General features: G+C 39.0%; 4 protein-coding genes and 1 non-coding gene across 22 annotated transcripts in view; 2 read left to right on the forward strand and 3 right to left on the reverse strand.

The window, feature by feature from the left end:
• The first annotated feature begins 23892 nt into the window (after nt 1-23892).
• Nucleotides 23893-120636, forward strand: LOC144994633 (slit homolog 2 protein-like). 18 transcript variants are annotated; one of them, XM_078953382.1, is made up of 40 exons: nt 23893-24883; nt 25769-25840; nt 28279-28350; nt 35944-36015; nt 88871-88942; nt 89737-89808; nt 90884-90955; nt 91201-91364; nt 91470-91481; nt 91737-91875; nt 95221-95292; nt 95488-95559; nt 97880-97951; nt 98097-98240; nt 98670-98833; nt 99798-99821; nt 102269-102419; nt 102523-102597; nt 102708-102851; nt 103038-103181; nt 103264-103430; nt 103506-103638; nt 104132-104200; nt 104411-104482; nt 104857-104928; nt 105074-105145; nt 107380-107543; nt 108817-108941; nt 109057-109154; nt 110941-111080; nt 111791-111814; nt 113203-113296; nt 113697-113834; nt 113956-114196; nt 114338-114468; nt 114550-114704; nt 116049-116400; nt 116506-116720; nt 116929-116972; nt 118908-120636. In XM_078953382.1, the coding sequence occupies exons 1-40, from the start codon at nt 24681-24683 to the stop codon at nt 118998-119000; spliced, it is 4611 nt and encodes a 1536-aa protein (XP_078809508.1). In that variant the 5' UTR covers nt 23893-24680; the 3' UTR covers nt 119001-120636. The 18 variants fall into 18 exon arrangements, with proteins under 18 accessions (XP_078809508.1, XP_078809459.1, XP_078809518.1 ...); XM_078953333.1 differs by lacking the exon at nt 116929-116972; XM_078953392.1 differs by lacking the exon at nt 111791-111814.
• mir218a-1 (microRNA mir-218a-1) lies at nt 101638-101742 on the forward strand. The gene has a single exon (NR_107078.1). It is a non-coding gene; the product is annotated as a microRNA mir-218a-1 (primary transcript).
• Nucleotides 120637-131905: 11269 nt separating the features above from the next.
• On the reverse strand, nt 131906-136541 carry LOC144994640 (D(1) dopamine receptor-like). The gene has a single exon (XM_078953422.1). It carries the CDS (start codon nt 133641-133643, stop codon nt 132270-132272), a length of 1374 nt encoding a protein of 457 aa, XP_078809548.1. The 5' UTR covers nt 133644-136541; the 3' UTR covers nt 131906-132269.
• Nucleotides 136542-136995: 454 nt separating this feature from the next.
• LOC101167342 (uncharacterized) lies at nt 136996-139100 on the reverse strand. The gene is made up of 2 exons (XM_004065746.5): nt 138977-139100; nt 136996-138896 (listed from the first exon to the last, which is right to left on the reverse strand). The coding sequence occupies exons 1-2, from the start codon at nt 139017-139019 to the stop codon at nt 137323-137325; spliced, it is 1617 nt and encodes a 538-aa protein (XP_004065794.2). The 5' UTR covers nt 139020-139100; the 3' UTR covers nt 136996-137322.
• Nucleotides 139101-141000: 1900 nt separating this feature from the next.
• Nucleotides 141001-144179, reverse strand: part of chrna9a (cholinergic receptor, nicotinic, alpha 9a) — a 7737-nt gene continuing 4558 nt past the window's right edge. Inside the window, exons 5-7 of the mRNA XM_023956601.2 lie at nt 143187-143538; nt 141350-141939; nt 141001-141272 (exon numbers count right to left, since the gene is read on the reverse strand). Coding sequence (XP_023812369.1) covers nt 141102-141272; nt 141350-141939; nt 143187-143538 — 1113 coding nt within the window. The 3' untranslated portion in view covers nt 141001-141101. The remainder of the gene's footprint in view (nt 141273-141349; nt 141940-143186; nt 143539-144179) is intronic.

Consider the following 144179-nt stretch of genomic DNA (forward strand, 5'->3'; position numbering starts at 1 on the left):
ATATTCAGCCTTGATCTGAAGGATCTTTTTATCACATTTACTCAGGTTTTTAAATGTAATATTTGTATTTCCATCGCTCAGAGGATTTTATAGATATCATAGAAACATGGAAATCGTGGAATCATTCCCAACAGCAATTTCTACCTATCAACCTATCAACTATGCTATTTCATGTCCATATAAAGATATTTTTTGCTTCATGAGCAATCACACATGCGAAATATTTCTATTTTTGTGCTGTTGTTGTTGTCACGGTGATGCCACATTTCTGTTTACCTTCTCCCTCTTTGCAGAATTTCTCTTTATCTTTTTCCATCATCTTTAGCATCACAGGAAATCAGAACAGTCTCCTGCTCATCCCACCATGTAGACATTCAGGCAAATATCAGGAATTCTGTTTTTCTTTTGCACCTTCCCAATTGCTCTTGTTTTTCACCGAGTCACTCGGTCAATAGGTCACATAATGTGCTCCCAACAGGAACTCAATCTCCCATCATACACTTCATGCTGAGTTAAATCTGTCGTTGCACTGTTGTGGAATGGAAGCTTTACTGAGGCAAATGAAATCTGACAGATGTGAAAGGAAACACACATTTATGCTGGCAAAGAAACGGAGATGTGATGGGAGATCTGACATACAGGGGGAGAGGAGGGGGAGGGAGAAGGACGCAGAAGGGTGGTGGTTTGAAAACAGCAAAGGACTGCAAGGTGCTTTCCCAGTTCTGGTCATGAATTCAATGTCCTTAAAACATGTGGTCTGAATTTGTTTTGCAGCAAAAAGAAGCGAGATTTGGAGGTCTTGCTTCAAGTGAGAAAAAGAAAATACAAGAGAAAATCAAAACCATCAATGAGAGTTAAAATAATCCTTTGTAATTGGGTCTCTTTTATGTGTTCATGTCTGGTAAGAGTTTTCAAAATATGTCATTAACGTATATCTGTTATAGTTTAATTTTTTTTACTTATTTGCTCAAACATAAAATCATTTTTTCCAGTAATAAGTTGATGAATTTGTTCCATCGAGCATGTTTGCCGGTAATACCTACTAATGCATAAATATGAAGTTATTTGAACTAAGTACTGCAACTGGAATTTACAAATCACTGCTCTAAACTATATTTAGCATATGTGTTTACATCACAAATATACTGTATATCAACTATCAAACATCTAAACACTAAAAGCAAAAAGGTTTGTGTTTAAAATTTCCAAACTGAAGTCATGATGCACAACTAGCATGTACAGTGTTATGCTGCATTAAAAAGTACATATTTTAGCTTAGCAACAGATATTTGTTTAACTTACAACAATATAAAGTTGTTTTTTCTAAATATATGTGGTTAATTATTTTGCCCAGGGACCCAATGACTGGATGGAACAGAATTTGAACTCCTAATGGGACAAGTTGCTTGACCTAATGAGCTAAAGCCACTTTCAAGGTACTTAGAATTTTTTTAAATAAAATTATGTCCATCCATCCATCTTCTTCAGCTCGTGCCGAAGGTCGCAGGGGCAGCAGTCTAAGCAAAGATGCCCAGACTCATTCAGCTCATTCAGTCATTCAGCTCCTCTGGGGGGACCCCCGAGGTGTTCCCCAGGTCAGCTGAGAGACCTAGTCTCTCCAGCGTGTCCTGGGTCTTCCCTGGAGCATCCTCCCAGTGGGACATGCCTGGAACACCTCACCTGAAAATATGTGATTTTTCTAATATAATTTCTGTACTTGACACTTTTCGGGTGATACACTTCAAGAGATATCAGCATTTTCAACTGCCATCAGCGTGATCTTTGACAGATCTTCAGGTGCTTATTTTAACCAATGTTGTTTTCTCATGAATGTGATCCTTAAAATATTAAACACTTTGAGTTTGTTGTGCTCAGAGGACACATTGTATCAAAGAAATGAGTTGACATTTCTAAAGACGCACTTGAAAGGGCTGACACACTACAAAGTAGTCTCCTTAGTAAAAGTGGAAACCATGATCATTATGTGACGTTTGTTAAAGAACCATTTGAATCATCTTTTGAGCTGTTTTAAAAGCATTTCCAATGATCTTTTAATAATGATTTTGCCATTTTTATGCTAAAAAAAAACTGTTATTTGTGAGTTTCTGCAGAGGGCCTTTGAGTTGTTGCCATGGAGTAAGCCTGCCTCCATTATCCATCATCCCTTTGTTTACACTCTCTTCTGCTAGCTTACCAGCCGTACAATTTTGAGCCAGATGGCAGTTAAGACGAAAAAAATGAAGACGTACATGGACAGGCATATTGCCATAGCTAGAATTCAGAGAATATTTAACTCATTGCTCCCCCTACTTTACCTACTGGAATGAAGTTTGGGGGAATAATTACAATTTTCAGTACATCCATTATACATATTTCTCTGTGGATCCAAGAAAGGCAAAAGACAAGTTTATTTGTATAGCACAATTCGTACACAATGTTATTCAAGGTGCTTCACAAAACAGAAAAATGCATTAAAATCACAATACATCATAGAAATAATCAACGTAAAATTTACTTTAAAAGAAAAGAAGGAAGGAAAGGAAAGAAAAGTGCAGATAGGACCTTTCAGTCATATACACGGCTAAACAGAAATGTTTTAAGTGTAGATTTGAACATGAACACAGAAGAGGCCTGTCTTACGACTTCAGGGAGGCTGTTCCAGATTTTAGCTGCAGAATATTGAAACGCTGATTCCCCTTGTTTAGTTCTGACTCTGGGCATCAATAGGAGGCCGGCCCCTGAGGTCCTCAGAGTACGAGATGGTTCATATGGCACTAACATGTCAGAGATGTACTTTGGTGCTCGGCCATGGAGAGACTTGTACACAAGCAAAGCTGCTTTGAAGTCTATTCTTTGAGATACAGGGAGCCAGTGCAGAGACCTGAGCACAGGACTAATGTGATCATACTTCCTGGTTCTGGTCAGGACTCGAGCAGCAGCATTCTGGATGTACTGAAGCTGTTTAACAGCTCGTTTGGAGAGGCCGGTTGAGCAGGCCGTTACAGTAGTCTAACCTACTGGAGACAAATGCATGAATAAGTATCTCCTGGTCTGGCTTTGACACTATGTTTTTGATTTTGGCAATTGTTTTTCAGATGGTAAAATGCCGCTGATGTTACCGACTTGATATGGCTGTTAAAGTTCAGGTCAGACTCCATGATTACCCCTAGATTTCTGACTTGATGAGGTTGAACAGAAGGGGTCCCAGGATCGATCCCTGGGGCACACCACAAGTCAAGGCCATGTAGTCTGAGACACAACTCCCAATTTCAACAAAATATTTCCTGTCTTCTAGATAAGACTTGAGCCAACTTAGGGCAGATCCAGAGATGCAATCCCAGTCTTGGAGTCTGTGCAAAAGGATCCCATGAACAACAGTATCAAAGGCAGCACTCAGGTCTAGCAGGATTAAGACAGAGACTTTGCTATCATCAGTGTTCAGGCGGATGTCGTTGGTTACCTTGATAAGAGCAGTTTCTGTGCTATGATGGGGTCTAAAACCTGACTGGAAAACATCAAATGAATTGTTTGATAAGAGAAAATCAGTGAGCTGTTGGTAGACAACTTTTTCAAGGACTTTTCCTAAAAATGGCACATTAGAGATAGGTCTGTAATTATTCAGTACAGTGGGATCAAGACCGCTTTTCTTCAGGAGAGGTTTAATGACTGCAGTTTTTAAGGCCTCTGGAAATATTCCAGATTGAAGAGACATGTTAACTATTTGAGTAATAGATGGCAACATACTGTTCAGGACAGACTTTATAAATCTAGTGGGTAACACATCAAGGCAGCATGTAGACGGGCTCAGTGCTCTGATTTATTTGTCTCCTTTGGACAACTGCAGGGCCAGGCGGTGGTTTGGGAGCAACAGACAGGTCAAAGAATACACAGAAATGATCAGAGAGGGCAACATCAACCACCAAGACGAGGGAAGATGGTTTCATAAACTGAGCCAGGGCGGCTCATTCGCCCTGCTTGGATTAATACTATATCTTATCAATATTGAAATGCTTAAAATTTAGATTTTTCATTATTGTCATTATTATTTACCATCCGCTATACGTGCCATAGTGCATGCGACTTACTATTAACATTTTGAACAAAATTTGAATAATAATAATAAGTTGCTAGTCGGCTACTAGAAGTTAGAAGCTTGGGAAAGTACGGTGCCCTGGGGTTCTCTCCTCTATTCTTGACCATATATTTATCATTTAGTTCTCCATGCTTCAGTTTGGTGCATTGCAATTCTTGTTTTCTTCCTCTTTCCCACTTCCTGGGAAAGAGTGATTTCAGGCTCCAGTTGGCTCATCTGTGCCGTGGACCTCAACTCTGGCTTGTTTGTGCTCCTGTCCTTGGCCGTTGAGCTCGCCTCTGGCTCGTCTCATGCCACCAGCTGTCCCCTATAGTTCCATCTGGATGAATCCCATCTACTACACTATTCAAACATGCAGTTGTTGAGTTAGATAAGCTAATTCTTTTCTAATAGTTCTGGTATGTCGCCTGTCCGTCCTGGGAAAGGATCCCTCCTTCATGTGGACATCCCTGAGGTTTATTTTTTCCCTTGGAATCTGTTACTTACCAAGAAGGAGGGAATTTAATCTAGCCGTTTACGAGTGGATGCTTCAGAATGGAGCGCAGCAGGAAGCTTGTGGCCCACCCAGCGCATTTTTTTTGTCACAAATACGATTTTTTTCAAAGCAGCATTTTTTTTCGTCTGCTCCTCATATACAACAATTTGAATAAAGAAACACTCAGAGTTGTAATTCCAAGCCTAATTTTCTTAACATGTGTCCACAATCATGCAGTTTGGAGAGAATCTTTAGGTACTGTTTTTGTTTTTTAATTTGTTTTTCCCTGTTTGCCCTCTGCCAGGTTTATATCAAGAAATGCAATTGGAAAACAAACCTTAACCTTACTACATCTATTACTTCCTTTCTAATCTCTCTTTCTTTATCTTTGTTTGCCTTTTTTCTAAAGTTATATTTGAAAAGGGCGACGCAAAGGACAAGCGACACCTACAAGGAGAAGATTGTGTATTTTAAGCTTTCACATTGAGCTTCAGCATGAAAATGACAAACCTATACATGATAAATGACCCACAACTCCCAAAATTTGTCTTACTATTACAAGATGACAGACATGATACACCAACATTTGCCTTCAGGGGCTTACAAAAACAGCACACTGCCAAGCCATAGTCCTCTCAAATACATGCCATGTATTACTTAGATCATAATGAAGCATATTGTAGAGGAAGTGAGTAATTAAAGGGTAAAGTCTGGTTAATAATGGACTAGTATCGCTCATTGTCTTACTTATAATTATCAAAATGAATGTTACACACACACTTTCATAGACACTCAGTCACAAAAATACAAATTAGTAGTGCAGCTATTATTGTGGCATTCCTTATGACTCCCGTTTAGTTATTTATTTACTTATTTATATTCTTCTACTGTGTAATCACAGTTATATTCATTACGTTTACCCTCATCATTCATTTTAAACTTAAGCAGAAGCCTGTTTTGTTAATTTGTCTGCATTTGGACTACAGCTATTTCCTCTGAAGCCCACATATTCATGCTTATTATCATAATTTCTGAATATAAAAGAAGAAAAATCACAGACATTCTCAAAATTTTGTCTCTTAGGATTGTACCATTTCTTTGCATGGTTCATCTAAAGATTTGAACTGCATTGATGCCTGGTTGTCATCCAAACTGTGGACGAGCACATCTACCTTTAGATGAATTTAGAATCTTGGTTAAAAACTTCTAACAAAAAAACTGTTTTTGTCATGTGTATTGTTGACGTTATAAACATCTTTATATCACACCTTGCTGCACTGAGCTGTCTCAAAGCCTGCATTGTGGTCTTGGCCGGGACATTTGCCTCCTGTTCCTATTGATCTTTTTCTCAGAAGCTGTTTATGTTTTAACATGATTAGTCTCTCCTTGGTGTCCTTCAAGCAAATTTTTTGCACCGGTAGGACTTTTCCCTATCAACCCCCACCAATTTTTCTGTTTTGTTTGGGTTGCACCGTCTCAAATGTCCTCTGAGCTTTTCATGTGTTCATAGTGGGCTTCCTGGTTGATTTAGTTCTCTTTTCTCGCAGTCTATAAAGCCTCCTTGCATTTTCGTGAAACCTTAATGCCTGTATTCAGTGTATTAATGGTAGTTGATCAATCTAGTTTATGGGTTTATAGCTATTCATCAACCTATAAAGAACCTTCCTCATCAACGGGAACTTAGTTGTGTTTGGTTTTCATGCAAGATATTAATGGAGTTTTATTTTGGATCCATTTGAATTACTATAATACCATTAAAGCATTTTTATTTAGTCAGATCGGCATTTCTAAATCTATTCCAGATGGTGAATTGAACCAGTGATTGTAGATCTTGCTCAAATGTCTATTGCCAAGCATTGATGCACTTGACAGCAACTTATGCAATTCCCATTGAATTTGCATTTAATTTGTCTTGTCTAATTTGTCCTCTGCAGTCAAATCATCTTGTTAATGGCACCCCTAAATGTTTCAAGTATTTCATTAGCCATGTGTGGCTTCAAGTCATTGAATTTCTCGTTGTTTGTTCAGGCAAATGTTCTATCAATCAATAGTTGCTGTTTCGCTCCTCTGGGGATTCCTCCTGTATTGAACCATCCTTGTCTTGTTGCTTGACAGGAACTTCAATGCTGTGCAAAGTCTGGCTGCTGGCTGGTGTGGTTCGACTTCATCGCCAACTTCTAAGGGTTCATCCATGACAAAAACATCAGGACACATGTAAACTGCTGGATTCTAGCTATAGTTTTACACTAAATAGAGTTCCACCACACTCAAAAAAACAGAGTACTTTAATTAAAGAGCTACTCTAACGAAAAGGGTGTTTTCAATATGTTCTTGTAGGATTTTTTCTCATGGTAAAGGGCATATAAAAAGAAAATTGAAATTCTGTTAAAGTATTTCATTATTCAAATCGTTGTAAATCAAGAGCAGACAAAATTGGGACATAGGTGCCACTATCTGCGGGCCACAAGCTACCTGCTCCATTCCATTCTGATGCATCAACTAGCAGACAAATATATACTGTCCTAAAAAACGACAGTTTTTTTTTTATTTTGGCTAAAAACGGCATAATCATAATTAAAGGTCAGATGGGATCGCTTTTACAATAAATCAATGGATGATTGTAGAGAGACTTTACCACAAGTTGGACAATAAAGAGTGATTGAAAAGTGAAAGAGTATTTATTTTCATCTACATGTTATATCTTCGATGAACAGTTGTGTCCCAGTTGCCATGTGTCTGTCACAGATTCTGACCAATGAATATTCAAATGACTACAACTAACATTACATTTGTCAGGCCTGCTTTTCAGTGGCTACTTGAGGAATCACGCCCAGCAAAAGAGCTCATTCACAAGCATCTGTCACCTGATGCTCCCACCCACTAATGTGCAAGTGCGCATGTGTGCATAGCAGAGAGTGTGTGTTTTTGTGGTCATTGCGCCAAAACATGGGGGTTCCCTTTGAAAATAGCTGTATGCCAAGAGGGACCCAAAACGCTGTGAAAGACGAATCTGCGTTTGTGTTCTCAAGTCTGAGCGGCGGTTCTGCAAAAGTTTAAAACAGTTGTCCCCGTTTTATTTAATAAAATAAATGTGCTTATTCCTGGGAAGGGTTTCCTGGCATCAAAAGCAGGCGATATGAAAGGTGAATGTCAACGTTTGATGTAAAGCTTCCCACTGCTAAACTTCAACTTCAATCAGCCTCTTAACTGTTGCACACACATGAGCACAGCTAGTGTTTTACGTTAGAGTTCAACCATGAAAACTTAAAACGGCAGAAGCCTGAAGGGTCAGTGCAAAGCACAAAGCCGTCAGTTTGCTCATCTGTTTACATTGAGTTCCCAGTTTGTGTAGGTTGTAGCAGCAACAGGGGCATTTATGTTGCTTTATTGTGTGATTTTTTTGAATGAACACGCAGTGAATTTGGCAGCCGTTCGCTGGTTTACCATCTGCTACTTACAGAGCAAGCAAAAGGAGTGCGCTCCCCACACTCGCTCAAACACCTGTCAGTCCACATGGTTTTGTGTGCTCACTCCTTTGCCGTGCCACACTTACTTGTTGGAATAATCATGTGGTTTATTCAGTTGGTTTTATGTTTAGGGTGAGGCGTCCAAAGGGTGGAAACCATCATTAAATCTGACATCATTCCTCTGAAATACACACAGAATCTCCACCAATGACAACAACAATGCAGATGCATGACAGCACAAAAACGGAGGAGGATTGTGCATTACCTGCATTACAAACAAAATGCACTGCTTTGCAATATCAAAGATGTGGGTAGTTTTGGTTTGTGAATGTGTGTTCTATTATAAAAAAAAAGGTGTCATAATAGCCCCCCTGCTGCTCAGACCTCAATTAACCCCCTGCAATTGCACAGCAGAGACAGAGCAAGCGGCCTGGCAGAGGGAGGAAGGGATGAAAGAAATGGCTGGATGATGGTGACAGCAGATTGATATAAAGATTTAAAACAGTGGATTTTGTGATTGCTATATTTCTCCATCTCTGAAGGGTTGTATTGCCTCTCCATGCTTTCATCCATCCATCTACGCCCATGACCGTTCCCCCCACCCCCACCCCTAGCCGGGTGGTGTAAGAGGCCCCCTAGGGCAGATGGAAAAACTGAATTCAAGAGAGAGACCTGGACAATGGCCGCTTGAGGCAGCTATACAGACCTTAAATGTAAACCCCCCCCGGCATGAGGGAAAATACATAAACACCTGGGGTGGTAGAAGAAGAGGGGGGAAAAGAGCGTATTTTTTAAATATTAATATTAGCCTACATATAGAGACAACAAATTTGAAAATATTGCTTTGGCTGTTGAGAAATCAGAAAAACAGGCTTTAAAAAGATGTGTAAATGAGTCAAGGAAGAGCAAAAAGTAACTTTGAGTGATGCCGAGCAAACAACACGATTGCTGTGCGGCCTATTAAAGTTGCCGGAGTTCATTTGAAGGAGTGACAACCTCATCCTGTTTCAACTTTGTTCGATCCACACTCTCATAAAGTGGATATAAACTAAGATATTAAGTTTAAGCCATTAGCTTGCCTGGCAGCATTATTCTCCCACCCTCAGCAGATCTGAGGTGAAGACAGCAAGTGTTGAAGGACTTAAACAGTCACATGACAAACCTCATCACACCCGGTTACAAATATCCGCACATCACTCTGCCCAAACTCAAAAGTCAATGTACAAGTGTTTTGCTTTCAGGCATTTTTGGATTAAATTTATGCACACAAACACACAATGACACTGAAGGGAGACAAGGGTCAGACAGGACTGATTGTCTCTTCCAGAGCATATTGATTTTTCCCACACTCCTACTTCTACACACCTCCCTCTCATTCTTTCCCCTCTGCTCTGTCTCCTCATATTTTTCTTTCCCTCCCTTTCTCCCTGTTCTCCTCCTTTTTTCAAACAAAGTTTCTTCTTATAAATCTCTCTGTCACACCTCTTCTGAACTTCCCCTGTTTCTTTGATCGGTTCTGGGTTGGTGAGGAGACTCAGCCTCAGTCTAACCTCAGGAGCTGACTTGTGAGTTTTCAGAACAACAGTGGAACAGATCCACAAAAAACTCTGCCTAGATTCAGCCAGACAAGGGACATTGTTGAGCAACCAAAACTACTTTCCCAAGTAACCATTCTTCTACACCTTACTTCCCTACTGTGGCCCTGTAGTGTATATAACACCAACAAATCGCTCAATGTGAAAACATACTAAAGATCATGACAATTAAAAAAGCAAAGCAAAAAAAACACATTACATTTTACACCCATTACATTTAGTTTCTGGAAGTTTTTTTATGAGTTCTAAAATGTAATTTTGTTTTGTTTTTAAATTTGTTTTGCTTTTTATTGCTGTTGTGATCTTTAATATGTTTTTGCATAGAGTGATTTGCTGATGTGATTTGCACTTCCGGACCACCTTACTTCCCCCTGTAGGATGCAAGATTCCACAAAAACATTCTTTGCATCCCTCTGAAAGCAGCCTTCTGGAAGAAAGCCCATCTGCAACAGGATTCCCGCAGCGAATTACATGCCATATCAGTACTGAAGAGATTTTTCTTCAACACGGGGTTACAGCAAGCTTTAACTCTCTCACTAACTCATCCTACTGAAGTCTCAGGTCAAGCTGGGACATTTTTGTGTTTGTGATGTATTGGGCTATTTCCAGCTTTTTTAAACTTGTCCCGGTCCTCTTGCAGCTTCAACATAAAAAACTGGAACAAATCCTCCAACAAATTCCCAGATAATGTAATGTTTGATGAACAGACGACCCATCTCAACTGTGGGCCAATGCAGTGTTTTGGAGTGTTTGTGTGAATACATAAATATAATAGCTTGTACTAAAGCTGTAATTCATGACTTTATTATTTGTTGTGTGGATGATCTTTTAGTGAGCCTGCTTCAAAAAAAGAACAGAAATGTTAAAAATACTTTTTTTTGGTCTCTTTATGGAAATCAAATGCAAAAGAATGAAAGAATCTTTTTTGTTCCTTAGACACTTGACTTTGTCTTAGTTTGGCGACCACTGTTACTTCCTACCTGTAATCTATTACAGATTACTTGAAAGTGTAGTTTTAAAGTAATTCATTTTAGAACACACTAAATGCGGATTCTTGAATACGCATTTATCCCTGTGTGTTTATACTGGAAAGTCTCTACCTGATACTAGTGCGTGTACTCACAGTTGGATGAGGCTTGGTGTGAAAAATTTTCCTAAAAGTACAGTTGGAGGTAGAGTCTTTAGCCACCAAGCCCGTCTTATGCTGAAGCTCCAAGTTCAAGTAAGAGATAGTTTCTACATTCAAAGTTAGGCTTAAAACATTCCTCTCTGACAGGCTTGTTGTCAGACTAACTAGTAATAAGAGAATATTTAATTTATCGCTCCCTCTACCTAACCTACTTTAATGGGGGGGGGGGGTAATTACAATTTTCATAACATCCATTATACATAAACCTGGCCAGGATGGCCCAATTTCCCTGCTTAGATTAATGTTATATTGCATCAATATTGATATGCTAAAAAGGATTTTCTAATGATTTTCTAAAATAGATTTTCTTTTATTTTCATTATTATTACCATCCGCTATATGTGTCATGGTACATCCAACTTACTATTAACATTTTTGAATTACACTTAATAATAATAACAATTAGTTGCTACTATGCTGCTTGAAGTTAGAAGCTGGGGAAACTATGGTGCACTGAGGTTCTGTCCTCTTATCTCATTTACTTCTGCTCTCCTCCTCCCCGCTATTCTTCATCATTTAGTTATCGTTTAGTTCTCCATGCCTCTGTTTGGTGCGGTACGATTCATGTGTTGTCCCTCGTTGCCACTCCTCTCCGTGGGAGTGATTCCAGATTCCAGTTGGCTCGTCTGTTCTCCTGTACTTGGCCGTGGAGCTCGCCTCTGGCTCGTCTCGTGCCCCCAGCCATACCCCAGTTTCATTCGGACAAAGCCCATCCGTTACACTATTCAAGCATGTAGTTGAAGAGTTAGGTAAGCTCGTACCTCGTACCTCGTCTCTGCTCCTACACCTGGCTGTGGTTCCTGTCTCAGGCTCGACTCGCGCCCCTGTATGTCCCCCCAACCACGGCTGGATGAAGCTCATCTGCTGGACTTTATATATGTAGTTGTAGTGTTAGATAAGTTAATTCTTCTCTAAGATTTCTGGTAAATCACCTGTCCGTCCTGGGGGAGGATCCCTCCTTCATGTGGGCACCCCTGAGGTTTCTTTGTTTTTTCCGGAATCCGGTTTTTTAGGAGTTTTTCCTTACCGCGAAGGGGGGTCTAAGGGCAGGGTTGCCAGTATAGCTTAGTCAGTTTGTTAGTCCATTTTAGTATTTTCCTATTGAACTCCTTGTATTCATGATCCTTTTGAGTTCATGTTTTACTTCGAAGCCCATCGAGACGACTGTTGTTGTGAATTTGAGCTATACAAATGAAATAAATTGATGCTAATTCTTCTTTAACAGTCCTGGTAAATTCAGATATCCAAAGACTCCGTCCGTTTTATAACTGATTTTATGTTTTGTACAATTAGTGAAGCCCGTTGAGACAACTGTGTTGTAATATTGGGCGATATCAAAAAAACTTAGTTGAATTGAATTGAAATGATGAATTGGTGCAAATCTTGCAAATCAGGCTTTCTCTGTCACAGCTCTATTCCAATACATGAAAGACTTGATGTCATATACAGTCATTCCGGCTGAACAAGCTATTAATTCTTCCTTCATGTTCAATTTTCAAACGGTTGGTACTTCCTTGAATTAAAGGGGGCGCCGTCCACATTTCACTATCAAATCTGAGTCCCTGACTGGTTAAAGTTTGACTTGGTTTAACTTTCACGTTGCACGTTCAGTAGCTGCACATTTTGTACATGGAGCCCAAAATGGTTAAAAATGTGTGCGTATCTACCCGTAAATGTGAGTTTAGAATGCAGAGGCCTGAAACGCGTATTTATGTGTGTTTACATCGACTTTTCATTCAAAGTCATCGCTGAGCGCACAACGTAGCTTCAGAGTACTCATTTATTACTGAGTAAAATCAAATGTGTTGTAAAGTTATGTAAAACTTACTTTGTTTGGGATTCCCCCAGAAGTAAAACAGGATACAAATGTGTTTCACTTTTTGATAAGGTGTGATGGTGTAAAATCAACAGCTAAAACGATTGCTCATTTTGTTGTTGGAGTTAGCACCTGATAAAAAATTGGAGGTCAAAACCCTTTAGTCAGTTTAGCTCATACAAGTAAAAATACAGCCCATTTGGTTTGAAATAAGAAAAACCAGAGACTAAACAGAGACTGAGGCCTGTACGTGCTTCACAAAGACTATAGCAAAATGCAACCTCACAAAGGGAGGTTAAAATGAGTCAGCCTGGGGAACTATAACAAAACAGACAACTGTTGTCTTTGTGGGAAAAAAGGGTGAGATACAGAAGCTGCATAAAAAAGGTGTAAGGCTCTAAAAAGGCTATCAGGAAATTTGGCTCGGTAATTTCACTAAAAATTGATTAAATTAAACAAAAGTTACAATCACAAATATGAGTTTTACAGTAAAATTTGTTCATCTGTTGCTATTCTGCTTAAAAATTAGATGTAAGATGAGTTACTGAGCAAGTAATGAGTAAAATATGACTAAAACTCCAAAACCTTACACTACCTTATCTTGATAGGCCAAAAAGTATCCTGTTGCTCTACTGCAAAACTTTTGTACTGAGTCTTGTAGACAGGGGATGTGTGGAATATTTCTACGCCCCACATAATCTCAAATTGGGTTCGGCCGGATGTTTAATCTGTTGTCACAACACTTTCTAACAACCCAGCTCTGCATTACCCACAGTTAGTTTCACACACATGGTTACCTTGAACTCACAGGCTATTTTAGGATTATACCAGTTAGGTTGTTTTGGTTTGTATTCACAAGAAAGCCGCAGTCAGAGAAGCTGTGCTTAAACACACAAACACTAAGTGATAATTATGCCAAAGGATTAAAGTGGCTGAGAATCTTCTGTTGCACCACAAGGACATAATAACGCAACATGTCTGCTTTTGTCTTTCGTCATTGCTAAAGAAAACTTGCTTAAACAAACTCATGTCCTTGATGTATAAACATGTTAACCTCGTCAATTTGGCTCCTTATTTTCAGTGATTTTCAAACTATGATGTATAATTCTGCCACAATAGATAAACAGTCTATATGTTCAGAAAGAGAAAAAGATCAGTTTGAAGTTGCATCTTTAATTAATGTTGGAGAAACCTTAGAAACATCAATTATGTTATTTTCTCTTTTTAAATTACCTGACCCAATCTGTTAACGTACACCAAAAATAAACTTAAAAGAAAGTTAAAAGTCATGTGCAGCAGAAACTTATAGAAATAAACAGAAACTTGTACTTTAGATGAATTTTAGATTCTTCTCTTTTAGAAAAGCATGCTAGCCATGAGAAAAATCCAAAATGGCAGCCATTTGTAAAGATGGCGGTCACTCACTCAATCGTAACAAAAATATTCTATGTCTATTTGCCCCAGTCTCAACAATATGGTCCTGTTTATGCACAAAATACAATTTTAAACATAAGGGGTACCTACAGAATGCTATTACATGCATAAAATGTATATCTATATATACAAATCTTGGATTTCCTCATGGCCAACTTGCTTTTTTGAAAGAGGGGATCTTAGACATCCATGGCAAATTTGGTTTTTGTACCACTAAATGCACAATTATTTAAATAACTCGATCCACTATATGGCAATTTAGATTTTTAGAGAAAAATAATCTGTCACAAGAATCATAACTAAATTTTGTTGTAGCAGTTTGTATTCGAGTTAGCAACTTTATAAATTCAATATCTGGGTTTCACTTGTTATGAAAGCAAGGTATTATAGGATCTTGTGTTTTGCTGTAACAAAGTAGAATAAAACATTACATGTGAGTTTTAGTAATATTTTACTCTTGACATGTTAAGTAACTTGTTTGTTATAATGGATATTTTGTTCAAAATGTGTTGTTTGAAGCAGCAAGACCATGAGGCGTTATCAGATGAAACAAATAATAAAAAAACATCTACTTTTGCAGTCAATCAATTAGAACTTTTTCTTAATTTTGACATGATGACTGCGGATGACTGTTTTTTCTGTTAGTTTTACTAAACACAAGTTAACTTTAGCACAGCTAATAAGTGTTTTTTTTGTTTTTCACTCAGCCAATTGTTTTGTTTTAGTCTTTCTCAGGCACACCGACCTCTGGATCTTTATGTTATGTATCAAACTGACTGAAGCAAATTACCAACAGTGCTTTGTGTGCTTCATATTACTGAAATGAATGTGATATTGAACCATACCAATCATAATCTCGTTATAAAATACTTTAAGGTACTAATGCCACTTGGGATTGCTATATGTTCTACTTTTCCACGATTTATAAAGAAAATAATATATAAATTATATTTTTGTGTGACACACAGGGTAGAGTCTGTGTCATTTCAGTAGTTTGATGGAATGAATAGGGGTTTCATTTTTTTTAATGAAACATTAAAACAGTATAGTAGAGCTCTTGAACAGACCCCAGAAATCAAGGCTGTTTTCATTTACATCCTACATAGTCTTGAATTGTAATTCAAAACTGTCAGCCAAATTCAGACAGAAAAAATTGGTTATTTGCAAATATAGATATAGATATAGATAGATATAAATATAGAAATTTGCTAACTCAGCTGCTTTTAAAAACAGGAAACAGTTTGACCTTCGCTTCTTAATCCAAAACTGAACAGCATACACGGCTTGAGTTCCTCCGTTGATCCAGCAAAGGAGCTACAGGAGCTGCCACCATGGCAGCATGTTGCTTGGTAACAACTTTCTACCATGTGAACCAACTCCCTCTACTTTTTTGCTAAAGCCACAGACATCTCTTTAAAGTATGCTATTAGTAGCCACGTAAACCCCTTGAATAGAAGTTTTTTTGGACACAGTTTTTTTTAATATATTCCAGAACAGCAGCTTATGAACAAACAAATGGTACTCTGGTTGTTGTTGGTAGTAACTTTAAACACATGGGTTTGTGTTTGAAAGCAGCACATCCCAAACTCTGTTTCTGTGCAGAGTAGAGCCCAAGCCGCATAAAACTTTATGCATTTTTGTGTACTTTGAAGGCAAAGATAAATACAATGAATGTATATGTACTTGTACAACAGCACACACTCAGCGTACATGCGAAACTAGACACACCTTTTTCCAAAGCCAACAGAAGGGAGAATTTCCAACACACCAGTCAATTCATGAGCCTCTATTCATCTCCATGGCATCTCTACAGGCCTCAGCAGGGTGTGTGCGAAAGACAACAGGCTTTAAGTCCCATCACAACAAAGGTAACCAGTGATGGATCAAAACACTCATAGTTGAATCTTTTCAATACGAAACTGAGAGCTGTGAGTCAAAGGAATTTAGGAGGGGTTTTACTTTTTTATGTTGCTATTTGTCTGTTTTGGTGTAAACCAGAGTTTTTGTCTGTCTACGTGTGCATCTCTGTGTGAGTGTCTCTGCGCCGCAATGCAGCTGTGTAAGCAGCAACTGTGTTGACAGAGTAACACCCTATAGGTTTCGTTTGTGAGGAGGTGATTGTTAGGCATTAAACACAACATGAGTCTGAGTGAAGATTTGGCGCAGACCAACATTAATTTAAAAATCGATGCATGAATGAGTGAAACAATCTTAAATTTCATTGATGTGGTGTGAACTTGTGTGTGTGTGTGTGTGCTTGTTAGCTAAATGTGAATGCACTTGCCTTGGTAATCTTATACAGGTGTTTTTACGTTTTTGCTTGTGCCTTAGTCACACCTTCCCTTACAGGTGGATACAGGATGTCTGCGGGCGTAAAATGGGGCAAACCTGTGTGGGCAAGGAGGTGGCCGTTACTAAATATAAAGGTCGTAGACATAAAGGATGTTTCATACGTTCCATTTTTGGGATTTCCCTTAAGGTGGCTGCATTTGCTACGTAGGAACTGCTCCCTGTAAGATGCAGCCCTGTCTATGACCGTCAACAGTCCTAAACAAACTCAAACCGGCAGCACTGACACAAGCCAACCCATGTACGGGTGCGTGTAACTGGAAGCTAAAACTCTAGCAGGAACCAAAGATGAGTGTCTCTGGCCCATCTGGTCCAAATCAGAGTTCTTGACACTTCATTGGAGCACGTACAAAAAGCTCACCTCAGTAAAGTGTGAGCTTTGACTCTGATGTATCTGCAATTGAAAGTCTCGTTTCACTCAGAAAACACTGATGTAAATGTGAAATGACCATCCACAGAGCAGTAGTCAACACCAAAATTGAGAAACTGTGTGAGCGCTGTGCATTTTGACTAGAAAAAAGCAGTCCACAATGTGAATCCAAAACAAGAAAAAAATAAAGATAAAAAGCCAAAAGTTTTCAAATGCTTGTTTTGTAAAATGCAATTAACCACCCCATCCAAAACAAGGAGCTGTGTAATATTTCCAGATGGTTTAGTGTGCCCACATTAAAAAAGAAATAAAATAACTGTAAACTAAACCAATGAAAGCCTGAAATGTTTTAGTTTTAATCTTTAAATGAACCCAGGTCTTCCAGACTGATCTGCTGTGAAGACCCGTGTGGTTTAGTCTAGTTCTTTTTTCCTGGTATCCATTATTGACATCTGCAATGGATCCTCCCAGGTCAGTTTTTCTGAGGCTCATGTATAGATGAACACACACTAAGTCTGAAAGGGAATTTTGATTTGAAGAGGAAACCTGGAGAAATCCCACAAGTGAACTGAAAGAAAAATGCAAACTTCACAACAAGACAGATTCAAAAATGGACCCAAATACTGTGTGACACATATAACATGTAATTCAAGTCAATCCAACTTTAAAAAAAAACTTTATTGATCTCTGATGAGACGTATCTCATAAATCAAGTCACTTGGGGGGTTATGGTGTGAATGAACGGTAAGGTAAAGAGGTGTAGAAGTCACTCATAAATGGCTGATGTCAGGACTAGTGTTTGTAAAAATAAATGAATGTCAACACGATGTCCTTGTAAAAATAGTTGTGCAGACCTGTGTGTATGTCTGCATAACACACTTCCTGCAGCATGTGTTTCAGTAGCAGCTGTGGAGAGACCAGGTGACTGAGAGAACTTCTGCAGACACACATGTACACACTTAACTGAATGGCCATAAACCAAAGATAACACAAACGGCTCCTAAATCAACAGGCTAGATTGAGCAGTGCTAGCAGCTAGCTGACAGATCCACTTCTCATTAGCTGTGCTCCAAGCCTTCTGGCTACTCCAGATGCTTGAGTTGAACTTTCAGTAGAAAAAGTTGAGACGATTTACCTCCAAAACCTAACATTCCTCCATCACATTTGTTCAAAGTTGACTTTTTTTTTTTTTTACCCAAGCACCTCTGATGCACCACAACAGGAGAAAGGATGACACTAAATAATTTGGGGGGATTAATAATAAAGAAATTAAATTTCAGGGTATATCGTAAAAGATAATGTCTGTTTAGGAAGAAGCAGTGTGGAATCAGAAATTAGAGGACTATGATGGAGGACTTTGATGTCTCTGGTGTTGAGATTATAATCTGCACTATTTCATCAAAATCCTGGGATTTGATCTAATTTTGCAGGGTTAAAGACCCAATCCAACCAAAAATTTACACTTGGTGGCTCACAAACTCCCTGCTCCGCTTGCATCCACTTGCAGACAACTAGATCCATGTACGTCTTGGTTTTCCTCATCTGAGCTGGCATCTGGCTTTAAACTGTACGCCTGGATTGCTCCAATATTGCTCACCATCTTTGTTGCACTGGTAATGTTATTTTTGGGTTGATGGATGATGGGAAATGGGAGCGAGCGTACTCCGTGCTGACAGTCTCACCCACAACTCAAGACGAATTTCTAATAAACTCCTGTCGCTCTGCAGAAACCATGTCCTAAATAACAACACAGGTTTTTGATTTTGGCTAAAACACGGAATTATAATTAAAAGACCACTGGGAATGCTTCTTTAATAGATTAAAAGGTGACTGACTGAGACTTTAAAAAACATATTCCTATATATGTATTTAAACTGTATGAAACAAAATCAATGCCAAATTTTTTAGCAGTTCTTATACTTTCTAATTTTAGAGTTGACTTCACCTGTTTTTTTTTCCTGTTCAAATAATCTTTTTAATCTTTTGCCATGATGCTAAATAGCAGATAAACCGTTTAGCTGTGTTGCATCAAATTACAAAATGTATTAAACAGTAATTAAATAAACAAATTTGTCTAAAATTAAACTGGACCTTTTTTCAGTCAATGTTTTGCTTGTCACAACAATGAAAGTCGTTTTTTGAGTTGCGTTTGCAGTGATGGTGCACACTTTTGTTCTTTTCAGTTACAGCCACAGTCCATCAGCAACAGATTGGTTCAGATTATGTGGGGCACCAAGATTTACTTTATGGAGTGAATCACACATTTAGTTCTTCTTGTCCTGTTATCTTTAGTGTTAATTATTAATTTCTTTGATCTCATTTCCTTTTCGTTACCTATAGATTTTGACTTCAAGGGTTCCTTACCTGTGGAGTTCCTCCTGGTCCAAAGGTGGTGGCTTATGGCGGAGCTGCTATTTATGCTGAATCTTGTTAGAAGGACTCTGTCACTATGTTTGCAGGAGGGGAAACTGGGATTGCAATTTGAATGTTGGCTATGTTATGGAGCTAAACTTTAAGTAAATATTTATTTGTTGATTTCTTTTGAGTGAAAACAATCCTTGTTAAAATATTGGCTTAACTGCCTGTTTATGTGAGACCTCCAAAGACCTGTTATATAATGCATTGTGTAGTTTCCTGCCTGTTGGTCTGATCAGCTAGTATATGACCCTCCTGATGTGTCTTCAGGTCAGATTGGTTTCACTTTGAGTCACTTTGAGTTCTGTCTTGGCTTTTATTTGCTGTAAATTATCGTCAGTTGAGTTACGTTCTTTTGGGAGTTGGGTCATCCAGACCCACTAGACAGTGCTCTGAACAATTTTTCTTCAATGATTTGTGATCTTCACTGGTGTCCATGGATTACATGAAATCTTTCCACCTTTATCCACCTTTGTCATGTAGGAATAACACGTCAATGCAAGGGTGGGGTCATCTAGGATAGCACAAGGGGTAAAAAATCCATACTTTTTAAAAGATTTCAACCTGTGCCTCATTCCTAACCCTTACAATGTTTTTTTGACAAAAAAAATTTTGGGAAAATCAGTGTATACTTTGTGTGGTAAGGCTTAAACTTTTTTCAAAAAGAATGGAGCTCAATGTTGAATGTCTTCATGGAAATGTGAATCAAGTTTGTCAAGTTGCACCTGTCTTTAGTGACATTGTTGGTGCTGTCCAACAGTCGCACTTCAGGAAACAACAGATCTTTGTTCTTGAAGGTTCATGACACTTACTTTGAAAACACAAAAACGGTTCAGGTATTAAAACTTCCTGTGTTTCACACAAAGGTGGTGTCATTTGTTTGTCTGCTCATGATGTGTTGACTTCAAATGAAGAACAATAACAAAATACAAAACTAAAAGCTAATAAAACTGTTTCACTGAGAAAAGAATCCTCCAAAGAAATACCTCTAAAAAAACAATTGCTTGCGTTTGATGACATTGCATATTGTTTTTTATGGGTATAATTTAAGAACATCGCAGCTGATGAAGACAAAAACTATCTTTAATGCATCTTCTGTGATGATTGATATGTGGTGGTTTCTATTGACAGTGTCAACCCACCTTCTTCCCTGAAGCCCCGCCACATTTGAGGCAACAAGGGGGTTCTCTCTGACTCCTCATTCCTGCTCTTTTGGGTATTTTTTAGGTTTTTGCTGTGAAATACTTTCATTGATGACCTCCTCTGCTCTATTCAACTTCAAATTAATTTTATTTCTATAGCACCTTTCATGTAAAGCCAACAGCTCAAGGTGCTGTACATATACATATCTGTCCTGGGCTGCACACTTGAGTCCATGGAGGAGGTGGCGGACATCATGGATAACCTCTCCCACCCCCGGCACCAAACTGTAGAGGCGCTGACCAGCTCCTTCAGCACCAGACTGTTACACCCACAGTGCAAGAAGGAGCGTTACCGCAGGTCATTCCTCCCCACAGCCATCAGACTGTACAACACCGTGTTACAGTGACACACTACGATCCCGCGGTTGTTTTTTTCATTCACTCAGTCGTTTTTACTGCCACAGATAAATGAAATTTCCCCATTGTGGGATTAATAAAGTCATCTATCTATCTATCTATCTATCTATCTATCTATCTATCTATCTATCTATCTATCTATCTATCTATCTATCTATCTATCTATCTATCTATCTATCTATCTATCTATCTATCTATCTATCTATCTATCTATCTATCTATCTATCTATCTATCTATCTATCTATCTATCTATCTATCTATCTATAAACAAACTGAAAAAGCAAAAACACTAATGCAAAAAGTAAATAAATAAGCCCCTCATGATAAAATAAAATACACAAAAACAAGCACAAGTAAAAGAGAAATTACTTAAAAAGAAAAAACCTTAAGAAGAGAGAACCAAGAAGGTGCCGTCTGCTCTGTCCTCCTGTTGGCCTGGGTGTCAGCATAGACACAAATACCTCAGCCAAGCGTGAGAAAACACTTGTAAACCGTCTAAAATGTAAAAGTGATAAATAGAAAAGTTAAAATATAAAAACAGTTCAAATATAAAAAAATGAAAATAAGTTCATGCATAAATAGCCTAAAACACCTGAAATATACTTAAGTCAAGATGTTAAGACAAAAATAAATAAACAAATAATAAAGAAGAAAAAAACACACATTAAACAAATAAAAATGTAGTAAAATATCATAAAATATAACAGTAAAAATTTCAGATCGCCCATAGAAGATCTAATTAAAAGCTGAATAAAATAGATGGGTCTTTAATTTCTTTTTAAAAACCTTAACAGTGGATGAGACCCTCACTTCCTCATTTCTCTGTACTCCCCCTCAATAGATGCAAAGTTTTAGACAACCCCTCCTCACCACAGATTCATCATCTTTCTCAACAATAATCATGAAATCTTGTCTATTCTGGTTCAAGGAATTAAATCAAAAGAGGAAAGAATGATTTGAAACACGTGTGTTAGCATTTTACATTGTGCAGAAACTGCAAAAAGCGGTAAAGCAGGAGGCTGGTCAGTCGGATGAGCGTTCGACTGCACTGGTATCAAAATCAGCAGCTCTGAATCTGTTTAAAACACACAAATGTAAAGATCTCAGATGCCCTCACACATTCCTCATCTGTCATGTTTCTGGGTTTCTTGGAGGTTTTCCAGCGAGCCCTCTGGCTTTGGAAAGGTTTTTAAAGCAATTCCCTCAGTTTCAATGAGTCATAAACTAAAAGACTGAACTATTTGCATTTAAAGTGTCCTGACCCTTCATTGTGCGTTTAGTAAAAGCTTGTTTACCAGCAGAGACGCCTTTAAGTCTTCCTTTGAAGGAACTTACAAACTTGGCACAGGTATTCGTAAGGTTCCTCTATTTATTCTTGGCAGAAAAAACCGGACTAGGTCAGATGTGGAGTGATCTTGCATGTCCATTTTGAATTACCTCCAACTATGATGTGCTGGGTTCACACTGAGGCTGATCCCTCCAGGACTCAGGGATTTTTAAGTCATCGCTTTGTTTCCTAAGTCTGTTTTATTTTTCCTCAATAGATGTAAAATATGACATCTAAACACTGACGGAAACTTTTACTCATGTTGCCAGTGGTATAAGTCTCTGTGGAACTCTCACATTGGTGTAAAAATATAGACCTGGCTTCCTGAACATGCATGCTTTGTGACATAACCTCAAACATTTAAATCTCAAATTAAATCAGATTAATTTGAGGTTTACCCTGCATTGGACTGGTTGAGGTTTTACACCATCCCCTGAGCATTAGCTGGGTATGCTCCAGCAACCCTCAGACCCCAAACAGGACAAGGATGGTTTGGAAAATGGATGGATGGATAATGTGAAGGTCTAGAAGTCCTTCTGACTGAGATAAAATACTTTTTTTTGAAAATTTAGAACTTCTATCTTGCCTCATCTTTGTAGACAAATGCATGCTACAGGTCTTCCCCGGCGCCTCCGCCCAGTGGGTCATGCCCGGAACACCTTCCCAGGGAGGCGTCCAGGAGACATCCGGACCAGATGCCAGAGCCACCTCAACTGGCTCCTCTCTATGTGGAGGAGAAGCGGTTCTGCTCCGAGCTCTCCGCTGCTGGCCGATCTTCTCACCCTATCTCTAAGGGAGCGGCCAGCCACCCTACGGAGGAAGATCATTTCAGCTGCTTGTAGCCAGGACCTCGTTCTTTTGGTCATGACCCAGAGCTCATGACCATATAGTTGAGTATTGGAATGAAGATCGAGCGGTAGATTGAGAGCTTTGCTTTCTGGCCCAGCTCTCTCTTCACCACAATGGACCGCTACAGCGACCGCTTAACAGACGCTGCTCCGAACTACCTGTCAATCTTATACTCCGGTCTTCCCTCGCTCGTGAACTACTCCTCCACCTGGGGCAGGAACACTCCACCCACTGAGTTGAGAGTTCTCTGTTTGAAAACCAGTGCCTTAGATTTACTAGTGCTGACCCTCATCTCAGCCGCTTCAAACCACCCCAATGCACGCTGGGGGTGCTGGCTCGATGAAGCCAACAGGACAACATCATCTGTAAAGAGCAAAAAGGATCTCCTTTGGTCTCCATACCAGACACCCTCCGGCCCCTGTTGGTGTGGAGTAAGCCTGTCTCCACTTCCCATCATCCATCTGTTTACTCTCTCTCCCACTAGCCAACAGCTGATTCATAGTTATTTGAATAAGGAAATACTCAGAAATGCCATTTTAATCTTAATTTTCTTCATAAATGTCCTCCATCGTCAGAAAAATACCACAAGAACGTGTTAAAAACACCAAAAACATCATTGAGTTCGGCTTAAATATTATATGGAAAGCCTTAGAAGCTCTAGAACTTCCCCTACATTGCAATTTACAAAACTATTTATCTGAATTTGTTAAATGTTTTTAAGCCTAAGTGAAAGTCTGTTAAAGAGCGCTGAGACTTCCTTAACACTCATTCACAACTTTTTATGTCTTAAATGTTTATTATGTGGGGGGACTCTTCTCGTTTTATGAGGACACTGCGGTCAAAATGAGTCTGTCTGGTCTGTGGAAAAGCTGCTGATACCTTGAAGGTTTACGCAGCGCATGTCTGTTTGTGTGCTTGTTCACACAGAGAGAGAGAGAGAGAGAGAGGGGTGAGGGGGTGGAGGGGGGGGACCTGCGCAGCAGCAGACGTGTCCGCTCTCATCTCGCTCGCTCACACAATCTTGAGAGCAGCGCTTTGACGCACCACGCAGAGTTGGATTTTACTGTTGCGCGCCGGTCACTTGCGGGTTTTTGGCCACTCTCGTTGTCTGCCCTCTTGCCACTGAGCGTCACTTGATAGCTCATGCTGCCAGGATCAACAGCTTTCCACCACGGTGACCTCTGTCTGAGTTTTGGGGAGAGCCAAAGCGCTTGCCGCTGCCTCGGCGCACAGCGCGTGTTGTGAATTAATAACCCAGAGAGAGGCATACCTGGAGTGCGTGAACATACTCCAAGCGTCCGTGCTTGACAGCATTTCTTTGGAACAGTTCGAGGATTAAGGTGTTTTACTTGGTTGAATCCACGCGCATTTCCATTCACAGACAGAGGACATACCGGGAGGATCTGGGCACCGCATGCCGGAGACATGTGGAAGTTTGCGCCACTGTAGCGCAGCCACAAAGCCTCTCCACCGTCTTGTCCACATCCAGCTAACTGGGACCAAATCCCTATAGGTCACAAACTTACCCATAGAGGAGCAAATGTAAATTCCCAGCCAACATTTTGATTTCAAAAAGAACATCTGCAAAGGAGTGCGAGAACAAGGGGACCGCATCCTCAGGTTGCTGAGCTCCTTCAGGGATCCCCTGGCTTTGTTTATTCTTAGATTTTATTTAACCCACCTCTGTGGGCATTTTTGAAGGATTTTGCGGGTCTGACATTGGCCCACACTTGCCGCAGTGATGGTGGGAGCTCTGCGCCCCGCTGCTTATAGCCGCTCCCTGGCGACTGTCTCAGGGCTCCTGGTGATTACGATTTTGCTGTCCAGCGGAGCGGACGCTCAGCCCTGCCCGACCCAGTGCTCCTGCACCGGAACCACAGTGGATTGTCATGGCCAAGGACTCCGCAGTGTCCCCAGGAACATACCCCGAAACACTGAGAGGCTGTAAGAATCTTAATCCAAACTAATCAATTATGTTTTCGTCACGTTTCCGAGTAAGAGTCTGTTTAAATAATTGTTTTAGACTGTTTCTTTTTGTGAATAATAGGAATGCAGTGACCTTGTACTGTTTGCAACAGTTTGGATGCGTGGGTTTCCCGAGGAGAGTTATTTAGAGCGTTTAAGGCATTTCTGATTAACCTTGTGCATTTTGGTGGATTTTTTCTTTTTTCGTTTAAAAAACTTTTTAAATAAGTTAGAACTTACGTAAACATTAGCAACCTGTTTTCCATTGTAAATATATTTGTTTTTCTTACATTTAGCATAACAACAATTAAGATTCTTTTAGGGGCCCCCATCGTTTCATCTTTTTGGAAAGGCGCGAGAAGACGTATTTGGTTACGCAAACGCCCCCATCATAGCTAAAGTACTTTTTTTTATCAAAAATTTTAAAAATGTATTTAACTGTACCGTATATTTCAATGCCCTGGCACATGAGTGCTGCTTGCGGGTCTGAATTTGAGGGCTGCCGCTGCGGTCAGGCTGGTGGTTACGCGCTGTTGCGCCGCCTCAGTCTCTCAGGACCGCATCAGTTCGTCTAGACCAGAGAGTTAATCAAAAACGGATTTGGACAAGCGGGCTTTGAGTTAAACAGGCCGCATTTTATTAGGCAAAGACCGTGTGATGAAACCAACATTTGGCCAGCGCAGTGCAGCAGCTCATCTTTCCCTCCCTGACGCGCAATTGTCAACTACTCTAGTTCCACGCACCAAAGTTACAGCAAAAATCCATTTCGCATTTTTCCTGTCAAGTATTGTCCTTGTTGAATTCATATTTTTCTTCCTACTGTAGCCTACTGACGACCCCATCTCCTTCTTTCTCTCCTTTCAGGGATCTGAATGCAAACAACCTCACTAAAATCACCAAGGCGGATTTCGCAGGACTCAGGCATCTGCGAGTATTGTAAGTTGTCTGTTTCACTTTGACTCTCTTAAAACACTCACACACACATTGTCACTCGCATCTTTGACAAGGACCAACTTCACTTCCGATCAGGCAGACCCGCAGCTGCCGCATGCGTCCTGAGGTGTGCAGCCACAATCAATCTGAGTCCAAAAAGAGCCTCTGTGTGGCACCTGTTAATGTCGTCGCGTTAATGTGCCAGTGGAAGTGTCAGGCGGGGCTTATTTTAACCATTGGGCCCCCCGGAGCCCATGTGCTGGAGTGATTAACGCGCCGGCGAGGAAATAGAGGGCAAGAAGGGAAAGAGATAGCGGTCATTAGGTGTATCCAGAGGAAGGAATGCAGCTGCTGGAGGGAGGAAAGGGCGGCGGGGAGGGAGAGGAAAGAGGAGAGTCAAGTAGGAACAGGTCTCTTATACCTGAGATGAATTCTGGTTTGGGAGTTCGCCCGCAACCGCGCGGGACAGCACGCTCATTGTTTGTGCGTGTGGGTGCATGCGTGCGTGTGTCCGCGCGCGCTTTTTCCTAAATGAAATGGCAAGGAATACACATTGTTGGAATTCCTGATGAGATTATATCTTTAATTAGGTGTGTGGTCAAACGTGTGTCCGTGCGCGTGCACGAGCTCGTGTCCTTTTGTTTGACTTTAAGACAGTTTCCTGCCTGTTTCCAAACCTCCTCATCCACTCTAAAAAAAACATTTATTTGTTTGTTTGTTTGTTTATATGTAGATGTTTCTGTCAGGAAGAATGTCAAGGAAAAAAAGACTTAAGACCCTCTCCAAGGAAAACAGTGTTTTGGTGTTTTTAACATGTTCTTGTTTTTTCTGATGATGAAGGAGAGACATTAAGAAAATTGAGATTAAAACAGCATTTCTGAGTATATGTTTATTCAAATCGTTGTGAATCAGGAGCAGATAAAAAATTTGGTTTGAAAAAGATTGCAGCTGTGACGTAGAAGCTACTATGGCAAGCCACAAGCTCTGCTCCATTCTGATGCATCAGACGGCTAGAGCACGTACATCTTTGTTTTCCTCATCTGACCTGGCATCTGCTTCCAAACTGTACTCATGGATAGCTCCAATATGTCTTACCATTTTTGCTGCACCGGTTGGGGTTATGAGGGGCTGTAGGCTAGCAGGACAGTGTGTAAAGGGGGTGTGCTTAATCTGCACTACAACTCAGAGGCAAATTTCTACTGAATTCCTGCCGCTCTGCAGAAATTATGTCATAAAAAGACAGAGATTTTCTGATTTTGGCAAAAAAATGCCTAATCATATTTAAAAGACCACTGGGAACACTTTGAAAATAGATGATCGGAGTGGGACTTCACAGCTGAGGCTACATAAAGCAGATGATCCCATAACGGATTCCAAAATTGTTGCTGAGTTGACAATAGCTAAAACAAAATAGGTCCAAGTTTTATGTCCATGTGACATAAAACCTTGATAACAGCATTGAATGCAACTGCCCACAATGCCATGCAGAAGTGACCACATCAGGATTTAAGCCAAGCCTGACAGTTTTTGGAAAAAATCACTCAAAATAGGTGGGTAGCGAAAAAATGAATTTAACATGAGCTCAAATAGATGATTAAAAAAGCGAGACGGGAAAAATCCTTTGAGAAATATAAAGTAGCAAAAAACGTGAAATAACTTGAGACCTGACTCTCCACCAGCCATAAAAAGATGCAAAAATATAATAATAAAGTGACACAAAAGAACCAAAGTTAATTTGCAACACAACCACAGTTATTTATATAATGAGCACAGGGACAAGAACAAAGTTGGCACAGAGATACAAAAGGACCATAAAGTGATTCATAAATGTGCCTTTATGATGTAATACAGATGCACCACAACCCAGTATGCTCAGTGAGTCTTTATGTTTGGATGCAGAATCAGTTCAGGCCTTAAATGTTATGGTTGTATCAAAGCATCCACAGTTTCATAATAAACCCAGGTGCACAGTCTATAAAGCTCTGCTCAGCATGGTGAGCTGTGCTGGAGTAAGTGAATGAGTGGTAACAGCTATGTGGTCTGAAAAAGAGAGTAAATTGGATGATAGATGAGTTGCTGTTTGACTTGATGGGCTGCTTTTAGAGTCAATTCTAAAGTGCCATCAGCCCACGGCTTTCCTCTCCTTCTCTTGCTGTTTCAACATTCTATCTTTTTCCACCAGTCTGTTTGCCTTCTTGTTTTTACACCCACTGCCACCTTTTCCCCTCCATCTGTTCCTCCCACTACTTTCCTGTGTCAATCTCCTTGCCTGTCCACTCGCTCTTTGACCGTTTTTCTGTGCCTTAACCTATATGTCTCTTCTTTCATCAGATCTCATTCTCCAAGAGTATATCTCCATAACTACCATTCACACGATTTCCTCTTCTACACTGTCGATCCAGGGATCTCAGTCTCACACTGTCTGTATGTCTCTCTCACAGGCAGTTAATGGAGAACAAAATCACCACAATTGAAAGAGGAGCCTTCCAGGACTTGAAGGAGCTGGAGAGATTGTAAGTAAAGCTGTTGTTCTGACTCGGGGAGCTTTATTTATTAATAAGCATTAACCACTTAAGACCAAAAACACCCTTTATCATCAGAACTGCATTACCCACATGTTCCCTCAGGTCTGGGGGTGATAAAATGCCATTCAGAATTCTACATTTGACATCAAAGATCTATTCCCCTTTAATATGCATGTGAGGTTGTTTCTCTGTTTATATTTGGGCAAACATGAAAGATGATACGATCACAACTATGGACCAGACTAGGGTTGCACGATATGAGGAAAACTCACAATATGCAATATTAGGGATCAATATTGCGATAAAAAAATCAACTTGTGGTATATGAACAAACAGCAAAACAACCAAAAACCTAATTTATTTTTCGCTGCAACAGCTTAATTTAACTAATAGTCAACATTACTTAAATTATACTCCAAATGACCCTCGTCTACGTAGGAGGCGAGCATCTAACATAAAAGAGCTCATGCGATTGGTCAACAACGTGAAGGGCCCCATCCGATTGGTCAAATGCATAAATGGATTTATTTCATTTATAAAATACTTCAAGCTGCCATAAGATTGTTTTAGCATATTTAAGGTAACCACAACTTTCGTCGTCTTTTGTGATATGCGTATTGCACAGCTTTAAATCGCGATATTAATAAATTTGTGATTTATTGTGCAGACTTAGACCAGACAATGAAAAATTAAATTTCTTTGTACTGTAAATAAAAAAGTGCATCAATTTGAAGAAGGTAAGATAAGAGTCTAGTTTAAGTACTTATGGAACTAGCTAGTTTACTTCTCAAAAACTTTCTTTGATTCCTGATTAGTTCCTGTTCGGCTGTAGTACCTACATGATGTTTCCTTTAGTCCATTCAGAGTAAAACCAAATGAAAAGTGTGAAACAGTGAAAAATCTTTCGCTCACAACAGAAAAAAGGCCGCTGGATTTTTCAAGTTTGGAAGCCTTCTAAGAAACCCCAATCTAGAACCCCTCTTTGAGTTAAGAAAAATAATCTCTTTGTTACACGACTTTCCAACATTCTTCCTCAACAGCCTAGGGTCATACAGATTACACATTTTTTGGGCATTAGCCAGTTCATTCAGGAAACCGTCTGTGTCTTACACGTCAACATTACTCCTTTTCCTTCAAGGCCTCACCTCTCCGGGTCTTAAATAGCGCTTTTCGTTGACATCTCATTCAAACAGGGGACTTTAAGATTGAGTCAGAGAACAGTGAAGAAATAGCAGATGAATGTTGCGCTGATCCTTTCCTGGAATTAGTGTTAGAGAGCTCGACCCCCCCCCCCCCCCCCCCTAAAAAAAAAAGAGATGAAAAATGAGGGCAAAAAAAAAGATGTATAAACTTCTAAGAAGATAAGTTTACTGTTTACCAAAAAAAATGACACTTTTCCTGATGAAGCTGGACTACATCTAACTATCATTTTTATGCTTCTCCCAGTGTTGTGCCCCTCACAGCCTGGGGGGCATTTCCTCAGTAGTCATTCCAGTCATAGTTTAGAACGGTTTAATCATTGAATGCTTTGATCTGGGGAAGTCAAACTCTGATGAGGGTTTTTGCTCTGACATTTAAACAGGACTTTGACAATTTTAGCGAGGTACTGCCTGTGAATTGTGAACATGTGTGCTTATGCTGATGTGACCGATGGCGTGCTAGAACACATCAGGCTGCGAATGAGTATAAGGAGGCTTAGTGATGAGCTTTTGCCTAAAGATCTAAAAATTCTCGCCTCTCACTCCACTGTCTCAAAAACAAAAAAAATTCCACACATGCTGGGACAATTGAACATAAACTGATGCAAAGTTGAGACACAACAAATTTCAGTGGGGGCAGTTCATCTTTCTGATTGTTGTTTAGGATGGATATTATGAAGAATTGCATGAATGAAGAGCAAAGAAAATCAGCATTCCTGTCTCTATTCCATCCGGTTGGCTTTTCTCTGTCTTCTGCTGTACTATAGCTGCTCTTTGTTGACAGAGATGGAGGCTCTTAGGGCTACTTTAGGGAATCTGCTGGTTTTTCTCATGCAAGCAGAGCTGGGCTCTGTCCAGCTAAGCAGTTTCATGAATTCCTGCCCATAAAGGAAAATGAGCTACAAATGGTTTTAATTTATCAGCAAGCTTTGTCTGTTTTGCCTATGTTACAAAAAAGAATGAATTGCTGCTTTCATGAAAGATTTGAATCAAAACAGTCCTTAGCATATGGAGCTCGTGTGTGTAAACGGCAGTCTAGATGCTGTGTTTCGGCTCTAACAGCTAATTGATTAATTTTATGACATAAAATGATTGTCTATTGTTGTTTTGGAAGCAGAGCTCAAAACTGTAAGTTTGCAGTGTAACATGTTCACAAATACAAAGATGGAATCAGTCCTATGGCCCCCTCCTACAGCTGCTACACAAAGGCACATCTCTGGAGTTTGGAGTTGGGGGGCTCATTTCAAAGCCCTCCGTCCTCTTTGGAGCTGGATGGGGCCTGCTGGGCACAACTGCCCATAAGAGAGAGCTTTAAGCTGGGCTGATGGATCCACAGTGACTGCCCCCCACAGGGGCAGAAAACGGTTCAACTTCACATCCCCTTTTTGCTACCGACCCTGCAGGGGCAGGCAGGGCCAGGTCAGGTGTGGGCCAATAGCCTTAAGAGAGGAAGGGGGGCAGATGGCGGAAGGAGGTTCAGGAAAGATCAACATGTTGCAACACACATGCACCAGCGCCAAAGCACACACGCATGCATACTCTAACTTACTTTTCCTTACACTAGACACGACTGTTCTTGTCTTTATCTGTGTGACCCCCTCCCCAAGGGCTGTCTGCCTGTCCGTCATTCGCTGCTCATCAGTCACCCACATGGCTGTCCCTGTCTGGTGCCCTGAGTTTGTCATACATTCCTCTCTCCAACCCTCTGGGTGAAAAATAGTAAAGTGAGGAATTCCTCCTCGTCTTAACTTTCTTTGTCAATTGACTGACTTAGAGCACCCCCTTAATTCCTGAAAGATATAAGACATGCATCCAAACAAAGCATAAGTGTATTTACAAAGAGCCAGTCATCTGAAGCCTCACAGCATCATTACAGATTCACTTTCACTGTAAAACTCAGTAAAATGGATCAGGGAGGGTGAAATGTGAACGCCAGCGGGCTATTTCAAACCAGATAACGGAGCGTCAAACTGAGCGATCCTGTTGCAATAAACTGACAATCAGTGAAACCATAAGAGAACTGTAACAGTGATCAGAGATAGAGGCGGTGGAGTTCAAAGAAAAACCCTGAATTAGTGCTGAACGATTACCTCTAAACTCACTGAAAGATAACATTGTTTTAGCGGATCGTTTCAGGACAACTCTTCCACTTTTACATTTCTTCTGTTGCTGAGCAGCAGACCTTGAAATTATCTACACAGTGAAAGCACAAAGACACTTTCATTACAGTTACTCTGTCTTGAAAAATGATGCCACACAGACTTGTGCAGAGATCTGCTCTGAACACTTGTCATATTTGCCGGAAGACACCAATCCAGAGAAAGACACAGATTTTGGCACAGGTGATTGATGAGATTAAAGTGATGTCAAGGAGGCCGAATCAGGCAACATTTTTTGTAGTTTTCTTTCAAATCTGCTCTTTTTTGAAGCCGTTATAAAGGAATTAGTGTGCTAAGCTTCCTAAAGTCCCACTTCAGTCATCTTTTGATCTAGTTTCTGCAGAGCGGCAGGAGTTCATCAGAAATTTCCCTCTGAGTTGTGAGTGGGACTGTTGGCGTGGAGTAAACCCAGCCCCACCATCTGTTTACACTCTCTCCCGCTAGATGAGAGCTCAGATGAGGAAAATGAAGAGCTGCATGGATCTATCTGTCTGCAAGTGGATCCATCAGAATGGAGCGGAGGAGGGAGCTAGTGGCTTGCTGTAATAGTTTTGCTGTCACAACTACAAGCTTTTTCTACTGGCATGAGAAAAAGGCCACAAGAACATGCTAAAAACTCGATTTTCATCTGGGTGGTTCTTTAACAAATATAATGAACTGCTATGTGATAGGCCGATAAAGCTCCATTTGTATCATAGCTGCAACAGAATGAAGTAGAAGTGATGTTTAAAGCAGTTTTCCATTCTCTTCCCAATAAATCTGCAGTTGCACACCGTGTGTGTGCGCGCTCTTGATGTCATACGTGTGTGCACGCTCAAAGTTGGGGCACTCCATAAATGCTTGACAGAATGAGAGTGTTTACTGTGTGGTTTGTGTCTGTCCAGCATCTGTTTATGGCTGCAGGGATTATCACCACTCTGCAGTCTGACATTAACTCATTGGAGTCTCTCTCATACCTCACACTGCTGGAACCTCAATCTCCTTTCACTCTCAGCTAGACTTTGATGAATGAGAAAAGACTGTGGAAGAGGCTGTTTGCAGTATCTGCGTGCACACACTCACAAACTGGAAAGATACACTGTGTTAGGCGCAGGAGGGAGAAGGTTCAACAAGACAGTGCAACAAGCGCATACTAAACCTCTGAGCTATTTGGCATTTGCTGATTCTTGTCTCTGATAAATCAACTCTGAAGTATTTCAATCACAGAAAGACCTTGAACAGACAGATTATTTTGAACATTTATGCAGATATGAATTGAACAAACAAGCAAACAGTCAGGGATAAATTTAATTAATAAAGTGCATAAACATTTCAGTAGTCATAGCCTTTTACTGTTAATTATGAAACATGTGGTGCCTTGCAAATTGTTTATTTGTAACACATTTGAAGTTTATTTTACTGTTAGTGACAGACAGCAGTTTTTAGAAAAACCCATAGTTCTTAAAATTTGTGTCAGTGGAAGCATTTCGTAAAGACCCACTCTAATGAAAATCTGTTTTTTGGTGTTTTTAACATGTTCTTGTCGCATTTTCTCATGATATAGAACATATATCAAGAAAATAAAGCTCAAAATTGCTTTTCTGAGTATTTTTTTATTCAAATTGTTGTGCATACCCTTATAGACAACTAGATCCATGTACGTCTTTGTGTTTCTCATCTGAGCATCTGACTCAAAACTATACGACTGGATGGATCTGATATTGCTCGCCCTTTTTGTAATATTAGGTTGGGGCTGGAAGATAGCGGGAGAGAATGTAAACAAAGGTATGATGGGAAATTGGGACAAGCTAACAGTCCCGCCCATAACTCAGAGGCAAATTTTTTTGAAGAACTTCTGTTGCTCTGCAGAAACTATGTCCAAGAAAACAACAATTTTTTCTATTTTATTTAGCCTAAAAACTGCATAATTTTTGTTAAAAGACCACTGGAAATACTTTAAGAATAGTAAAACAGATGATCAGAGTGGAACTTTAACTCATGTCTTTAACAGGTCAGTCAGTTGTGTAGGACCTCATTTAAATCACAAATTAAATTAATTCGAAGTTACCTTTATTTTGAATATGTAACATTTATTAATAAAATTCCATGAATTGATTTTCTTTCAAAGCAAAACCTGCATTCAAAATCTTATAAAATTAAAGTTTCACCTTTATTCACTTTAGGTAACTAGTTCTGTTACAACTGTTTTTATTATTATTTAAATACATTTTATTCTGGGAAGGATATTTAATTAAAATTTAATATTTGATCAGACATTCTCCATTCCAAAATTACGTCTTTTGGAATTGATATAGAGTTTTTAATTGCTTTTCTCTAAATGCCTGTGTAAAGTTTTGTTTAGTTAGGAATAAATCCTATTAAAACACATCCAGAACGATTGATGACTGAAGACATCTGGGATTTTTAATCCTTCAAGTGACAAAGGAAAGTAAATCCAGTTTAATTTCTTCATTTCTGCATTCTGTAATCTTGTGAGATGCGTTGAATCTTTTTTTTTAATAGAAAAATTAGTTTAATTTAGAAGACAAAGGTATAAAGCACATTTCACAGAATCTGTTAGTTGGCTGAACTTTAAACTGACATCTCTGTTTCAACCTTTTTCTTTCATCTTTTATCTTTCTTGACTGAAAAAGGAAAATTTAATTTAAAAAAAACGATGACAATATTACATTTTTATTTTACAACTCATTTATTTTGACATGCCAAGAATAATAAATTACTATAATATCCCAAATTGTAAAATCAATCATCTCCCTCACATTACTTTTTAAGTAAACAAAAACATGCCAGACCAATTCCAATCAAACTTTATCCAATCAATAGAGCACATTAGGATGCACGGACTCCCTCGAGGTGGTCAGAAGCAGACCTAATTTCATCTTTGAGTCTTTAATTCATAACCAGAGTCTCCAAGTCTGACGGCATCGAAAGTACAGGACTATTTTAAGAGGATGAGCTCATACCACCTCTCTGGCGTTGTCCCTCCTGCCTAACTTCAGCACCAGTTTGCACACACATCCCCCAGGAGGATGTCTAGCCCACTAAAGGGCTCTCATAGCTGGGTAGGAGCTGCAGGGGGAGAAGGCCTCTCTCTGGGACCGTGTGGGGCTCTTAGCTGTCAGAGGCAGTTTTAACGGAAGAAGAGTGAATAATTTAGAAACATCATTTCTGCGGGACTTTAAATATTAAAGCGTTCTCTGATGTAACTGTGGAACATGAATGTAAGTGCATGGGTGCTAGCACGTTCATGTGTCAGTGCACTCTTGTTTGGATGATGGATGGAGTGGGTGATGTTATTTGAGGAGAGCTCACAGTTGCATCTAGTCATTCAAAAAGAGGTGAACAACAAAGAGTTATGCAAGAAAACTTAGAAAAGTACATGCAATAAGTTTTTCAGGAGAATATTTGACATTGCTGTCCTCCGAACTCCTGTTTTTTTAGATCAATTTGACTCTCTTTGCCCTCTCATCATTTCCGTCCAGTAGCAGCCGCCAGCATCCGTCGGCGGGGCCTGTCATCGTTTCAGTGTGTGTCGGGGTTAAACAGTTTCAGCAGCTTGTCTCTCCTTGTGTCACTCTGTTGCCTGCGTCTCTTCTAACTCACACCAGAATACAGTCACACACACACCAGCATGTGATGGCACACAAACCTCTTCACTCCTCTCAACCGGGGTTAAATGATCGCACCCAGATTATTAAACTTGCCTGTGTTTTCTCACTTCTTCTGTGTTTGTGTGTGTGTGATGAAGAGTTGTTGTGGGTTCTATGCCCTGTGAGGGCCTTGTTTACTCAGTGGGGTCCTTTTCACACATTCGGTAGCCCAGCCAGACCGCCTGTTTGTTTTTCCCACATCGTCTCCTCGCCTCTGTCTTTGTGGAAAAAAAAAACGTCCCCCACTTACCCCTTCATCCAAACTCCTTTGCCTTGTCTTCCTCCCCCTTCGCTTCCTTCATCTGCTCAGGTTAACTGTTAATCTGGCGGCCATTTAAAGCTTATTAAAAAAAAATTACACATATATATATATTTTTTTGAGTCTAACCACAACCAAGTTGTTCATGTGAGCTTGGACCGTACCAAATTTCCTGTAGAAAAAAACAGTATAAAGTAGTAACTATGATAATCAGGACACATAAATCTCAGTATAGAAGGCTAGTTAAAACACATACTTGTTTCATTTTCTGTTTGGAAGGAGCTGAGTGACTAACTTACGTTGTTTCTTCACAGGCGCCTGAATCGGAATAATCTTGCTGTGTTTCCTGAGCTGCTTTTCCTGGGAACAACAAAGCTTCACAGACTGTGAGTTATGTTTTCATTCATCCTGCTCCCATACATCACTCAGGTAAACTGAAATATTGGACAGGTTCCCCTTTGTTTGCTCTAAAAACAGGACATTACGACAAAAGATAGTTGCAAACAAAGTAATTGAGAAGCTTTTCCTTTTTTTATTATTTGAACCGTTTTTGTTTTATTTCATTTAAAAATACATGTAACATATTAAAAGAGATGGGTATTAATTTCACATTTTTTCATCATATTTTTGGCCAGTTTTGTGTAAATTTGCCTCTAAATTCACCTGGCATTTTTTAAGCCGCTCTTAAGTCTTTTTTTTTTTTTAAGCTAATGGTACTGACTTTTCTAGAGGTTTTCCTTGAACTCACACACCTTTCCAGTGCCACTTTAAAGCCTAAGATAAAGGTATTTGTAGTATTTAGCCTTTCACCTTCACTTCATGGACCTTTTTCTGCTTTTCCCCAGCCCTAAGCTTGGGTTAACATTTATTTACTGTAGTTTGACATCTGTGATTTAGAAGACTTAAGTACACCAAAGCTTTGACGTTTGCACTGATGCTTGTGATGAGAAGCTGCTTCACAACATCCATGTCATGGGGTTTGTAAGGCGACATTGTACTCAATGTGGTCCAGCTCCCAGCTGGGCTTTTTCTGTGTTCAGCGTTTTACTGCTCTCTCCGAAGATGTGTGAGCTTTCTGCGGGCACTTAAACCCAAACCATGCTTTCAATGGTGATTGGTGACTCTGATTTGCCAGTTTGAGCTGAATGGTGTGTGGTGCGATGCGGTTCAGTGTATTTGCAACCTGTCCAGCAAGGATATGATGGTGACCCTGTGCAGCACACTGCAGGCATGGATGGTGGAAATATGAACATCCACATCATTTTCAATCCACTTTCAATCCTCTTGTTTTTGTTGACACACCGGTCCTCTTTGAAACCAGAATCACCCACAACCATATGCTTTGAACCTTCACAGTCATGTTATGTGAAGCAAAGACAAAAAGTGTATCTTGTTTTGATTTGATTAAACTGTAGACAACTCAACAAGAAATCCCACAGGAACTAATTTCTGAAATAAAGTTGATTAAAATTAAAGTACAATTAACGAAAATTTAAGAAGATGATGCCATCCTTTTAACAACTTCAGACTTACCTGGCATTATACGATGGATTTGAAGTCATTACTTTCTCAATGAGTTACTTTTTAATTGACTTCAGAGCAAAACATGTTTTACTTTAATAATAATAATAATAATGGATTGGATTTATCTGCGCTTTTCAAGACACCCAAAGCGCTTACATTGTGTTCATTATTCATTCACTCCTCATTCATACTTGGTGATGGGAAGCTACTGTTGTAGCCACAGCTGCCCTGGGGCAGACTGACAGAGGCGTGGCTGCCATTTCGCGCCTACGGCCCCTCTGACCATCACCGGGAACATTCATGCACATTCACACACCAGTGGAGCCACACTGGAGGCAAGGAGGGTGAATTGTCTTGCCCAAGGACACAACGACATTTTGGCTGGTGGGAGCGGGGATCGAACCGCCAACCCTTCGGTCATTGGACGACCCGCTCAACCACCTGAGCCACTGTCGCCCACAAGACTATTGTCATTTCTTTATTTGGGATTTTTGGGGTTGGGTTGTACCAAAACACAGATGTCTTCGTTTTCCTGTATGCTTGGTTTAAGAAAAATGATAATTTTAGAAAAATATTTAGAAAAATAAGCAATAAATAATTAATGAATATTAAAAAACACACACATCTTAGCAACTTTTGTTGCTAAAATAAAAGCTAAACTTTCTAGTTTTGCAGTAGCAGCAGTTGCCTGCCTGGTGACATGGAGAAATATGATGAAGATGCTTCCTAAAAATCGACTTGTCAGCTTTTTGTGGGGCAGTTGCAGTGCACCATTGTGGTGAAGGTGTTAGAATCCTGACATTTTTTTATGGCTCTCTCCATGGAAGCCAGGTCAGTAGCTAACGGAGATTAGCACTCCAACAGCTGTTGCCCACTGGGAGAGGAGAGGTGTGTGTGTGTGTGTGCGCATGTGTGTGTGCGTGTAAGGGAGGATGACGAAGAGAAAGAGAGCATGGCAGACTTGTGGAGCTGCTAGAAGTGTTGAAACTAGCTTCTCCTCTTAGGTTAACTGTTGTTTCAAGGACACAGCATAGTTGCAGTTGCATTCAAAGCCACAAACCCAACCGCTGTTTGTTGTCATTGAGCACCTTCCATTCTTCACAGCCCAACCATCTGCAATGTAAACTGAGCTTTGAATTCCCAGTATTGAAGGGCTGGGCTGCAATGTTGCTAAAACTCTGGGAACAAACTTCCCGTCACAGTCATTTGTGGTTACAGGGAACAATTATGGTTGTATATATTTATATGTGCGGCTGAATATATTTATCTAAAACTAAACTGAAACTCTTAGATGATTCACAGAGTGTGTGAAAGTTGTTTATGTTCTGTGGCTGCTGCAACGGCTGGCTGGGCTTGACCTGTCGTGTCGTAGGGTACATGTCTGCATGTGTGACTGCGTTACTGCGAGTGCGTGTTTTTCAAGGCCAGGAGCTGGCATTTCGCTCGGCGTGTGGGCCGAGGTAAAAATACAACGCAGATATATGGCTCTACTTGTCGCTGACAAGCTGCCTCAGAAGCAATCAAGTTTTGACTCCTGTTTCCTCGGAAAGGCTTTAGAATACGGAATGAAACAGAATCTACAAAAAATGCAAAACTGCTGTTGCAGTTACCATTTTGTCAGACATATAAATCATTCAGCATGAAGCCACAGAGGCTAAAACCATTAGTATTTATGCTGCTATTTGGTTAGGATTAAATCCTATCTGCCTCTTTACTTCTTTCAGTCTATTCATATTTTTAGAAATCAAAACAAGAAATCCCTGAGAACCTCTAAAAAGGAGTCTTGTTGGGTTTTATATTGAGGGTTGAAAGGTATGTGCGAACTTGACTGGCTCTGCATTTTGCAATAGTACAGCTATAAATGAACACTTGCTAAACATGCAATTATGAAAATGATGTTTTCACTGTTTTGGGTCTTGGAAAATCTCTCCATGTGTGTGTTTATGAGTGTTTGACTCCGACTGTTTAACCTTTGTGGTGTGCAGTGGTTTAAGCCTCTGAGAGCTAAATTAGAACCGGTCTGACGTCAGGTGTTAGACATGTCTGTGAACCCTTTCTTGCTAATTTGTTTAGCAAACTGGCTGTCAGAATGCTTGGTGCCTGTTTTATGCTTACAGGCGGGACGTCGGGAAATTGAGTGAGTTCTCACCAACACAATCTCTAGCTAATTCTTTCCAAAAACTAACATGACTTTACTCTGCAGCGATTCTTGTTTTGTGTTTTTTTTTCTTCTTTTTTTTTTTGTGGTAACAGGCTCTTGTGTTAAAGTGTAGTTTTGCGTCCACAAAAACATGTAAGTGGTTGATCTGTAGTTGTTGCTGTTTTAGCAGCGATGCTGCCTGCATAAAACAAATATCATAAACCCCAAAAAACTGCTCATAGTTCAGACAAAACCCACATATACACACCTGGAAAAGCTTGAGGGATTTCTATCTGTGCAAATTTAAAACATCTGAGTCCCCACTGTCCCCTGCACCACTGTACAGCCTTCTTGTTAGTCTTTTTTCATGTTCTTTTCTATATTATTTTGTAGTGTTTTCTTTTAGTTGATGAGGTATGTAAGTCATTGAGGTATGTAAATCGCCTTTTTCCCCAAGACCTTAAAACATTTTAATTTCATTGATTTTAATATTCAAATTAACAGTCTATATTAAACAAGTATTTTACTTTTTACCTACTTGCATTTTTCTGTCAAAAATGTTAACTGTACATCTTTTTTCTTCTCATTTCCCTTTCTTTTAATTTAAATTCATTGAGCAGCACACAGTCTTTCTTTTTTTGTGACACAAACAGTGAATTAGTCCCCTCCCTTTCTTTGCTGGACAGAAATCAGCAGCTAGATGACAGAGGATTTGATGATGAGAATGGATAATGTAAGGAAAAGAGAATGGGTTACTTTTCTTCCAGTGGTGAAAATGTGAGGTTATGTCTTAGCATCAAGTAATAGTAGATTTGCAGTGCTTTTCTGTTATTTATTCTGTTCTGTTATTTATTTGTGGAGGTTAGCTGCTTGGTCATATTTGGCTGTTGTGCCTCTGAAGCATCGGCCCACAACTTTTCACAAAAGGTGATTTTCCTGGACTTCATGTATGGGTTTAATTGTGATCAAATTTGGTAATTTATTAACCAGTTTTGACATATTTTGTTAATCTGAAGTCTGTGCTGTAGATGCAGCGGTAAAGCATTGTTGTATATTGAGAAAATAGCAATACAGGAAACAGTCAAAACATCTAAAATTGCAGTAAAAGATCAAACTTGATCCTATTCTGTAGAATTATTATTAACTGGTGATATTTTTAAAGTGATTGTCAGTTTTTTCAGTCCCAAAACAGAAATCTCTTATGTATTTAAATTTTGTTTTACTTAAAAACAAATGAGAAATATCTGCATTTTACCATTTTCTTGCACAAAGTAAGGAAAAGAAATCAATATAGCTTATGACTTGTGTTAAAAAAAATGATTGAACGCAAGCAGTTGCATGCATTTTTTTTAAGATGACAATACAAAGTTTTTGTCAAAAATATAAACTTCTGTGGAAAAAAAGTATTTAGAGAAGTACCTGTAAAAATACAGATTTATGAAGAAAATGGACAAAAGCACAATGTGGATAACCCTAAAATCAAGAACGTCATGCAAATGTGTCCTTTTTAGTTGCTTTTAATGATCCAAACAGTCGTCTCTCCTTTTTTATGTCCATCCATCTAAGGAGGCTGGAGCATTTCACCTTTGGTCAAACAGAAAAAAGCTGGTAAATTAAAAATAAAGTCTTGTTTCTTTGGTCCATTTAGAACCACTAACTAACCTAACGTGTATGTTTTTGAACTGTACAAGACAGCAGCAGATTTGAACAAGACAAAAACACTTTTTGAGACAATGCTGCTGACAGTACAGTGCACTGCAACATTATGAGAGGCCGCCTAAGAGATGATTCAAACTTCATACTCACAGATACCATCATACTCTCACGCACATACCACTATAGTCTTACTCACACAACAGTATACTCTCATATGCACAATCATACTCTCATACAGATGGTAGTGTTTGAGCTGCAAATCAAATTCATGCATACGCACAACTATTCTTTGTTACAAATACAATTATTTTTTACTTACAAATTATATTATACTCTCATGCATATTCCATAGTTTTCTAAATAGTGCTAGGAAGGTGTTTAAAAGACTATAATTGTCTCAATAAAATACAATGATTGTGCATTTACAAAAGTTTGATGGTATATATGTGAGGGAATAGTTCTATATGTGGTAGAGCATGACTGAAAAGGAAGTTGCTTTGATCAAACAGGAAGGAATCTTAAATTCTCATTACCTTAATATGTTTAAAAACAAATTCTCCAAATTTAGCTAGCACTAGCTGTGACGTCACATGGTTGACGCGGAGTCTAGCTTCGGAGGACATGCTGCTGGCGCTCCCTGATGCACCTGCTCTAAAAATCCGCCGCATTTCTTGCTCAACTGCCTCATTAGAAAAAGCCCCTGTGGATGGCGGCTGCCGACTTTGTTCCAACATTTCGGACATTGTGGAGGCAACAGTTGTGGTGTTTAGGGTGTTATTTAGCAATCCTATTGCCTCACTAAGACGTTCCCGATCCACCATTCTCCAACTTTTTAAAGAAGGGCGTGTTAGGTCCATCATTTCGCATTTGAAAAATAACCAATAGCAAGCTGAGAATTTAGTTCTATGTCCGTTTTAATCAAAATAACTTCCGTTTCAATCAAACTCTCTTACATATGCAATTATTATTCTTCTCATACCATATCATGTTGTTTTGCATTCACATTTATTTTGTCACTTCCATATTAAATAAGTATGTTTGTATGTGCAAAATGATACTGTGGAACATGCCAAAGTATTAAAGTCTCTGTGAGCATGTATGAATGTAAATACAAGAAGATTTGACTGTGCTTATAAGACAGTATATAAATACTTATGAGAGAGTACACCAATATTTACATAAGAGTATGATTAGGCGAGCAAGAAAGTATGGAAGTATATGAGAGAGAGTGTACTGTTGTGTGAGTAAGACTGCAGTGGTATGTGTGTGAGAGTATGATGGTATCTGTGAGTATAAAGTTTGAATTATCTCTCAGGCGGCCTCTCATACAACATCAAGGTTTTTTGTTTTCCCATCTTTTTCAAATATGAGTAGCACTGCAGAATATACCACCCTGCCAAAATAAACCACTGTAATCCCGTGAAAGAGGGGTGCATAGTCAGCAGCAAAGTAATACTAGATGACATGTGCTAAGCATGCAGTTACATGGCAAGCTGTGAGGTGACTTGAATTCCAACACTTTTGAAACGCTTGGAGTAATAGTGCTACTGATCCCTTAGATAACACGGTCAGGTTCTGCTCTTCAAATGATCTGTAACTGTTCACTCTAAGAAAAAAACAACACAACTTGACTTTTTTTTTCAGAATTGTCTTTCTAACCTTTTTGTGCTGTTTTGTGCCCTAACAGTCCAATAGAGCGTCAAAAGACTGAATCCAAGAAAATATGCCATAGTAACAAGACAGTCATTAACCCTTTAGGATGTTTCATGTTATAATTGATAGAGGTTTGTTAAACTTTCTTTATGATGCATGTTCCATTCTTTTATACTGACTAACACTGTTTGTGTCATGTATGAAAAGCTTTATGGTGCTGCCAAGAACTTATCCTTTTAGTAAAGGGATTTGCAGCACCTTTTTTGAAAAAAAAGTAGTTAAACAAACATAACATAACACTTTCAAACATTTGTCAAGGAAAAACTGCAAATACAAGCAGACATTCCCGTCAAATGCAATATTTATTTAATGTTGTCTCTCCTTCCTACTCTTTCATACTCCAAAAGAAGAGCATCACTTATGTAGCTGCAGCATTTGTGCACGTCTGTAAAACAAACTAAGAATACGCTGGTTGCTTTTCTCATGTGAAAGGTCTGACATGTTCACCCTCAATGTGTGACAGGAAACAGGTCTGATCAGTGACTGTGTTAAAGTCCCACTCCAATCATCTTTTGTTCTATTGTAAAAGTGTACTCAGTGGTCTTTTAATTATAATCATCGTGTCAGTGTCCTTTATAGGAGATAGTTCCTGCAAAGTGACAGTAGTTCATTATAAACTCACCTCTAAGTTGTGGCGCAGAGTAAGTTCCTCCCCTACTTCCCATCCTTCTGTTTAAACTGCAAGCTTACAGCCCCTCATAACCCCAACCTAACATTATTGGAGCAACAAAGATGGCGACCAATATTGGAGCTTTCCAGTCGTACAGTTTTGAGCCAGATGCTTCCGACAAGGAAAACAAAGACGTACATGGATCTATTTGCATTTCAGAATAATTCTTAATTCAAAACGTTAAGATTCACGAGCAGACGAAAAAATGCAGTTTGAAAAAGATTCTAGTTGTGACGGAGAAAATACACTGGGTGGACCAAAAATTCCCTGCTCTGAGCTCTCGGCAAGGGAGCAGGGAAAGGGGGTAGGGGTTGCTCCACACCAATGGTCACACCAACAGCTCAAAAGGCACATTGCCTTGGACAACTGCAATTTTGAAAAAAACGATGTCCTAAAAACCAACACTTTTTTGTGGCTAAGCATGGTATAATCATAAATAAAAGACCACTGGGAACACTTTTACAATAGATCCAAAGATCATTGGAGTGGGTATTAAAAGACAGTTACTAGGCGCTCCTTAAAATATGCTCCCCTCACCCTCCATCCAGAGTCACAGAAAACCTGAAAATCCAAAGAATGGAACCTCACATCTCTCACAAAGATATTTTGCATCTAAGTAAAGCATGGTTTAAAGGTAACAATCATGCTTGGTGTGAATGTTTTTATAACTAATAGTCTGTAACTTGTTGTTAAACCTAATGTTAATCAATTTTAACCACACAGCACTGTTGCTTAGCAGCCTTAAAGCTTTAACTCTGATTCCTCCCGGAGTTTAACGGCTACAAATTATAGGCACACAAATGCACACGTCACCTTGTTCAAGAAAACAGCCATAGATTTTAGCTCTTAAGTTAACAGTTAATTGTTGAAATGTCAATGTGTCAACTGATAAACAGTAAGTCAAGAAAAAAAGGAGGAAAAGTGTCAAAGAGACAGAAAATGAAATTTCTTCTGACTAAATGATGTTTTTAATTAAGACGGAAGCCATTAAGAATTGAAGTTGTTGGAGCGACAATGACCTCTGAGTTCAGCAGCGGTCAAAGGTGAAGAATGTTCCAGCCAGGAGATCTAAGGAGGAGGTGATTTATTGAAGAACAGAGGAGAAAATCTCCTCCCTCTCATTAAGGAAAATTGTTAAAAATTAAACTTCCGAAAGCTAATGTCACCTCTGTTATTTGAAAAAAATCTATGTTACAAAAATCATTTATTTTGAGCTACACATTTTGCACAAGACTATTAATGTTAATTACGCAATGAATAACATGGAAATATTATCTACTTTAATAAAATGTATACTAATTCCAGCCAGGCATGAACCACAGTTATTAATTTTTTCTTAGTGATCAATTTTCAAATGGTTGACACCAACTACATGAATTTGTCACCATCAAATCCTGGTCCCTGATTGGTCAAACATCAACCTGCCTACCTTTCAACAGGCGTTCATTGGCCAAGCCTTTTATACATAGAGCCTGAAACGGTTGTAGAAACATGTCTAGCGACACGTGAACATGTGGAAGCCCGAAACGTGCAATTAGACTTTTCATTGCAGTGGTTGCTTTAACGCGCGTTGACAAGGGCAGTGTAATACTTTTTACTTACTTTTTATTCCTGATCATGTGAAACATCTAATTATACCAATCCACAGTATTTAACTAATTTTATGTCTATGTTTGAGATATTTTTCAGTCTTGTCTGAATGCCATATTTTTCTAAACAATTGTTTGTCTCTTTCAGTTCAAGCAAAATTTTTTAATTGCATCATGTTGAGATTCATTTTCTGTCTTTACGTATTTTTGTTTTTTTTTACTTTTTGCCAGTAAATCATAAGTTAAGAAAATTACCAAATTTCCAAAATGAATTGATACTTAGAATAAACTAAAAAGGAAACATAACAAATGTCAGTTTCAGTAAATCTGTTGGTTGCCAGCTTTCTTGACATGCTTTGGATGGAAAAATATTTGCTCACTGATCGTGTCTATACAGCATGCAAATATCTGCCATTTTGTCTGTCCAGAGAAGTGAAGTTAGGCCTTTACAGCCAAAGGCACTTGTGGATAGGCCTCTCTCTTTATCTTCAGCAAACACACACATACACACACACACAAACACACACACACACACTGACACATAAACAATGTCTTACCATTCAGTAATATTTCCTGCCCCCTCCTGATTTTGTCTGGGCACTTAAACACATAAACTCTCTTAACACAAACAGCTCCTTTCAGTTCTTTTCAGCACACATCAACACTTTTGATCCAAGAAATGTTTTCGTCAAAAAGCTTGGCTCATACATTCCCTGCATCCAGAAAGAAATGCAAAGGGGGGGTGGCTTTTTAAGATTTTTTTGTTTTTGTGTGTCTTGTGTTTTGCGTTGGTAAATACTTTTGTGACATCTGCAAGCATAAACTAAGGACTTACAAAAGCGTTGAGGTATTGAGTGTCGGTGACTCACCTGATTGCCATCGTAGGAATCACCTCTGTTTTTCACTGCTTTTCTGATCTGCTCAAGGCTCATTCTGCTCTTTTATAAGAAGGGACTTGGCAATTCTGATCGCAACACAATGTTGTAATTCCATGTTGCGCAAGTTAATTAGGGTTCTCCAATTATCTGCTGGAATTGTTAAAACTGCACTGATACAATAGATCTCTTTATTTAGTCAGAACATAAAACGTGTGAGCAAGTTAGTGCGTCTGTAGCAGTGCATAGCTTCAGTTCACCATTTTCTGTGTCAATAAAATGCATATATATAAATACATAAATTGGTACTGTGGTCGATGCTGAGTCAAGCATTCTGGCAGCGGAAAATAGCTATCAAGGCAAAGCTTTCAAAGTTTTAGATCATAGTTTTGTTGTTGGCAGGGACCTCAACAAATTACGGGTTTGAATGGATTTTATTTACCTGTTGTAAATTAAAAAAAGGGTATCCAATTTGCCTTCTGTGCATGCACGGCTCCCATATTCGCAGGTCAGTCAAATATTCATCACGTTGAAGCTTGCTGAGCAGAAGATGTAGTTTGCGGTCATTACTTCTCTTGGCATTTTAAAAATATGTTGTGCTATCTATTTTTTCTAAATTTAAACAGTCAAATAGGAAATTAGACGACCAATGCAAGCTTTCAACTCATTAGAAAGGAACCACAAGATGACCACTAATGTATTTGTATATTATGTTTTAGTAGAAATTTAAAATAAAACCCAATTTTAAAATCAAAATCAGCCTTGATTCTACGGGCTTTTGCATTACAAAAAATAAGTGTCTCATCTTTGTGAAGCATCTGGTTTCTTCAGTCAGTAATGATCCTGCTTTGGAGAAGATGCTCTCAGTTCTCAGGTTGGCTCTGGAGCTGATTCTAGCTTTGATTATTTCTTGCAGACTCTAAATTCTGCCTTTGTATTCTCCATAAAAGTGACTCAGATATTTCTTTATTTCCTGCTGTCACTCATTTCCTTCACGTTTCTGTGTGGACGTTGCGTCTTCATGTTGCACCTGCCTCTCTCCCTCATGCACAGTTCTGCGCTGATGCGAGTGTTGCGAACTATAACCCCCTCCCCACCAGCTTAGGGCAAACTCATATTGACGTGCCACTTACAGAAAAAAAAACTAAGAATGGATTAAAGAATTTAGAAAGAAATGGCTCCAGCTCTTGTCGTTCTCATCATAGAGCGTCTCAAAGAGCCGTTTATACAGAGCGGGTCTCTGCTTTGCTGCTACTCGCAGTGTCTCCCTTCGTCTCATCTTTGAGCCATCGGACTTTGATTTTAAACGATGATTGTAGCAATAAGGGCATGTCTAAGCCAGTGTTTTTCAACCAGTGTGCCGCGGCACACTAGTGTGCCGTGGGAGATGGCCAAGTGTGCCGTGGGAAATTGCCCTCATTAACTGATCTAAAAACATTTCCCATCTCCAGGATTTTAGCTCTTTGTTCATCCAAACAGGCCCTGATAAAACACTGAGTATAAAAGATCGTAAAATACCTTTTCTTTGCGTTTATTTTATTTTATTAAAGACATTTTGATAAGAATGACGTACCGCGATTCAGCTGCACCTTCGGCTGTATTTTGGAAAAGTCCCGTGTTGGGGGGGTTAATCACATGTCATCGGTCTGACCAATCAGAAGTGCTTAAAGTCTTCACTTCCTTGTCCCGATTTAGCTCGTAAAGTCGCTCAGTTCTAACAGAAATACCAGCTAAAGCTCGTCTTTATCGGTGTAGCTTTCCACAGAATCCGGTATCAGACCGTGGAACAAGTGAACAAAACAATGAAGCTCCGAAAACCGATCTTCGTCCGTTTTATGCACTACATTTCCCGTGATGCATTGGGTTGTGAGAGTGACAGCGCAAAAGGAGATCTGTTGTTAAACGTCTTGAAACTAAAGAACACACAAACTGTTTTTAAATCTTCTAACTTATCTTTTATTGCATCTTTTAGAAAAAAACAGCTGCAGTTTCCAGCTTTTTCTGTAACAATTATCTCAAAAATGCATGTGAGATTGTGCAGGGGCTGTAGATCAATACAGACTATGAGTTTCTCCTTTTTTTTTAATTTTTGGATGCTGGTGTGCCGCGGGATTTTTTTTAAGGTTAAAGTGTGCCGTGGCTCAGAAAAGTTTGAAAAACACTGGTCTAAGCAACGAAGTAACAAGGGTTTCTGCAGTCCAGTAATTGTAATTTATTACCAAAATTTGAACTGTAATTCGTTACCTTACTCCGTTACTGACAAAAGTAATTAAATTACAGTAATTCGTTATTTTGTAATCCCAACACTGTTCATGAAGATGTCTTTCTTAGCCAACAAAAGTTGGATCCAATGATGAATTCGAATGATTTGTTGCTAAATGTATAGGAGTCTCAAAGTTCATAGCTATGGGGTGAAGGGTCATTGAGCATCAGTGTCAATGATGAGATACGCAGGATAATGGGACCGCCAGCAATGGACCTGCTGCTTTGCCCATCAAATTACTCAAGGAGTGGAAGCTTTGACTGGAAAAGCAGTCAGAGGGAGGAGGGGTGGATCTGGACAGACTGACTGAGAGGTATTTAAAGGAAAGATTAAAGATGTATTTGCTCTCCTAAACGGTGTGGGGGGAAAAAAGAGCAGTGGAGGAATTCACTGAGGTGAAGAAAGAAGTGTCTTCTGGATTGTGATCAGGCTGTGAAGAAAAATACGGGGTAGAAAAAAGGGAAAGTAAAGAAAGGGGAGTTAGTTATGTGGAAAGAAGAAGAAAGAGGCATGTCAGTATTTACTGTTTGAAGCCTGGAGCCAGCATGTCTGTCAGAAAAGAAGTCCCCAGGTGTGTGTTTGTGTGCGTAATCTGAGCGTGGATTACTGGGAGGGGGTACATACTTATACCCTCAAATTTATGTCAAAAATCCCTCTAGGATAACAATGATCTTACATGGGAGCAGAACTTCCGATTTCTGATCCATCAAATTAAGATTCTTTGTAAATTCATACTATGTGGAAAGAATGGTGCTCTAAAGTGTAAAAGTGGGCTTGTGAGAGCGTAAACACACTTCAGCGCTCCATGTTCTGCCTTTTTCCTCTGCATTCTCCACATTTTACATGAGCAGCTTTTAATATGGACTTTTGACAGTTAGAACCAGATCACACAGTACGGTTTTTTGTTTTTTTACTATAAGTTGCTCCAGAGTATAAGTCACTGTAGCTAAATATGATAAAGAAAGAAAAATCATAAATAAGTCACTCTTTTGAAACAAAAGTGTCCCGCTTCTTCTTTTTTGGCAAATTCGATGCTCAATGCTTGTCCAAAAATACGTTCATAAAATGGATGCTCTAGATACAATTAGAAGAAGCTCCCATCAAAGGTTTTTAGCCTCGTCGCCACATAGAAGCATTGACTGTACATCTCATTTTCGAGGCATGAAAGACACGGATGATGTTAAGAGATCAGGTTGATTTATTTTAAAGAGCTCTGCAATGGTGTCAGTAAAGTTGAAGTCCCATTAGCAGTCGCACACCTTGGTGTGTGAAATTTGTTCTCCGCAGTTGACCCATCCCCTGCGGGGGCGGTAAACATAAGGTTTCATGAGATTGAGGTTTACTTCTACTGAAGGAGCTGCGTCTGAATGATGGCACTAGTAGTGGTACTTTTGTGTCTCTGTAACCCAGTTTGATAACTTCCCATTCCATATTAGTCAGAGGAAGGGGGAAAAAAAGAGAATAACAATGTCTCAAAGCAAATAAGAAAAATATCATTAAGTCAAGGAGGAAAACGATCAGATTGTGTTTATTCTGGACTGCGTTTGTTCTTCTCCTGCATTGCCGTTAGTAGCAAATACTGATACAAACACCTACAATGCCCTCTAGGGGTTGTAAGTAGGAAACAATCGCTAAAAGGCAACTGGTTGTTAGTGACAAAAAAATTAATGTATGAGCCAATATTATTATTTTTTAAACTCACACATGAGTTACTCCTGAGTATAAGGCCAAACTATATAAAAAGACCACTTCCATCCAGCCTGCTTACTAGAAAGCAGGTTAGATAATGGAGTGCGTGTGTGAAAATACTGTAAAGTGTGTGAAATCTTAAGATGGTCAAAAGCTTTTCTTTGTCTTTTAGTTGCACAATAACTTGACATTTTGTTTCCTCTCATCTAAGTCACAGTTTTGTTTCTGTATTTTAATCAGTAAAAGTGGTGTTGGATTAGACAGAATCAGTGGGATATCTAGTGTCTCTTTCTGATCTCTCCTGGGCGTTTGCTCTTATGGATCCAGGCTTCGTATTGATGGACTAGCTGGCGTGGCTGCTGAATTATGGGAGACATTATGGAGCAATCAAGACAATATATCATCCTATCCGCCACCCCAATCAAACAACCAGCCACTCAGCAGTAATGACGCCTTCTTGCAGCATCTGTCCTTGTAGAGCAGCACACGTCTGTGAGATTATGACTTAGCCCCCTTGTATCATTTTCACCATTATTCAAACCCTAGATTCTAGTTTGTTGTTGGCTTATAAAAGCAAGGAAAAGAAAATAAACACAAGTGTTCAAACGAGACTATGTATATAGTGAAGTATATGGACAGAGTTCAGTTTGTGCCAATCAGTCAGCAGATCTAACATGGCTGTCTTTGACTGCCTAGGGCACCTCCCTCGTTCCACTCCAATCCTTCATCTTGGCTCCGCGTCAAGTCGCCTTGTCCGGTTCACAATATCCCCCCTCTGGGGCAGGCAACTGCATCTCCTCTCCGGCTCCATTAGTGCCCCTCTACTGGCATAGTCGGCATTCTCCAGTGGGACCGTCATTGCTGGCCACTCTATTGGCACTCCTGTCACCGTCCAACTGCCACAAAAGAAATCCTCCTGGCCCTCCCTTGCAGCCTCTCCTTCTCACTTGGTCTTTTTTTTTTTGTGCCCCTCATTTTCCTCCCTCCTTGTCTTTCTACCCCTTTTCTGCCATTATCTTTTTTTTTTTCTTTTTCCAGCACCTTTCTTTTAATTCTTTTCCCCCCTCTCTTCACTGTGCTCCGCAACTTTCTCCCATCTGAGCCTAAAACACTGTTTTGGAGTAGCTTATGCAAGACCCTCATACATGGTAATGATGGAGGAGAAACCAAAAGAGGAAACTGGGAGCTGACCAGGGATTGCTCCCAGAGATGTTGCTCACAAGTTTAAAGCCTCTCACATAATTTCCATCAAAGCTGAGTGTGTTTGAAGTGACCACAGCGACCTAGGCTCATTAAAACGCACTATGTTTTCATAATGTGAGGGTTTGGGCCAGAAACAGACCCACAGCACTTTCACTTTAGTGTAATTTAAGTTAAAGAATGATTTGAAATTAAAAATTTAGCATCAAACTGTTTAAAAAAAACAGTTATAATGAAATGCAGGGAAGTGCGCAAGCACAAGTGAACAAATTTGAAAGGATTGGAGAAAGTTGTAGCTGTCCTATATTAGGCTGATTATAGATCAGCAGCTTGTAATCACAAGTGGGTGTCTAACCTGTGTTTTTATCCTCTCTATACACATATTGAAGTGTTCAGACAAGTATGTGTGTCTTTGAGAAGCTTTAATGGTGGGTTCCAACCCCGAGGTGTCATTATCCAATTACAGTTTTCTCCCATCTCTACGGCAACACCATGCCCCCATAATTGGACGGCTGCTCCAAAGAACTCTGACCCTTTAAGCTAAGTGTCAGGCGAGGGAGCACAAACTCACACACACTCACACAAGAGTGACGCAAGAAAAAACAGATGCTATCTGCAAAAGTGATCAGATAACCTAGACAAGTTTGAACTCTGATCACGACTTATTTCTTCTTCCTCTTAACACCTTATTTGCTCATCTGTCTGTCTCTTCAATAGAAGGGGTTTTGTGCTTTTGACACTTTTGATTTCACTTTCTTGCTCGTTTGGCTTCTAAATAAGCTTAATTGATAGCAGATTTTCTTTTTTGAGGGGTTTGGTGTAAAGTCCTCTTAGTTTCAGTCTTTTTATTTAAAAAATTCATTGCCAATATGTAACGACTAATGAATAAAATGTAGTTTTCTATTGAAAGCGTGTAAGAAATTTAGCTGCTTCATACAATCTCTACTAAATTGCAAGTTTTTTGTTGAAATCTTCCATTTAGAGACATTCAACAAGACAAAAGTGTGTGTCTTTGCAGGCTTCATCCTGTTTCTGAGTCAGCGGGTTACAAATCAGTACCTGCACTTCATTTGTAGGACAGGTTGTGATTTAAGGGAGAAGACCTCTAGCAGTGTGTTTTGTCAGCATTGATGCAAATCCTCAATGAAGCTCAGGATTCTTCTGACCTTACTGCTGCTTGATTTTTTTCCCCCTCCTTTTAGATTGTTTATTGTCTTATCATAGCTAAGTTTTCATATAAAATTGTTAATCAATTTATTGCTTTTAATGTTTTTATGGCAGCTGTTGACACTTAAGTAGCCTCAGCCAACATTGAATATCTCCAAACTTTTAATTAAAAGCATCTTTAAAGTAATGACTATTTATTAATTTAATTGTGAAGTCACTATTTTGTGTGTCTGCGGGGGGGGGCATTTCTACAGTGGATTATGGTGGGAGAAAAAACCCTTAAGATTGTTGGAGGGGATGAAGTGCAATGAATTACTGCATCAAAAGTTAACCACCAAACTACAGTACTGTGTATAAAGGAAGGTTCTGAGGGCACGAATAGTTATGATGTCAGCCTGTTTTACAGCTTTAATAATTACAAGCCTGACTGGGGAGATGGGTTACTGTTGGCATGTGTGTGTTCGGAGTCAGCGAAGAGTTTCCTTAGTGACCCCCCAGGTAATTTGTGGTGTTTCCAAGACAAAGTAGCTGCGGATATTGTCTGTCCTTGAAAAACCTTTGCAAAAGGTTACTGGAGCATGCGAGTCAGAATCTAATAAAGGAGGGGCTTTTTTCTGTTGTCACATCTATGAGTTCCTGTAGGACCTAAAATGACGATCCTTTACGGAACTGCGACACTCGCTCAGCTAACGCAGGGGACTGCATATGAGGTGTAATAACAAATGTCTCATGAATAAATTAGCATCTCTGATGTTCTGTCCTTTCTCAGCTACCACAACAGCATGTCAACGCAAGAATTATGATTTCATTCTCTATTTTATACACATTAACTATAAAAAAGCTTTTTATTTCAGCAACTTTTTAATCAAATGTGACTAAAAATTGAACAATTTGCATTATTTCTAAGGATATTAACAGTCAAATATCTTTTTGCTTCAACAAACCTGATTGGTGTGTTTCAGGTCTAATTAAGCTTTCTCATCTTGATATAAACTCCAATTCTTTTGTTTTTTTAAGTTTTTAAGTGTTGTATCACATTTTACCTGCAGGAAGACATGTCAAAATTGATTTTTTTTCTACTTCACCCTGACTTTTACCTTTTACAAAGGTTGGAGCCATTAACTTCTGCTTTTGTGTTGCAAAATTCAATCCTCGGTTCTTTTGAAGCAGATGAACTAGACACATTTGCGGGACACAAAAAGTAGTTTGGTAAAAATGACTTGATGGTAACAATGAGGGTTTATTGTGAGGATGCCACAAAAAATCATGAGCTGTCAGCACCCATGGAAAGGAGAGGGGGTGGTTGAAGGATTAATGCAGTGAGTGAATCGGGGTTTAAAGGTAGAGGAAAGAAAGCTTGATAACCACAACACAATTCCACCTGGCAACCAGCATGTTCTGACAAAACCTCAAAGCGACACCATCAGAAGTAATGCAGCAAGTGTATGTGTTTTGTGTGCGTTCAGCATGTTGATCCCATGAGTTGAGTGTTTTTCGAGCTTCATTGAGTTTGCATGCAGGTGTAAGTAACTCTGTCAGTGTGTCATCCTGCAGCTGGAAGACTAAAGAGAATTAATTCACCTCTACATTCCTGAAAAGACGGCTTTGCTTCATTTCCTTAAATCAGATCGCCCAAGCTGACAGCAGCCATTGGATTGGCTCAGCTGACTTTTAATACATTTTTACTGAACTTCCCCTGTTTATGCGTTTTAGTTTCTTTGTTTATTCATTTTGCAGCAAGTTTTCTGGTTCTGCATTAAGCAAAAGTCTACAAAAACTGCATATCTTAAGTGTCAGAAAATCACTAAATAGATTTTCTTCTGCTGAGTATTCATTTCAAAGATCTTTATTAGTGTAACACTTTGCTCATGCATGTTAAAAACCCATGCATGTAAAAGAACATACTTTTATCATGAGATCTATTTGCATAATTGTTTTTACTAAAGCTCCTCTCTAACCTTTTCTTACTTTTGTCTTTATCCCCTGCACTCCCCTGAGTCGATAGGGCCTAAAGTGGCAGACAGGTGATATCAAATGGGCTCATGGTGATGACTGGTGCTGGTCAAGCAGAATGGATGGTTCTAATTGAACTGTGCATGCGGCATATGTGTGCGTGTAACAGTCCTGCAAATAGCAGTCATTTCCTTGGTAGCAATTAAGCTCTGGGAGGTTTGAGGTCAAGGTTAATTAGCATGCGAAGATGAAAGCGCGTCAAGAGACAGAGGCTGGACGTTTGATGGCTTTTGAACACTCCAGAGCATGTGTGTGTCCATGTCATTCAGAAACTCTTGCAGTTAAGCAGCAATTGTTGTTAACTATTTTGTAATAGGTTTATTAGACTTTAGTGTAGAGATGTTGCAGACAATTTACTTCATAGAACAACATTTATTCCTAAACTGCTGTAAAAAGCTCTTTAAAAACATAGACATTTTTAAAATTCAATCTCAGTGTTTAATATTTTTGGCAAATGAGATATTAAACACCAAACTTTTGATTTAATCATCCATCTAACTGATTTAAAATGTAAGTTTGAAAAGCTTTTTGTCTATATTTGCTGTGGTGGCCGTATATTGTTTTGTTCTAGCTTCTGAAAAGTGATGTTTTCTGACTCCTCCAAAACTATGACCAAAAAACCTTATGCTCCTAAGAGTGTTTTGGCAATTTTTTTGTTTTTGTTTTTTAGGCAAAATTTTGAGACTACACAAGTGCGAACAAATAACCCGATAAAAATAGAACTTTTGTTGGTGTGAGAAAATCATCTGTGCTTTATGTGCAAGGTTCACAGGCATTTCATGAAAGTCTCCCCAAGGATGGCTGTAAAAGGGCTCCAGTAATACATGTACCTACGATTTATGTGACACAACAGTAAAAAGGCAGCAGATTCACTTTCCAAACCAGCTTCCTGTTCTCGTTAGGGGTTAAAGAGGGGGCGTGTCTAATCCAGCTGTCCACAGGTGAGAGATGGGGAAGTCACAGGGTCATACACTTCATGGTCAAAAGATGAACTCAAAACGTGGCCATGAAGTAAAAATCACATAACACAACAAATCACTCAAAGCAAAAATGTATTAAAAATCATAACAACAATTTAAAAACCCAATTAATATTTTAGAAAAAAAAACAAAATTCCCCAAAACACAACATGATTATAAAAATATTAAGCAAAATAAAAATGAAACGTTTTGAAAAACAAAGGTAATGTTAAAATGAAACGTTAAAAAATAAAACATAAAAAGAAACCGGGTAGCTACTTTAGGATGTTGTTGAAGCAGAGGTTATTTGGTATGACAAAAATCTTCTGACAGGAGATACAATATGTCGTTAGGCGTCTTGCAGCACAGCCTGTGAAAAAGTTTGGTGGGTGCTCAATCCCATAGTACCTACTTTTTTTCTTATTTTGGTTCATTTTTTAACATTTCATTTTTATTTCTCGAAAAAAAATTTTTTTTTTTGAAAATGTTTTTTTTTTCTTTTTGGTTCTGATTTTTTTTTTCTGATTTTTAAAATATGTTGTTGGTTTTTTTTTTTTGCTTTTAATTGTTGTGATCTTTAATATTTCTTTAGTTTTTTCCTTGAGTGATTTGTTGATAAGATTTGCACTTCAGGGCCACCGTACACTCAGTCTGACAAGTGAAACTCACATGTAGCTCTAACTAAAATGGCCCTAAAAACATTTGCTGAAAGTATCTTTAGCAGGTGTTTGTATGTGTCAAAGCTCAAAGAGAAGTTTGTCATTTTTGCAGCAGAGGGATTCCATTTTATTCAGTTATTCTTAAATCTTAATTGTCCTGAAATCCGCAGCATCACTTTTAAAGGTATATTTTTTTATTTGGTCCTTCCTCACAGGCGCTTTACGTCCCCCTTTGTCAAATCATTCTGTTTGTGCGCAGTCTGAACTTTTTGCAGCCAAATGCTCACTCCATAGGCTTTCAGCTTTGTTATTCACAGCTCACTGATACAAATCCTGCTGCACTTGCGCTCTGCATGTGAGTGCGCATTTATGGTGATTGATATGCATTAATGATGTAAGGCGAACAGCCATTAAAAGCTGGGAAACTGTAGGGACTGCCTTGAGCTGTGACTATTACTCTGGAAATTTCCGGTGTTGGCAAAACACAAGAGGCCGTAGTGGCAGATGTTAGAGACAAGTGAGTGTGTGTGGGTAAGTGGACTACCAGTAGCAGGTGGTAAGTTTATTCCAGCCCCCCCCCGTCAGCCCAAACTCATGGTCACAGGGGATTTTGGAGCAATCTAAAGCTCAGCTGCTCTTGTGCAGCAGCTTCACTTGCATGTGTTTATTCGAATACTTAAAAGCTCCAGGACAGATTGTGTCTTTACATCAGCAGGAGAGTTTTAAAGAAAGAGATTTCCACGTCAGCGATTAAACCAAATAAAGCACACACATTATGCAGATTTCCCTTGTTCTGTGTAATTTTATTCAGCCACAACAGTAAAGTCATACAATCACTGCCACCCGCCTATGCCAAACATGTTCTCCTTCAAAAAAGCCAAACCAGAACGAAATCATTCTGCAGCTTCATCCTCATTAAAGCTCCTCCTCATTCAGCTGGTCCTGTTGAAACTCAGAAGCAATCAACAAACAATCTGCCGTCCTGACACACGGTTTAAGTGGCCTGGGCCTCAGGTTTCTGACTTTGGGCTCCAGATGGACAGTTTGCTCGGTTCGGCACAAACAGGGGCCCGGCAGCTCATGCCATTACTGAAGTGAAAGAAAGCATGGGGTGTTGGAGGAGCACGGGGAAAGCAAATATTATTATTGAATTCCCCCTTCCTGAGGTCAGTGGCGGTGAGGCTTTTAGAGGCTGCTGCATCCTCTCTCATGCAAAACCCAGTCTAATTGGTTAACAACACATGATGTCATAGTATTGTCAGCTCTCAGTGTGAAAACATTATTCTTCATCTTCGTCTGTGAGGCGCTGCTCTGATTGTTCCTTTTTACACAATGTTTACTATATTTTGAATAGCCTGTATCGACATGAGAAATTATGTCATAGTGAGAAAAACAATCTCATTCTTTTAGTTTTTCCTATTTTTGAATGAAATTGTTTTTTTGCTGTAATTTTAACAAACCTAAGATGCACACTAAACAAAAATAGGACAAAAGATAAAAATGTATCCTCACTGTCTAATAGTATAGAGGTTAAGATTTAAGCTAACTCACAAAGATGTAAAATATTTTACTTTGGTGTTAAAAATGTTTTGTTCATAGAGTACCAAAAAGACATAAAGAAAGTTGAAAGCCTGGATAAAAAAAAACACCAAAAGACCGTTTTCAAGGTGACAGCAACTACCTTTGAGTTTAGATATAAAAGTAAGCTATAGTATGATCTCTTTTAAAATAAAACAAAAGAAAAACTTTAAAAAATGTGAGAAAGTTACAAAAAATGTCTTATTTAAAGTCCCTCTCCAATAGTTTTTTTATCTATTGTAAAAGCATTTCCAGGGCTCTTTTAATTTTTAATTATAATTATGCCGTTTTTAGCCTAAATAAAAAAAACCTGTAAATTTTCTAGGACATAGTTTCTACAAAGCAGCAGTAGTTCATTAGAAATTATATAACAATTCATTTTTTTTTCATAAATGTTCTGACTTCAGCAGTGGAGTCCAGAACAACAACACCAGGGACAGGGTTTTTTAGTAAAGGCTGTTATACATCATTATTTACAAGTGAAGCAGTGAATTTTAAGGTATAGGTCGCAAAAATATTCAGTTTGTTGTTTTCTCTCTAAAAAGTCAAGTTTGACTTTCACCTGCACTATTTCCTGGATTACCTGTCTAATTTATTACACAAGAGCATTAACACAAGAGAAGAATGAAAGACTTCAGTTTGGAGATTTGACTAAAATCCTTTTAAAATTATCTAAATTATCTTTTCTAAATTATCCAAGAGGGCAAATTCTTCACGTCTACTGATTTTAATCAGATAAATCAAACAGGCCTTTCTTGTAAACGAAACCCTAACTCTCAAAAGATTACTCTGTATTAAAGACGGTGCAGTAAAAATGAAAATTATTGAAACATTGAAAACATTTTTTTTCTTTTTAAAAGACCAGAAAGTTTACATTTAGCAGTAAATATTATGATCCAAAAATCAAATTAAAAGTTGCTGTCTTTTGATAAATATTTCTGTAACGATCTAACAATTTTCCAGACCCCCCCAGGTCTGCCTGCTGTGCGTCCCTCTGTCTGCCTTCAGTTACCTTAGAGGCCCGGACCAAAAATAACAACAGTGTTCGACCACTCATTGCTGCTTTCTCACGTTGCCTATGAAGTCAACAGCTCTCCATTCTTGTTAACGTACACAGACACGCGGTGCAGGTGGACCTGATTTTACTGAAGCAGGGGGAAGAGAACCTAAGAGTTGATCACAAATTAATTCAATCACCAGCAACTGAGTTTGCTCACAGTCATCTAGAAGCTCAAACATTTGATTTGCTGTCTCCCCCTTTCCCAATAGCCTAGTTCCTGACAAACTCTTACACCCCTTGGGGGAGAGCAGCAGTGACCCCATCTGTGGCATGAAGCAGGGGTTCTGGAATACATCTGAACCCCTGCAACTCAACAGACACACATACATAGCTGCTTCATCCCTGAGGAAAAAAGCTCAGTCTGCTCTACATGTATCCATCCTGTAGATTTCCCTCAATCAGTCACACATGCGCACACGTATGAACAAAAGACAGAAAAAAAGCTAGGTATTACGCTTAGAGCAGCAGAGCTTTATGTGTGTCATAATCTTGTCATGATACTATCCTAATCTTTTAATAATCCATCGCTCTTCTGGGAGAAAAAAATGGAATTGCCCCTTTGTTTCTGTCACACAAGCATTTTCCCCTACCCACTGTGTGTGTCCACTGTGAGGTATTGCAGCATTCCCAGGAATGTCAGTCGTCGTCATGCTCTCAGTTTTTTCTTTTCCGCTGATCCCTTGGCTTTGGTTTTTCTGCTGCTGGTCTTACTGTGTAAGTGTGTGCCAACTTGCTTCGTGGGGAAGAGAAATAAGAAATTGTAATGCCAGGTGTTCTTCTTTTTAAGGTAAAAGCTGAAGAAGGTTGGGTTTTGATTCCGTTGGGAAGTGGTTTTGGTCTGAGTTTGTTTTTGCCAATCCAACATATTTGGACTTCTCAAAAATCTGCAGACGCACGATGCTTAGTCCTCGTTTGAGTGTGTGCTGGTGTACAAATACTTTAATGCATGGAACAAATTCTTCCCACTGTGAGCCAACAAACATTTATTTCTGCTGTGACAGGGAGCGCAGTAATGCGCACACACACTGGCCCACACATCTGAATGGAGCAGATGGCCACTGAGTGTGTTTGTTTGCTCTCAGATGATCATTTATATGCACAGTGTAAATTAACATATTAACAAGCCGCTTGTGCATATGTGTCAATCCTTGATCACTATTGCAGACGTGGTGCAGGAGATCAAACTCTGCCTTTGGCGTGTGTGTTTGTGTGTGTGTGTGTTAATAACTCAGGCTCCACTGACCGTGTTTGAGGCTTGAAGGGGCAACCCGCTGTTTCTTGAAAGCAGTGGCATCTTTACAACACCGTCTCCCTCAGGGCAAGAAGAGGAAAACGGGGATGGACGGAAAGGGAGAAGGGGGAAGGAGACTTCGGTTGGAATGATGCAGAGAAAGTTAAAAGAAAAATACAACTGAAAGGGTTTGATGTCTGGAAAAGAAAAGAAAAAAATATAAATTTGGAGAGAAATAGTGGCTGGAGGAAAAAAAAATAAAGGGAGGGGTTGGTCCGACGACAATCATGAGGAAGAAATGGGGTGCAAACAAAAACTGATAATGTGAGAAAAGGATGGGATTGAACAGGGGGAAGAGAACCAAGCTGCATCACTTGTACACTCACACACCAATTGAAGTCTCAAGCTCAGAGTGTGTTTCTGGATGTGTGCGTTGGTGTTCCTGCCCTCAAGCTTTTGCCCACTAATGGACAGCAAAAGTCTTTGTTCCTACACAACATCTTTTTCGGTGCAATGGTGCTCACACTCATGCATACACACGAATGGCACGCTTCTTTGTTGTGAACAGTCCCGACTGCTCTTTTCCAGCTTGTGTGTGTTCCCCCTGTTTGTGTGTCTGCTTCCGAGAGCTTCCACTTTGTGTATCTCCGTCTGGTGTTTGATTGCAATCGCTCGGAGTCAGATTCTTGCAGGTCATTGGCTAAACTGTTTCCTCGGGAGACAGCCCAGCCTCCCGTGATTGGTGGATGATCCTAACACGGTCTGACAGCTTGTTAGTGCAATCTGATTGGTCAATTAGTTACATCACTTACTCCAGAATCCCTTGAGAGTGGATAGAGATGCGCTCAGGAAAAACAGTTACAATACTTAATTCAAGGAGAAATTATTATTTAATTACAACATATTTGCTTGAGTTTTAGTTGTGCCACAAAGACTTAAGTGTTTACTAAATTCAGGAAATAGTTGAAGGAGTGATGTGGTCGGTGTGTCCGTCAGGGTTGGATGTCATGTGATCCCATCTTTCAAAAAGTATAAATGTGTTCAGGAGGAAGATATTTGATACATGCCACACCTTACTGTGTCCTGGAATTTAATGGAGAAAAACTTTAGATAAATATTTAATTAATAATGGGGGGATTTATTTTAACTATTCGATTTGCATAATATTTCATGGTTGCTGATACAATACATAGTCAATATTGGTTCATTTAGATTGAACGGATTCATCGATCCAGGACATCTTTAGCCAAAAATTCAAACACATTTACTCAAAGATAAATACCCGGTACTGAACAGTGCAGGTGAAGTTTTCCACATTCCTTGTATTTCTTTTACAATAATCAAGTGTAAATTAATATTTGTACAAACAAACAATTAAACTAGAATTCATTGCAAATGCATTCACATTTTGGTTTCATAAAATTCAGGCCACTGTTGTTTTGCCACATAAAATATTATTGGATCATTATTAGAACATTCTATCACACTGTATAGTCAGATGTCTTAGCTAAATTTAAAGTGTTTCCATGCATTGGACTGGAATTAATGGCTTTAACATTTTTGTTGTCTGCTCTGAGGCACTTGGTCGTTTTTGCATTATAGAAGATGAGTCTACCATGCCTTAATCCAAAAGGTATTTTCAAATATCGACTATAATGAATGTATTTCCTTTTGAAACGGTTTATAATGATATAGCTCGATTCGATAAATAACTTGTCTCAGACAGATTGATCTGGTTGGTTTGTAGGACTATAAATCGATTCATCGATTAGGTCGACTAATCGTTATTCTATTATTGATATTGTATTTTTGAAAGAAGTTCTATTATTTTTTTAAGTAGGTTATTAACCACCTTTTTTGTAAAATCAGGTGTTAAATCATTCCATGATTATATCTGTTCAAATAATAAGCTAAATGAAGCCCTTCTTAAACCTTTGGAGAACCTTCTATGTCAAATTCTCTAAAAAAGGCGAAACTTTTAACCTTGGAAAACAGAAATACTGTGACACATATACTGCAATTGTCCCTGGAATTAAATAACATAAAAATCAAACTTTTTTTATTATTTGAGAAAGACTAAAATGTAGCTGCAAAAATCAAGCAAAGGCTAAAGAAGCAGTCCACACCCAGAGTATCAACATGATGAAGTTCACAAAGCAAAAAATCTCTTACTATTCATCCCTCGCTTCAGTTGGTCCTAAAAAAAATAAAAGCTTATTTTGGTTTAGATTATGAGAGTGCTCACACATTTTTTGGAAAAGCAGTTCTGCTCATTCTGTCCGCCTGTTTTCTTCCATCCCCTCCTTTTCTCTGACAGCTGTGATGGAATGGACACTGTGGTGCAGCAACTAACCAACTTGTGTTTATTTCAGGGCGGGCCACAAACTACTTGTTGAGTTTGCAAAGTGGCTGTGTGTGACTGATTCAACACACTGGTTAATAAAGTTATATTATCAGGATGGCAGGACGCCTGCACAGCCTGCTGCTTTTGGAGACACGTCATGCTGTTTGTGAGTTAATAAAGTTATGTGTGCTTTCAATAGGAGCGGAGCAGTTGCCAGGGGTGCTGCTGCGCTATGATAGTGTTACAGAAGGCATTTTAATTTGTCAGTGTCATGAGCTTGCAGTGAATGCCTCTGAGAGTTAAGAAAACACTGCGACCACAGAGTTCCCCAGAATTTGTGTAAACTTTAGAGTATTATTTCACTTCAACAAGACAAATAAACCACCATCAGTAAGGCGACAACAGAGGCAGTTCTTGCTCTCGCAGATCCATGCAAACAGCAGTGAGGATGTTCGGCATGTGGCTTGTGTGTCAGGTGGAGCTGAAAAGATTTGACACCTCGTCATGGAGTCTGGGAAAGAAGGCAGCAGATCTCACTATGTGACCTGAGCTTTTTTTAGAGGCTGTGGAAGTAGAGACCGATCCAAATTTTCATGGCGGGTTCACAGGGCCCCTTCGCCACTGTGTTAGTTTCTGTAAATAAATTCCTGTATGCATGTGATTTATGACTCCCATTTAAGTTTGCTAACCTTCACTGTGATCATTGAACAACGTGTGTGAATTATGCACGGAAAATTATTTTAGTTAAGTTTTGTTGGTTAAATTTGAAACTATAAATACTTTTAAGGTTTAACTGGGTAAAACTGATCTTAATGAAGCTAAAAGAAAGCACTCTGAGTGATGTCAGCATCCAATTCTACCTAATCAATAGTTACAAATTTATTTTATTGTTGTATTTTGATCTTTTAACCTTTAAGCATCTGTTGTGTAAGCAAATATTTCCTGAGTCAAGCAAGAGTAGATACTGTTACTTGAATCAATTTTCCTATCTCAAATTTGGTTGTACATACTTCAAATTTATTCAGTTTTAGAAAAGTTAGTATTATGCAACATTTATAATAATTGGATCTTAGTGCTGCCACAGAGTGGTGACCTGCCCAGGGTGAACTCTGCCATCACCCAACAGAAGCCAAGACAGGAGCAAGCAACCCCCAGACCCCGAAAGGGATATAGCAGGTTAAGAAAATGGATGGATGGATGGATGGATGGATGGATGGATGGATGGATGGATGGATGGATGGATGGATGGATGGATGGATGGATGGATGGATGGATGGATGGATTGAAGGATGGATGGATGGATGGATGGATGGATCTTCTTGGGAGCCAAAGAGTTATTTACCTTGTAGAAGGGGACCTGGTTTTTCCTTCATTGTTGTTTGCTAATTGTGTGGAGTAAAGTGGGCATGGTAGCATAGTTGGTTATTGTGATGTCGATTTAAGACAAACCACTTTTAATGTCCTCATATTCTTCTAGGATACAGTTTGCGTCAGGCAGGTACATGTGGGTTTCTTTCCCAAAGTTTCTGTCCAATCGTGTATCTTTGAGCCGTCTCATTTGTTTTAAACCCTTCATGCGTTGTGTTGCTAGATTGGAATGTACCATTTAATCTAGAACATCGCTTAATTTAGCATCAGCATGAACAAGAAAAACATTGAAGAAACTTTTTTAGTATAACTGATAATAAGGGGTTGCAATTAAAGTGGCATTATAAGCAAAAGTAAAAACCTCAAACCAAGAAAAAAAAATATTAGGACATAGACTTCCGGTTCCTAACTTCTGGTTCTGGCTAAGTCTTGCCGCCAAGTTGTCTGTAACCAGGTCTTCTTGCAAAATCTTGCCGACTGAGAATGAACCACTCTTTAGCTTAGTCTTTAATTTCGCTTCTAAACTTTAAGAGTGCCTAAAAAAATGTACAATGATTTTTTTTTCTTTTGGCAACCAAAAAAGTAAAGCAAGTCAAATCTTTTCTACCAATTTTCATTGAAACTCTGGCTGGAGTATTTTGAATCTGAAGGCTTTTTAGAGAGATTTTTGAACAGCCTGATAACAAAGAAAATAATCTTGAAGTAATAAATGCTGTTTTCTGTGTCATTCTGAGACAGGACATTCTACAAGCTTAATTCATGTAGGAGTCAAAAGCCAGTCTTCTTTTAAAAATTGACTCCAAGATTTTTCATGGGAGGACTGGAGACTAAAATGATGCTGTCCAGAGGGATTGTACTGTCCAAAAACAACAAACTTTTTTATCCAAGTCTTGTCAACAAAAACTAGGAGTCAGTAAAACTTTGAAATGTTTGACATTTGTTTAAAGTTGTGTCAACTAGGTGATATCACCTGTTTGCAAATATAGCCAAAAATCATCAGCATAAAAGCAGCTTTACTTTTTTTACAGTAGTTTGATCTTTTAACACCTCTTGGCCTTAATGCTACAAGTAAAATATCTCTAAAAATTCATTGGCATTTGTTGTTTTCTAACAGCCCCAAATGTAAGACAGCTGCAAGAAATCAAGAAACACTATTTGCCAGATCGGACAGTGATGTCCTTGAGGTAGAAAAAATAAATGTTTCATGCTTGATTATGTTCCTATAAAGCCTCGTTCAAATGCCTGATATAGATGCAGAAGTTATGAAAAGTTATCTTTGTGTCAAGTTGTGTTGGAGCATCGGTCAGTGGCGTCACCACCAATTACAAGTTTAAATCTTATGTCAGCACAGAGGGCAGTGTTGATCTTAGTCATAAATCACTGTGCGAACTATAAACATGGCTTAGGCTGGCCTAACAAAAGCTGGTGAAGGGAACGGCTTTTGTCCTGTAATTTGTGACCCATGCGATTGTGTTTTCTTTCTCTTTTCTCTTCTGTATTTTGTCTGACATCTGGAGCGTTTTTAGGCTTGGTTTCAGTTTACAATTACACAAAAGATTGTATTTGGGTAAAGTATTTCACTGGTCACGCTGTGCCAGGCTTATGCTACAGTGAGCCATGCAAGGGTTTACAACCAGTTAAAGTAAGACTCGGCTGCCTTTGTGATCACAGATTTTTGTGTGCACGTGACAAATGTGTTCTCAGGAAGAAGAAAAAAGTGTTTCCAAACCTGAAGTACAACAGGTTGTTGATGTATTTCTGGATATCAGCATGTGGTTGTGCTTTCATTCATGTGTCCCTCATGCTCAGCGTGAACGTGTGAAATAAACGATGCACTGCAGGGAGACTGGCACCTCTGTAGAAGATAAATGCGCAGATATGACAGTTACACATTAGACCGTTTACAGTAAACCAGGAGAGGAAGAGATTATGGGACAACTGTATTGAAATAAAGTTGGAAAGAGAAACAAAGAACCAGATGGGAGGATGTTTCTCGGCACAAAGCAGTGGGTTTGTACGCATAAAAGACGAGAGTCCATCCATCTCAGTGTCTCAGCAGTGAGGTTACTCACTTCTTGACAGTGTGATATCACTAGAAACTGTTGTGAACTGACATAGTTGGCTCACATCCAGTTCTTGTTCAAACAGAAGGCATAAACCCACCCAGCCCAACCCCAAAAGGAGGTGCATCCCTTCTCATTAAGGCAAACAGCTCCCATAGTGTCTGTGAGTAACAACCCATGCGTGCCAATGTTGCTCAATGCATAACAAAGTTTAGTCTCTTTGCACAAAACTCAGACATAAAAGGCAGGAAACCCCAAAGTAAACAACGTCTGCTGTGAAATTAATCCGTTTCCTTTCACTAGCATTATGGCTTTTTGAGATTTGTGTAGTTTACCACGCAATCCCATGGACTGTGTGAACCTAATCTGCAACACCGTGCTTTTGAAAATTGGTTTTACAGCCATGCATCAGTCTGTGTAGCTCAGTGTATCCAAATACTACTACTGTATAATGTGATATTGACTGGATTTAGGAGACTTAGTGCTGCCGCACTTGATTTGTTGCAAGTTTGTGGGAAAGTTGACAGCGAGTGGGAAAAGCCCTATTTGCCTGCTCCTGAGAGGGGGTGTGTATTTGTATATGTGTGTGTGTATATGTGTGTGAGCTGATGGATGAACTTGCAGTCTGGTAAGCAGGGACATTCCCTTCTCTGTTCTCTCGCCATGCCATGGAAACCAGACAGGAGGGCTATGGTGGCCCACAGGAGCCAAATGAGGCGGCAATAATGCAGCGCTTAACCCCACATTGAAAAATGACTTCATTCTCTCATCAATAGAGCAATTCCTAACACCCCGCCACGCTTATGCATTCATGTGCACATGCACGCAAGCACACATAAACACCCCAACCTGTACGCACGCTAGAAGATAAGTAATTGTAATGAGCTGTGGGAGTTTCCAGGTATGATACAGTTGACTATCAAACATGGACATCTTGCAGTATTTCCTGCATTCACAGCACAGTGCTGCAGAGACCTGTGCCAACACTACAGTCAGCGCCGCAATTAACGGATATGTTGCCAGCCAATTTATCAACTTTTTTCTTGGGTTGTCTCAATTACTTTTACATTTTTGTTTTACATTTTTTATTGCTAAACTGAAAATAAAGTTTTATGTTTTATCAAACACTGGTTTCAAGGCTGCGACAGAAAACTCTAGTCTGATCTGCTTTTTCAAATGAATTCACATTCAAGTTCTACATTTAGGATATTTTCTAGAGTGTCTTCTTAACATAATTAAGTATTTTTTATTTCTTCATTTTTTTCTTTTTCTGCAAGTTCTTCTAAGTTCTACTTTAATTTAAAAAGGCAATGTCAAGCTGAAAACTATTTATAGACAAATGCTTTCATAGTTTGTAACAGTCACTCTGTCTCTTCTTAACTTTTCTATGACACAGGATTGAAAGTTGAGATTTCAAAAGCAAGCTATGGCTTCAATCAGGCATCACGCTTACCTACCGGTACTTTTGTTTTAGCTCAATGTTTTTTTTTTTTCTTGTTTTTTTTCATTTACCAAGGCTGTGTCCCACCAAGGTGGGGTAGCCTAGACAAGGCACACAATTTTAGCTCCCTCTGTCTCTTCCCCAAACCCTCCTCCTTCAGTGTGTGAGTGCGTGTGTGTGCTCAATGTTAAATGCTTTAAATGTTTCTTTTTTGGGTCTAAATTAGACTTCAAATTTCTGAGTTTACAAGTTTTGTTTTTATTAGTTCAGTCATGGCTTAACAACAATTCATTTCCTTTTATTATTTAAATTTCTACCTCTGTGCCTTCAAACTACCTTTTTTGTGTCATCTTATATCAGAAAATATAAGATAAATTGGTTTTCATGGGTTTTATAACATCATGCATTGTTGCTCAAATGTAATTTAATTTATTTATCTAATTTATAAATCTAATTTATTTAATATATTTAATTAAATAAATTTAAACCTTAAAAGTTTTTGCTGCAGTTTTTTCCTGCAAGAATCAAACCAACCAAAGGATTTTTAAGGTTTGTTATCATGAGAGTTCGAGGCAAAGGTCCAAATATTGATTGAAACCTGAGAATACCTCTGCTGCTGTCTAATATTGCAACAGCCAGCAAATGAATAATTAATAACCCGTATTCAGATTATATGTGTAAAATAGATGTTAAAGACCCACTCTAGTTTTCTTTATGGTTTTAGCATGTTCTTGTGGCAGGTTTCTGATAATGGAGGACATGAGACAAACTTGATTGTGAATTGAAGCTTCGAAAAGACCCGCTCCAATGAAAACTGTGTTTTTGGTGTTTCTTTACATATTCATAAGGAATTTTTCTCATGCCAAAAGACATATATTTGCAAAATTAAAATAGCATTTCTGAGTATTTCTTTATTCAAATCTTTACGAATCAGGATCAGACAAAAAAAATACAAAAAAAGAGTGCATTTGTGATGTGAAAAAAATACACCCTGTTCCGTTCCATTCTGATGCATCCACTTGCAGACGACTAGAAACATGTATGCCTTCGTTTTCCTCATCTGTACTGATACTTGGCTCAAAACTGTTCGGCTGGATAGCTCCAATATTGCTCGCCATTTTTGTTTGGTTAATGTTAGGTTGGGGGTGTGAGGGACTGTAAGCTAGTGGGAGAGAGTGTAAACAGATGGATCAGAAAGTGGGGGCAGGCTTACTCCACACCACCCACAACTCAGAAGTAAATTTTTAGTGAACAACTGTGGTTCTGCAGAAACTATGCCTTAGAAAATGACAGTTTTTTATTTTGGCTAAAAACGGCTTAATTAAAGGAACACTGAGATTGTTTATTGAATGGAATAAACGATTATTAGAGTGGGACTTTAATAAGTTTTCACATTGATGGCAACTGGTAATAAAGTTCTTTTTATTTAAGAATTAGTTTGAAATAATTCAAGTTACAAATACAAACAGGATTCTTGTTTAAAGACAGTATAAACTCCCTGATAATTGTTTATTGCTTAATCTAAAGACATCTGTCAGCGTGCCACGCATCCAAAAGGCTCTTTAAGATGCTCTCTTCTTCTGTGTCCAGAGGCTCTGCTTTCACTCAGTGCATTTGTTTTGCGCGCTTCTTCCATTAGTGTGTGACTGTGTGTGCATGAGGGTAAAAAAGACAGAGAGAAAGAGATTTGAGGTGTACTGTAATGTTATAAGTTGAGCCCTCAGGGAAGCAAGGAGCTTTTAGAGAAAGAGCAAAAGACACTGATGACAGAATGGCAACCAGGCATGACCCACTGACAGACAGAAACATTAAGCGAATGGAGGAAGAGACACAAAGAAAAGAGGAGCTAAAAAAGGAGAACAAAAAAAAGGTTTATCAAGAGGAAAACGCTTCTTTCTCCAGAGTCAATACTGGATAATAATCTCAGCAATCAGGGATTTCCCTTTCTAATTACTGTGTGTGTAATTACTGGTGTCTCCTAGAGACCACATAAACCCGAGAAATGTATGTGCGCAGCTTGTTTACGGATTTCTAGTTGAGCGTGTGGCGCAGCACGCTTGCGTGAAGAAGCGCAGACACCAGCCTGAAGGCAAGCTCTTTATGCTGCCTAGGCCTCTAAGTGAAAGCAGGTTGAAATGGTAACCCAGAGTTATGAATGGCTCTGTGCGCTGGCAAGGGAGTAAAAGTGAAAAGAAAGTGAGAGGTGTGCAAAGAAAAGAAGATGAGGGGATGAGAGATGGAAGTGGGTGATAAGCAGAATAAAAAGGAATTCAGGATGGAAAGAGCTTGTAATGGGACAGACGTGGTTACTGGAGGTGAGAAATCGTTTTTTTTTTCTTTTTTTTTCCTTACTTTTTTTTTTTTTGCTGTGACAAATAAGACAATGAAAAACGAATGAGGTAAAAAAATAGACAAGTGTGAAATATATTGTTCGGGGGGTGTTTATGTGAATGTATGTGTGAGAATCAGGCTGACAAAAGGGAACAAAATAAAAGACAGAGGTTAAAGGCTTTGTCTTGCTAACCTGCATGGCGGCTGACAATAGCTCAGTAGGACCCTTCTGCTCCCTCAAACCGTCTCAAGTGCTGCCTGTCAGAATTTAGAGGGCTCTCTTTTAAAATAAGCAGCACCTTCTTTTCAGACTTCCATGATCTTGTGGAAAAAGGAGACAATATTTAAACGCTGACCTCCCCGGTCCACCGCCAGCTTCACTGTGACGTATAACCAGGCTGGTTAAAGCAGCATCACTCTGCCTGTGCTGCGTTCCTCTTCGTTTCTGGACAATGGTGATTGGTGCTTTGTTATTTGTCTACTCATTTCTGCTTCCTGCAGATCACCTGCCAATCAACCTCTCCATCATCCTTCATGACAGCTTCTTTGGATTGGAAGCTTTATCGTCTTGCATAGTTTCTGTGTGTTAAAGGAGGTCAAATTCTGAAAAAAAGAACAATGAAATGAATGAAACTTGTATGGTTTGAAGAAAGACTTAACAGTGAAAGCTCAGATGGTTGTTCAATTTTACACTCTCCATTACAAAGCATTTATTTTCCAAGAATATTCAAAACACCCCTTTCCTTAATGTACCCTAAAAAAATGTGTTTTCTGTTTAACAATATTTTAGTAGGTTTAAAATAAAAACACTTTAGAAGATCACTTTCAGGAAGAACTGGAAATCCTCAGGTGAAACTCTGAGGAGCAGTGTGGATGATTTCACTTCACAGAAATGCTGCTTTTCAGAAAATTCAGATTTGTGTATTGGTAACACAAAACGAGAAAAGAAAGAATAGGTGGAGAAAAGAAAAACCCACTTATGGTAGGTGTAGATCACAGGTCTGCAACCTTCAACTAAGCCATTTGGGCTAATTTCTCACTGACAACAACCCAGTGGGAGTCACAGCCTCACTCATTATTTGGAAAAACAAGACACTGATTTGTATTTATATTATTGTTGCTATTATGATAAATATGAATGAACTTTTGTTTTTTGTCATAAATAAAACACAAAGAATTAAACAGCCTTCTTTTCAAAATATGAATAGTTTATAACTTTTGACAGAGGTTGACTTCCTTTCAAAATAAAAGACACATTGTAGCGCACAGTATCATCTCAATGCAATAGGTAGTGTGATTTCAGCAGTGAGTAAATAAAAATAAAGTTATTTTAACTGTTGTTGGTGTATCTCAACCCAAAATACGTAAGTCTAACAAACCAAAATTAAATCCGAGATTTTTAAGTGACCCATACAATCGATTTTTAACCATAAGTTGCACTTAAAACCCTTTCACTTGTTCTAAAATAAAAAAATGTGCCATATAATTTGGTGTGCCTTTGTTCTGGTTGTTCTTACTGACGTCTGACTGATAGCACAGCTCTCAAAAAGCTGTCAAAATGTTTAAGCTTGACTTGTGATTCAAACTGTCCTTCAACTGCTTGTGAATGAGTTGATTACATTTGAGTTAATACACTTTTACTACGTAGGTACTTTAATTTTTACTTTGCAGCTTTAAAGTTAAAAACGTTAGGGTAGAAGACCCACGTTTGGCTGTGGAGCCTCATGTTGCAGACCTCCGGCTTAAATGAAAGATTAAAATCAGGGGAAGGAACAGATTAACAAGGAATATAAAGGTAGTAAAATTAAAGTAGATGCTAAAGAGGAAAGAAAAGTGGGAGTGAAATGAGAGATCAGCGGCAGGGAAAGAGGGAGTTTAGGTTTGAAAGGAAGGAAACTGAAAAACAAAAAAAGAAGCAGTGATGATGCTGAGGGAAAAAATGTTAATAGAGGAAAAGAAAAAAGGGTTTATATGTTTTTTTCTTCAAAAAGTTATAGATGGAATAGTTGTGTTGTCTATAAAGATGTCAGAATGCTCATGTTACACCAGCTGGCAAACAGACACCCGAATCAGCAACCACAGAATGTCTGATCAGCATGAAATCACTGAGAAGATGTTTAAAATGTGGAGGACAAATCTGTTGGCCAGCTTCAATAAAACGAGACAAAGTAGCTCCTGAAGAAAAGAAGCAATAAGTAGAAAACCAGATCGGCATTGAACTTTTAAAAAGAAATACAACTAATGTCTAGCATGAAAAAAGTGCAGGAAATTCTGATTTAAAATCACAAATCAACATATTTTAAAATCATAAATAAATTCAAATTTGTATTACAAATAGAAAATATGAGCATCAAGTAAAGACAGGAAAGGGTATAGTTTCCTTCTTAAATCCATGAAATTAAAAGGGTTTCCTATTCATATTTAGAAATTGCATTATTTAGTTTAAAAATGCATTTACATGCATATGTTGTACTCACATGCATTCATGAAGAATAATTCACTTTGTCTTGGAAAATGCAATTGTAAAAGTGAAGATACATTTTTTGTAATTATACAAATTATATGCTGAATTAGAAATCATTTTTAGTCATCTTTGTGTTTAATATACAATTCATTATCATCAACACAGTTCACTGTGGAAACATGAACCTGAGGTTTTTGTGTTTTGTTTAGCACTGAAATTGAACCAAATAAAAGAATCACAAGTTATGGAATATCCCAAATTTGATCAAATTTTAAAAAGCTGTGTTTATTTATTTTCAAAGTTTTACATCGTCTCAGTGTTTAAGAAATCTAGATGTTTTATCCCCCATATTAGGAATTTTACAGAAACAGGATTTTACTTTCCTAAAACCGTTGCCACTGTCTCTTTCTTCCACTCCCCTGTTTGCACAGAGAGGCTGTCTATGCTTTTATTTTGAATAAATTGAATTACTGTAATGCCCAGTTGTCAGGTCTTCCAAAAAATCTATGAAAAAATGACCCCAAAACTCAGTGGCAAGTTTTTGGGTGACGATCAGAGGATGTTTTACAACCACTGTGTTTTAGGATTGATTTAAAGATTCTGTCTGTTGTTTGTAAAATACTTTTCATAATAGTTCTAAGCCTTCTCTGATACCATCCTTTTTGGACTTAGCATTTACATAATTTTAATTTTAATTTATTTGATTATTATTTCAATTTATTTAGAAAAGGTACTGTATGTATCTGCAACTTCACTTTCTACTCCAGGGTTCTCTCATGGAGGATCCTTGGTGCTGGGGCCTCAGCCTGTTCGGCCTGCAGGGTTGTTGTTACAATGCTCCCCCTTGTCTAGGTAGTTGGGTCAGTATATCCCTATGGCTTGGTGTTGACCTTGGCCTCCCATGGTTTGGGTAGTTGCTGTTGCTATTCCCATTGTAAATTTCCTGGATGCCGGTGTATATGGATCCCCACGATACTGTTTCCAGACATCAATGATTTTTATTTCTGCTATTGTCAGTGTCTGTCATTGTTAATGCCTTTAAATTCAGTAGAGAAACAGATATTACACTACATTCACACTGCCCTCTGCAACGCAAGTTCAAACGACTTCTCCCAATGAAAAGTCCAAGTGTGCGTAGAATAAATGCGGGAAAAGAAACTGGCTGGAGCGAGACTTGAATCTCTGCAATATTTTGCACCAATCCTCGTCCAACTGTAGGTGGCGGACTTGCGCTAGTGATCAGTAAAAAAAAAAAAAGAGAAGAAGCCCCTCCCTGCTTGTGCAGTGTGAATGCCATGCTGTACAAGCATATAACCCGTTCTTGAACGTCCAATGCCCAGAGTGAAAGTAGCTTTAAGGGTGACGTTTTGGGTAGAGCTGCAGGGAGAATATTTGTGGGTGTTTATGTATTTAGTGTGTGTGACAAGTTTAATGTTTCATCATTGTGTGTGTGACGCTTGTTTTATTTGCTTTCATTATGTAAAGCCCTTCGTATTGCTGACTGCATGAAAAACAAATACATTTGAATTCTAATCCCATACTTATGGTGGCACCCATGTTTATTATTTTGCCACTTGAGTGGCGGGTCCGAATGACACAGTGACACGGATCCATTCCCTTTATTTGTAGTGTGTGCATATGTGCGTGGAGGTGAGAGGTCTGTGTCTTTCAGCAGTAGGATTAAGCATCTTCCTTATTACAGCCTCATTACATCAGGCCTCATATTCTATTACAAAGTCGCACAGTGGACGATGTGTTCACAATTCTCATTCAGACAGGCACCCGCATGCTCATGCCTTTAAAAACAGTCGCCAAATCAATCAGTCTTTTCAAAGGTCAGGGTCGGTTTTTGGTATTCCGAAATGTTAATCAGTGTATGTAAGTGTGTTGGTTTGTGTGTGTGTGCGTGTAGGGGACTTGTGTGTCGCAGCTGTTCATTGCATTACCATCTAACATGACACTCCCGCTGCACCCACAAACACAGACACACACACAGACGCGGGTAATCTAATTTAGTTAATGGCAGTAGCCTTTAAACTGTAAACCCATGTTTTGGTTCCCTTCCATATAGCGCCCCCTACACGAAAAAAATGGAGAAATGGTCCAAGAAGCTTTCACTCCAAAATGTTTTCCAAATGTGGGAGACTGAGGCTCCTTCCTGAAAAGGCACATGGATCGTGTTTCAAACCAAACTGCTGGTGTTGTGCTGTGGTCAGTAAATGGAACAGTGGCATCAGTCAGCTCTGGACTCAGCTGCGGCCTGGGAGCTGAAGGGTCTGAACTTGTTCTGTGGAAACTTGATGTGCTGAACTTCGCTTATCCTGGTTGCAGCGCATGTGATCAGACAGGGCGACGGCAGAACATGAATGGCCTGACAAGAGAGACTAATGTCAGAAAAAAGCTTTGTTTTTAATGAAATAATTTTACAATTTATGCATAATTATTCAAAAAGTACGACTTGGCTACCTTTTTTAATTGATGTTCCTTTAACAAGAGCATGGAGTTTTGTTAATTAAGACCAATTTGTTCAAAATATTTAAAAATATAGCATTTTACAGGGCGTTGTGAGTACACAAATGTTATTTACAACATATTAAAACAGGTTTAAAATCCACAGTTTCCTCAATATTAAATCTATGCTGTTTCTACTGACGTGCTTGTTTGGGAGACGCAGCTGCTGTTTATCTGCGAGGTAACGGAGCAGACAAAATGCAGTCTGGTTGGGATTAAAAACCCATTTTGTCCAGAATAAATATGTGTGATTCATGTTTTTGACTCAAGTAAAACTTTGCAAAAGGGACGTTTGCTGCTGCCTGACCACCAAAAGCAAACTTAGGGTGTAGCGTCCCTATTTGATCTCTCATTTTTCCACATTTCTTGCTGGGACAAACATCAATTGTTCTGGAATAAAGTGCAGTCTAAGTAAGAAATCTGTAAATGTTTGTGTAATTAAAGCTATCTTATTTCTTTATGGTTTTTTTTTCATAAAATGAGTTTGTCCTTTAACATTAAAAGAAAAAAAAGGTATTTATCATAGGTTAAAGTGCGAGAAACCCCCTTGTTTATGAATTGAGAATAAAATGAAATGCTTTTAATTTGTATGCCCTTATTTAAGTATCTTTAAAGGTTGACACATTTTTAAAATTTCAGCAAAACAAAAAAGAAATTCAAGAAATTTAAAAAAAATAAACACTGAAATTCCTTTGAATGTTTTTAATATTTCAGGGTTTATAACTAATATTTCATTTATTTAACTTTAAAACTGTTTTGAAATATATTGAAAATACACAAAACATACTTATTTGGGAAATTCTCCTTTTTTATAACATTTCTGGAGTGTTCCAATTGTATTTTTTCAAAATTGAACTTTTTTGTTGTTGTGGGTCCTTGCACATTTACAAAAATGCTTCATGATGGCCATATTAAAATCTTCAAAAAAATTGTAGATAGCCTACTTAGATCAGTGATATTAATCCACCTCAGTAGTTATTTTATTTTTGGGTCAAATCTGAATTCTTCACCTACCCGTAGGGTTTTTCCCCACCCCTCTTGTAGTGGCATTTGAAAGGGGTTGTCCGAATTAGTATCTTTAAGGGCTAAGCTCTTTTCTTCACGTAGGTGTGCTCTGACACACAGAAGTTTACATTTTAATGTAAGAAATGACTTTTTGTTTCAGTATGACCTTTTTAAATTTATAAAACTGATATTTTTATGTTTTTCCAAGCGCTAGCCGACCCACCACTATTGATGATGTCATCGAGTGGGAGCAACGTCCGAATTCAGAGACACTATTTTTCCATAACTCCCCGTTTGGAAGTGTAACTGTAGGGGTAGGGTGAAGCGGCAGGGGTAGGGGAAGAATTTGGATTCAGCCTTAATGTGAGATGGTTCGCCTATGGACTTATTTCAAGTCTGTTTTTCTTGACGATTGATTTTAAATCCAGATAACATTTACATTTTTTAAATCATCTTATCGCTGATGACTTGTGAAAGTGTGTATGTGTGTGTGCTCATATGTGTTGTCTGGCTGGTGTCCAGGAGACTTAATTGCCAGCACTGTTTGCTTTCATGGCCAGTCTTTCCAGCCCACTGCTCAAAGGAATGCGGCGACCACATACACACATACACACACTGACAGAAGTGTTGACCACCGAGCACATATGTTGTTTAGGTAACATGCATCACAAATGCATAAAGCAGACCAACAATCCACGAGAGAAGTGAACAAGTTGTCCGCTTCATGCATGACTCTGTCTCATATTCAGTGTTGCTCATGTGAAAATTGATCTTTTGTTGGGAAGCATTTATCATCCATTTTTTCCGCCCCTCTCCCTTTCCTCTCCTGCCACTCTCAGTTTTTGTTTTGATTTTGACACAGATTAATAAACACTCATTGTTTTTTAGGGCACAGTCTCTTTGCCAATGGCTGTGTGTAAATGAGTGTGTGCTGAATGGACACTGGACAGATGGTGCATGACAGCTGGTCCAGAGTGACAAGTGTGTGTGACCAAAGCCTGTGCCGTGGTGAAAGAAAGGAAGACAACATTGACTGAGAGAAACTATTTGAAAAGAAATATCTCAGCTTGCTGGCGATTGCAGTAAATAAAGGGGTGGGGGTGATGAGGTGGGGCTGTGAGGACATCTTGAAGAGATTTGGATCAGAACATAGAAGAGGCAGTGTTGTACTTATGTAAAAAAATTAAGCAGAAACAATAATATTCGCTTTATTTTCCTTTTACCAAAAGGTAACAAGTTGCTTCATCTTTTTGCCTTTTTTCTTTCTATTTTCAGTCCAAAAGCACAGTGCAGTTGTTGGGTCAGACTCTGTAAACGGCCTCGTCCCCCATCCACAGCCAAGCAACTGACAGACGAATCCCTCATTTCCCTAAACAGCCTGGAGTAGACGATTGACAAGAGGTTCATTTCACACATAGTTTGGGTGAGAGGCCTCAGGGGAGGAAACACTTTCTGCCTCCAACAGGCACACTTTGCACTAAGATGGTGACACACGGTGATAGTGCCTAAAGGAAGAAAGGAAATCCGGCTCAGCCGAAATGATCCCACAAAGCATTTCCACAACTTCTTTACATGTTTAATAGTTAGTAAGGCTGAGTTTCACAGCGGGCTGCATGCTGGTGCATTGGTAGCACTGTCGCCTCACAGCAAGTGAGTCGAATCCCGACTTGGACCTTTCAATTCTCCTCCTGCATGTGTGGGTTTTCTCCAGGTGCTCCAGTTTCTCCCAAAGTCAAAAACCTTGCTTCATAGGTGAACTGGTTACCCTAAGGAGTCCCTAGATGTAAATGTGTGATTGTGTTTGTCGACAAACCTGTCCAGGGTTTTACCCAACTTTGTCCATAGCCGTGACTCTGAAAGGGAAATATATAATAATTAATTTGTTCAAGTTTACGAACAGCAAAAGAGAACCACAATGAGCTGCTGTCACTTTTCACAGCTTATGAATGCCATCAAGACGTGCAGACATGGACATGCCTACTTCAAATGCACCAGTGTGCGGTTTTGTCTTTCCTTCCTGATGTTTACACAGCAGCTCTGAGTGACATGCAGTACTCCCCCATGCATGTACGCAAACAGGAAAAGACTAAAACATGGATATTTGGTTAAAAAATTAAAGCCTGTTTAAACATCTATAAATCCGTTTTGAGAGTTTATATTGATTTTTTCCCCCAAATGGAATGAAAAGTGATTGGATAGAAACAACAAAACTGAACATCCAAAAGTTTCATCATTTGCTCAATCAATAGCCTGAGGTTCCTTTTTTTTTTATCAAAACATGAGAAATCAAGGTCATAAAAAACCCTGTCAAATTATCAAACAAGTTTTTAAAGCAGGGAAAACCTGCCTGCAATAGTGTTAAAACTGTTGAAGTGCTGCAGATTGGATGACTGGCTAAATATCCAATCTAATACTGCTCTTTACTTTCTTAAATGGCTTATACAGTCTCTTGATAAAGAACTGAAAACTATTTGTTGGGGTAATTAACACCAGAGCTTAATAAAAAACAAATCCATTAAACAATTTCTAAGACATTTTCACTGAAATTAAATATCACTACAATTATTCCATGAATACAGTCAGAGTAATTAATGTATTTTTCAGGCTTAACACTCTTTTCAGTTACATTAAATTGAAATAATGCATAATTTTATTCATGAAAGTATCGCCTTTGTTTGGAATTTATCACTAGTCATGTGAAATGTATTTTTCATAGCCTAATACAAACAGAACATACAAGCAGAATCAATTAAAACAATGTTTATCTACTGCTTGTTGCCTTAGGTGAGTTAAACACACAATCTGTGTTTTGGAAAATATGTGCTCCCCCATTTGGTTGAGGGGGTAGTTAAATTACATTTTTCAAAAAAAAAGTTAATATTTACCAGAATTAAATGTCTGGTAAATTAAATGAGAAATTTAACCAATTGAGTATTTTGGCCGTAAAACTTCCTCCATCCATTTTCTTAACCTGCTTTCATAGAATCCTTTGGAGAAAAGCCTTTCACACCACTAAGTGTCAGCATTTAAACTCCAGTTGTTTTAGAGTTCCTTGCATTTTCTTACCACAACAGAACCAATTACACAAATCAGTATGTTTCCCTCTACTTTTTGAGCTGTTTCTAAAGCTTTTTCAAGAGGAGAACAATATTCTAAAACCAACACCATGAGAATGTGTTTTTGTGCATGAACATCTTGGGTCATGAAATTACTGAATCAGCAGAGAAGAAGGTGCAGCACAACTTAGCCTAAGATAAGCATTTTTTAAAAGCTGACAAATTGAGAAAACTATTGCTTAACTAATTTGGCTTTTTTTCTATGCAGCCAGTCTTTAGTAATAACTGATTTGCATTTTAATAAAAGGTTTATATTTTACTGAAAATTGTCCCTTTAGGTTGACTTTGAAGCCAGGGTTACTGGTTTTCTATTAATAAATAGCAAAGGCGTATTATTGATACCTGGGAAGACTGACCGATTGACCATTTTAACAATCTGAACAAAAGCTCAGCGACTGATGGATGAAGAAAATTATGGAGAAAAGGAACAGATGGAAAATGAAAGGATTGTTCGACACCAGAGTGATACATTATCCAAAACCCTGATTTATGCATTTGCTCATGTTTCAGGGGAGTTTAAGGTCAACAGGAATGGTGCAGAGAAGAGTTTTGTCACAGAGTTTTTGGCAGATCAGGTCAAAGAAGTAAGTGCATAGAAATAACACTGTCTGACTTTGCAAACAACACATCAATGAACCCTCTTTTGCATTCAGAAAAACAAATGCTCTGACAAATTTGCATGTAAAAAAAACGTTAAATCCTTCACATGGTTGCTGTTACAACTTCTCTGCTTATCATCTTACCATCTTAAATGAAAAAGGGACAAACAGTAAAGAGATGTGATGTCACTCTCCAAGAGTTAGTGGTTTCTAAATGGTCGACCAAGCATCCAGCTCTGGTCAGTACAGTTGTGGTGTGTGTGTGTGTGTTTGTGTACTTTGTGTTGGTTTTGGACGAGTTCTGCAATAAATTCAGTCACGGTGCTGAGTTGGTTTAAAAACTCGCATGCAGAGACGCCTGCATACACCCAACCTTTCTGTCATAGGCAGCGTGAAAGTGTTAGAGGCGGGGTTATTGACTCGTACACGCAGAGACAGCAGCGAGCAGCAAGTGAACACACCACTATCGGAATACAATTAATACTGTCTGGCTGATGGATTAGACTCATTACACATGGAGCAGGGCAAAGGAGGGCGGAAAAGGCCATCTGCAAAGCTTGAGAAAAAGACAGTGGTAGCCAGAAAGAGGGTGAAACCAAATAGACAATGCTAGTGGGGAAGTATCCAGTTACATTCTGAGTATCTGTCCCAAAAATGTTAACATTTTTTGGTTTTTAAGTAAACTGACCATCAAAATGTGCACACAATGCAAAAGCTACATACACTGTTAGCATTTCAGTTGAACTCTTAACAATCAATTGCATGGCTTATGCATTGTCTAATCATGAAAGGAAAAAAACTATTATTCATGTTCTAAGATAAACTGTATGTTCCAGATATGATTTCAAGAGAAAAAAAGGTGCAAAAACATGGTGGAAAAAGTGTTTAACCCTTGTGCTATCTTAGATGACCCCACCCTTACTTTGACGTGTTCTCCCTACCATGACAAAGGTGGACAAAGGTGGAAAGATTTCATGTAATCCATGGACACCAGTGAGGTTCACAAATCATTGAAGAAAAAAGGTTCAGCGCACTGTCTAGTGGGTCTAGATGACCCAACTCCCAATGTTAAAGTGCCCAGGACAGCACAAGGGTTAAAGACATTTACAAAAGAAGATCTCTTTTGTAAAAACCCATGAAAACATGTGAAAACATTAACAATATAATTATTTTTATCCAAAACTCAGAAAACAGGAGGAAGAAAAATAATCTAGCTTGCACCTTACATCGTATATGTAACAGACAGTCCTATCTGAACCCAAACTGCTTGATTGATCGTTGTTGGCAGCAAAAAATCTATAGACATGGCATGATATCCATGGAAATCTCAGATGTGAAGACATTCAAAGATAATACTAGGTGGTTTATTAAATGAAAATGAAGGGTAAAATCAACAATGGGAAAATATGCGCAAACTAAAAATGCTAAATTAAGTGTAGGAAACCAAAGCAGTTTTTGAATTTGCCAATTCACACTTAGCAAGACCGATACATCAAGAATCTGTAGATCCTCTAAGGCTTGCAGCATTACTAAATAAGGATAGTTCAGGTTTGTGTACTTTCTGTAAACACCAGAATGATACAATCATTGTTGGAGAAAGTTGCTTGCCGAAAGGCCCCATCGGGGCAAAGTAACGCATCGTGTCCAATGTCGGGTGGGAATTTACAGTAAGGATTATCAGCTGTTGCTCGGTAGAAATGCTATTAAACATGAGACATCTGCTCCACATTATCCACAGCAAAGCTGGAGCATTTTATGTAATAGGGCAAGGTGTATGCTAATAGAGAGCCATTTCAACAGCAGCTATGTACCAATGGAGTGTAAGCAATATTTGTGGTAAGAAACAGATGTTGGAACAATCACCCATAACAGACACCTTGCTACACGCTAACAGAACGGTGACCAAACTTGGAAAATGCACAATGTTACATACAAGACAAGTAAACTCCACCCAAGATGCATTGAGAGATTTTTTTTTTAATACGTCAAAACAATCCAGCTTCATTGACTCACTATACCAAGAGAGACAGAGTGCAAAACCATAGATTGGTGAAGTGTGTCAACTAATGCAGAGCAATACAAAAAGACTGAAGGAGGGCTTTGTGGGGCTGTTTTTTGGTGGTGCTGTGACAGGATTACTGGACCAGAACAAATCCTCCACCTTTACAGGATAAATGTAGTTCAATTAGAAAACCAAGAACAATCAGATGAAGCCAAACATGAGACCCCACAAAGTTAGGAAGAAACTAGCAGGAAAATGGTTTGTTTATAAAAAATATTAAACTGGAGTGACATGCAGAGTAACAAGCTAAGAGAAAGCTAAAGCTGAACTATCCTGACAAACGTGATATCAGAAGATACAGAGAGTGTGTGGAGACAGATCAACTTAACAACTTGCACTAGACCAGATCTGAGTCTTGTTGTAATTAAACTTTCACAACAATAGTATGACCTAACAGAAGAACAATGAACTAATATGAAGCACATGTTCAGATATCTAAAAGCCACAAAAGAAAGATATTTTACAGAAAATGCAGAAAAGGTTTGGAAACTTTCAGTGATTACAACAGGCCAGAGGATGTGACTGACGGACACACCACTGCTTTGTAGACCTACATTGAAAATGTTGATATTGTGGTCCTACATTGTTCTTCCTACTTCGTCAGCTGACTTTAAGGCATTTGCTGCAACAGTGCAGGTGTATGAAGAGAAAGAAGGCAAAATGACTTTAGGAAAAATCAATACAAAGATAGAGATGTGAGCAGCCTGACATCAAGAATAATTTTGCAAAGTCAAGTATTGAAACTGGTCAAATTATTCTGGAATAATACACGATCCCTGCAAATGGCTGCACACATCATGATTAAATCACCAACAAATCCAACTTTTGTAATGCGTTAGAAAGTTGTCCCCATCTATAGTGCCGCAAAAATACAGGTTGAAGCTGAAGAGCTTTGATGTTTGTCTTTTTGGAGGAGATAGGAGACATTTATTAGTACAGTACTACAGTAACATGGAATTTTAGTTTTTGCTTTTGAGATCAGAATGTGAGATCAAGAAGGGGTGATGACAAATTGGGCTTTGAGTGTGCTCTCTACTGGTTAAAGTGGACTCTTGTGTGAAAAGTGACAGGAAATGCTGGTCCCTGAAAACAGGTGTATTGCATTAGTAGAATAAAGAAGGTCTGACAAAAACAGATTGACAGTGAGCTTGCGCTTACTTTTCTCTGTTAATGGAACTGTTGGGTGAAGAATCCAAAGTGCAGGGGACCAGGCGGGACAAAACCATGAAATAAAGGGAGAAACAAAAGGGTGATAATGCAGATGACCTGACCACCATGAACCCAAACCAGACACGTAAATACACTGAAGATCATTGTTAACTTGACTGTGACGGGGGGGACACAAAACCTGATAACAGAGCTTGACAAGAACAAAAAAAAAGAAAATACGTAACTAAAGTCAAAACAGCAAAATCCTCACAGTTACATGCCATGATCATCTTAAACACAAAGTCCTACCGAGCAGAAAGACTCTGTCAATACAGACGGTGTGGAAATTTAAATGACATCAGCTCAGAGCAGATATAAGGCAACACCAACCAAAATTAGATCAATGTGTAAAATGCTTATATTACTAATCCACAACATTCCCAATGCTGCATGTTTAAATTTTTTCCTATATTTAGATTTATAGATAAAGTGAATATTTTTTTTTATTTTGGTTTAACTGGGGTGGGGTGGTTTTGAAGGACTTTAACAGGAACAGCTAGTTTATTAATAAACAGCTCAAACCTTTGACAAAACTGAAACATGACGAAAGAAACATCTCTTAAAGTTTAAAGGAGCACAGGTGCAGAGCATGATGGGAATTTCTGTTGAGACAGCTTTAGCTATAAATATAAACATTACAGCCTTCCAGTTAAATGCTTTTCAACTATCCTCATATGCAATTATTGTATTACTGCAAGCCACTGTCTGTTTCCCCTCCATAAGTGTGTGTGTGGTTTAACAGATGTATTTCTCACTTGTCTATAATTACGCGTGTAAACATTTCTGGTGATGTCATGATCTCAGACCTCTGACTAATCTGTTCCTGGTCAGAAAAACAACGTCATCAGTCTGCTTTTACAGATTCATCCACTCAGCAGAATAAAAACCTTACAATCACAGGTTTCACAATCTTTGCGATAGTTACAGCGCGATGGAGGAAGCATTGAACCACGCACAACTGGGACACATCCCCTCCGTCAAGTCAAAGTGTCGCTTAAAGTGTTTACCCTGTTCCAGTATCCATAGCAACCCTGTTACCTGGCATTTAAAGTATGCGTGTAAGACGTGATGGTGAATATTGGGAGAAGACAATGAGACGGGAGGAAAGCGGGGGAGCTGCAGATCTGTCATTCACAAGCAAAGTCAATATTTGTTTAGAGGAGACTCACTGAAAGACGGTGGAGCAGATCTGTGTTGGAGGGTTTTGGTGTAGGTGGCAAAATCATCTTAAAGAAAAACTTTATTGATGATTACAGGTTTCTGGCTCATGTAATCTTGCTTGTATGTCATACATTTGTCCATCAAATTTTGATAATTCCTGTTTAGGATGCTGGAGCCTATCCAGCCTCTGTCGGCTGAGGGCAGGGTACACCCAGTTTGCCAGTCCATCACTGACAACCACAAGGGACAATCCAGAATCACCAATGAACCCATGAAGCATGCTTTTTTTGGGACTGTGGGGAAGCCGGAGGGCCTGAAGACCACTCCACAGGGAGAACATGCAAACTCTACACAGAAAGGACCCAGCTGGGATTTGAACCGGGGCCAACCACATGACCATGCAGCCCATCGTGCATGGAGAATTCAGGAATGTATCATGTTAGACAAACCTGTATTCTCCGTTTAGAGCTCAGCGGGTTTGGTTTCCCTTATATTGTCATCAGAGAGCCTCCTCTCCTCCTCCTCCTCCTTTTTTTTGGAAAGTCTTTCTCCTTTTAATTGCTCGCAGGAGTGTGATCTTTGGGGGATCGCTAATGGAGCGGCTGTCTGAATTAGCAGCAGGATGCATTCAAATACACACAAAAAAGTCAATCTCTCCGGCTATCCTGAACAGTTTTTGTTTTTTCTAAAAATCCAAATCAGTTATTTAATATCTGTTTTATTGTCCACCTTTCCTATTTCTCACCTCTTCTTCTTTTTTTTAATCTTTTTTTTCCTTTCCAGCTCCATCTTTGCCTATTCATACATTCTTATGGTTAATAGGATTAGGTTCTCCGAAAGGGATTTGAACAAGATGATTAGTTTACTGCTCTGCCAGCTTGTACCCAGCCACACATGCTCACACACCTCCACGGGAACCCCCACTTTTACCAGACCTGGGAAGAATCTCATGGCAGTAGGTCCTATACAAAAGAGATTCAGAAACTGTACAACCGTGGGCAACGGAGTGAGTGTGTATATGTGTGTGTCCACTGCCAGAGAGAAAGAGCAGGGTGGAGGGGAGAGGATAAGGGCAGGATGTGTGAGAATTGAGAGCAGCTCTTTCATGCCCAGGTCTTCTTAGACACGGAGGGTGTCAAAAGCCCCTCTCACTATAAAAAAGACCCTTTAGAAAAGCAGCACTAAGCTCTTAACACTCGAGACCTGACTCTATCAGGCACACACACACATTTAAGTGCACGCATACACACACCGCGGGCCACCAGAGGTGAGAAAAATAGGCAAGAAAGCGGATGACATCGAAGAGACTTTTACAAATAAAAGTTATTTTCTTTAAAACTGAAAACATTTTTGGGCATCTGTGCACCAGCAGCCTCATTTTTTTTTCTGATGATGGCAAACTGCAGTGTTGGGTGTTTCAGCCAGCTGCTGAAAGAGGAAAAAGATCAATCAAAGAGAAAGGGATCAGACTTTGGAGACTGAGACTTAATGCAGTTCCCTCTGATCACCTGCAAGACGCTTCAGTCAAGCTTTCTGTTCTGTTCTTGTCGTTTAACCATAAAAGGAAAAACGAGTGCAGCGCATACAGCTATTAGGAATGCAGTGCATTCTATACTCCGATTTCCTGCATTTAAATCAAGGTAAAGAGCTGCCTTCACTTTACTTCTCAGCTCACAGCTGCTTTGTTCAGCTTCCTCTATATTTCAAGAAGCTTGATTCTGCTGAAGGTTTCTTCATTAAGGATTCTTTCTTGCCATTGTTGCTTTTTGCTTTCATTATGTGGATTACACCACAAATCCTTCTGATTTAATCTGTTGTTTGTTCTATGGCACATAATCTAAAATAATTACACTCCAAAAACAGGCCCGGATGAAATAAGTAAAAAATTATTAAAATTTTGAAAAACGTTCTTTTAAAAAAGCAAAAAAAAACTTGCCAGGTTAGAAAAAATTGTCTCATCAACATTTCTCATCTTAAGAAAAAAGTTCTGGTCACAGACATGTTTCCTTAAACCTAGAATATGTTACTATTGAAAGACTTTCTTGATAAGATTGTTTTTTGTTGCAAGGGTTACTTTTCCAATTTTCTTTTACTTTTTTTACTTAGGAAAGCTAAAAAAAAAGACCCTTGCTTTTAGGCACTTTTACTTGAAACAAAGGTTTTTCTGTTTTTGCAGTGTGTCTATGATATTTTTTGGAATCATTCTAGACTGAAATAGATTAGACCTTTAATAATTGAGGATTTTTATTTATATATATATATATATATATATATATATATATATATATATATATATATTGTGGAGTGCTTTGACACTATCTTAATTGTTAAAATAACAATTTAAGGAGAATTTTTTTTAACCATAAACAACCCCAAAAATATTTCATACTCCCACTTTTTGAGCTCTGTCTGTCACAGTTGTGTATGCACACACTTATTGAAGTCTGTTTTCTTGCCTCCCGTCATGAATGCAGGCTGTCAGCTGTCGGTTTCTCGCTGCAGTGTGTCTGGGACAGTGAACCTGTGTGTGGGTTTGTTCCGCCTCCGCTTTCAGAGAAGTTTTTAACTTAGCAGCATGATATGGTTTCTGTGTGGGTCCTAAACCTCCGGCCCCCTTCATTTAAAAGCATATACACTTTGTCCCTCCTCTTATACGTGCATACACACACACACACACCCACACACACAAACACACACACAAACACACTGGGCTCAGTTGGAGCCTCATTTAATGAAGCTAACCTCCCAGTCTAGGCACAGGGGCACAGGTGAGGGGTTAAATCTTAAGGAAGTCCGAAAACAAACCCACTCTAGGGTAGACAGAAAGGATGCAGAGAGGAAGATGAAAAGGAAGAGGTTAAAGGAGAGGAAGCTAAAGAAAAGAAAGACTTAGAGGTGGTGTTGAACATTTAGCAAGAGTGAATGAAGGCGTCTCAGCAGCAAACTGAAAAAGAAAATCCAGGCTGAAGTCCATGATAAGTCCGTTTCTTAATGTGCGTACAACTCGCTATTCAGCCTCCATCTGTGGTGGTCTTTTGTGAAAAAATGAGGTTTAGAGAGATTTTCTGCATCTTTTCAAGAGATCCAAAGCCACTCTGAATTGCAGAATCACATGCATGTAACTGTGAGGGGGCAGGGGTGTGTGTGGTAGTCTTTGTGTGCACATTTCTTTTCATTTGTCAAGGATAAGAAGTCAAAAATAGTAATAACCAATTTTCTAGATTCAAGATCATTTAAAGCTTCCACAATAATGCACAACTTAAGTGTCAAGTAGACTTTAGATATGTTGAACACCTGTTGCATCAGGTCTTTATACGCTAAATAAATAATGATGCCCTTCAGGCTGTCTTATTTCAACAGGACTGATCCACCATCAGTGAAGGGGGGAAAAAAGACCACAATGTTAAACATTTCCTTCCAAAAATGCATTTAAGAGTAATTTAAAGTGTCTATGGCACAAAAATGGTCAAAATAATCACTTTTTAAACTTTTGAATGTACGAATTTCCAAAACCAAATCCGCACAAAAATTCCTCTAATCAAATCTAAACTGTAGATGATTCTGTGGATTGTCTTACTGTCTTTTTGTCAGATCCTCCTTCTCTATGTTTATCATATTTGTGTTGCTCAATTGATAGTGTTGCGTGTCTCCATGGCAAAAGTGCTTGTAAACACACAAAAGTCAGGTTCGTGTGTGGTCTCAAACACACACAGACTCATCTGCTACCAAAAAAAGATCTGAACACACTTGTGTGTGTGGAGTTACGGCGCATTTTACTGAGTGTTTGTTTTAGGATTTTTAAAGGTACGTCTGCTTTCTCTTTGTCCTCCAGGAATAGTATCAGTTTACATGACCCAAAGTGTGCGTGTGTGTGTGTTATTTGTTAAAATATATCTGGCACGAGTGTTTATACAGTGTGCATGTAAAACTGCAAAAAACGAAACACCATCTGTCCTTGTTTGTAAAATCAAATTCCATAACCTTGTTGGCTGTTTTTGGCTTCAGACAGCATGGAAGGCATGCGTGTTTTAGTCCTCCCAGATGTGAACGTTTGAACGATCAAATGTCAGCTCAAGTCAAATGTTTGCTTTATTACTGGATGTAGATATCTTGAGTTGACGCTGCTTTGTGGCCAACATCTCTGCAGTTTTGACGTCGTTAACAATAAAACGCATGTTTTCATTTGAAAATTCAACTACAGTGACAGAGTTTTCAGCTACAATTCTTATCTTGAAGATTTAAAATGATTGATTTTTTAAAAATCTTGATCAAACTTGCAACATATGACTCTTTTCTGATAAGCTGTAGTTAACCGTGGAGAGTGTGCTTACACGGCTGCTTTGTGCCCCTGCAGTCCACGCTGTCAATCAATGAGCCCGGTGCTCCCACATGCGTGGTGTGTAGAAACCGCCAGTTTTGTTATTTCAGTCGGACATGAAGGGGACTAAGGCTAAGAATAGTAGATGTTTAAAGCTGCCAGCTTTAATTTTTAACAACCTTTGTTTGGTCATTTTTCCCCCTTTTCTTTATGTATGCAACAAATGAAATTTCAGATGCCGTTGAGACGCAGCAGGTGGGGACATGGGAGGGAGATCGATGATGCCTGCAGAGCTGATTATATGATCACAACTGCAGGAATCTGAGGAATGTGCACATTAGCTGTTAGCTGATTAGCACTGCGGAGGGTACAGTTGGGGTCAGGAGCCGGAAAGTCATTGGTGAAAGGTCAGAAAGGCAGTCTGGAAATTGATTGATGTGTGCACGCACACTCAGGAACCCACAGACACGTTGTGCAACATTTTTACTTCTTTGTGTCCTTTCATGTATGAGCTGAAGTAATTGTCGTGCTTGAGCTTTTACCTCATTTATGTATTTATATGTGCACATGTGCACGAATGGGATTAACACCTCTGCTGGTGTGACTATTTGCGTGTGCATCCCTCGGCACCTGCATGTGAGTGTCCTTCACTAAATTAAGTTGCTCGCCAACCCCTGATTGCTTGCATTTAACTTGCTGGAATGCGGCGCTGTGTTTCTGCCTGACACCTGTTCACGTGTTTGTGTGTATTTATATTGCTGTGCGTGCGTCTCAGTGTGCTGCTGTCCAAGCTGCAACTTGGTTAAAGTGGCTGAAAATTAAATATCAAACCCCAAATGGTCACAGACACACACACACACACACACACATCCATCAGTCAGAGGCAGAGGGTGGGGTAGGTGGGGATAAATGGGAGTAAATGGAGCAGAGATCACTACTGCCCCCTACAGGCTCCTATAAAGCTGCCTCACCACAGCTTTCATGATTGCAGTTGAACTGCATCTGGCCTTGGATAGGAGAATACCGGTCAGAGATAGATTTCTGATGGCGGCTTAGGGGTTAAAAAGAGATAACTGATTGCATTTAATGGAGTAGGCTTCTCCCTGCGAGAAACTTGCTTTTGCTGATGATCTATCTTGCACTGCTGCAATTTCGTGATTGCATCAAGGACTTGTGCTGCAAAGTGGCTCAGTGAGAATTTTTGACTTAATTTGGTACCAAATCATCTTTTTTTTTTCTCTCCCTTTCTGCTTCACCTTCCAGCGACCTCAGCGAGAACCAGATACAGGGAGTTCCAAGGAAAGCCTTTAGGGGAGCTGTAGAAATCAAGAACCTGTAAGTGTCCCTCTGGGGAAACTTCTTCTGCACATACAGCATGTGGAAGAGTGCATTCATACCTGTGTGCGTGTTGTTATTGGAACATCCTAAGTGCCTGTGCATCAATATTTAATTGTGTTAAATGTCATGTGCCTCCTGCTTGCTGTATTGACTGGCACCCTCTCCTAATTAGCACTAGTGTGTGTGTGTTTGTGTGCCACACTGCTGGCATTTTCCTGCTTTCTCTTTGTTTCGGCTCAGTCATAATTAATATAATTGCTGATTGTTGGTTACTTCATTGGTAAAGCAACTGCCCAGCAGTAAAGTTCTATAAATATTGATTTATTTAGTAATTCCCTGCCTGCTGATTTTTTTTCCTCTCGCATCAGACAATTTTTTAAATGCCATGCAATTATTTTAAAAGGACAAGGATTAGGTGCGTGTTTGTAAATGTGTGTGTGAGAGCGAGTGTGTGCACTAGAATGCAAGGGAGCGCACATGATTTACTGTCCTTATGTCTTAATTAAATTGTTTCAACAAAGCTGCTCCCAGAAAGAGCCAGAGACAGGGAAACGATGTGAGTTGAAGTGCGTCCACATTAGGTGTCAGATAGGAAAAGAATAGAAAAGGATTCAGGAGCGCATCTGCAAGGCATTGTGACTCAGAGGAGTGAAAGTGAGCGTAAAGGAGACAGAGAAGGGTTGAGGATGAGTTTTCTTGGAGAGCTGATCTATTATCCTCAGTAGTTCTGAAGATCTACTGTAAGAAATCTATACATCATCAGCTTTTCTTTTGTCCCTGCATGTGTGCAGCCAGTTGGACTACAACCACATCAGCTGTATTGAGGATGGAGCTTTCCGAGCGTTACGTGACCTGGAAGTGCTGTGAGTACAAACTTACTCAGTCAAAAGGGCAGTTTCTTTTAACAGTTGGTTAACCAGAAATTAAATGCAATCTTAATCTTTTCTTTTAAAATTTATATTAATTTCTATTTAAGTGAAACTGTCTTCACTGTATCGTCAGTTAATTTTTGAGTCATTATTGTTACCGACAGCAAAGGCTGCTCCACTGCAGAACCTTTGACAAAAACAACTTCAAGTGTTGTCCTCTGAAAATAACAAAACTGCAGGGCTTTATTGAGAATTTTTATTTTAAAAAACACATTTAACGAAAAACATAATATTTACATGTTTCTTAGTATTGGTGACCATAGGAGATTTACAGAGTTGGTAAAACTTTAGTGGAAATTAATTATGAGTTCAAATGTGTGCGGCTGAAACCTTCCAGTCTTACCTTCCATTGCAGAGGAGAGCATCTGCAGGCAGATTTCAGATGTTAAAGTGAGCTTTATTTGCATAAACATATCTTTAGAGGTTAAATCAATGCCATTGGAACTTAAGTAAGCATCCTCTTCAAAAACAATGGGATTTAAAGAGCATGATGGAGGCCATGTTGAAAGGAAATTAAGATTGTTTGCATTTCTGAGAATTGCTTTATTCAAATCATGGTGAATCAGGAGCAGATGAAAAAAATGCCATTAGAAAAGCTTGTAGTTGGAATTTAGAAACCACAACTGGCCTCAAGCAGCCTGCTTTGATTGCTTCTTATGGGATGGAAGACGACTATACCCATGTACGTCTTTGTTTTCCTCGTCTGAGCTGGCATCTGGCTCAAAACTGTACGGCTGGATAGCTCCAATGTTGCTCGCCATTTTTGTGACATCGCTAATGTTAGGTTGGGGTTTTGAGAGGCTGTAGGCTAGTGGGAAAGCGTGTCAACAGATGGGTAATGGGGATGAAGGTGGGCTTACTCCGTGCCAGCACAAGACAGAGGTGAATTTCTAATGAACTCCTACCGCTCTACAGAAACTATGTCCTAGAAAACTTTTTTTTTACAATGTTTGGAATATGAAGTTTTGTTAAAATGTATTTATGTATTGATTTGTCCTTTTATCCTTAGCACCCTTAATAACAACAACATCAGCCGTCTGTCTGTGGCCAGCTTCAATCACATGCCAAAACTCAGGACTTTGTAAGTGACAACACATTTGGTCAACAAAACGGGATAAAGAATTGATCCGTCATCCTTCAATCCATTGATTGACCTGTACTTTCTCTCCTCCGCCCACCACCACTCTTGTTTACCCCGCCGTCAAATTTGTTTTGCTTCCTCTTCCTCCACCTGCTCTCATCACTTTTGTTCTCCCTCCCTTCACTGTCACTGTCAAATACTCCCCAATCCCCTCCTCTCCTCCCTCCCGCCTCATCTCTGCCCAGCCGCCTGCACTCCAACAACCTGCAGTGTGACTGCCATGTAGCCTGGCTCTCCGAGTGGCTGCGACAGCGCCCCCGCCTGGGTCTTTACACGCAGTGCATGTCTCCTCCGCATTTGAGGGGGCATAATGTGGCTGAGGTGCAGAAGAAGGAGTTTGTGTGCACAGGTAGGTTGAGATCGCTCATGCTTGTGTGCTTTTTTACTGTTTCTCAACAGCAAAAGTATCTTTTGCGTCATATCTTTGCTCCTTCTTCTGCTCATGCTTTTCAAGATGCGGTTGAAGGTCAGTATTTATCTTCTTTTGCATGGCTTCTCTTTATTTTTTGACATTGCATTTACTCAAATATTAATCTGTTTGCCATAAATCCAGTAACATCTAAAGTTACATTTCAGAAATGGTGTCTTTCTTTATAAATTTGTCCGTCCGATGCAGTTTTATTTTAATTTTAAATGCTGTTTCATAAAAAGGGGCAAAGGATTTTTTGTAATCATACAAAAACCTAATCATGGATCTTACTGGCTCCCTGTCTTTGTGTAGGTCACCAGTCGTCATCATCTTCCTCCTGCAGTGTTTTACAGTGCCCAGAGTCCTGCACCTGCAGCAACAACATTGTGGACTGCAGAGGAAAGGGCCTGACAGAAATACCCACCAACCTTCCCGAAACCATTACTGAGATGTAAGACACGGGACACTCCACACTGTTGCTTCACAATTCATTTAAACTGCATGAAAGTCTCAGTCAAACCTCAGAAATCTTGCTGTTTCACTTTGCACCTCTCAATCTTTTTCCTTTTGTCCTCCTCCGCCTTTCTGTTTTAGCATTTCTGCATATGTGTGTGCGTAGAGAAATAAAAGCATACATCTGTGAAATTAGAATGTCTGCTCATGCAGTACTTTCCCTTTTGAGGGAATAGAAGAGGAGTGAGGGGTAAAACAATTTAGAGATTAATCTGAAATTCCATACTGGTGTCTAATAGTCAGAATCAAGAGGGAAAAAAATAAAGCAGAGCTAAAACAAAAGTCATTATATGCAGTTACATGCTCAGGAACTCAAGACAAAAAGTTTGCTGCATTCTATGGACATCTCTGTTTTCTACATAACGTTTGTGTTGTTCTTTGCACATTCATCTGATTTAATGAGCTGCTCCAAAGCACAAGCCAACAGTGTGTAATCAGCTTTTTGCTTTCCAACGATTCACCCCACCACTGCAAAAGCAAGTTACGGTTCTACAAGGTAGAAGAAACTACGAGGAGTACACCCACCTTTCCCTCGTAACAATCTATTCTGATGTGGATGGCGAAGATGGTTATGTTTTGAAGTCTGACTGTTTTTTACAAGATGTGAATCGTATCAAGAAAGGAGACATAGTCTGCTTGAGGCAGAGGAGGAGAATGTTAATCTCACTTCTGAGCTGAGTCTATTAAAAAACATAGTCAGCTCATTAGCTCTCCACAGGTTTCCATTAGTTTGATCCCACTTTTCCTTGAACCCCGTAATCTTCTTCATCCCTGACCACACAACCCACACATTGTTCTCTGGGAGCTTACTCTTCATCTTTTTCATGTAAACATCATTGCTCCCTTTTAGCTTTGTCTTCAACATCTTTCTGCAGACCCCTACAAAAGAAGAGAGCTTTATGAGACAAACTGTTATCATCCACGACTGATCTGTAAATGTTCTGTTCATTCCATACACTATTTAATACTTTCAAAGATTTAAAACCACGTTTAGACATTCAAGAAATGTTTCCAGGTTTTAAGTTGTTTTATTACATTTTATCAAGCTCTTCTTAAAATCAACTTACTCAAGAATTTTTGTCTCTTTAAGAGCTACAATCTAGAAAAAAGAAATTATTATTAAAATTAGTCAAACTCCTGTTGCTCCATACTCTAAACAATAGAAAAACTTGATTTAAGACTCAAAAAAAAACAAATTGCACTGAAATTTCTGGTTTAATTTTACGGATGATATTTTAAAGTTCAATGAATATTGACAAGTTAGACTGCTATTCATTGTGATCGTTTATCTAAGATCATATTCTTATTTTGTCCCTGTAATTGAAAGGAACTACAATTAGGTTCATAAAGGCTCAAAAATACAAACCATTTACTTAAAATTAGAAAAAAGCATTTACAAGGCTGTATAACATTCCAGTTCATCTAATTCTATCTAACAGATAGTTTTTTGAATGCTTTCTTTCAAAATGTTGATATTTTATTGTGTGATTTTCTAAGTAAAAAAACGATTTGCTCCATGGACAAATGTTTTTGTTATTTTCTAGTCTTTTCTTGTAAGTGTTTCCTCTTTCCTATTTTAGGCTACTTCTTTTACTGTGAGGCAATCTTACAGATGTTTCTCGATACCTATAGTACTTTTCTGATCGTCTCTAAAAATGTTGATGCTGTAAGTCCAGAGTGGGATTTTTTTTTTTTGTGTTTTCTTTTTTTTTTGTGTGTTGAAGCTTTTGACAAACTGTCGGAAAGTTGGACCAGTGGGAGCGAGAGAATCATAGCTGAAACCTCCAGAGATAGCCAGAGAGTGCATTTGGCTGTCATGCTGATGGTGTAAAATGTCGGGTCACCAACCACTAAAATGTCAACTCTGTTGGTGGAAAATGCAGATATGAACTGATCAACCCCATATCTGGGGTTGATTACAGGCCACGTCTGGGAGAAGCGAACAAATTCTTGTTTTATCTCTGATACAATGGGCTCATCTTTATCATTTAACCAGTGACCTCACATTATATTGGAATGAAAGAAAATATTCTTCTTCTCCTTTACATTTGCAAAATTTCATGTTCATTAATGAGAGATTCTGAAACTCTTTCTGGGGGTATATTATAACTGTCAAAACATAAAGCCTTATTTTAATGAACGTTTTTCTGATGCAGACAAAAACATAATGATTGTGACTGAAACAAACTACCATTGTTTCTTTTTTTTTCTTTTAAAGTCCCACTCCAATCATCTTTTGATCTATTTTAAAAGTGTTCCCAGTGGTCTTTTATTTATGATTAAACCATTTTTAGCCAAATTTATCATTTATTTCATCATTTTCCTTAACAAAGTTTCCACAGAACGGCAGTAATTCGTTTGAAATTCATCTCTGAGTTGATGGCGGGACTGTTGGCGCTGTGTACGATTTTAATGTGTAAGACTGATTAGCATTTTAATTTGGTTTCTCTTTGAAAACAAAGACATACACGAATCCTCTCATATGCGAGTAGATGCATCAGATGGAGCAAAGCAGGGAGTTTGTACCCTGACGACTGTTGCCCCTATTTCACTGCTACAAGTTTTTTCCAACAGCATTTTTTTGTCTGCTTCTAATTCACAGCAATTTGATTTAAAAATACTCAGAAATGCAATTTTTAGCTTAATCTCCCTAATATATGTCCTGCAAGAGAAAAATGCCGCAAAAACATGTTAAAAACACTGTTTTCATTGGAGTGGAGCTTGAGTGGAGCATCAATTCACAACCAAGGTTGTCTCAAGGAGCTTCGCAAACATATCCAATGCAACCTGCCGTACCCAGAATGCAGTTGTGTGAATGAGGGGAGGAAAACTTCAAAATGAAAGAGAATAGAGAAACCTCCAGCAGAACCAGACTCGGCCTCATAAGTGACCAGCTGCACCAGTGGCCCTCTTACATGAGAAATGTTTAGTTGTTTGGATTTCTCTATTATTCTTTCCCTCCCTCTTCTTCACACTTACTACTTGGTTTATTTTGTTTCGCCTGACAGACAATGAGTCAGACTGGCACTTGATGGAACACTGCTCAGATAGGAAAGTATGTGTTTGTACTCCCTCTGTGTTTGTGTGTCCGTGTTCACATGTTACCAAGGGCAGGAGATCAGAGAAATGTCAGACTTTGGCTAGAGCCATCAAAGTGCCTTATCAGGGAAATGTTCCCTGCAGCTACAGCCTCTGGAAATGAGCAACAGCAGTCCAGAGATTGGGCGGTGATAGGGAAATGTTAATGTCTCTTCTCAATGGCTGTGTGTATGTTTGGTTCCAGACGACTGGAGCAGAACGCCATCAAGGTGATCCCAGCTGGGGCCTTTTCTCCTTATAAGAGGCTGCGCAGGATGTGAGTAGATCAGAGCAAGTGTGGATTTTTTTTTTATCCTGTCAGCCATCCATTAAAAACTTTCTGCTGATAACTCTGCGCCTTGTTTTGACCCCTTTGTTGCGCTTTCTGCAAGCCTTTCTTGTTCACTCTCTCCATCTTCGTTCTCTGCTCCTCTGTTTCTCATTTCCTTTTTGCCTTTTACGTGTTTTTTAGAGACTTGAGCAATAATCAGATATCGGAGCTGGCCTCAGATGCCTTCCAGGGCCTGCGTTCCCTCAACTCTTTGTGAGTATTGTGTGTTGTTTGCACCCAAGATGTAGTCAGAGCCATGTGAAGCCTTCATTACAGCCCACTTTGTATCTGTACCCAAAAATGAATCATTAATTTTAGCTTATTTAATGTCAATTACAATTGCACAGCTCTTTAAAAAAAAATCTAATCCTTAACTGTGAATATGCAAAGAATTTCTAAGGAAGATAAGCTTTGATTTCCACAGTTTTGTGGTTAGGAGACTGAGTTCTTCCCCTGGGTACTACCTAAGTGTACTGAAATACGACTTTATGTACGCGTGACCTTTAAGTTGTACATCTTTAAATGCAAGTTTTGTGTGCGAAGACAGATGAGCTAAAGGTTGTAGCATGGAACTTTGCAGCTGGATGTCCTCAGCATTTTGCTCCTTTAAAGGTTTGTGTACTTGAAAAGCCATTTACAGGATTGCAAGGCGCTGCAGCATCAATTTGTGATGCAAAATCATTTACAGTATGTAACGACTTAAAGGAAACTTGGATCTAGCGCACACTGAATGTAAATTGTTACACTCCAGCTTTCCAAAACGAACCACTGTTATTTGTTCCCACATTAACATTCATAAAACCAGCATTCTCTATATTCCAATAACCAACTATAACTAGCTATAACTTAAAGGTGTTGCTCATCAACCTTAAAAAGAAAAACCGTACTATTTTCTATTAGATTTTCGCATGCCAATCATTTCTTTGCATTCATTAGTTTAAAGCTGTTTTTCTTTTTTTTTTTACACCAAGTGTGTCATCATTCCTTTAGAAAATTAACAAACAACAAAAAGGAAACTTTCATTTTTTGTGAAAATGTTTCAACAGAACAGTGGAGTTTATAGTCCTGGACCATCTGCTTTGCATGTGAAGTTTAACAACAGAAGAAGGGGAGAGGAACAAAAACAGGGAGCAAGTTACTTGATGAAAGAATTATGTTAAGGTCTCCTCCTCCCAGAGTCAATAATTCATAAATGCTGAATTGCTGAATGGAGGTTTGCTGTCACCTCATTACACACTCACCACAGACATAATGGGACACATGGATTCATGCTGACGCACCACATACAACGTGGCTTTCACATTAAGCTGGCTCTGTGCATTCTTTGTGTGTCAGTGTTAGGTGAGAGCATGTAAAATTGAGTTGTGTTTGCACATGTAGATCCACAGAAGAGGTGGTGAGTCTGTGAGGCACAAATGAGGCGTCCATCCTCCAATGAAGTGTGAGCACTGTTTCAGGTCTCCCAGGGATTTGGTCTCTGCTTTGTGGAATAAAGCCCTAATCTAAAAACATTCCTGTTTACACTGCTTCTATAACTGAGAGTGGAGCATAGAGATGACTGATTAATTGGTCATGAGAGGAAATGTTTGTGATCTGAAAATTATAGATCCACAAGCATCTAGATGAATTTTTGACTTCTTTACTGCAGAACAAATCCTTTGGTAAATGTGAACAAAAGTTATTTTAACCATTTCATGCCTGAATGTATTTCCAATTATGCTAAAAAATATTCTTCAGTAGTTTTTCTTTTCATGGTTATTCTAAATTAATGCCGCAGTCACGATGGGGAGGCATCGGCAGAATTTATTCTGCCTCCTGATTTTTTTTTAAATTGTTGGCGTGGTCATGAATGTAGACGGCGGAAGTCAGACGGGGATGATGCCATTACAAAATCAGGCGACTGCTGAGCAGCCACAGGTCGGTGGTAGCCGGTTTGCAGCTCTGTCTCCGGACAGTGGGCGTCCGGAGACAGCCATAGTTCTAGGTAGCCCAGGGATAGATAAAAAGCATCCATTCTGCACCGTGCCATGTAAAAATGCGACTGATTACAAATGCCGCAACATGCTGTATTAGCTGAAAAACACCAATTTATGTTGTGACATTTTGGGATAAGTGACCATAGTATTAGTGGAGTCCTGTATTAAACGATATGTTGCAAATTAGAGACATACAGCGTGAAGGGATTAATTGACATGGGATTGTTTAAATAATTTATATAAACCCGTCTTTTTTCCATCCATCTTTAAGTTAAACACTAAAATTAAGGAAGGAAAATCTTCTTAAATTCATTAATCCTCTTTTTGATTGACTTAGGGAAGTTACAATTTTTTATATTTTTTACTTTGTTTTCTCTCACTGCCTTAACATGGCAGTGACTTTGCAAAAAAATTGTCTGTAAATCGACAAACAGAAAACGTTTATGAGCAGAAAATTGAGGTTTAACACAAGGGATGCTTGTGTATGTTGTACTTTCTTGGATAAGAATTATTTCAGTTTGTCACCTGATATAGATAAGGGTTTTTTTTCTCTTTAGGGTTCTATATGGGAACAAGATCACAGAGATTTCCAAGGGTCTGTTTGAAGGACTGTTTTCTCTGCAGCTGCTGTAAGTTCACACTCACACGAATATTAGAAACAGATAAAGAGATTTGGGTTGAGTGGAAATGTTGTTCTCCATGTTTTAACAATCAGAGATTTCAAAATAATAGAAAAGATTTTAATTTCACCCCAAATTTTGCTTCTTTTTTCAGCTTACTAAACGCCAATAAAATAGCATGTCTGCGCGTGGACGCATTCCAGGATCTTCATAACCTCAATTTGCTCTCACTGTATGACAACAAGCTCCAAACCATTGCCAAGGGGACCTTCTCATCTTTGAGAGCCATACAAACCCTGTATGTAAACACACACATTTAACTAACAACTGCCAGAGGATGTGAATAGAGGATGAAAATAATAATAAAACTATTTAAAGCACTGCATTACTGGAGTTCTGAACATGTGTATAGATAAAAACCTAAAATGCCAAAATCATCAGGCTCTTAGAGAAAGCCTCAGATTAAATAAATTGAATGGAAACATCAGTAAAAAGTTTCATTAGTATCTTTTTTATCTATTACATTTATATTCAATACGATGTAACTCTGTGAAACAAACTTTTTGCAAAATTAATATTTTTCTGAAAATGTTGATAGCTTTGAATGCACATATTTATTAGATACCGTTCTAACAGTTCATTAATGTGTTTTCACTTATTTTATTAAAGTTTTTTTTATGTTTTTGTTTTTTTTTTTGTTTGTTTTTTTTGCATGTGGGTGATTTAGCCACTTAGCCCAAAACCCCTTTATCTGTGACTGTCACCTGAAGTGGCTGGCTGACTACCTGCAGGACAACCCCATTGAGACGAGCGGCGCCCGATGCACCAGCCCACGCCGGCTCGCCAACAAACGAATCGGACAGATCAAGAGCAAGAAGTTCCGCTGCTCAGGTTAGAACTCCAAGAGAGTCATGGAAAAGTTTGATTGAAATAGTGAAAGCAGAGGCAAACACAGTACAAAATGAAGAAAAAAAGGTCCTTCACTCCTGGCCTCAACATTTTGCTTCTCTTCAGTTAAATTTTGTAGAACTTCAGATAGTTAAAAATAAAACTTAAAATAAGAACAAATGGATTTTTTTTAATTAAGTAACTAACTCAAAACAAAGAAAACTACATTATAGATAATCTTTTTGTTGTTAAACGGTTGAAGTTAATCTTCAGAATGTACAGTTTAAACAAAAAAATCTGAATCACCTCGCTCATTTCAGCTTTGATAGTTTCGCTTCTTTGCTACTATGTCAGACACAAATACAGTATCACAATACCTATTAAATGGTTAAGTATTAAGAGATTTTTGATAAGTTTGAATACAGTACAGAGGATAGCTCTGTTCGTGACAAGAAAGGAATGTATCGTGAATCGCTGATCGTTTCATTGTGATTACGTTAGAAGCTACAATTGAAAAGAGCCACAGTCAGACAACAACAAGAAGGTTTGGTATGTAGTGCTGGCTGCACAGCAGCCCACTAAGTATTTGAATCAGGAGATGTTCTCCAGCTGTTTAAACACTCCACAGAGGAGCCATGTTTCACACAACAACTCACTTCGTTTAACCTTAAGCTTAACCCTCAGTGGAACTCTGAACTTTATAGTTCTAAAAGCTGCTTGACTCCTTTGTAGTTGATCAATCAAATGTGTACATCCAGATCCCCAAACATCCAACTTATGACAAACTTTCCTCACCTCTGTTTTCATTCTGTGTTTTCCTGCTGAGGTTTCCCTTCGGCCTCTTTCTACTAACCGCAAAAGCGCAACATTTCTTTATTTTCACCCACACATGTGGCTGCTGTTATCTTTTCGTCTAGCCTTCTAGTCATTTGTTGATCTTAATTTTGACTCTCTGTTTCTCCGTTAGCTAGAGAACAGTATTTCATCCCAGGTATTGTACTCTGAGCATGATTGTGTTTTGGTGTGTGTGTGCTTCAGACACTGTTTGCTCACTCTCTGCATACTCACGGCACTTTAAGTGACTCGCCTCGACTTACACTCTTTTACGAGCTAAAACACTTAATTTTGTGGTTAAAATCAGGTTGTGATGCATCACGCACCTGCTTTTTGATGAAAAGCTGATTGGAGGATCAATAAGATCAGTTTGGTGTCTGCAGGCCACTTTGTGCAGTACTGTACGCAATTAGACCATCCATGTAGTTATCATGGAGACTGCACTCCTCCTCCGGGCTTCTTAGCACATCTAATGATGGCCACAGTGCGAGTGTGTGCCTGCGAGCATTTGTGTTTGTGCCTCTCGCTGCAGAACATCAAAAGGTCACCCAGTCGCCATGCTCAGAGGGGTGCTGAGAAATATGCAAATCACGCATGCATTTGAGATCAGTAGCAGGACTAAAGGCGGTCATTACCAGAGCCGCATACGGAGGAGGGCTGGGTGGGTGTGTGTGCGTGCACGCTCACTGTAGTCATTAACTCTGCAGCTCACTAGGGGGGGTACAGAGGTTTCAAAGACCATATGCCACATGCAGGGCAAGGCTGCATAATTCAAGAACATTTCTGGCTGAAAAGTTCAATAAACGTGTCCTGTTCTGTGGAACATGATAGATATTACACTCCTCAATCAATATCATCAAAAATCACTTCAATCAAATTCCCATTACATTTTATGTTTGTTGGAGTTTTTTTGGGGTACATTTAAAGAGTTTAGTGGATTATTTATAGTTTTAGTTTCAACATCTCCAAGAAATAGATTTTATTAGATCTATTCCAGATGTACTTTTTACCATTTAATACCATCACGACTCTCACAACTGACAGGTCAGTCATAATTCTCAGTGAATCACTGAGCGGGACAGCCTGCAACCTGCGGCACGTGTTGCACCTTTTCCTACCCTCCCGTGCTTTTTTCTCCTTTCTGTTCAAATAAAACCCCTTTTTCTTTTTTTCTACTGCCTTTCTAACAAAATCAAGGAGTACACCATGTTGGCTGTAAGTAACGCACACACAAACCACATCCGTCAAGTCTGACCTCCTCACCTCACGTCCCAGGGCTGACCTCTGACCCCTCTGTAATTCCCTCCCGTCCTCTGCACACCACCCGCTACCAGAAAAATAATAAAAACAAGTTTTAAAACAACTTTTCTTTGATTGTCTTCTGTCTGTATGACGTGTGTCGTGTTGATATGTGAGTGTTAACCCAGAAGTCAGAGCTTCTCTTGCATTTAAGTGCTGCAGTAACTCTCCTCCCATTCCTGTAGCAGCTGCTCCACTCCTGATTCTGTTCTTTGTGAGTTTCGTTGTTTGTTGCTGTCTTCTCCGTCTTTTGTCACTTTACGGTACTTTTCTGCCTGCCCTGACCCTTCTTCGTGTTTTTTTCCGTCCTCTCTTTTTTAGTTTTTTTGTTATTCTTTTTTACCGTTCATCTTTACACTTTTCTTTGTTTTATTCTCATCTGCATTTTCCTATTTATTGTATTTTTCAAACTTTATGCCATCTTCCTTAAAGTGTCCCCCCTCATTTTTCTATTCTTCCTAATCCTTTGCTTTTAGCCTTTTTTTTTCCATCCCTCACTTCCTGACCCCCCACCACCATCCTATTTCCTTCTTGCCAGTAGCTGTCTTCCCTCTCTAATAGAAATTGTAGTGGAAATGCCAAGAAAAGACAGTCCCATCCTTTCTTGTCCTTAGATCTCACCTGCTTCCTCCTGCCCTCTGTCCTTCCCACCCCTGTGTTCCAGCGGAGGAGCAGTCAGTCAGCAGGTTGTTCCTTTGTGCTTGATCTAACCATGTGGCTGCCAGGTTCCTAAAAGTGGAACATGGTTCTGTCAAGCACCATGGAACGGCCCGGCAAATCCCTGCAGCATGGCCAAAGGTGCAAGAGACAGCAAACTCCTGTTGCTGCCTGCAGTCTTTGTGCGTGTGTGTTTTGAGAGATGACAGTCTGCATCTGCACAGGCGTACTTCTGCTCTGACTTTTGATGCTTTTTCACGTGTGCTGTGGTTTCTAAGACTAACATTTTCTTAGTAGTCTGACAGGAAAGAAAAACTCCACTTTTTTTTCTCCTTTGGGTGCATGGCTGTCTGTACTTGTTGATCTTTACATGTCTTTGTGTGATCTGGCTCCTAAAAGTCTGTGATGTACAAATAAAATATCATAAATCTACACTCCAATGCATTTGATCATGAGTAATGGTTGATTCCCGTCTAAAACTAAACTAGCACAACCCTGATTCAATGTTCCAGAAACCCCTCTATTGTATCACACCCCACACTTTGAGCATTAGCTGTGTTTTCTTATGACCCAGTTCCAGCAAACTGCACGGGGTTGACTCCTGCACTGCAAATGTCTTCAGTAACATTGTGGTTGTAATTCAAACAGGTACGGAGGATTACCGCAGTAAACTGGGAGGAGACTGCTTTGCCGACTTGGCCTGCCCTGAGAAATGTCGCTGCGAGGGCACGACAGTCGACTGCTCCAACCAGAAACTCACCAAAATACCAGATCACATTCCTCAGTACACAGCTGAATTGTGAGTTGTTTGATTTTCTCATTTCCCTTCAAAGCTGTGCCGTGAAAGAATCTTCGTTGTTGAAATCCTTTGGCCTGTTTCATCTCTTTTTTGTTGCTCTCAGGCGTCTTAACAACAATGAATTCACTGTTCTCGAGGCTACAGGGATCTTTAAAAAGTTGCCTCATCTGCGGAAAATGTAAGTCAAGTCCCGCAAATATAAAAAGGAAACAACCCAAAGTCACACAGAAGCATGTGACTGGGTCGCTCATCTCCTTTCAACTATCTCCACTTTTCTTTTCTTTGCAGCAACCTGAGCAACAACCGCATCACTGACATAGAGGAGGGTACGTTTGAAGGAGCTTCAGGGGTCAATGAGCTGATCTTGACATCTAACAAGCTGGAGAACATACACCACAGCATGTTGAAAGGACTCGGCGGCCTCCGCACACTGTGGGTACACACACATCCACTCTGAAATGCATACGCTTCGTGAGTCCTGGAAATATTTAAATCTGGTCCCGCATCCTGACATTGTACTCCCAATATTGGAAGAGCATGCATAATTAATGTTCTCATATTGGGTTTTTTATTTTTTGTGAACAACTAATTAGTAAATTTGTGTCTGTGTCTGAACAGCATGCTGAGGAGCAACAGAATCAGCTGTGTGAGCAACAGCAGCTTTGTGGGTCTGAGTTCAGTTCGTCTCCTTTCACTCTACGACAACCAGGTCACCTCCATGACCCCCGGAGCGTTCGACACGCTGCACTCTCTGTCCACGCTGTGAGCACAAACAGTCCGCATGCACGAAATGAGCAGCAAAATCCTTTGCTGTCTTTAACATCTCATCCTTTTCCTTTTTAAGAAACCTCTTGGCCAATCCATTCAACTGCAATTGTCACCTGGCTTGGCTCGGGGATTGGCTGAGGAGGAAGCGCATCGTCACCGGAAATCCTCGCTGTCAGAATCCATATTTCCTCAAAGAGATTCCTATTCAGGACGTAGCTGTCCAGGACTTTGCCTGTGAAGATGGTGAGAAATAAAAAGGATGAACTTAACTCGAGCACACAGGTTTACATCAACTCTTTTCCATAACTTATCCACCAGGCAACAATGAGAACAGCTGCTCTCCTGTCATGAGGTGTCCGGCTGAGTGCTCCTGTCTGGACACGGTGGTGCGCTGCAGCAACAAAGGTCTCACCACACTTCCAAAAGGTCTGCCTAAAGAGACCACTGAACTGTGAGTTTGACATCAATACCCTGTTTTGCAAATTTACACCACACACATAGATAGTCTTTTTTATACTGCAATCTTTGTTTAAAGAAAAATTACAATTTCATTTGAAAAACCGGAGAAACCAAATTAAAATGCATATCACTTTCATACATTCAATTCTTACTCTGCGCCAACAGTTCCTAATGAACTACTGCCCCTCTGCAGAAAGTATGTCCTTGAAAAAGTCACAGGTTTTTTGATTTTGCTTAAAAACAGCATAATCATGATGCAAAGACTACTGGGAACACTTGATGATCTGAGTGGGAATTTAATACTGGGATGAGTAAAAACACGCCCTATGCAACTAAACAGTATAAAATCCAAACAGACTCTCCGGCGCATGTTCTCAACGGGGATTTCTGAATCCAAACTTTCGTTTCATCTTTGATCTTTTAACTCTAAACACCTGTGTGTTTTTATGTGTGTGGTCTGTTCTCGTTCCATGTGTCCGTCACAGGTATTTGGATGGGAACCACTTCACCCAAGTTCCTGTGGAGCTCTCCAATTACAAACACTTAACTCTCATGTAAGTATCACCCACATGATCCTTAAGGGTTTCTCAAACATACAGGAGAGTGTGTCTCAGCTTTTGTTTCTTGCATTCTGCTTAAAAGAGCAACTAACAGTTTTGATGCTGGATATTTATTGTGTGTGACTATCAATTGATTTAGCCAACAAGCTAAGATTGGAAAAGTCATAATGCATTATGTTCATGCATGTACTGTTTACTTTTCAGTGATTTGAGTAACAACCAGATCAGCACGTTGTCCAACCACAGCCTCAGTAACATGTCCGAGCTGCTTACCCTGTGAGTCTGGCTTTTCATCCACCCCTTTGCAATGTTTGTGCTGATTTCTTTTTTGTGTGTGTGTGAGAACTCCATAAAGTTCAGAGACATTTCAGCAACAAAATGAGCTCAAAAGGGGATATTATATTATGCTGTCAGATTTTGTTTTTGATGCAGCTGGATTTTTTCAGCGTTTTCTTCTGAAGCTTGAGGGAAAAATTCCAAATTTTTGTTTGATTTGGAATGAAACACGTGTTTATTTCCAGTCCAATGCATTGAATTTGACAGGTTCTTTGTGTGCAACTTTATTAGAATTTAAGCAGGACATTTAAAAATATGCTGCCACAAAAATTCCTGAAAGTTTCCATGCCAACCTGTTTGTTCCGTGTGCAAAGAATCCTGAGCTACAACCGTCTGCGCTGCATACCAGTGAGGGCGTTTGATGGACTCAAGTCTCTTCGTTTGCTGTGAGTAGCCGTGCTGACAAAGACAGAAAGGGCGCCAAAAAGCCAAACTGTTGCAGAATGTACCATCCAAACATCCACATCTCTGAGTCCTCTTTTCTTTTCTTTTCCTTTTTTTTTTTACCTCATTTCATTGGCACTTTCCTAGGTCTCTCCATGGCAACGACATTTCCCTGATACCTGAAGGAGCCTTCAAGGATCTGTCATCGCTTTCTCACTTGTGAGTTTCACAGAAACAGTCATTTCAAAGCACGTCTTTAATCTGATGCCATCCACCTTTACACCTTACACTCTGGAGTTAAGAAGAAAACTATTTCTAGCACTGGGGAATGAAAAGTATGTGTAAAAACATTGTTTTTATGACAATTCCTTTATTTTAAATATGAAAATCTGATGGGACATTAATCTACAAAAACAAAGTACTTTCCATAAACATTGTGCTTATTTTTTTAAACACGGACGTAACTGAAATGTTAAAAAAATAGTTAAAACCATCCATTAACTATCAGTCCTTCTTCTTCTTCGTACTGCCTTTTACGCCTTGAGATGCTCAGGGCAGCAACGAAATCTTTCCACTTCTGACGGTCGTGGGCCAAGGTGTAGATGGTTCCCCAACTACTATCAGTCCTGCTGTGGCAAAAAAGAAAAAAAATCAGTAGAAACAAATAAAAAGTTCCTCTGTTTTTCTGTAAAAGCCTCTGTAGTGTTAAAAGTGCTATGTATATTTCCAAGATATTTCTCTAGATTTTCTAGCTAGCCTTTTTTTCCAGCATTCTTTAAACAACGTGAGAGGTAACTTGGGATAGGATGCATAAAGAAAAGAAGTGAAGTGAGCAGAAGATCATTCTTACAACATGGACTCCACACAACACTCACACTGGCCTTTTTTAACACTTGAAATGATGATGACAGAAGATGAGCTTCATTTTGTATAACAGTGTCTGGCTGTAGCTTTCTCTCAGACTGGTGTAACGGCTCTCTCAAAGGAAGGGAAATTGGACATTTTAGACAAAATAGTTGCAGGGTTAGATTTGACAGGAGAAGCCGTGCTCTGACAAGGAGAAAAGCAAAAGTTAAGTGGAAAGAAATGCCACAGAGTCATCCTATGCTGCATGAGTTAGGTCAAATATATATATGAAACTGTAGCAGTAGGTCATGTAATGGAGTCACGGTGGTGGAAAAAGGTTGTGGCACGATATCAAGTATCTCATTTATGACCGCGGGGTCATAAATGAGCTTGTCATTGGGGATCATTACTTTTACAGCCATTGGCCAGAAGAAAAAAGCATGGACTTCAACGTTCCACCCCAGTTTACTTGTCATTTCTCGGAGCGTCCCAATGATAAGATCTGAGAAACTAAAAGCTCAAAAAGCTTACAGCAGTTACAACCCCTTTCTGGGAGCTTTTCATGAATTGAATTAAAGCGGTGACACAATCAAAGCATGACTGATTTCAAATCTGGCTTGACGTTGATGGTCACTGATGCAGGTTTAGCAGCTTTTACACATTTTTGTGTATGTGTTGTTGAGGTTGGAACTTAAGGGATATGAATCAGTTTCATATTTCAGTTTCAAATCGGAATATGAAGAAACACTCTCCGCTAATGTTAATAACTAATTGTGCCTTCTAAATCCAAAAAGGTGCCTTTTCATGGTTCTGAAACTTCTTTCTTTTTTTTAAATAATATTTTAACACCTTGAGGATGTTATACTAAGTGGCATTAATGCACAGCATTTAACCAAGGATGAAAAGATACAGAAAGGTATAGAACATTTGGTTAACCATAGATACAAACAAGATTATGTTGGTAAAAATGTATAAAATAGATCAGGAAGTAAAGAATCTGTTTCTGGCAAACTTTGTTTTATTTTCTTGTTGCGTTTTCTACTGTTGTTACCTTTTTATGCACATGTGATGCAAGCAAACGGACGTCCAAAGACAAGGTTGCTGCTATGGTCGGGTCAATTACTATCGGCTGAAGGTGAACATATAGAGACTCCGAGGGACGTGTGTTGTGTGCATTAAACTTGTGAAAACTTTTTTTCACAGCAATACATCAGTAAATTAATGACTTTTTTTTTGTTACGACAAAGAATAAAACATTTGTAAAAACAGCAAATGCCAAATTTTTGTTTGAAGCTGTTATGTCAAAGACAATTTGTTTGTTTGCTTAAAATAAAAAGTGAGTAAAAAAAGACATTAAATCTGTTAAGAGGCATTTTCATTCATAATTTTAAAAAAAATTGTTTTAAGTGCAAAATGAACAATAATTATATAGACTGTATTCATTTACATTAAAAAAAATTAACTATATTGTATCACCACAACTTTAGTTGAATCTTTGAAGTATAATTTTGTGCATCATCTATCAAGATGTATATAAAATCATGTGAGAGGGAACTCGTGCTTTTAACCTTAATGATAAATGCTGCACTATTTTTAATACATTGCAGGGCTCTGGGGGCCAACCCTCTGTACTGCGACTGCCACATGCAGTGGTTGTCCGACTGGGTAAAAAGCGGGTACAAGGAGCCGGGCATTGCCCGCTGTGCTGGGCCTGGTGACATGACAGACAAGCTGCTCCTCACCACGCCTTCCAAGAAATTCACCTGCACAGGTAAACACAACTCTACCATCCTTCAGGTGACTTCTTTAGTAAATATCCACGGTCCCAAAAATAGCACAAAACAAACATGCACTTTTCTTAATGTGCGATCTTTATAACCATTTAACAAAAGCTACCAGAGGGGACCGCATATGACCAAATCTAAATTTTAGCTGTCTGTAGAGGGGCATTATTGGAAAAGCAAACTATTTATCTATAAGCCTTTGTTATGACACATTTTTACATTATTTTAGCAAATCGCTCATTAATTCACCCTTGGTAATTGTCATTGGGAGATAATTAATCCAGAGAAACATGTCAGAATTTGTTTTTTTGTTTCCAAACAGTGTCATTTAAAACAAGCTTTATGCGTTTTTCATTACATTTAGACAGTTGCATGTTCAGAAAGAGCTCTGTCCTGCTTTTTAAGCGATTACCCAATACCAAGTTACGTTTTAACTCTCCACAATCATTCATTGGACTATTATGAAATATAGGTCCCCCATAAGACACTTTTGAAAAATTGTCCCCACGAAAATGTAAGTCAAAAATTGGGGCTTTTAAATCCAAAATGACTGCAGCTGCACCTCCTCCCACTGAAACTGTTCTTCTGACTGTTGACCTTATGTTTACACCTCATGATATCACATTACCTTCCACTACATGACTGAAACTTATCTCTGACCTAATTTGACTGACGCACTGTAGAAGTCCTCGGGCCTTGTGGCTTTCTGGTACCAGGTAAAGTAGCCACTGATATCCCACTTATTGTTTTTTTTTGTCTTCTTTAATTGCCCCGTTTGAGACAGTCCCGGCCCAGTTTACCCCACCCTTAGAAACCTGAGAAGACTGAGCCTGCCTTCCCTTTCCCTTTGAGCCCCCATGTTCTCACCAGCATCTTGTCTTCTGAATGTTAAATGTTGATGTACTGTCTTTGTCTTTTTTGGGGATACTGACTGCTGGATGTATTTTGCAGCTGCTGCAAAATGTTATTTTTTATTCAGTGGGAAAATCTAACTTTAAAGTTTAAATTTAGATTTTAACATATTCAAAAAAAATCATAAATTCTGGGGTTTTTCACCATTACCATCAATATTTGAAAAGATTTTGCATTCATTTTTAACCTGCAAAAATATCCTACTATTTTTATTTATGCATAAGATCCATCCAGAGTGTCCCTAAATGTGTTTAAATGTTGGGTTCTAACTCGATTTTCTCTCCTGAATATAAAGCATTTAATGTATTTTTTGTTGTTGTTGTTTGTGTTGGTTGGTGCGTCACACAGGCCCTGTTGATCTGAGTATCCAGGCAAAGTGTGAACCCTGCCTGTCCAACCCCTGCAAGAATGACGGCACATGCACCAATGACCCCGTGCACTACTATCGCTGCACCTGTCCTTATGGATTTAAGGTACCACAACCATGTCATTTTCAACTAGTAAACAACATACAGGCCTTTTTTTTAGAGATAATTATTATAAGATTAGAGAAATCGAAAATACCCATTTAGCTTTTGTGTCATGAAGGGCCAAAACTGTGAAGATCCCATTCATGCCTGCATCAGTAACCCGTGCCAGAATGGAGGAACTTGTCATCTGAAAGAAGGGGACGGAAGCAACTTTTGGTGAGAAATCTTTGAGTGTTTCTTAAAATATAGTTGACTTGTCTTAATAAGTTCTGGTCTGCTCTGACTCAAAACGCATGGAGCAGATATTTGAAAGGAAAAGTACAAAGAAGAGGAAAAGTCTTGAATTAAAAAATAAAAGTTTATTAAACAGTTTTTTAATTAAAATGCTTGAAATTATATATTTTGTTTCTGAAAAGAATTGTATTTATTTTGCAAATAAACACCTATTTATATGTACCACCCAAAACTAGTTAGGTAATATTCATCAACACAGAGCAAGATCAGAAAAAAATTAAAGCCTTTAAAACATGCTTCTAATCTTGAAATCATTTACTGGGTTAATACAGTTCACATTTTTATTTATATTAAAGGCCAGATTGTCCTTGTAAATGTGACATTCTAAGATCTTAGTAAAAGAACAAACAAACAAACAAACAAAAACTGCTTTAATTACCCCTTTCCAAAATAATAAAATTACAATTGACACAATTTCTATAGAATACACTGAAACCTCCATCCGAATTCTCACAGCTTTGCATCAGTTTCATGCTTTTCTGAAAGATCTGGAGATGAAATCTTTAAGATTGTGTTGTTGTCATTGCTTTTTTTTTATTATTATATAAAACTTGATGGGATGTGTTGTAATCTGCCTCTTGGCCAGGACGCCCTTGACAAAGAAATCTGACGACCAGGGAAGTTGGAAATAAAGCAGCAAAGTTTTGCTTCTCGATTAGCAAATTATTGTTTTATTATTTTGCATTAAAATTCTGGTAAAGTTATGAATTGATTATAATTACATTTTTATTTATGTTTCAACTTGACCATTTTACTGTGCAGGGTGACAAAAAAAGCAGAGTTTACTGCCGGCAAACCTAGCCAATGGTATTGTGAAATTTGTCCTAAAAACGGACATTTTTTTATGTTGGCCAAAAACTGCATAATCATAATTAAAAAGCCACTGGGAACATTTTTACTATAGACCAAAAGATGATCAAAATGGGACTTTTATTGATGTAAAATAGAGACAACTTTGAAGTAAGTAAACATCTTACAAGACCGTTTCTACTTTTTGAATTGCCTCATTGGTGGAAAGCCCCCATTTGCAGAATCTTTTTTCTTTGTAGAACCAATTCTGACTCCCACCCTGCAATCATTAATCCTCGGTTGCTAATTTCAGCCTCTGCAAAGCTCTTTTTGTCACATTCCATTTTTGCACTATTTCTTCTTTCCATTGTCAAATAAAATATTTATTGAGAATTGCTGCCAATGGCTATGTAATGAGCTATTAATCCACAGGAGTATGTGTAACACTGCAGCTCCATGGCTGTGCAGTAGTTGTGCCTGTGTGTACCTCAGACTATTTTCTCCTAAGGGGAAAATGTAGATGTGGCTGACACTGGATTTATGTTTTGCATGCACTGATAATCTGTATGTGTCACTGATATAGGATAGTATTGTACTTTATCAGATCATAATTGGCTTTTGTCTTTTCAAAATCATTTACTATTTTAAAGCCTTTCAGGGAAACTGTATTTGTTTTTTCCGTTGCGTACTTTTGAGTTTTGCTTCTCAACTAGCAAATTATTGATCTATTTCGCTTTAGAATTCTGGTAAAGTTATTAATTGGTTATTATTACCTTTTGGTTTATAGTCAACTTGCCCATTTCTTCTGCAGGGCGACAAAAACAGCAGAGTTAACTTTAAAAAAAGTCTGGCGAACATTGCATTTCTTCAGTGTGTGACTATCCTTTTTACCCATAAGAATGTGTGTGCGTGACTTCAGGTGTGTGTGTCCGGAGGGCTTTGAAGGAGATTCGTGTGAGATCAACATTGACGACTGCGAGGACAACGATTGCGAGAACAACTCCACCTGTGTGGATGGAATCAACAACTACACCTGCATGTGTTCTCCAGAATACACAGGTAACCCAAACCTGAGAGGGACCACTGAATTCTCATGTGCTTTGCTTCATTTTGTAATCCCATTTCATTTACTTAAAGCTAAAAATGCATGCATGGATAAAAACTGATTTATAGAAAAAAATTCTCTCAAGCTGCGTTCGCATCGCCCTCGGCAACGTACTTTCAAGCAACCACTTCCAATGAGAAGTCGATGACAACACACACATGCAGGTTTCGGGCTTCTACGTTTGAAACTCTTGTATTCCTGCGGAACTACAGAAGTTTCTACAACTGTTCTCGAGCTCTACAGTTTGTAGAATCAGAATAGAGCTGAGAAAGAAAAAGCCTGGAGCAAAATTTGGGAGGCTTGCACCGCTTTAACATTTCACACTAAGCCTCTTCCAACTTTATGAGACAGACATGCGCTATTGAACAGCAGAAAAAGAGTAAAAGAAGAAGCCCCTCCCTGCTTGCCCAGTGTGAACACCGCGTTCTTGAAGATGCGTCACATGCCTGGTGTAAACATTGCATCAAACAAACACTGGTCTCTTGCTATTTGTGAATCTGCTTTTCACTGTGCTAATCAGCTCTGCTAACCTTTGTGGTCGTGTTTTCTCTCTGTCTTTGGGTGTTTTGTTGTATTCTTTTCCATCTTGCTCTGCTTTCTGTCTTTCATCTGTCATTGTTTGTTCGTATTTTCTGCTGTGGTGGGTTTTTTTGGGGGATGACAGCTGCTACCAATGAGGTGGAGAGAGGTTAGTCTGTTCTACTCTCTGCCCTGTCTGTCCTTTTTCCCTTTTGTTTTCCAATCTACGTCATTTCCCTGTGCTCTTTCCATGCACCTTGTAAAACTGTGAGATCCCAAGCCACTGAGTGAGCCTGCTGAATGCAGTTGTGCTTCATGTCTGCAGTGCCTGTTTCTTTGGTAGAAACACCTCAAAGTCACATGATTGTTAACCACACCTTTAAGCTTCATTTCAAACCAGACATTCATGGGTCAGATATCAGGATGGAGGCGTTCATGGCGTTTCCGCTTGTTAAAAAAAAAGTTGTTAAGACTCAGTTTGAGCAATGTTTCAACATCAGGAAACATCAGATCAGGAAAGTTACTTTATTTGAAATAAAAGGCGATGAATTTATTGATCATTTGGATCTCAGTTTCATTTTGTCCTCTTTAGGGGTTTAAAAAGTAAAAACCCACTCTGATGAACATTGTAATTTTAAGGTATTTAACATGTTCTTGTAGCATTTTTCTCATAAATATATTAAAAGAAATAAGCTTAAAATTGCGAATCTGAGTATTTCTTTATTCAAGTCATTATGAATCAGGATCAGATGTAAAAATTGTGTTGGAAAAAGGTTGTTGGTACAGTGTAAAAAAAATACGCTGGACATGTCACAACCCCCTTGCTTCGTTCCATTCTGATGCATCCACTTTTAGACACATGTCTTTGTTTCAACCACTTTAAACCATCCTTTATGTGTTTCCAGACTGAAACTGTAGTTCAATAAAGCATCAAAAGGCCTGGCCTGATCCACCAAAGCAACATTCAGTAACCTCCAAACCTCCCTCCAGTGGGTCAGATCTGGTGTTTGTTGTAGCTCATCATTTCCCATTTGCACAAACTGGTGGCACTTTTTCCTCCAACAGATTTTTAGCAGAACGCAACCAGTTTTTAATTAGATTGTGAGCAAGGATGTCTTCGAAAACCTTAATAAGCAGAAACCTTTTAATTTCATAGATGCCCAAATCGTGACTGAACATCACAAGCTTGTGTAATAACTCCAGAAGTTGACTCACTGGTGTCAGGAGGATCCCTGATGCCTCATCAGTGATTAATTTGGAGTTCAGAGGATCAGGATACTCTCTTGAATATCATCAAGAATGTGGCACTTTAAGCAGTGGGATCATTTATCAGACTACTGCGTCGGTCTTAGCCATGAGAGAGACATCCATCATCGAGCGTAGAACCACACGTACACATGCTGTGCCCTGCATTTCACAGCCACAGTAACAAACACCAAGAACAAATCCTGTGTGAGGGTGTTGGACAATATTGATTCGCTCAACGTTAACATTCAGTTTATGCATCAGGCAAGTGTTGAAAAGCTGCTGATGTGATTTCTATGTCTGTGGATGTAGGAGAGCTCTGTGAGGAGAAGCTTGACTTCTGTGCCCCAGAGCTGAACCCATGTCAGCATGACTCAAAGTGCATTTTGACTCCTCAGGGATACAAGTGAGTGCATTTGACACACACCGACACACTCACACACACTTTGTGTTCCCTCCTACAGGCTTTAAAGATTTGATTACATGATAGAATGAATGAGTTGATGGGTTACCCCCACAGAATAGTGGGCTTCTATGAACTTTTTAAATGTTTTCCTTACATGTTTAAACTTGATTGCGCACAGAGACATTCACCTATACAGTTTGACTCAAAATTGAATGCAATTTGTTTAACCATTTCAATGGCAAATAGTGTATACCTGTATAGCGCTTTTCTACCTCACTTTAAAGCGCCTTCAAGTAAATTTAGACATAAAGGTGAGCGGCTGGGTCTTTAAATACTGTTTGTTGCTCGTTTTGGTCCTGTATCAACATGCATTTTGTTCTGTTTTGTTCAAATATGTCAGGTGTGAGTGCACTCCAGGCTTTGTGGGTGAGCATTGTGAGCTGGACTACGATGACTGTAAAGACAATAAGTGTCAGAATGGAGCGCAGTGCATTGATGCTGTGAACGGGTACACCTGCGTCTGTTCAGAGGGGTACAGGTGAGAACATTTAAAAACGGGAAAACAATATTTAACCTACATTTGATACAGAAATAACATCACATATTGATTAGTACTTGAAAGCACTTTGATTGGGTAATGTTTCTTTGTTTTTTTTAAGTGGGTTATTCTGTGAGTTTGCTCCCCCAATGGTCCTCCCCCGCACCAGCCCATGTGACAACCACGAATGCCTCAACGGGGCTCAGTGTGTTGTGGTGGGAACGGACCCACGCTGTCAGTGTCTCCATGGCTACGAGGGTGAACGTTGTGAAACACTCGTTAGTGTCAACTTTGTCAACCGAGAGTCCTACCTGCAGCTTCCATCCAACCTGCTCTCACCACAGACCAACATAAGCCTACAGGTAGACTCTCACCTGGCTGATTTCTCAAATATATAACATTTTATTTACTATTTTTAAAGGAAACTATCTTTTAAAGGTGTCTGGTTCCATCTCTGGGAACCAATTAACACCCTTTTTAAACATATACCTCTTTATTTTTAGATTGCAACAGATGAGGACAGTGGTGTGTTACTGTACAAAGGAGACAACGACCACATTGCCATGGAGCTGTACAGGGGACGCCTCAGAGTTAGCTATGACACAGGCTCTTATCCACCCTCTGCGATTTACAGGTGCATGCACACACTGAGGAACGCCGACACGATGGATGATTAGAACGTGTTGCTTAAGCCGTTTCATTTTCCTTCCATCAGTGTGGAGACAGTGAATGATGGAAGCTTTCATGCGGTTGAGTTGGTCGCCGCAGAGCAGACTCTGTCTCTGTCCATCGATGGCGGACCCCCGAAGTCCATCGGCTCTATCAACAAGCAGTCCACTCTCAACATAGATTCTCCCCTTTATCTGGGCGGTGAGGCTTTGATTTTCTTGTAGAACACCGTTATTTTAGAATTTCTTGACAAATCAGTGCATTGATTAACCCCTTCGCCACTCACAGTGGGTGGTGACTATAAGTGATTTATGAAATCAGAATTATTAAGACCGGAAAAATGTCTTTACATCTCTCTTTTATCCATATTTACAAAGCTTCTAGACATATCTGCCTAAATTTGACCAAAAAATTAAGAGTTTTATACTCCAAAGCTTGTAAGTAAAAAGATCAGGCTTGTATATGTATAAGAGAGCTAAATTGACAAAATTTAAGATGCAAAATGAATAAAACTACAAAAAAAGTTAAAATGTAGCTTGAATTGAGGGAAACAAGACAAAGCCTTTGTTTTCCACTTAAAAGAGCTTCTTGAAATTGTGAATCCTATACAGTCTAAAACTGAACAGATAGATTGTAGTCTCCCCCATAGGATCTCATGAGATTTGAGGTTAAAAAAAATGTTAATGTTACTTTAATCAAGTGAGAAGGTGGGTCAAACTACCATTTTTCTAGTGGTATTTTCCTGAAGATGGAGGACTTATTGAAAGAAAATTGCATTTCTGAGTATTTCTTTATTAAAAACATTGTGAATCAGGAGCAGACAAAACAGTGCCTTTTAAAATGATTGTGTTTGTGATGTAGAGGATACGCTGTATGGGTCACAAGCTCCCTGCTTCGCTCCATTCTACATTCTACATCTTCGTTTTCCTCGAATGAGCTGGCATCTGACTCAAAACTTAACCACTGGATTGCTCTAATATTACTCGCCTTTTTTTTGCACTGCTAATATCAGGTTGGGGGTGTGAGGGGCTGTAAGCTAGCGGGAGAGCGTGTAAACTAATGGATGTCGGGAACAGTCCCGCCCACAACTCAGAGGCAAATTTCTAATAAACTACTGCTGCTCTGCAGAAACTATGTCCTAGAAAACAACACAGGTTTTTTGATTTTGGCTAAAAACAGCATAATTACAATTAAAAGACCACTGGGAACGTTTTTACAATAGATCAAAAAAAGATCAGGATCAGTTTTTAAAGTATCATTTTTGGTCATATTGGTTACTAGTTACTAGCTAGCTTGCTGGTTTCATGAAAAAAACAGAAACTAAGTAAACTTTTTTGGGTTTAATGATAAAAATATATGTACTTCAGTATACAGTTGTCTCTTTTGTTTTTTTACAATCTATCTGTATTTGCCACAAAGGTCAGTCTGAGACCAACCACAGTATTGATAAAGTCATCATCACTATTTCTTCTGATAACTATTTTTCTAATCTGTTGTTGTTTGCCAGTAGAATATGGCTCAACAATCCCTCTTTTGCTCATGCAGGAATGCCGGAGCGAGCCTTTGCCTCTGGGGGTTTCTCAGCCTTGCAGCACAGCCCTGGAGGCCACAATGGCACCAGTTTTCATGGCTGCCTGCGTAACCTTTACATCAACGGGAAGCTCCAGGACTTAGGAGCTGGTTTGGACCTCGGGGCTCTAAGTTCTGGAAGTCCACAGGGTCCCCAACACTGGCTGGGAAATGGTGTGGAGCCAGGCTGCCAGCCCTGCCAGAGAGACACCTGTGTTAGTGGTGACTGCCACCCAACAGGACAGCGTGGGTTCACCTGTACCTGCCACCCAGGGTGGACAGGGACTCTGTGTGACCAGCAAGTTAGCAACCCTTGTGACGGGAACAAGTAAGTTGGATTTGAACGTTACGCCATTTCTGTGACTTTTTTTAATCAATCTAAATAAGTAGGTCCATATTTATCTGTGTTCTGACTGTTGTCATCCAACCACAGGTGTATTTATGGTACTTGTGTCCCAATCAACTCCTACTCCTACTCCTGCCGCTGCCAGCCTGGTTTTACTGGTGTCCTCTGTGATGAGAGGGATCATGACACAGTCAACTCCTGCAGCCTGTCTCACTGCAAACATGGCAAATGTAGAGTGTCAGGCCTGGGCAAAGCATACTGCGAGTGCAACAGTGGTTATACAGGAGAAGCCTGCGACAGAGGTTAGGAATCACTAATAAATATTTGTGTTTAGCAGATCTTTTGGGGAGAATCCATTCGTATCAATTCTTTCCCCCCACTTTTCTGTTTTGATGAAAGCCCTTGTTTCCTTCTCTGTTGTTTGTGAATGCCGTTCTCTGCAATGAGCGCTGCTAACATTGTTTCAATGTCTCTGCACTAATGCTTCAAAACATCACTTTTGCAACTCAGCTTCTCCCGAACTTCCTCTTAATCCCATGCGGGGAGCTACTCAGGTGAGACTACTTAATTGCATGTAATCCTCATCCATTTTTCTTTCTTCTTTTAAGGATTTTTTTTCACTCATGAAAACTAGACCTCAACACACTAACCCTTTTTTACTTCCTTTTCACTACATATAATGTAGATAAGATGGTTTGATGCTTTCTGTCTTTCTCAACTAAAAAGCTAAAATGGGCATTTCTAAAGATTATACATACATGTTTAGGAAAATTGCATGTCTTGATTAAAATAGACAATAATTGGACATTAGTACCTTTTTATTTATTTTGACTCAACTATAAAGCAGTATTTCTGATATCAAAATGATCTCCAATGTATTTTACAAAATTAAGTATTAATTTCCCATGAATAGGTTAATATTTTTAAATCTTTTTTTTTATTTTATTTTTTTGTTCTGTTTTTTTTATTTAATTCTTTTGTGTCTCTAATTCTAAATTTTTATTTATTTTTTTAATAAAAAAACAAGTAAAAGCCTGTTTTTTTTGTCTGTGGCACAAATGTTTAAAAAATACTTCACATTTGTAGTTTTTTTTTAATGTTTTTGGTTTTTCTTACAAGGTTTACACACCAGGACTTTTTTTTTCTAACTTGTTCTGTCCAACAACAGAGCAAACAGATGAGCGCTGAAGACGTTTTGTGTTGGACAGGTTTTACTACTACAAAAAGGGGTCATGAATCTTTGGATAACCAGGGTGTAAATTTGTATGAACCCCTTTCTGTTTTCTTTTTTTTGTTTTTTTTATTATTTTTTGTTTATTTGTTAAATGTTGTGTTTTAAGTATATATACATATTCTATTTATTAAAGGGGAAGGATGACAATTTGTACTTAATAAGTTTGTCCATACAAAATTAAGAATGTCATCCTGTAAATTTATACATTTGATTGCATTTTCATTACTTTATTACCAAACAAGAAACAAACTAAATATTTCCTCTCCTTGGCTTTTTTTAATATAAAATCTGAAAGTAGTAACAAATGTGCTCTGTACAAGAGGTTTTGCCATTTTGCCGAATGCCACAGGCTATTAAAACCTTTGCTATAACCCTAAAGATGTAGGTGAATTCCTGTTGCCCATCAATATTGATCAGCAGAATAATTAGATTTCAGTATTGTACAATCAGAGATTTTGGTATAAAAAAAATATAAATCTTCCATAGCAGGAAAGTGCTCCGGCACTTTCACCCCCCAAAAAATATGAGAAAACCAAGAACAACATCCTCAGTCCTTGTCCTCATTGTAAACAAAATTACAGGTCCGAAATACATGTATTAGTATTTCTTCAAATGGTTTTTGTAATATAAAGTTTCTATTAGGATCTTCTTGAACTTTTCCTTACATTGATTGGTTGGATAAAAACAATGTAAGATGTTCACTGATACCTCTTTAACTTTATTCACAAAAAATGTGTTTAACAGAAGCCAAAAAAACTGCTGCTGCTGGTCAGATGCAGCTTGTTTGTTTAAAGACCCACTCCTTTCATCTTTTGATCTATTTTTAAAGCCATTTTTTGCCAAAATCAAATATCCTGTGTCATTTTCTAGTACATAGTTTCTACAGAGTGGCAGTGGTTCTTTCGAAATTTCTCATTTCCCATCATCTGTCTGTTTGCACACTCTCTCACGAGCTTACAGCCCTTCACAACCCCAAGCTAACTTAGACGTACACGGGACTATTTGTCAGCATGATCAGAATGGAGCGAAGCAGGGAGCTTTCGGCCTGCCGATTGTAGCACCTATGCCACATCTGCAAGCCTTTTCCAGCAGCATTTTTTCATCTGCTCCTGATTCACAATGATTTTGATCAAGAATATTCTTTCTATTTGTCCTCCATCATCAGAAGATTTTATATCATCATGTATATTTGAATATATTGCTCTCATTTTATATTGTAGACTTCTGACTGTTTCAATTCTTTTGCATATCCCAGAGGTGGCCTGCAGAGGGGAACGGGTCCGAGATGTCTACCAGAGACAGCAAGGCTACGCGGCGTGCCAAACCCAGGAGAAGGTCTCCCGTTTAGAGTGTCGAGGCAGCTGTCCGGGGGGGTCAGAAGGACAGGGCTCCTGCTGCACCCCTCTTCGTAGCAAACGTAGGAAATACACCTTCCACTGCACAGATGGCTCTTCCTTTGTCCAGGAGGTGGAGAAAGTGGTGAAGTGCGGCTGTACAAAGTGTTCTTCATAAAAAGAAAGAATTAAAAACAAAAAAGAGTCCACCCCTTTTTGCAGATTTCTCCAGATATTTTGTGTTCCTGCCCGCCTTACTTGATCCTCTTCCATCTTCACTCACATTGAGGAAACTACGCGCAACAGAGTATTCTCCGCCTCAACCGTGTTTTTTTCTGACCCCTGAAAATGGTAAAGAAGAAAAAAATGGAGAGTTGTCTGACAAAAGGAGTTTTTTTTTTCTCGTCAGTGCTGGACTGGTGATTTAATGCTTCCTCAGTGGGAATCTTGAATTGTATTGTAAAGTACAAAAAACAGACTTATTTTTTATTATGAAGTAAAGAAAAAAAGACCAAAAAAAAAGAGGAAAAAAAACCCCACGGAAGTGAACTTTGTCCATTCTTCGTTTCGTTTGACATCATGACTCCGATGGTTCGTCACAGTGTCCTGTCGCTGGAGAGCTGACGGCTCCGACCACTTCCTTTCGACTTCCTGCTTTCTGTGTTGTGTGTAAATCCGACCGTCAGTAGCACAGACTGAACACAGGGAGGAGCTGCACTTAAGTCCCCACTATAGTGATCAGTCTCCTTTAGCGAGCCTCCTGCGCCCTCTGAGGTCGTGTGCATGACCCCACACACAGCTGCACTCTTTTATACAGCGACTGAACAACACACACACACAGTTAAAAACTTCACCTGTCAGGTGGAAAATAAACCCTTCTGTTCATCCTCCCTGGTCATGAATGACAAGTATTTATTGTATCATAAATACCTGTACTTACTCAGTAAATCCCCCCTCCTTCCCGGGTATCAATCTGATTCTTTTAATATATATTAATTTATATTTGTCCTTATTTTTGTATTAAAAGACATACTCTGTCAAGCTAGTTGAACTAACAAAATGGTGTCCTCTATTTTGCTTTATGAGAAGCTGTTTTTTTGATCACTGAAACTCTTGTGCTTGCCAGAGACCTTAGTTACATTTTTATCTGCAAATGTGACGTGAAGACATTGTATATTTTTGTCGCGTTTCCTGAGAGTTTGTACTGTGCCATTACCAGAAGGTCTTTATAATAAGAGTATATATAGATACTTTTCCCTACCTATGTATTTCACACAGAGACTTTGTGAGTAGCATTGACCCTTAGCAGATGCATAGAACTGTTTTTACCTTTTTAAACTAATTTTAAGAAAACTGTGACTTTTCTAAATGAAACTACTTTGTTAGCCCCTTCGGTCTCTGATGTTAACATGTTGCTGCTACGTTTTTTTGTACTGTAGACTTGGATCCTGATCTGTATGTTTAATAGAGCTTCATGCTCCTGACTGTATGGGGGCACTTTGTGTAACTGATAAATATGCCCCCTCCCTCCCTCCCTCCCTCCCTCCCTCCAACACACATGTGCATTGTGCTTTATATCTCCCTCCTTCATCCCAGACAATTGTCAGTTCCCTGACTGATGTTTGTTTATTAAACACAATATTTACCTCACATTTTTACATCTTTGCTCTTTTGTTGCATGGAGTCTCATTATAGTAACCGACATTTGTTTTACACAGATATTTATATTTTTCCATATATTTTTTTAAATGTTTGTTATTCTAAGATTTTCTTTTTAGAGTAAGCAGGGAATCTCTTAAAGTCCCACTCCGATCATCTTTTGATGTATTTTCACAGCAGTGGTCTTTTAATTATGATTATGTCGTTTGAGACAAAAAATTGTGAAAGAACTGTGTCATTTTCTAGGACATATTTTTTGGAGAGCAGCAGTAGTTCATAAGAAATTTGCCTCTGAGTTTTTGGCGAACCTTTTTTTTTTCTTTTTGTTTTACCAGTAGTGGAAGATCTTTATTCAGTGGTTACAAGAGTCTGTGAGCCGTGACGAATCAAAACAGAAAACACAATGACTGTATTTAGATATATTTATGATTTGAAATAAATCTTGAGTGACATTTTTTTTTTTTGGCGAAACTTTTAGCGCAGCGTGAACCCGCCCCAGCTGGCCGACATCCTTCTGTTTACACTCTCTCCCACTAACTTACAGCCACTCACAACCCCAACCTAAAATTACAGATGCAGCAAAAATGCTAAACAATATTGGAGCTATGCAGCTATACAGATTTGAGCCAGATTCCAGCTCAGACAAGGAGAACAAAGAGGTACATGGATCCATTTGTCCTCAAGTGGATGTATCAGAATGGAGCGGGGCAGGGAGCTTGTGGCCCACAGACTTTCTTTTCTAAGTCACAGCTACAAGTTTTTTCAACAGCATTGTTTCATCTGCTCCATATTCACGATTTGAATAAAGAAATACTCATCATCTCATCAGAAAAATGCCACAATAGTACTGTATGTTAAAAACAACAAAAGCATGATTTTCACCTGAGTGACTTTTAAGGGTTTCACTTTCACACCTGTTTTTTTATTTAACTTCTTAAATGTCTGATATCACTAAAAAAATAAAAAAGCCCTGAGTTTGTTTTGGATGCAATCAAAATGTTGAAGTGCTCTTTGCAGATTTAAATACTGTGGCCGGCTGTCAGCAGTAGAATATTTAATTGCCTTCTCAAATGTTTTTCTCTGTACAACCTGTGGCAGTGCAAACCATCTAACTGAATCAAATTTGTAATCAAGCAAAAGTGCCATCAGGGGAAGCGAGTTAGATTGTGTTTGGACCAGAATAATATGGTGTGATTTAGTTTGATTAGATGGGGAACGCATTTGATTTGTTGTCAAACAACATTTTGGAGAGCAGAAAAATCCACCTGGAAGCTTCATTCTTTGACAACAGCTATTTGGGGAAGTTAAAAAAAGCAGGAGGAAAAGAGAAATCTGCTCCATTTATTTCTCCGACAAGACATTGATTCCCTTCACCCAACCTGTTTACAACCCCACAAGCAACTGTGATAAATAGTTCTCTGACCATAGATTGATTAGCACTTGCACTTGATCACATCTCCATGATTGCCCACAACACATTTTTAAAAGTGGTTTCTGCTTTTTTGTTTTTTTGCTCTGGTCATTGTTTTCTTTTCCTTCTCATACTGCACACCGCTTACATCACATAATCCTTTTTATTGGATTTTTGCTCTTTGATTTTCTGAGTAGTCTGTATGTGTGCGTATTGCAGATGATCACACTAGGGTTCGCTTGCAAGTGAGCCAAGTTCCTTTTTTCTTATCTGCATATGACCGTAACCCTTGTGCTATCCTAGGCACTTTAACATTGGGAGTTGGGTCATCTAGACCCACTAGACAGTGCCTTGAACCTTTTTTCTTCAATGATTTGTGATCTTCACGGATGTCCATGGATAACATGAAATCTTTCCACCTTTATCCACCTTTGTCATGGTAGGGAGAACACGTCAATGTAAGGGTGGGGTCATAGGAAAGCACAAGGGTTAGATGAACCACCACACCTGTATAGGCATGGAATAGTGCCACCCCACCTGGGATAGGCATACCAAGGGATGAGTTCTGATAGAGGCCCAACAATGCTGGTGTGAGTGTTCAATTTCTCAAGTTGTGACAAATTAACTCTTGTGCTATCTTAGATGACCCCACCCTTACATTGACATGTTCTCCCTTCTATGAAAAAGGTGGATAAAGGTGGAAAGATTTCATGTAATCCATGGACACCAGTGAGGTTCATAAATCATTGAAGAAAAAAGTTTTAATGCACTGTCTAGTGGGTCTAGATGACCCAACTCCCAATGTTAAAGTGCCTAGGATAGCACAAGGGTTACAGCAGCTTTTACAAAGCCCTTTACTGTGTTGCATGAAATAACCCAACTTATTTTGTACCAGTTGTGGCCCCAGGGAAGGTCACATCCAGGTCTGAAGCAAAACCATACTTTTCTTTACGGCAAATTCCAAATCAAATTTAAAAAGAGTCTGTAGCAAATACTTTAAAAAAAAAGGATTTACCTTACTATTGCCTAAATACAGCAAGGATTGGCTTCCAGCAGTCTCTATCCTAGTCAAGATAGCTAGACCTATAGATAAGTAACTGATTAGTTTACTATTGGAAAGGGCTTTCCCTCTCTAATAGTGAACTAATTAATGGTGCCATGATATGACACCATTAATTCCATACATGACACGCGTCTTGATTTTTAGCTGACATACTTGAATGTTAATGCAGTTTTGGAAGATTTCTCCCACGATTTTAAAATAGAATTAAATTTAACACGATTGGATTTTTGTTTGAACATTTGTAATAATGTTTGGGTAGTAACACAAACAAACCCGTTCAATAACAACATGAAGCTCAATATTCTAAAATACCAAATGAGCAATTGTCTTTGAAAGGACCTGGGCCAAAATGAGAAATAATAAAGTTCAGTCTTTTGTCTCACAAATATAGATGATTGAGTCACTGGAATAAAGTGTTTGGAATCATCAGCAGAGGGCAGCAAACACCATAGATTGAAAGCTGTACTGACACTTTGACTGAATGCTCACTCCAGGAGATGATTCTCAAGATGTTCTCCAAAGGCCTTTATGCAGTTCATAAGTATTTTAGAATTCAATTTTTGCTGGATTTAATTCTTAATAATGTTTGAACTGTTCAGTGGCGCTATCCAAACCACTTATATGACAAGAACACCGCCGTTGTCAACTCAAAGGTGGTGGGAGGGGTTTCTATTGGATGTCATCATACATTACGATACCCCCATAAACAGAAATGTGTTGCATTGTAACCCTTGTGCTATCCTAGGCACTTTAACATTGGGAGTTGGGTCATCTAGACCCACTAGACAGTGCTCTGAACCTTTTTTCTTCAATGATTTGAGAACCTCACTGGTGTCTATGGATTACATGAAATCTTTCCACCTTTGTCCACCTTTGTCATGGTAGAGAGAACACGTCAATGTAAGGGTGGGGTCATGGGATAGCACAAGGGTTAAATTCTCTAATAAAATATATCTGTTTGAAAACGTAAGATGTAAATGACAAAATATTTATTAGTTTAAAATAAAATCATTTCAGGACACAGAACAGACAAAACTAGACTTGAGCTCAACAGATCAAAGTGAGCAAACATCCGTCTTCAAACTTCAAATTTAACATGTTTCCTATAAATAGGCAAGGGGGATTACAGAAGGTGAGACAAAATAAGACTAAAAAAGGGAACATTAGTATTAAAACGGAAATTCATGGCCTTAACTGCACTAAGAGGGATTAACATCATCAGAACCAAATATAATAAATAGAAAACATTAATCTGGTTTGCTCAGGAGGGAGCCGGTTTAGCTCGTGCTGGTTTGCGGCGCCTTCCGTCCGTGAAACCAGGGTTCAACTCCGGGCTGCTCCCTGTTCCCTTCACCACCTCTGTGCCAGTCCCAAGCCCAGTTTGGGAAGGTTGCGTCAGGAAGGGCATCTGGCGTAAAACATTGCCAAGTTTTCCATGCGACTTGTTTGCTGTGGCGACCCCTGATGGGAGAAGCCAAAAGAGGAAGATGAATCTGGTTTGCTCAGGAACAGGACTAGACCAAAAATAACAGAAAAAGGCAAGATTATAACAAAACTAAATCCAAAAAGAAACCAAACACTAACAACAACTTAAAGTCAGAGATAAAACTTTCCTAGAAATGTTACAAATAAAAAATGATCTAAAAGTTTTTTAGATTGAAACAAAAATCCCAAACCTCCTAAAACAGCGACAGTGAGTCCAAAAATGACCAAGCAAGCAAACATTAATAATCCTGCCTCAGGGCCTGTAGTTTCATAACCTGTCAGTGAGTGCTGCATTTGAGTAAAAGCCAGTCAATCACTTCCGACTACTGCATTCTTGTGACTCAACTTTGAAACTCTCTGAGGTGGTGCTCACTTGCTCTGGAGGGGTTATAGTCAGACCAATGTTTGTTCTCCATGCTGCAGCCCGGCCAAAAAGCTTAATTGCATCGACACCAAGATGCACAATTCAGAAGATCTGGCTGTGCAACACATCTAGGAAAAAATACAGTTTACAGAAAATAACTGTTTTTATTCAATGTGAAAATACAGCCTCAGTTCCCTGCAGCACAAGGAAAGGGTTTTTCTTTTACTCAGTTCATCATCCTCTGTGGTTTCTGTGTGGGCCGCCGAAAGCTAAAATGACTTTGTTGAAATAAAAAGTGTCAGTAAGGATGTGGAAAATGACAGGGCTTTTCGAATGTTTGTTCCTCTGTGTAAAAAGGAACCAAAGATTCTTGTTCCAGTCACAAAAAACCTCCAAAAACAGAAAACATGTGTAATCTCTGTGACAAAAGGTTCATATAACGTAGATTTGAACCAAAAGATTCTCCCTAACTCCTGGAACAACAGACATCTATAATTAATAAACGGGTTGAATCTAAAAATAAAACAATGTACAGCTCTGACAATATAATAAGTATGATTTGAATGCATACGTATCATCCCCAAGTGTTTTTAGTGTTCATTTCTCAAAACAAAACTTTAACAAAACTGACTTTTTCCAATTCAAAAATGAACTAAACCTAGATTTTATCACAAATAAAGCTGCAGCTTTACGATGCGCTTGTACTTGCAGACCTGCTGTTGAGCAGCCGGAGAGAGTGCCGGAGGTCATGAATTATAAACTGCAGTCCACACTCAGGTGTTCTCGCCCTATTCTTTTCTCAGGATCCCAATGCCCTCAAGATACCAACGTTAATGTCATCGGCTGCACCGACTGAAGGTTTGTGTTTTTTGGAGTGTTGTTTTATGGTCCTTGATTGACCACAAAACTTAAACATCCTCCAAAGTGCATTTGCACATTTTCAGATGTTGTTTTCCCAAACTTACATCCTTTACAGCTGTCCCCACTTTCCTCTCAGATTTGCAGAACATGGTTCACTCCGTATCCTCCTATGAGTGTTTGTGTGTCTGTCTCTGCTCTATTTATAGGGGGTTGGAAGGACACTGCGAGGATGAGACGGCAGCCCTTCCGATGCCGTGCACTAATAATTCAGCTGCTTCATGCATCAGCAGGAAATAGAACCGGCAGCCAGCTGTGCTCAGCTGCATCACACACATGTAGCTGCCGTTAGAAACGTTCACTTCTTATTAATAAAGCATGTGTGACCTGCTTTGGCTTCGTCTTGTGAGGTGACAGCTTACAGCCACAAAGACAAAAAAGAGGGGAAAAAGATGTTTGCATGCTGGTGCCCACACTTCTGTACAATTTTAATTCTGTTTATATTGTGAAAAAAGAAGCTGATTATAAAAATTAGGGCTCAGTAAAAATAAGTGAGCTTTTTATTTTTAATCCTCAGAAAGGTTTTCCTAAAATTTTGACCAAAGACTTTTTCAAATTTAGGGAAAACTAAAACTTTATGACTTGTGAGCCACAAAAAGTCCTAAAATTTGACAGAAGGGCCAGCAGGAGCTGATGCATGGAGTGTTTTGGTGGCCCACCTTGTAAGAGAAAGAAATAACATGGAATCTGGATGAAATTACACTTTAATTTTGATGCAAAATCAATTAATATATTTGAAAATGGTACATTTTGGAGTTTTTACTTCAAAACTGTGAATTTTATTCTTATTTTAATGCTGATTGCCCTCAGGGAAAAAAGCAAATTAGAGAAACGACAACTTGGAACACACACAAATGTCAGAAAACAGCAAATCTTCAGACACCACATGAATAGTTTATGACCTTCCAAGAGCCCTCAGGTCCTCAGGTCCAGGTCTGCTGGCAGTCCCAAAAGTCAGAAAAAAAACCCACATTTAGGCCACATTTCAGCACCGTGGGCCTTGCCTATGGACCAGCCTGAATAAGGATGTGAGGGCATGTGGAGGTTTTAAGAAAAACTCAAGACTTGCCTTTTTAGATTGGCTTTTAGGTACGGTGGTGCTATTAGGTACGGTGGTTCCTTCATGCCCACATGTTTTAATTTGATTTTCTTGTTTTGTATTGTTTATATGATTGTTTACGCTATCGTTAACTACTATTTCCATACTATCATATATTTTATTATGTAAGGCACTTTGAGGTGCTCTTTAGCAAGAAAAGTGCGCATGAAAAGTGCTATATAGATACATTTGAATTTGAATTTGAATTTGAATAACTGTCTGCACTAAAACAAAGGTCAGTGCATTTAAAGTATATCCATCGTATGGGGAGACACCAGAACTACAGGGAAAATAAAACACTGTAAGGATTATCAATATTATTTATAACAGTTTGGCGGGCCAGAATAAATAGTTTAATGTGGACCCAGGTTTGCCCATCCCTGATTTACTGTAAAAAGTTTGTCCAACATTCATGTAAAAAGTCTCAAACTAACAGATAAAAAGTTTGAATTTTTGAAAGCTGAACAGAAATTAATGGAATTTTCCATTTTGCTTTTCTCTGTAAATCACTTACATTTTTTATGTTTTTCAAAATTAATTTGTCTTACAAGTAAAAGGCTGCACAATGCCACACTAAATGTTTGATTGACTTTCTATTTTTAAGCTCATTGAATTAAAAATAAGGAACTTCATTTATAATTACTCTTGTGATTGCTTAACTTATATGTGTGAGGATTATTATTTATCAAGAACAGCATTGCTCTTCTATCTAAAAGTTTCCAGCAACTGAGAAAGAGTTGCTTGACTTGAAGTACACAAATCTAGTATTTATTTTTTCTTTACCTCTGCAGCCTAGTGGCTTTTTCCCACAGTTCAGGTGAGAGACATATTAATGTGACAAGTCTCCTGGAAGACGCATAAAAGAAATAAGGACAGTCATTAGCCAGCCAGCAATAAAAGATGGATTCACTTAATCATAAACTGCACTCCGGTGCACTCCAAAGATTTTCTCAGTCTGTAACCTACATGCAGCATCTGCACACTTTTTAAAATGTATCTGACCCCCTTTTTTTTCTTTTGTTTTTTTTTTATTAATCCTCTTTGCAATGGTGACTATTCTTACTCATAATGCTTCCCCTGCAGATGTGGGATGTAGGTTACCGTCCCATTACACCATGAAAGCTAAAAGAAGGGACATCCTTTCCCTGCAACAATTGCAAGCTATGTTCTCTAACTAGCATACCAGGCCAACCCCAAAACCTACTTGATGCAGCATGAAGAAGCGTGACAGGTACATGGCAGGGTGGCTTTTGCTGTAAAAATTCAATGTATTACTTCATTGGTTGACTTGGTGAAGCAACAAAAAACACAACCCTTTTGTCATTGTAAAATAATATAATGTTTATAAGATTAAGTAAAACTTTTAGCCTGTGCAAGACAGAATATTCCATACTTTGATTAATTGATTGCTTAAAATCACCCTTTTTCTACAGAAAAACCCAGATACGATTCTCTATCATTTTGCTATCTGCAGTCAAATCCGCTACTTTCAGTTTGTATGCTTTAATATCACCAATGTGGGATATTAATATTAGACATATTAGACAAGCAGAATCTAGTCTAGCAGGATCACCAAAGACCTGGTGTGAAACAGTGGATCGGTAAAATTGGGTGCAAAGGTTGCAGGGAAAGCTTGTTTGAACAAAATGAGGATTTAATCTCTGAATTGTTTTTACTGCCACTGTCTGGAAACAGAACGAGTGGGCCAAATTCAAACGTAGACTGAAGAAAAAAACAGTAAATGTGATGCAAATGAGTCTGCAACTCAACCACTTGGTAGGAAGCCTTAGGCATGTTGTGTTATGTGGAGAAGGACTAATACGGTATCATTTGAATGTGGAAATTAGTTACAGACAGCCACAAATGAATCTAGATCCACATAGATTATGATCATATGCAGTATAAAACGTCAATTTGCATCAATGTAAAACCACAAGTAATAATTACTGAACATGAAACTGATCAGGAAGATTGGTTGGTTTGAAAATTAGCAAAAAAAGATGATATCTTTCTGTCAGATGAGAAAAATTGGAACAATAAGGCATAATATATATATATATATATATATATATATATATATATATATATATATATATATATATATATATATATATATATAGACTTTTTTTCTTGTTCATAGGTTGTGAAAATTTGATAAGAAAAATGAAAAAAACGTATTTTCCAGATGTTCAATAGTTTCACATGTTTTATATCTTTCAATATTTCTTTATGTATACTGTGAATGGACTTGAAAAAGCTTTGACAGTAGTTTAACTTAGTGCTGCCATAATATAAATTTTTGAAGCAAATAATTAATAATGACCAATAGGTATTTAGAATAACTAATTTATTTTTAATCTAACCTAATAATTTCTGTGAAAAGCCTCATTTTGAGTTATTTTCATTTAAAATTTGTGGTGTTGTGCCACGGTAAAATATCAAAATAGAACTTAAAGTAGTGGCTTTGATACTAATTTTTGCCTCATTAAATGGACAAAAACAAGTGATAAGAGGTCAACTTTCCCTTTAAAATTATGCTTTGTTTAACTTATCATGATATTCTGTATAGATACATATATATACATATACATATATATATATATATATATATATATATATATATATATATATATATATATATATATATATATATATATATATATATATATATATATATATATAATTTTTAAACGCCCTTCTCACCCTTCCGCGGTGGTTTCTCCTCTAAGCTCGGGTCCTCTACCAGAGGCCTGGGAGCTTGAGGGTCCTGCGCAGTATCTTAGCTGTTCCTAGAACTGCGTTTTTCTGGACTGAGAGGTCTGAGGTCTTTCTGTTCTAGCAACTCCTCCAGCTTGGGGGTTACTGCCCCGAGTGCTCCAATTACCACAGGCACCACTGTCATCTTCACTTTTCAGGCTTTCTCCAGTTCTTCTCTGAGTCCCTGGTATTTCTCCAGTTTCTTCTGCACACATGTTCCTGTATATTATTCCAGCCACTTGATTGTGGCGCTCCATGTATACTTTACATAATGAGATGTGAGAACAAGGTTCTGTTAAAATATTTATATATGTACCGGTATATAGAGTGAAGTCAGTACAGGCATGGTAGCAATTACCATGACAACACACCACACCGCGTGTCAAATAGACTGATTATTGTGAAAAATGCTTTAAATTTAAAAAATGACAAGATTACCATTTCCTGATTTAATAGTTATGTTTTTACATGAGTGACAATAAAAGCCTGATAATGCGCTTCGAGATGACCAAGTATTGGACTTTGTTGAAGCAGCCGACACAATCAAGTGATAATGGACACCACATCAGAAATTATTGCTTACATAAAAAATAGTTATAGATTAAAAATGAGATTTACACTATTTAAAAAATATGATGCTCTACTTTGTCTGTAATAAGATAATCATGATTAATGCAATAATTTGACACCCCTTGTTTTTTTTTCCTGTCATGCAAAGATGTTAGCTTGCTGTCACATTCTGCTGATATATCATTAGACAAAAGCTCTGCATTTGATTTCTCATCTGATTTTTAATAAGTGATGAGGAAATTCAAACAAATGCAGATGAGGAAGATGCCAACTCCATGTAGAATTGTTGGTTTCTTACCGATTTAATAAAAAAACAAGAAAGAAAGAGTAAGGGACATGGAGTTTTCCACACAGCAAGTTCTGAGGTCTTTACTTTTGTGCCTTCTTCCCTGCAGCAGCCTCTCTGCGGAGTCACTTCTGGTGGTTTTGAGGGTTGTCAGCATAAAAGCTTTCGTGTTCTCACTGGTCAGGGCATCTTTCACAGGAGCAACCTTAAGCTAGAAATTATTAATGTTTGTTCCTTTTAGTGTATAGATGGGGAAAAAAGAAGTGCACTAATGGGAGTGACTTATGTAATCCTATTTCTAGCGATTCAAAGAAACTTTAGCCTCTGATGAATACATAGAAGAACAGTTAAATCAATACAACTGTTTTAGTTTTAGATGGTGATTCATTAGGTATAGGTTTTAATAGTAATTACTATTCTTATTATTTGTTCAACGATTTACTGTTTTTTTTTTTCCAGTAAAGGTATTTATAATGTAATACAATATGTTTGTGGTATTCTTTTGTGATTGTTAAGAAAGTAAATTGGGTGACATGTTGGGTGACTGAGAATTTATTGACAAAGGAAAAACCAAAGCTATTTTATGTCTTTTTGTGTTAATTGCTAATGGTCAGCAATTGCTAATTTGTGCCCAAATACTAGTTCGTGTGCACAAAATGCTTGTGTGCCCACAAAATGCTCATGACGCCAGTTTTTGGTCACTAAATATTATTTTGTGCGCACAAAATGCCAATTTGTGCACAAAATGCTAATTAATGGCCACAAATAATTAATTTGAGGTTACAATCAATATTTTATTATTATTTTTATAGTCCATGTCACTAGTTTAATTATGTTCCTCTTTTATTTTTGAATCCTGCTCCCTGACAATGTAATTGCAGTCAGCAAAACAAGGCAAGTAAAAGTGCTGTGTAACGCTAAGGGGGGCCTGCAGGAGTTTTTTTTTTTTTTCCTAACTTGTCCTGTCCAACAGCTGGGCAGACAGATGAAAGCTGAGGGCCTCTTGGGTTGGACATATTTTACTTTAACAAGAGGGGTTATTAATCTTCAGACAAACCAAAGGTATGTCTGAATAAACCCCTTTTGTAATTGAGGCCAAACTTTATTAATTTCAATCATGTCTGCTGGAGTTTTTGATTGAGTCTTTGATCCACGCAGCAGGGGGGAGGTGTGGTCATGAGGGTTACTCAAGGAGAAGAGTTGATCGAGCTCAAAATATAAGGTGAAAAATGAATAACTGGACATCCAACAATCTTTTTTTTTTTGAAACAGAGATTTAGAAAAAGTCAGACGTCTTAAATTCTAAATTTTATTCAGGACAGCACTCCATCATATCAAAACCTTGGTTTATCATGTCTCACATGTTTCTCTCTTAAATAATTAGTGCATTCGTCTTAAATGTGAGATCTAATGTGATCGAACTGGAATTGACTTTTCACAAGGAAAAGTTACAACTTCTGCAAGAACATCTACATACATGGTCATGGATGATTTGTGGGGTTTGGTCTTAGCCGCCTTTGGTGCACATCTGCGTATTTGGCTATGAGAAGCTTTACTTTGTCAAATTATTTGGTTGAAAACTCTTGAAAGTAGTTGATAATGTTTGTCAAACATGACCAATAATCCCAAAAGAATGTAGTCCATCAGTATTGCGCAGCGATAAATCTCTTTTTATTTGGGAATCTTTGTCCTTTTGTCTTCTTCAAATCGCTCCTCGGTATCTAGAATTTGCTCTGATAAAGCCCCTCTGTGGTAAAACACAGCCACCGTGGTGTTCCCGCTGTCCTGGCTTCCTCTGGCGTTTGTGGAGACGCTCAGCTTGGTCACCAGAGAGCTTTCCCGCCTGTGATGTCCTGTGTCGTTGCTTGCAAACATGGTCTCCACCGCTGCGCTCACCACAGCCAAAAAGCCGCGTCCGCGGCAGCGCAGCAGGCGCAGGAAGGCGTCCCTGAAGTCCGCGTTAAACGCGTAAATGACTGGATTGAGGGAAGAGTTGCTCCATCCGATCCACACAAACACATCGAATGTTTTTTCGCTGACGCAATAAGGCCCCCGGTGGGCTCCTGGAGCTCGGGGCCCCGGACAGAAGGGCTGAGCGCAATTAAGGATGAAGAATGGAAGCCAACAACAAACAAAGACACCCATGATGATGCTGAGAGTTTTCAACACCTTTGTCTCTTTCCTGATGGAGACTTTGAGCTCGCTGTGGGACTGCCTGGGACAGGGAGAGTCTGCTTGAAGACTTATGCGGGACTGATAGGAGTTTCCATTCGCTCCAAGTTCGGTGCACATGTGGGGAAATAATTCAGGGATGTGAGATCTGCAGCTCTGCGCGTGCTCCGCAGCTCGCTCCAAGGAGGAGATCACTCTGATCTGAGTCTGGGCTATCCGGTAGATGCGGGTGTATGTGATAATCATTATAACAACAGGGATGTAGAAGCTAATGAGGGAGGAGGAGATGGCGTAAGTGCGGCTCAGGCTGGAGTCGCAGCTCCCATCTGCGCTTTTACCCAGTGGCATCAAACCCTGACCGCTCAGGTCACCGATCTCCGCCCGGTGCCAGTCCAGCTGCACCGGGACAAAAGAGATCACCAAGGAAACAGTCCAGGTCATCCCAATCATGACGAACGCCACCTTCTTGTTCATGCTCCTCTCGTAACGGAACGGGTTGGAAATGGCCCAGTATCTATCCACGCTGATGACGCACAGGTTGAGGATGGAGGCAGTGGAGCACATGATGTCGCAGGCCAGCCAGGTCTTGCAGAAGCTTCCAAACGGCCAGAATCCGGCCACTTCGGCTACAGCTTTCCATGGCATCACCAGCACGGCGACTAGGAGATCCGACAGAGCCAAAGACACGATGAAAATGTTGGTCACCTTGGCGCGCAGATGGCGGTAGCGGGAAACGGCGGCGCACACAGTGAAGTTCCCTAAAAGTGTCCAAATGATGAGCAGAGCCAAGACGCAGCCGGTCAAGGCTCGGTGCGCCGGCAGCTCCACTGGGCTGGCAGTTCCAACCTGCACCAAGGCGGTGGTGTTACTCATAGCCGGGTCATGCGCGCGGCCACATGTCGGACTGGACGCGCATTAGATGCTCAGGCTGATCTGCGCCGGAGCTCCGAGCGCACAGCAGATTATGATTTACTGAGGACCATGCGCATCAGCTGACAACTCATACACACACGCATGCACGCGCACACACACGAGACAATCCGGTCACCTGAAGAAGCCGACAGTTATGCAGTGAGGGTTTTGATCAGAACATTTCACATCTCTTCAGGCCAGATTATCCATCCTCTGTCCTCGTGAAGCTTCATCATGGTTCAGATTATAGAAACGTGCTAATCCTGTTCAGTTTTTTACTCGTTGAAGTTCACGTGAAGCGAACTTTTATGATCTGAGTCTGTTTAGAAGTTAACTGCACTCGAACAATAACTCGAAAACTGACCCCAAAAAAATCACATTTTAATATTGTGTTTTTATCTCCAAAATTTGAAACATTGAAACATTCACAGTGGGACAAATTGTACATTTTCCTACTTCCTTTTTTATTATAGGAATACTTAGAAGCCAATATTTTATTAACATTTTATAATTTATGACACAGGCACAGCTTGTAGATTGTAAGAGAAAATCTTGTTTTGTCTGTTTTGTCTCATTTGACATGTTGCAAAAACTTTCAAAAAAGTCTTCTTCTTCCTAAAGCAATAAGTGTTTAAATTCATAAAGGTTCATAGCTTGGTCACATATTAGCTTTTTTTTTTTGCATTAGTAGTTTTGAATTTACACTGATACATGTGACTCAAAATCTTTAAAAATCATTTAGTCTTCTCATATTTTTCATGCTGTGCTAGTGTGGTGATCCAAATGCTTGAAAACAGAGCATTGTAGAAGAAGACTAAATGTAATAAATACAATTATATATTTTTCCCAATATCAAATTGTTAATAATGAAAAGCTTGAACTGGATATAACAATTAAGTGACAAAATAAGGAACATGGAGCAGATTGAGCCTGGATTTAGTTTTTAAAAAGTGAGTCAACTCAAACCTGTTTGCTTGTGGATAAAGAACATAAAATCTTGTAAGTTAAAGAAAAACAAACCAAGAAAACTGAACATATTCTTACAAATAAGGGGAATGTTTAAGTTATGGTCTAGAAATCTTTGTGGAACTATTTTACAATGGGGAAAAATTGTTTCGATGTCACTTTTTTAGTTTAGTCTAATAAGATCAAATTTGCTTGTAAGAAAATCTCCTTACTGAAGTATTATCATGGTTCTTGTTTTTCCCCTAAACTTTGCCTCCAAGTGGCTTAACCAGGAGTCTGGAACCTGAAGCTCCAGAGTCGCATGTGGCTCTTGTCCCTCAATAGAAGCTCTTTGGCTGAAAAAAAATAAAACAGCTATTTCTAAAAAGCAAGGGTCAATAAATGAGCATTGATTTAATTTAGATTAGGCCAATTTATATTTACGAATGAGGTGAAGCTAGAAGTAAAATAAACTATGTAAAGGTTTTTACATTCCTGCTGACATGAAGAGGCTGTGTCTGCTCTACACTTCCTTCAGAATGCACAGACTTCAAAAACTAAGCAAACTTTGGGTAAAAATCTGATCCTTTCTTACTCAGTTTGTTGTATGAATTTAAAGCTCAGATTACCGTATGCTGCAGAATTTTGTTAGTAGCTATCCAGAGGGGAGTTGCCAAAAATATTAAATATTTTTTATACACATTTTCTACTGTCAGTGGTGCCTGTGGTAATTGGAGCACTCAGGGCAGTAACCCCCAAGCTGGAGGAGTGGCTGCTACAGATACCTGGAAAGACCTCAGACCTCTCAGTCCAGAAAAGTGCAGTGCTAGGAACATGATATAATACTGGTGACAGTGGTGCCCGTGGTAATTGGAACACTTGGGACAGCACAAAAAAAAACACCTAGATGATTTATACCCCTTGTGCTATCCAAGGCACTTTTACATTGGGAGTTGGGTCATCTAGACCCACCAGGCAGTGCTCTGAACCTTTTTTCTTCAATGATTTGTGATCTTCACTGGTGTCCATGGATTACATGAAATCTTTCCACCTTTATCCACCTTTGTCATGGTAGGGAGATCATTAACAAAGGACTTTCAAGAAGTGCGATGATCAATAGTTTAATGCGTCGGTTGACATGGTTTAGTGTTTTGAATAACTTCACGAGCAACTTTTCTACCTGGCCATAGAAATTACATCGGTGACGCTCTCTCTAGCTTCAAATTCTAAAAGTTCAACATTTTGTGTGGTGACACTCATGTAAGTCCTAATTATTACAAAAAAGATATGTTCTAAATTTTCTTAAAGACTGAAGTAACACTTTATGGCTTCAATTAGGGTTTGATCAGTAAGAAACAGGCCCAAATGGACCTTTACTGTTAAATGTTGCAGAGCCCTGGGCTAAACATCCATGGAAAAGTACTAGATTTTTTATTCTTCTTTTTCCATTATAATGTAAGTCTGTCAAAATGATTATTATCTTTTTTATTCAGTGCAGACAAAAAGACACAAAAGATATAATTATGAATTACATCACAGCTTAGTAGAAAAAAATAAATTTTTGTTGACTTGTAACTGTCTGCTTATTGCAAGAGTTGATACTTAGACCCAGTTTTTTTATTGTTGATCCTACTGTACCATAGAGATCACAGTCTGACAGACACGGAACAATCCTTTTGCACCACCACAGGGTGGTCTCCAAACTGCTTTTCGAAGAAAGAATGTGTTTCTCATTATGTTGCTCAACAGGTTCTTAAAAAATCAGAGAAAATGGGGGGGCAGAGGACAAAAGACGAAGTGGCAGTCCTTAGAAAGTGTGGTGTGCAAATCCTTTGAAGTACATGCCCCTATTAATGCTTGAATGATTCACGGGTCAGTGTTAAGGAGCTTAAGAGAAGCAAAGAAAGAAAAAGAAAAAAACACAATGGTCTTCTAACTGTTATCTTAACAGGAGCAGACTGAAAATGAAAGGAAATGTGGCCACTTTCCAAGAAAAAAACTTGAAGTCATGAATCCAGAGAGGTACTATTCAAAGATTAATAGTCTTGGTGCCTAAAAGCAGAACACCAATGATTGGTGACTCTGGAAATCTTTTGCTGTATGTGTGTGTACATATGTATTTTTGTCGATCCAATAAAAAAAAACATATATATCTATGCAGTCTCACACCCTTTTGATTCAAGTGGATTGTATTTCCAAAGCAGGAAACCGTCTGTCAAAAAGAAAGAACATTATTAATGCTCTGAAAGATGAGCGCAATCGCAGTTTAAGTCATGATTGCTGGGATAAAACCCCACGTTTCCTCTGAGAACACAACCAGATGGCACAGCTGAGGTCACACTGTCGGTGAGAAAAAGTGAAACAGCCCTCCAGCCGTAATTCCTCTTTATTCATGACAACAGGGTTTAGTTTACAGTAGAGATTTAGATGATAGAGGCAGAGTCGGCCGTACAGGACAGAGGGCAGGGAGATGATTATCAGATTACTTCCATCATCATTGAGAGAATTTGTGCATTTGTTTATTTAGGCCATGCACAGGAATTACTTCTCTGTTACAAATAAAATGATTTAAAAAAAAACTTTAACATTTTCTCTTTTTTCCTGGCTTACGAAATGTTTATAAATTTAGGATGAAATCACGACTCCACTTGTTGGCACTGAAGAAAAATTTACATTCAGAAGAATTCCCATGATGTCATTGAATGCAGCACGGAGATCCTATCTTCTCCAGAGCCATGTTCAGCCCCAGCAGCCCCATCTCCTGCACGTATCCAGTCACATTCATCCCAGTGCAGCTCTTCTCCACAGAAATCTGCCCATTAAATGCACATATCTCCCCACACTGATCCCTCAACAGGAACATGTGGCTGTCAAACCGTTCCCTCTCGTTTTGCAGACTCTCCTGCAGCAGCCTCTTGAGGTTTTCTTCATTCCATTTTTGCTGCTCCATCTTGGCCTCCATCAGTCTTAACTCTTGCTTCAGAGCCTCCGTTTTCCGTTTCTCGGCTCTCAGCTGCTCCATTTGCACGGCGATTTCCCTCTTATTGTCCTCCCTTTCTCGTCGCAGCTTGTCCTCGATTTCCTTCTTCCTGTCCTCCTCGTTCCTGCCCAGCACCTCCAGGCTCAGGATGAGGTTGTCCAGCTCTTTCTGCAACACATCTCGCTCCATTTGTTCTCTCTGTCTGATGGCTTGCTCTATCTGTTTCCACTGAAGCTCCATCTCCTTCTCTTTCTTTCTGTACTCCTCTTTGTTTCTTTGGATCTTCTCCTCCATCGACTGTTTCATCTTTTCCTCGTGCTTCAGTTGATCGTCTAACATTTTATTCACTCTGTCGAGTCTTTCTTGGAGAGCTTCTCTCTTCTTCTTTTCTATCTCCATCAGTTTTGCTACTTCCTGTGACTTCTTGACCTCTATGTCTCGCTTCAAAGCTTCCTCGCGATCTTTTGCCAGCTTCTCCTCTTTCTCCTTCTCCAGCTCCTGTTTTTTCTTCAGCTCCACCAGCTCGGCCTGGGTTTTCTGATGAACTTTCTCCAGCTCCTTCTCATACCTCACTTTCACAGCTTCCATGTGCTTCTTTCTTAAGAGTTCATCTTTCTCAAACAGCAGCCTCCTCCCCTCCCGCAGCTGATGAGCCAAATCTTCCTCTGTTTTCTGCAGCATTTTGCTGTTATAGTAGCTTTCGCCGTTGCCTTGCATCAGACCATCCAGCAAGCCGAGCAGCTCGGTCACTTGTTCCCTGTCCTTGTGGTTCTGATTGTTGAACACGCAGTACCTCCCCCCACATCCGGCCACCAGCTCAGCAAGTTCCTTGCTTTGGTCGATCATACACTCCTTCACAGACGTGTCCTCTTCCAGACGGTCTCCATGAGTAAAAATCACCACGGAGAAGCTCAAAGCATGGGAACCCATTGCATTCTTGATCTGCTGCACTGCCTCTCTCTCATCCTGAGTGAACCTCCCAATCGGAATGATGATGAGGAAGGCATGGGGCCCAGGGAAAAGCAGGCTAACGCTCCTCCTCAGCTCCCTCAGTACCTCTTGTTGAGTCTGTTTGGTGTCAAACAACCCTGGGGTGTCAAGGATTAGCAGCTGTCGCCCGCGAAATTCTCCACTTGCCCTGTGACAACGCTGTCCGGCCGAGGCACTGCTGACCTTCAAATCTAAGACTTTGCGGCCTAAGATGGTGTTGGCCGTGGAGCTTTTGCCGCTGCCTGTCTTCCCCAGTAAAACCAGCCTGATCACAGTAGAGGAGGGGGTGGCTCTCTTTCCTGAGAAAAAAAAAACAAAATGTAAAAAGAGAGGACAACAAAACAATAATGACAGAAACAATCAAAGTGTTGAGTCTGACCTGCACAGTTTATTGAGGAAAGCTGCTTGGTAATTGATGCCATGTTGTTTTTGATCCCGTTCTCCACAAACTGGGAGCAGAGGACGACTTTCAAGTAAATACGTGCAGTGGTAGTGGGTGTGTTCCATCATGTCACATGTAATAGCTCCTCTGAACTCTAACCGTCATCATCATCATCTGGCTCCAAACGTCTATCTTGGGGCACGTGTGGCCCAATAGTCCGTCTCTGAGCGTGTTTTCTCTGTTTCTGAGAAAACACGCTCCAGCCGAGTTCTGATCAATACCCGGGGGATGTTTGTCCTTCAGCTGGGATCAGATTTCAACAGACTAACAATGATCTGACTCTTCAGTCTCTTTATCATGAAAGTGTGAGCTGATTAGTTCTACAGAAACCACATATGGATCAATAATCCAGGCTGAGGATAATGAACCGTCTGCAGCTCTTTGACCATAAAAGGGATAAACGCATAAAAGGGATAAACGAATTAAAGAAAACCACTCTGCACAATAGTTGCATCCTTTTAAACTTGCTCTGACTTCATTTTAATTTGGAAATCAGATTGCAGACTTCAGTTCACAAAAGATGAAGACAGTGGTTGGTCCACTGGATCAGTCCGACAAGTTGTAGCCAGTTTTTATCATGGTGTGCTCAGACTTTAGACAGTCTGGTGACACAACTGTTGTTGTCAAGTTGATTGTATCAGAAAAGTGGGATTTACTCTTTAATCTTTCTTTGATACTTTTGCTGGGAAGCCTAGTGGGGTTTTGTTTGCATTTTTCTTCATGCATAAAATATTAAGAAATAAAGTCAAAGAGAAGAGCTTTGGAACAGGAAGATTTACGCTTTTCATCTTAACTTGCATTCAGAATTATTAGTGTTTTGCTTTGATTTTAATGATTTCAGAGTCCAGTTAAGATTTTGTTCAATCACCGCCTACTATTTTATGTTGTTTTATCAAGTTTTCTTTTCAAAGGAAATATCCATCAATCAGAGAAATTTCAGATATAAATTACTTTTGAATTTTACTCTCAAAGTTGTATTCTTTTTTGTATTCTATTCTATTTTTTTACTTCGGACATAATTTTTGTTGCATCATTTAGATAAAAGTACCCTAACTCAATGAGCCAGAACCTTAATTCGACTTTAACACTGCCCCCTGGTGGCTTTTGTGACTACTGCAACGTCAAAAGAATACTTTTACTACTCTGTTCTGTGGATCTTTGTTTTGCAGATTGCAAAATTCACTTCCCTTTATCTTTGAGTATCCCAAAAGAAAACAGAATTATCTTTAAATGTAAAGCACAACTGCTGAAAAAGCCATTTTTTATTTAAAGAAACCATGTCAAAGTCCAATATTTTGAGTGATTTCACTCAGTTGTGCCAAAGTGCAAGTACTTTTTTAAGTGTGTCATTGTCACTATCTATATTTGCATACAATGTGAGGGAAAAAAGGATTTGGAAGTCCCTGATACTGTAAGTTGCCCCGATTGAAAAGATGAGGTCTGTCATGTTTGTTAACTTCATCTGTGAGTGAAAGTCCTCTTGAAAAGCTTTTTATGTCCTTTTTCACAATCAAAGCCCCCAAATACTTTGTGTTGATCAGAATTTGTCCACGTTTTTCACCAGATCAGTGACCTTTTCCCTCCAATCGATCAAGCGTTTTTTTTGTCTTTCTTATCAGAAAACTGGGGGCTTGTTTTGCTGATAAATGCACAAATACTGTTTAAATGCACAAAAACTGTTTAAACTCCTCATCTGGATGCTTAAAACCTGACATCAGAAACATTACCCCTATTGCTGGTTGTTTTGCTGTTTGCTAATCAATAATGGAGAGCCCTTGCATGTTCAAGGAAAGGTCTAGATTGTCTTACGGCTCCGCAGCTCTGTGACATGAGCAGAAACTCCTGACATTACCTCCCTTCCCTAAGAGACTGTAAGGGGGGATTTCTGAGTGGGTTTGTGGTTAAAGAAGTGCCTTGTTTACCGGAATTTTGTCAGAAAAATAACAGTCACTTAAACAACACAGATCTGAAAACAGTTTAATTGCAGACCAAACTTGATGTTGTAAAAGTGAAGGTCAGGGGAAGCTGTGAGACTGGTGTCAGCGTAAAGATGACAGAGTTGTCAGGATGCCTTGGCGATGATGAGGATGCTCATGAGGAAGACCATGAAGAAAAATATCCACATGAAGAACCTGTCCATCACCTTGGCAACCTTCTTCCATTCTGCTACCTTGATACATGTCGCTCTCTGCTCCCGGAAGCAGTTGGCAATGTACTGGATGTTCTTCACCAGCTGGAGATCAGACGGGTACGTTAAAACAAGCCGTTCTAGGAACAACTGAGCAAAAATGAGATGGGAAGTGGTCTCACCTGTTTGTACTGAAGGCAGGGGCAGCAGCAGGGGCAGGACTGATCATGGTGCTTCTCTGGGGGGTACAGAATCCGCTCTTTAATCCCCCCATTCAGGTGGTTTCTGGGCTTTGGAGAGGCCTGGTAGTCCATCTCTCCTCTTGGGATGCGGTGGTAGTGCTGCGTGCAGTCTTGATTGCTCTCGCCTCTCCCCAGCCTGGCTGTGTTCTTGTTCTGGTTGCTGCGATGGTGATGGCAGCCATTAATGCTGCCGTTTGCCTGCCCTTTGTGATGTTGGTGATGCTGCAGGCTGTACTTGTGAGGATTGCTGTCGTGATGGAGGAAGCTGTCATGGCAACAGTCATCATAGTAGACACTCTCAACACCCATGGGTTCTTCTGGGTACAAGGGGGTCCTCTTACTCTCCGGTGTGGTGCAGTTCTCCCCCACTTCGTAAACAAAGAAAATCTTTGACATGTAGTCGATTATCAGAACCTTTGCCCAGTGAGGGACTGGTTTGGCCTCGGCTCCACAGAAATGAATGTTCATGATGAAGATGGTAAGGGATGTGGATGCTGTGATCATAGTCATGGTGGCGATGTAGTACTTCCCTATGAGAGAAGATTAAAAAATAATTAAAAATGGAAGAAAACTGTTGAAAAGAGGAAAATCCAAAATTGCAAAACAAGTTAGACATTTTTTTTCTGTTGGTAAGTAAATTAAAAGGTTATACTTTTATTTTACATATTAAAGTAAATAGGTTACACTGAGTAGTTACAGCTGTTGTGAGCTTTATTATTTACCACTTATCCCAAAACTCTCCAAAGCAGACTCTCTTGCTGTCAATGAAACCAGAAAAAGGCTCTAAAAAATTAGCTATCTTCTCTTTTCAAAGGAGATACAGTCTGTTTTGCATTTGTCTAATTGGAAAACACAACAAAATTCTTTATAACATTATAAAATCAAAATACATTGAACTAAAAAAAAGTTTGAATGGTGATAACTTCCAAAAATTGTAAATTAGTTACATGAAGGATTTCTCCAAATACTTTCATGGCAGGGACATAAAAATTCATGATTTCTAAGTCAAGGCTTTATGAAATTGAGATTACATCAACAGAGCTCCATGTGGACTACTGCTACAAATCTGAACACATTTAATATTAAAGAACTAACTTCTAAGCGAGGATTAATAGTGTTTTAATGGAGGCCACAAAATACTTTAACTTGCAGAAGATTAGCGCTAACTGTGCAGGATGCCCATTCCTTTAATTGTAAAAATGTAAATAAAATGAAATAAATTAATGCCAACTAAAATAAAAGTGCTTGATTCACAAATTTGTTTTAAAACTATCTTCAAGCCACCTTTCTATTTATTTACAGTTTAAAATCTGTTGTACAAATATGTTTCTTTATTATAAACTGTAATCCAAAAAAACTGTTTTGTTAAAAAAACAAACATATATTGCCATTTAAACTGCAGGCAGAGTTCCCTGCAAGCAAATACTACACTGGAACAATATTATATGGTTCTACAATTTTATTTTAGACAGAAGATGGAGAAAATCTTACCACCTTTAGAAAATAATAAAAAGGATCAGACAGATCAGGTAGACTTTTAGGAGTGTAACAATTAATCAACCTGATTGATTAATTAATTTATGTTCCTACAATCCAATCAGATCAATCTGTCTGAGGAAAGTTGTTAATCGATTTGAATTGACATGTACCATTATGAAATCATTAAAAAATTAAATTAATCAATTTCAATCGATATAGTAAAATATGGGAATCGTTACACCCCAAATATCTTGTAATCCTCTTATTGTATAGACTAAAGTCTGAGAATAGCGCAGACCTATGTAAGGCATGCTTTCTGCAGGAGGCATGCTCTCAGCCACCAACAGCTGGAAGACGGTGAGCGCCAGCAGCACCGTCACCCCCAAGGACACCTTCTCTCCAGAATCGGCCGGCAGGTAGAAGCCCAACGGAGCGAGGAAGGAGATGAGGAAGCAGGGCAGGAGGAGGTTGAAGATGTAGAAAGAGGATCTGCGCTTCAGCAGCAGCGTGTAGGTGATTTCTGTGTAAGGATCCGAGCAGCAGCCGTACATCATGACATTTCTAACTGCTGGCATGCCGTGACACTCCCACTCCACATTCTCCACAAAGTCAGACAGGTCACCACTGTCCATGCCCAAACTGATGTCCACCTGTGAGCCGAGCATTATGGGTAAACAAGATAAAAATGATTAAAATGTAGCAATTATAAGAAACCCCCCCCCCCCCAGTATCTCTAAACTATCAGCATAATTAACACAGTAACATAGTTTTTGGTCAACATGAAAAAAGGGCAAATTATATGACATAAAAATACCTCTGTTCTTTCTCTCAATTAAATAAAGTTTTCTGATTATAAATCTCATCCATATCATTGTCTTGATGGCAATTTTTATTTTAAAAATATACTGCCTTGTTATCAAAAAATAAATCATCTATGCTCATGGCTTCCTCCTGAGGAAGACATCATTTTCTACAAAAAGCGTTTGCTTCTAACCATTAAGCTTTTTTAAACCAGAGAAACAGTTTATCTAAAATGTTTGAAAATTTGAAGTATTGTGCATTACAGTGGCGGACTAAATTGTTGGTACCCCTCAGTTAAAGAAAGAAAGTCCACAATGCTCACTGAAATGACTTGAAATGTTCAAAAGTAACAATAAATTAAAATTTATTGAAAAATAAATCATCAAAATCAGCCATTACTTTTGAGTTGTTGATTAACAGAATTATTAAAAAAAAAAAAACTAATGAAATAGGGCTGGACAAAAATGATGGTACTCATGACTTAATATTT

This window comes from Oryzias latipes, chromosome 1 (assembly GCF_053564925.1).
Source record: "Oryzias latipes strain Hd-rR chromosome 1, Olatipes_Hd-rR_3.1".
Lineage (NCBI taxonomy): Eukaryota > Metazoa > Chordata > Actinopteri > Beloniformes > Adrianichthyidae > Oryzias > Oryzias latipes.

Excerpts from the sequence above, each read along its gene's own strand:
- LOC144994633 (XM_078953333.1), top strand. The coding sequence starts at position 24,681 with ATGGTGGGAGCTCTGCGCCCCGCTGCTTATAGCCGCTCCCTGGCGACT. Across the intron at positions 107,544-108,816 it reads CAAGAAATTCACCTGCACAG|GCCCTGTTGATCTGAGTATC; the intron begins GTAAACACAACT and ends TGCGTCACACAG. Across the intron at positions 114,705-116,048 it reads TTCTCCCCTTTATCTGGGCG|GAATGCCGGAGCGAGCCTTT; the intron begins GTGAGGCTTTGA and ends TTGCTCATGCAG.
- LOC144994640 (XM_078953422.1), bottom strand. The coding sequence starts at position 133,643 with ATGAGTAACACCACCGCCTTGGTGCAGGTTGGAACTGCCAGCCCAGTG.
- LOC101167342 (XM_004065746.5), bottom strand. The coding sequence starts at position 139,019 with ATGGCATCAATTACCAAGCAGCTTTCCTCAATAAACTGTGCAG. Across the intron at positions 138,897-138,976 it reads TTCCTCAATAAACTGTGCAG|GAAAGAGAGCCACCCCCTCC; the intron begins GTCAGACTCAAC and ends TTTTTTTCTCAG.